At 42.5% G+C, this 144,179-nt stretch overlaps 2 protein-coding genes and 1 pseudogene across 3 annotated transcripts; 2 read left to right on the plus strand and 1 right to left on the minus strand.

Annotated features, from left to right (window-relative positions):
* Positions 1-1,295: 1,295 nt before the first annotated feature.
* IDO1 (indoleamine 2,3-dioxygenase 1) lies at positions 1,296-15,387 on the plus strand. Of its 2 annotated transcripts, XM_055296382.2 has the most exons (10): positions 1,296-1,467; positions 5,332-5,427; positions 5,545-5,664; positions 6,261-6,379; positions 7,543-7,557; positions 9,401-9,500; positions 10,329-10,446; positions 11,575-11,626; positions 12,077-12,225; positions 14,693-15,387. In XM_055296382.2, exons 1-10 carry the CDS (start codon positions 1,381-1,383, stop codon positions 15,043-15,045), a joined length of 1,209 nt encoding a protein of 402 aa, XP_055152357.1. In that variant the 5' UTR covers positions 1,296-1,380; the 3' UTR covers positions 15,046-15,387. The 2 variants fall into 2 exon arrangements, with proteins under 2 accessions (XP_055152357.1, XP_063467544.1); XM_063611474.1 differs by lacking the exon at positions 7,543-7,557 and having other exon boundaries at positions 1,310-1,467.
* Positions 15,388-21,178: 5,791 nt separating this feature from the next.
* Positions 21,179-108,289, plus strand: IDO2 (indoleamine 2,3-dioxygenase 2). Its single transcript, XM_055296383.2, has 11 exons — positions 21,179-21,743; positions 36,151-36,266; positions 54,990-55,085; positions 70,403-70,522; positions 74,269-74,387; positions 77,120-77,134; positions 79,995-80,094; positions 81,854-81,971; positions 97,131-97,182; positions 105,467-105,615; positions 107,145-108,289. Exons 1-11 carry the CDS (start codon positions 21,722-21,724, stop codon positions 107,498-107,500), a joined length of 1,263 nt encoding a protein of 420 aa, XP_055152358.2. The 5' UTR covers positions 21,179-21,721; the 3' UTR covers positions 107,501-108,289.
* Positions 89,624-95,328, minus strand: LOC129491946 (nuclear transcription factor Y subunit beta-like; annotated as a pseudogene).
* Positions 108,290-144,179: the final 35,890 nt, after the last annotated feature.

The raw sequence follows: 144,179 nt of genomic DNA on the forward strand, positions 1-144,179 counted from the left end.
CTTCAAGTACAAAGAATAAAAAATCTTCAAGTACAAAGAATGAAAAATAACCACATATTTTCTAACGCTCAATATTTTATTTGTATTGTTGTTTTCTATATAGATATGATAGGTCTTCATGATTTTTTGTTCGTTTTCCTTGAACTGATTCCCAAAGTATTAGCCTCATGAATTATGTATTCACAAGAAACACAGTCATTGTGTTCTCTTTGCTGTAAAATTTTGGTTTCAGTTTTCCTTACATTTCCTATTCAAGGAACGTTTTCCTGTAAAATGACATGTTGAAAAAAACAGCCATAATTTAGTAGAGAATAGCACGAGAGCTATTCTAGACTGTAACGAAAGCCATATGCTATCACAATTTAATTTATTTCAAGTACTAATAAGCTGACGACCAAACAGTGATGTCTTTTAGTTTACTCACACGAACTATTTCTCTTTTCTCCTTTGATCATCTAGAGGAACAGGCGACTTGGTTTCTTCTTTAGCTTCCTTGTTCTCATTAAGATTGAACAATGCCTCTAAAGTGAACCACAGACTTGCATGCAAGCTGAAAACCTTTACGAAATGCAGTCTTAATTTGTACTTTGAGAAAAACATTTTCAAGGCATTTTATCCTTTTCTCCAGCTTTTGACATATTACAAAGTATCCAAATATGCCAGACTGTTGCCTCATCAGCCCCTGGCAGTCAGGTACAGTTAGATGCAAGGCAATCTTCCTAAAAGTTACTTATTAGAGATGTGAGAAGGGCAAATGCTATCATTGGAAAAACTGACAAAAGTCTCAATAGGAAAAATAAGAAAGTGGAGAGTTACTATGTTGCTAATTTTTCATGTGCTTCTATTTTTTTCCTACTTCAGAGCCATTGACTAATAGTTGAGTATAACACAGTTGTGTTTCTGGGCTGCTGAAACATGACACTGATATTTTCAAAGAACCGTAGAAGCCTAAAAGAAAGCCAATGAGAAATAACTAAATGAGAGTTTAGGACTGTAGCCTTCATTTTCATTGAAAGATTTAAAAGTTTCCATAAAGTAAAATGTTCTTCTCTGGCCACCTGTTTTCGTAGTTCTGTGTTTTCCTTCGGGCCTTTCTGGTTTCCCATATGGCAGTAAGAAAATGATGTGCTTAATGATTACAAATTTCATATGGAATACAAACTTTCACTTTCTACATATGATGCACAGAGATGCTTTTGTGGTTTTATTGGTTTTCATATTACAAACAAAGAAACTAGAAAATGAAACCATTCCAAAAGTGGAAGTAATTTCTCACTGCCCCTGTGATAAACTATGGTCATTGGCTGTGGCAGCAACTATTATAAGATGCTCTGAAAACTCTTCAGACACTGAGGGGCACCAGAGGAGCAGACTATAAGAATGGCACACGCTGTGGAAAACTCCTGGACAATCAGTAAAGAGTACCATATTGATGAAGAAGTGGGCTTTGCTCTGCCAAATCCACAGGTAAGAGAAGGCACTAAAATGTGGGAAAATGCATTCTTCTTCTCATTCCTTACCTGGCCAAGTTAACTTCTACTGAACAACTGTGGTTTAGTAACTTCTAGTAAACAAACACATAAAGCAGTGTAAAAATTAGAGAGCTGTAATAACTGCATCTCACTTAATTTGTCTTACATTTTCTCCCTAGAAATGGAGTCATCTATGCATTTCTTACTTACCTAACATGGATATGGAGAGTGGTGAGAAAGGAAACTATAGAAAGTATATCAGCTTTACATCAGAATTATACAGTAAAATACAAACAATGAGGTTATTACAGTTGTATTTTGAGAAAAGGTGTTTTGAAAAAGCCAGAGTTTTAAATGAGCCATGAGTCAAACAGAAATCCCTTTCTCTTAGGGATATAACTTAAATTATGCAAAACATGTGTTCTAATTTGATGGGGTTTATGATATTGCACATCGAGCACCTTCCATGTTATATGATCATTGCTTGCTATTTACTGAGCATAAGATTCAAGTGAGAGTCTGAACTACCTTTTTTCTTGTTTGCAAGTTTTACCTATAAAGTGCAAGGCATGTGGAAAAAAGGTTTGCCTTAAAAACTATATTTTCTAATCTGTCTTCTAATGAATGCTATGTAAACCAATTTATCATCAATATTTTAATTATCAAATACAGCATTTTTCTAAGCAATTTACAAATTAACCCTTTCCATTCTCATAGCCGTCCCAAAAGGTATGTATGTTATTTATTTTTATTATTATTATTATTACTTTTTGAGATAGAGTCTCGCTCTGTCACCTGGGCTGGAGTGCAGTGGCACGATCTCAGCTCACTGCAACCTCTGCCTCCCAGGTTCAAGCGATTCTCCTGCCTCAGCCTCCCAAGTAGCTGGGATTATAGGCACCTGCCACCACGCCCGGCTAATTTTTGTATTTTTAGTAGAGACAGGGTTTCACCATGTTGGCCAGGCTGGTCTTGAACTCCTGACCTCAGGTGATCCACCGGTCTTGGCCTCCCAAAGTGCTGGGATTACAGGCGTGAGCCACTGCGCCCAGCCAGGTATGTATGTTTTTATCCTCATGTTCCTAATGAGAAGTATAAGGCATGCAGAATGTAATTATCCAACTATGTAGCTAGCAAGTGCCAGAGGCCAGTATGAGCCTAAGCAGCCTGTCTCCAGAGTCTATCATCTTAAAACTATTATTCCGCACTGCCTCTCTTAAGAAGGGATAATAAGATATTGCTTATTTTCTTTCTTTCAGTCTTCAGTTTAACAAGGTACATGGGATTCCAGGAGAAGATTTCTATGAACATGTTACAATAAATCTGTAGACGAGTATATTTTTGTTTGTAGCTCAAACAGTTACAGTCCACACACTGGAGAGCACCTTTAAACACAGGAAATGTTTAGTCAGAGATTCCAATCTAACTGTGCTTAGAAATGAAATCCTGTAAACACTTTGGTGATACTGGCAAATTTAAAGCATCTACCTCCTTCCAATCTAATTTTCCTCTTCAGATTGTTAATTAAAGAAAATGAAAAATATGCTTTAATTTTATTGCCAAAAGCACTAGTTTGCTTTATTCATGCAAATCAATAATACTCAAACTTGCTATTTGCCCGCATATCTACAAAAATGCCGGGACTGGATGATTTCAAGGATGTACTTATCAATGGTACAACAAAACCAGCTTTTTCAGAAACTACTAAGCTTTGTATCATGGGTTTTTTTCTCAGAGATTCGATTCTCCTTAAAAATGCAACAACTGTGATAATTATGAATACCTGTAAAACAGATTCCAAAGGGTAAAGCAAAACCCCAAAAGAAAACAAACAAAACTCTTCCTTGGCTACTTAAAAAAAAGATTCTCGGCTGGGGACGGGTGGCTCACGCCTGTAATCCCAGCACTTTGGGAGACCGAGGCGGGTGGATCACGAGGTCAGGAGTTCGAGACCAGCCTGGCCAATGTGGTGAAACCCCATCTCTACTAAAAAAATACAAAAATTCGCCGGGCATAGTAGCATACACCTGTAATCCTCGCTACTCAGGAGGCTGAGGCAGGAGAATTGCTTGAACCTGGGAGTCAGAGGTTGCAGTGAGCTGAGATCACGCCGCTGCACTCCAGCCTGGGTGACAGAGCGAGACTCTGTCTCAGAAAATAATAATAATAATAATTCTGACAAGGTGCAGTGGCTTACACCTGTAATCCCAGCACTTTGGGAGGCTAAGGTGGGTGGATCACTTGAGGACAGGAGTTTGAGACCAGCCTGGCCAACATGGTGAAACCCCCAACTCTACTAAAAATGCAAAAAAAAATTACCCAGCATGTTGGTGTGCCCATAGTCCCAGCTACTCGAGAGGCTAACACAGGAGAATTATTTGAACCTGGGAGGCGGATGTTACAGTGAACTGAGATTGCGCCACTGCACTCCAGCCTGGGTGACAGAGTGAGGTCCTGCCTGAAAATAGTAACAATAATAATAATTCTGCTAGCTGAGATGCTGCAGAAGCTAGATTCACTGTCCCGGAAACATGAAAAAAAATTATTGGTTACTTTTATTTCTTCACTGAAGATCTTTCCTAGAAATTATGAACCAAAAAGTGTCTGTTTTATCTCTCATAATCTATCTGCTTCTTAGTCCAAAGGAAAATAGTATGTTTTCTGATTCCATGTAGATACAAGGCACAATCTCTAATCTAGCAGAATTTGAATGATCCTCAGTATGATTCATTTTTAATTTATATTATACCATTTAGGGATCCTCTGAACCAGAGCATATTACTGATTAAATTTTATACTTGTTGAAAGTGCTGTCAAATAAAATGGTAATCAACGTGCAGAACAAAAAAGTATTCTGTTATTTGGGGAAAATCACAACAACCAAAAAAATAAGATGTACTAGATGGTGAAACACAGAATAAAAACAACAAAAATATATTTATTACATTTCTTTTGAAAGTTGGAAACTTGACAATAAACTCAATATACAAAAATCATTATGTAAACTGTATAAGCCTGGGTTTCCTTATTTATGATGCAGAGATAACTTCTTGGGCCATTACAATAATTAAATATATATATTTTATATATATGAAATTATTGAGCAGAGTGCCTAGTCCACTATTGACATTTAACACATCTCATTCTTCTTCCATTCAAAGAACTTAAAATCTAGCCAAGATAAACCAAAGTAGGCCAGGCGCAGTGGCTCATGCCTGTAATCCCAGCACTTTGGGAGGCCGAGGCAGGCAGATCACCTGAGGTCAGGAGGTCGAGACCAACTTGGCCAACATGGCAAAACCCGATCTCTACTAAAAATACAAAAATTAGCCGGGCATGGTGGCTCATGCCTGTAATCCCAGCTACTTGGGAGGTTGAGGCAGGAGAATTGCTTGAACCCAGGAGGCAGAGGTTGTAGTGAGCCAAGATTGCGCCATTGCACTCCAGCCTGGGTAACAGAGTGAGACTCCAATTCAAAAAAGAGAAGAAAAGAAAAGAAAAACCAAAGTAGCAGGTAATAATTGTTTAACAATATGAAAAGGCATAATCCGTAGAATTTATAGTGGAGGAGATTGGTTTCAAATAGAGTAGTCAGGAGGATTTTAGTGAAACCTTTGAGGTGAACTTTGAAAAGCTGCAAATGGCAGTGTTTGAAGAGAGAGGAAGAGGTGGAACACAGAGAGGGTCTTCGGCCCCACGTGTGCACATGACAGGACAGAGACTGGTGTTTCCAGACAGGTAAGCCATATGCGAGGGCAACACTGCACAGAATGGATGTGGAGGCAAGGCATACTATCAGTGGGAAGCCAAATCTACAATAACTGCTACTAGTAAATAAAGATCTTTTTTTTTTTCCAAGGAAAATCTACCTGATTTTTATAATGACTGGATGTTCATTGCTAAACATCTGCCTGATCTCATAGAGTCTGGCCAACTTCGAGAAAGAGTTGAGAAGGTTTGACATACGTATTACATTTTTCTTCTTGTATATCTTCTTAACATTGTTAACTTGGTTTTGAAGCATAAAACATTACCGAGATTGATTTGAGTCAATTGCTCCATTTGTTTTCAGTTAAACATGCTCAGCATTGATCATCTCACAGACCACAAGTCACAGCGCCTTGCACATCTAGTTCTGGGATGCATCACCATGGCATATGTGTGGGGCAAAGGTGATGGAGATGTCCGTAAGGTTTGGAGATTTTCTCAGATTTCTTATGCTATGTGACAGATTTTCATCTAATTTACATTTAACTTTCCAAAAATTTTCTAAAAGCGTTATAACTGCATCATGCAAAGTTTAGATAACAGGACAAAATGATAAAGAAAATATGCCCTGGCTTGACATGTCAACTGTTATCATTATTATATTTTTAGTCTTTTACTTCATTTTTCATCCTGTATTTTATCTGGCAACCCTAATTACATAAAACTAATACAGACTGCAATATCTAACCTTTAAAACACACGTGGGCCCCCCAGCACTTTGGGAGGCCGAGGCCGGAGGATCACCTGAGGTCAGGAGTTCAAGAGCAACTTGGCTAACATGGTGAAACCCCATCTCTACTAAAAATATAAAAAATAGCCAGGCGTGGTGGCAGGTGCCTATAATCCCAGCTACTCGAGAGGCTGAGGTGGGAGAATCGCTTGAACCTGGGAGGCAGAGGTTGCAGTGAGCCGAGATCCTGCCACTGCACTCCAGCCTGGGCGACAGGAGCAAGACTCCATCTCAAAAAAAAAAAAACAAACAAACAACAACAAAAAATCTAACTACTGCATTTTAATCAGGTCTTGCCAAGAAATATTGCTGTTCCTTACTGCCAACTCTCCAAGAAACTGGAACTGCCTCCCATTCTGGTTTATGCAGACTGTGTCTTGGCAAACTGGAAGAAAAAGGATCCTAATAAGTATGTATACAGTGATAACAACAGGAATTTTTGGAGTGTGTGCCGATTAAATAAAACAGGGATTGTTCATTGGCTTAATTTTGGGCAGCACAGTTTTCCTCTCAGTTGGGTATGGTTCCTCTCAGTTCCTCGGTTGGGTACGGTTTCTTGGACTGCTGTGTCTACCACTACAAATGTACATATATATGACAGGTGTATAGTTAACACAGTAAAATGCACAAATCTTAAGCGTTCAGCTTGAATTTAAGTATTATATACATACATACACCCACCATTCTCAGTAAGATACAGAATATTTTTATCACCTCAGAAAATTTCTTTGTGCCTCTTCCAATTCCCTTTCCTGCCACAGACAAATATATTCTTATTTGCCTTATCAAAAATTAGATGATTTTTGTTATTGGGTTTCATATCAATGAAATCACAGAGTATAGACTTTTGTGTCTGGCTTCTTTTGATGAGCATGTTTTTGAGATTCTATTAATTTAATTTTTTAGCAGCCAATTGTGGTTAAGTGTCAACACATCTTTAATTACAGGCAGCAATGACTGGTTTTTCAGAGCAGTCTGCTCAGGATATAGCTGATTTTTACCCATTTAGGCATAAGATCTGCTACAATAAAGGAAAGGGAGAACCAAAGCCCACGTCTCTGGCTGTGTGCCTGTAGAAAAATATTCTGCAAATGGGAATGTCATAAAATGAAAGGATTCAATCTAGAAAGTTTCTTCTTATTAAAAATTAGTTTAAAAAAAAAAATTCCCTGAGAATGGTGGCATATGTCTGTGGTCCCAGCTACACAGGGAGTTAAGGCAGGAGGATCTCTTGAGCCCAAGAAGTTGAGGCTGCAGTGAGCCATGTTCGTGCCACTGCACACCAGCCTGGGTGACAGAATGAGACCGTCTCAAAAAAATAAAAATAAAACAACTAGTTTTGACTGTCCATGTATGTTCCTTGCATATTTAATTATTTAATTCATTTGTAAGTTATTAATTTAAATGTAATGCCTACTGAAGAAATATTTTAATACACTTTTTCTTTTTACCTATGTCTTACCTCTGATAGTAGTATTCAATCAAATAGCAACAGCTCATCATTATTTGATGTTAAATTGGTTTTCTTTCTCCCTTCCAATTGGTCCATTGCTTCATGGCTGCTTTCATAAGGCCCCTGACTTATGAGTAAGTATCTGATTCTTGTTTGATTCTAAAAATTATTTGTTACTTATAGTTGAATGTAGGTTTATCAGTAGACTCCAAATGCATTTTTAAATGATTAATTGAATTCAGCCAAAAAATAATTTAAGTGATTATTTAGGGAACAAATAATCTCAGTCTTTAATTGTATCTATGATTGTGTTACAACTATGTCTATCTGATATTATAGCTATAGATATATACAAGAATACTACTCAAATACATCTATAGGAAATTAATATGCAAACATACAAAATGCACATACATCTGTGTATCTATGACTTAATAACTCCTATGTCCATAACTAGTTACCAGTGTCAATAAGTAACCATATACCAACTTGTTCTTTTTGACCCAATCCTTACTACTTTTGACCTGTAATATATATTAAACATAGGCTAAGAGATGGAAAACCTGGGCTGGGCGCATGGCTCACGCCTGTAATCCCGGCACTTTGGGAGGCCAAGGCAGGCAGATCACCTGAGGTCAGGAGTTCAAGACCAGCCTGGCCAACGTGGTGAAACCCATCTCTACTAAAAATACAAAAAATTAGCCGGGCCTGGTGGCGGGCACCTGTAATCTCAGCTACTCAGGAGGCTGAGGCAGGAGAATCAATTGAACCCAGGAGGTGGAGGTTGCAGTGAGCAGAAATCATGCCACTGCATTCCAGCCTGGGTGACAGAGCAAGACTCCATCTCAAAAAAAAAAAAAAAAAAAGATTATGTAGGATTTTATTAGCTATGATAAGGAGTTAAAACAGTATCTTAAGGGAGAAACTGGAAGGTTTTTAGAAAGGAGGATGACATCAGCAGACAGTCCCACTTTACGGATGAGAACACCAAGGCAGACGATGTCATATCTTGCTCAAGGTCACACAGCAAGTGAGTTGCAGAGATGGTCTGGCTTCAGATACCATGAATTTAACCACCACAAAGCTCATAGATATACAGATACTAAGACTATGTTTGCACCAATGCCCAAACTTCAATTAAAAAGAAAAATAGGGTCTAATAAGTTATTTGAATTTCGCAGTCAATTCCTTTGTAAGGCAGATAAACCACTGAGAAATTGAATTAGGCTCACAAATTAAAATATGAATATGAATATAATTATTTAAACAAAAGACTACCTCTTAAAACTCTACCTCACAGATATCTCTGTAAACATTGAGTATATACGTATGGTAATATAAATGCCTGTGAGAAGTTAACAGGATAATAGAAACAGAACTAGTTTGAAAATTTCTAGTTCTGAGTGTTTTTTGTTGTTGTTGTTTTGTTTTGTTTGTTTGTTTTCTGAGACGAGTCTCGCTCTTGTCGCCCAGGCTGGAGTGCAATGGAGCGATCTTGGCTCACTGCAACCTCCTCCTCCTGTGTTCAAGTAATTCTCCTGCCTCAGCCTCCCGAGTAGCTGGGATTACAGGCGCCCACCACCACGCCCACCTAATTTTTGTATTCTTAGTAGAGACAGGGTTTCACCACATTGGCCAGGCTGGTCTCGAACTCCTGACCTCAGGTGATCCACCCGCCTTGGCCTCCTAAAGTGCCAGAATTACAGGTTTGAGCCACCATGCCCGGCCCTAGTTCTGAGTTCTAATATGAAATTTTAGGTCTCAGTTTAGTCTACTTACTATTAATTATAATTATGATCTTAGAAAATGGGCCTAAAAACGGAGTCTTAATATTCCCAGCTACATAATGGAGATAGTAAGGCCTGCCACACCTCTCTCATAAGATTATGTTGAAACTAAAATAGCAGAAATAAAAATGTCAAAAAATATCCCATAATTTTTGCTAAACTTCTTGCTTTGCTTATCCAATTTCCTCAGGAACATGGACGTTTTGTTCTCATTTCGTGATGGAGATTGCAGTAAAGGATTCTTCCTGGTCTCTCTGTTGGTGGAAATAGCAGCTGCTTCTGCAATCAAAGTAAGTCTATTCTCACTTCAAAATTTATACGTCAATTTACGTAAGCAGAGCAATCACTTCGGAGCCTAAACTATACGAAGCATGAGTTAACTTTATCCTTAACAAGTACAACATGGGATCATTTAGTTGGGGGTAAAGGATCAATTATTTATTTTTGTGTATTACCTAAAATATAAAATCTCAGAGCCATATACTTAAAATCCAACTTGAAACCTCTGTAGGAAATAAAAATTTTCAATAAAATCTGGCTTTGGAACTATGATACAGTGTCATAAATTCAATAGTTTTGATTATCAAAAATAGAAATGAAACATACACAACTATATAAATATCTCTAAATTAAATGCTATGTGAATAAAAACAAATCCAAGCTTCTATAAATATAAGGAAATTAGTCAAATAGAGTGTCCAGCCTAGGAAAGAAATGTAAAAATCCCAAATTTAATTTATGGATTAAGACGGGGGAATTTGGCCGGGCTACAGTGGCTCACACCTGTAATCCCAGCACTTTGGGAGGCTGAAGTGGGCGGATCACTTGAAGTCAGGAGTTCGAGACCAGCCTGGCCAACATGGCGAAACCCTGTCTCTACTAAAAATATAAAAATTAGCCGGGCATGGTGGTGGGCGCCTATAGTCCCAGCTGCTCGGGAGGCTGAGGCAAGAGAATGGTGTGAACCCAGGAGGCAGAGCTTGCAGTGAGCTGAGATCACGCCACTGCACCCCAGCCTGGGCGACAGAGCGAGACTCCGTCTCAAAAAAAGAAAGAAAGAAAGAAAAGAAAGAAAACCTTAAATGTTTGCGTTTTCTTTGTCTGTTTGTTTGTTTTAGGTAATTCCTACTGTATTCAAGGCAATGCAAATGCAAGAACGGGACACTTTGCTAAAGGCGCTGTTGGAAATAGCTTCTTGCCTGGAGAAAGCTCTTCAAGAGTTTCACCAAATCCACGGCAAGTTTGTATGCAGTGCAATAGTCTAGGCTGACAGGTCAAATGTTCCAGGTATAGAATAGTTGGAAAAAAGGGAAGCAAAAAGCAACTATCACTTAGTATGTTTTCACTTTAGGTATTTTATCTTACTAAACCATTACACTTTCTATGTGGTAGGTTTTGTTATCTCCATTTTACAAGTAAAGTCATCTAAATTCAGAAAGACAGAGTAAATGACTTCAGATTCCACAGACAGTGAAGCCAGAATTCCAAGCTGGGTCTATTTAACGCTAAGGAACTTCATTGCCTCCAACTAAAAACCTTAGAGAAACTTTCCACATGGGAGGGTGGTTTTAAGTTCCGAAAAAAAAAAATAGCTTCTGCTTGATAAGAACTCTTTCCTAATTCTGTTTTTTTTTTTTTTTTTACAAATTAAGAAACAACGCAGGAAAGTCATCGGGCTCAAAAGTTGTTGCAAAATTAACAGCTAAAAAACTACCCACAAAAAAAACACACAAAAAAGTGCATAAGCAGTAATTTGCAATAGGAAATCTGCCCTACTGAACTGACTCAACAAATACATGATTGTTTATCTCTGGGTTTTGAGTTATTGCTATTTAGTCCTTGGCAAGAAGCTAGATTTTCAAATCAAGTAGGGTAGGAGGCTGAGTGCGGTGGCTCATATGTGTAGTTTCCAGCTACTTGGGAGGCTGAGGTGGGAAGATTGCTTGAGCCCAGGAGTTGGGGCTGCAGTGAGCTAAGATCACTACATTCCAGCCTGAGTGATGAAGTGAGACGCTGTCTCCAAACGAGTTTTTAAAATTTTAAAAATAGAGAGGGAGATCTAGTTTCTGGGGTTTTGTTTTGGTTTGTTTTGATTTGTTTTTTTTGTCTTTGGTTTGTTTCTTTATGTAAACAGTTTATCTGTTACGTCAGTAAGCATGTAAAGTAGTGTTAAATAAATAGTTACAGTTTAATGGGCTTCCTGGAAGAGGGCAGGAGAGTGAACGCTTATCTGCAGGGGCTTTGTTTAGCACAGACTGACCTAATGCTTTTTCCTGCAGCCTGTGCCAAAATCCATTATCAGTTGTACATGACACCTTGATTTCCCTGTATACCTCTGATGCTGCACATTCCATCTTTTTACAGATCATGTGAACCCAACAGCATTTTTCAGTGTTCTTCGCGTATATTTGTCTGGGTATGTAGTCTTATGTTTGAATTTGTTTGCTCTCACTTAACAAAGAACACCACCAAATTCTCTTGGATGGTCCCTAATATCCATTGGGTTTGGCTAACAATTTACATCCAAAAATTCACATGGTAGAAAAATACTAGACTGTTCTGTTATCACTTGGCCAGGAATGTACTGGAGTGGGGGACAGGAAAGCTAGTTATTTTAAAAAGAGTGGTCTGTGCTAGTACAAAGGTAAGATTCCATTCCTAGAATATTTATGCCAAATCTGCTCAGGATTATATTATTTATTATTCTCATGCTTGAAAATGAGCAGGGGCAAGGGGGCATGAAAAAAGGATCATGAAATCCATTTCTTGTCACCTTCTATTCACCACTAGTGCAAGATTTGATACCTGAAAATTAGCAATTAATCTAAAGAATGATTTTTCTTTTTTTCTTTCTTTCCTCTGATAGCTGGAAAGGCAACCCCCAGCTGTCAGATGGTCTGGTGTATGAAGGGTTCTGGAAAGACCCAAAGGAGTTTGCAGGGGGCAGTGCAGGCCAAAGCAGCATCTTTCAGTGCTTTGACGTCCTGCTGGGCATCCAGCAGACTGCTGGTGGAGGTGAGTGGAAAATAACATGAAATAATCATCTCTTATGTGAATACAATAGTATTTGGATATCTACAAAGCACCTTCCCATCAGCATCTCATCTGAGCTTATCTGACAGTTTTAGCAGAATCAGGCAAGTAGGGATTTGGTTGCCATGATCCCATTTTAAAAATGAAGATACAGAAACTTAATGAGAGTCAGTGACAGGTTCCTTGTGAACCAGCTAGAAAGTGGCAGAGCTGGCCGGGTGCGGTGACTCAAGCTTGTAATCCTAGCACTTTGGGAGACCTAGGCAGGTGGATCACCTGAGGTCAGGAGTTTGAGACCAGCCTGACCAACATGGTGAAACCCCGTCTCTACTAAAAATACAAAAACCAGCCGAGTGTGATGGTGGGTGCCTCTAATCCCAGCTACTGGAGAGACTGAGGCAGGAGAATCGCCTGAACCCCACGGGCAGAGGTTGCAGTGAGCCAAGATCGTGCCACTGTACTCTAGCCTGGGCGAAAGAGCGAAACTCCATCTCAAAATAAAAATAAAAAAATAATAGGCCAGGTGCAGTGGCTCACGCCTGTAATCCCAGCACTTTGGGAGGCCAAGGCAGGCGGATCACAAGATCAGGAGATCGAGACCATCCTGGCTAACACAGTGAAACCCTGTCTCTACTAAAAATACAAAAAAGTAGCTGGGCATGGTGGCAGGTGCCTGAGTCCCAGCTACTCCGGAGGCTGAGGCAGGAGAATGGCGTGAACCCGGGAGGCGGAGCTTGCAGTGAACCGAGATGGCTCCACTGCACTCCAGCCTGGGCAAGAGTGCGAGACTCCATCTCAAAAAAAAAAAAAAAAATACATAAATAAAAACAAAATAAAATAAAATAAAATAAAGTGTCAGAGCTTTCCTCACACCCAAGTTCCATCTTGAAATCTGAACATGTCTATAAAGACTGGTTGACTCCAGTGAAGCCAATATCACATGCTCTGAAAATGTATGATCAGACTCAGAAAGAGACAGTCACCTGCAAATGAGATAGGGCTGTTAGTGCGGAGATAAAGACCTGAGTGACAAGCAGAGTCTGGACCCTGCTCTTGTTCGGCTGTCCCATGGCCCCAGCCACCCAGAGCAATGCCTGCACCAAAGTGTAAAGATGAGCCACATTCATTGTATGCCTTCTAGGGGCTTAGCTGGAGGAGAGGAATAAGCTCCAAGAAGAACTTCTTTTTAATTTTCTCTGTTTTGTTAAACTTCTGTTTAACAGTCAAAGGGGAAAGCATCGGGCTGGGTAAAAACGTGAGTTTTTCTTAATTTGAGCACTTATTTTTTAAATTTTTTTATCAGATTTAATTTTTTTATTTTATATTCAGGGGATACATGTGCAGGCTTATTACACAGGTATAATGGGTGATGCTGATGTTTGAGCTTCTAATGATCCCCTCACCCAAGTATAGAACATAGTGCCCAATAGGTAGTTTTTCAACCTTTGCTTTCCTTCCTCCTTCCGTCCCCTATTTGAAATCCTCACTGTGTATTGTTCTTATCTTTGTGTCCATGTGTACTCAATATTTAACTCCCACTTATTGGTGAGAACATGTGGTATTTGGTTTTCTGTTTCTGCATTACTTCACTTAGGTTAACTTAAGCTATTGGCCTCCAGCTGCATCCATGTTGCTGTGAAGCACTTGATTTCATTCTTTTTCATGACTGTGTAGTATTCCATGGTGTACATGTACCACATTTTCTTTGTCCCATCTACCATTGATGGGCACCTGGGTTCATTCCATGTCTTTGCTATTGTTGAACACTCATTTAAACACAATCTCTTAAACTCTCTTAAGAATCAGTCATAATCTGTCAAATGCAGATTTATATATGCCCCTTGTCTATACCATCAGCTTCTTACAGTAGAAAAGAAAGAAAGAAAGTGCAAACAAAGGCCAGGCACGGTGGCTCATGCCTGTAATCCCAGGACTTTGGGAGGCTGAGGCAGGCAGATCATCTGAGGTCAGGAGTTCGAGACCAGCCTGACCAACATGGAGAAACCCTGACTTTACTAAAAATACAAAATTAGCCGGGCATGGTGGCGCATGCCTGAAATCTCAACTACTCGGGAGGCTGAGGCAGGAGGATTGCTTGAGCCCGGGAGGCAGAGGTTGCAGCGAGCCGAGATCATGCCAGTGCACTCCAGCCTGGCTGACAGAGCAAGACTCTGTCTCAAAAAAAAAAAAAAAAAAGCACAAACAAAAATATTTATTGTGAGAAAATGAGTTTAGCTCATTCAGTTTTCAAAATTAATAATATTTTACAATAATTACGATTACTAGTAGCAAGACTAATAGCCAAACATTAGCCTTCAAATAGAATGACCTTGACCTCAGTGAATGCTATATTGGTGATCTCCTGCCCACTGTGACCTCACTCTGCCTTTCTCTTCTGGATTGGGGAATGCTGTGACATCCGTATTTCCTCTTTCTCTTGTTCCTATAGGACATGCTGCTCAGTTCCTCCAGAAGATGAGAACATATATGCCACCAGCTCACAGGAACTTCCTGTGCTCATTAGAGTCAAATCCCTCAGTCCGTGAGTTTGTCCTTTCAAAAGGTGATGCTGGCCTGCGGGAAGCTTATGATGCCTGTGTTAAAGCTCTGGTCTCCCTGAGGAGCTACCATCTGCAAATCGTGACTAAGTACATCCTGATTCCTGCAAGCCAACAGCCAAAGAACAAGACCTCTGAAGACCCTTCAAAACAGGAAGCCAAAGGAACTGGAGGCACTGATTTAATGAATTTCCTAAAGACTGTAAGAAGTACAACCGAGAAATCCCTTTTGAAGGAAGGTTAATGTAACCCAACAAGAGCACTTTTTATCATAGCAGAGACATCTGCATATATTCCTGTCATTACCCATTGTAACAGAGCCACAGACTAATACTATGCAATGTTTTACCAATAATGCAATACAAAAGACCTCAAAATACCTGTGCATTTCTTGTAGGAAAACAAGGAAAGGTAATTATGTGTGTAATTATAGTAGAAGTTTTGTAATCTGTATCTTATCGTTGGAATAAAATGACATTCAATAAATAAAAATGCATAAGATATATTCTGTCATAATAAATAAAAATGCATAAGATATAATAAATGTTGCTTCATTTATAACCATAATAAAATATTTCTTTGGATGAGACCTACTCTAAACTGCTTTCAGCAGGGCTAATAGACTCCTATACTTTCCCTATGTTAATGTGAGACTTTTTCATAATTACCCGTCTACTTGTCTATCATTACATGATAAGCTTCTTGATGCCAGGGACACTCTGTATTGTTTACCAGATTTATACATCCCAGCTTTATTTATTTATTTATTTTTTTGAGACAGGGTCTCACTCTGTCACCCAGGCTGGAGTGCAGTGGCATGATCTCAGCTCACTGCAGCCCTGACCTCCCAGACCTAAGTGATCCTCCTGCCTCAGCCCCCTAAGTAGCTAAGACTACAGCTGTGCACCAACATGCTCAGCCAATTTTGTATTTTTTGTAGAAACAGGGTCTTGCTATGTTGCCCAGGCTGGTCTTGAACTCCTGAGCTCAAGTTATGTCTGTATCTTATCGTTGGTGGAATATATAATAATCCCAGCACTTTGGGAGGCCAAAGTGCTGGGATTACAGCATCCCTCCCAAAGTGCTGGGATGCAGCCAGGTGTGGTGGCTCATGCCTGTAATCCCATGTGATTATGAAAGACATGATTTGGCCTCCCAAAGTGCTGGGATTACAGGTGTGAGCCACCGCACCCAGCTGCATCCCAGCTTTTAGTAGACACTTAGCAAATTTATGTTCAATAAATACATAAAAGAATAAATGAATGTATGAATAAATTAACCTGGGCTAACAGGAAGAGTTCGCCTTTGAAATAAAACTTCTCCTGAGAGATCTAGATTATTGGGCACTCACATTCTGGCATGTATGTATTTAATAATAGAACCCTAAGAAGCTAGAGCCTGAGAGGAACTTAAGAATTATCAAAGCAAAGCTCTTCATTTTAAAGATGGCAACATTGAGGCACAGAAGGGTGAAATAACTTACCGATGGCCACACAATTAGTTGGTTAACAATGGGAGAAAAAAATTTTGATGACTCACGTCTTTGTTCTTTTTGCTCTACTTGGAGTAGACTAGGTTGAAGGAAAAAATAATTTTGGAAGGGAAAGGGGAGGAAATGAAATGACTAGGTAGGAACTCATGAGATTGTAAACGGTCATTCAGAAATCAAGTATGTTATAGAACATGAGAGGAGGGGGCCGGGTGTGGTGGCTCACACCTGTAATCCCGGCACTTTGGGAGGCCGAGGTGGGTGGATCACGAGGTCAGGAGATCGAGACCATCTGGCTAACACGGTGAAACCCCGTCTCTACTGAAAATACAAAAAAATTAGCCGGACGTGGTGGTGGGCGCCTGTAGTCCCAGCTACTCGGGAGGCTGAGGCAGGAGAATGGTGTGAACCCGGGAGGTGGAGCTTGCAGTGAGCAGAGATCACGCCACCGAACTCCAGCCTGGGCGACGGAGCGAGACTTCGTCTCAAAAAAAAAAAAAAAAAAAAAAGATGAGAGGAGGAAAAAGTACCATGGTCTTACGGGTGTGGGATTAGCAAGCACTTTGAAGTTATGAAAACCTCAGTTCTGAGGAGCTCTGACCTCTTTTAAATACGCAGAAATTTAAACGAGTATACCCAAATAGGTTTGAGGGAGGAAATGTAGTCATATACTTCTAAAAACCAAACTTCTAAAAACGATTTTAGTATTGTTTCTTAAATACACCGTAATGCAGTGAAATCAAGTCAAATCTTCCTGCTCACAGCAAACTTTCACTAGATTCCATAGAAAATGCACCAAATGTCAATGATAACGGTATTTATCAGGCCAGACACATTTTCTTCTTTATGCTTCTGTCAATGTTTCTGCAATGAGGACATACAATTCTATAATGAAAAAAGTAAATATGCATCATGCACATACACCTGCCAAATACATATATGTGTGTGCACATGCATGTAAGTTTTGTTTTTGTTTTTGTTTTTGTTTTTTTCCTGAGACAGAGTCTCACTCTGTCACCCAGGCTGGAGTGCAGTGGTGTGATCTGGGCTCACTGCAACCTCCGCCTCCTGGTTTCAAGCAATTCTCCTGCCTCAGCCTCCTGAGTAGCTGGGAATTACAGGCGCCTACCACCAAGCCCAGCTAATTTTTCTATTTTTAGTAGAGACAGGTTTTCACCATGTTGGCCAGGCTGGTCTGAAACTCCTGACCTCAGAAGATCCGCCTGTCTCGACCTCCCGAAGTGCTGGGATTACAGGGATGAGCCACCGTGCCTGGCCTGTGTGTAAGTTTTCAGGGATAACCAGAATGACCGTCACATTCTTGGAGTTAAATGTGGTACAGAAGTCTCTAACCTGAGAGTCAAGAGACCAGGACATGGGTTCCATTTGGACATCTTTCAGCTTTGTGACCTTAGGCAAGTCACATTTTATGTCTGCAAAATAAGGATAACAACACTAGCCCTGCCTTATTCACAAGATTACTGTGAGGCCTGAATGGAATATGGTGTTGAAGTATTAGGAAGCTATAAAGTACTACTAGCATAGGTAAGTAACTTGCTAAGGATCTTTTTTTTTTTTCTTTGAGAAGGAGTCTTGCTCTGTCCTCCAGGCTGGAGTGCAATGGTGTGATCTGGGCTCACTGCAACTTCTACCTCCCGGATTCCAACAATTCACCTGCTTTAGCCTCCTGAGTAGCTGAGACTACAGGTGCCCGCCACCATGGCCAGCTAATTTTTTGTATTGTTAGTAGAGATGGGGTTTCGCCATGTTGGCCAGGCTGGTCTCGTTCTCCTGACCTCAGGTGATCCACCTGCCTCAGCCTCCCAAAGTGCTGTGATTATAGGAGTGGGCCACTGTGCCTGGCCTGCTAAGGATCTTTTATTGGCTCCAGGTCAAGATGCTATCTATCTTGTGTTCTCCCACCTGCAGCACTGAGGGCCCACAACCCTGGAAAGGCTACACTTCAGGCACATCAGGCATTTCTCTCTTCCAGAGTTGTTTTCACCTAATTAGTATTGACATGCAGAGAGTCTCTGGTTGCTAAAGAAAGACCCTGCAGTCATGCCTTCTCCTTTAGAACATCACCTTTATTCTGATAATAAGGGAGAGAGGGAAAGGGAGGAAGTAAGGAGCATCATCATAAAAATTGCACCCACTGCTGCCTTGTAGGTGAGACAGGGACTGACACTGGGCTCCACGTGCTCCTACAGAGGGTGTGAACACTAGCTCCAGAGTCTCTTCTGTGTTTCCACATAACAGAAACCAAGGGCCAGGCATGGTGGCTCACACCTGTAATCGCAGCACTATGGGAGGCTGAAGCGGGTGGATCATGAGGTCAGGAGTTCGAGACCAGCCTGACCAACATGGTGAAACCCTGTCTCTACTAAAATACAAAATTTAGCCACGCATGGTGGTGTGTGCCTCTAATCCCAGCTACTCGAGAGGCTAAGGGAGGAGAATCGCTTGAACCTGGGAGGCAGAGGTTGCAGTGAGCCAAGATCATGCCACTGCACTCCAGCCTGGGTGACAGAGTGAGACTGTGTCTCAAAAAAAAAAAAAAAAATAGAAACCAAGATTCCTGAATTACTCTAATTAAATCATGTCTGGAGTGGGAAAGGCACAACAAAATGCTAGGTATGTTTCATGAGAAGCCCTGCTGCTTCTGCCCACCACTCGCCCGCCCCCATCCCAGGCATTTTCTGCACATCGCAGTGAGTGCTCCTCCAGGGGTAGGGTGGGATCACCAGATGGTGAAGGTGGTATCCTATCACAGGAGATGGTTTTAATGAAATGTTATGTATTTTAAGTAACATGGTTCCTATTTGAATGAAATTAAAGATAATTCTATCCCAGTCTGTGTCATGGGAGAAACAGAAATTCATAGTGGTGGTGGGGCACGCTGGCTCATGCCTATAATCCCTGCACTTTGGGAGGCCGAGGTGGGGGGCAGATAACTTGAGGTCAGGAGTTCGAGACCAGCCTGGCCAACACGGTGAAACCCCGTCTCTGCTAAAAATACAAAAAGTAGCAGGGAGTGGTGGCGGGTGCCTATAATCCCAGCTACTCAGGAGGCTGAGGCAGGAGAATCGCTTGAACCCAGGAAGCGGAGGTTGCAGTGAGTCAAGACCATCCTACTGCACTGCAGCCTGGGAGACAGAGCAAGACTCCTTCTCAAAAAAAAAAAAAAAAAAAAAGAATGAAAGAAAGAAATTCATAGTGGTGTATTTCTTCACATGGTTGTTTTCCATAAGTAAGGTAATTTAGCTTAAAATATGTATCATTTTCATATCAAGGTTCAAAAAAGTATTCTTTAGCTCTTGCCTTCTGCAATTCAGTTTTGCAAATTAAATGTTGAAGTTATTTATGTATTATTTAATCCTATTTTTTCACTCTACTATATTAAATATAATCTCACAAGGAAATAAGATATATTTTTCTCAGTTCACGCCACTCTGAACTTCTCATGCCCTTTAAACAAGAGCTAGTGCAGTCATGCAGTTGTAATGGTCAGAAATTAAAGTTTGCTCATTTCCACATAATTGTTTTATGTCAATAAACAATAAACAATTAAAGGTTAGAAGTCACACAAGCCAAAAATTAAGTGTATAAACATACATTTAATGGTTTATAAGATTCTTGCTAAATATGAGACAAAATGGCCCACACAGGCAGAAATTCCATCTCTAGAGCCTCTGGGAAATAGCAAACTTATATTTAGAACTCACACCATCAATTACTGCTCCTAATGGTCTTTATATATAGTCATTTAATCTTCAAAGCAATTCTATATATTATTACTCTCCTCATTTTACAGATGAGGAAATTGAGGTGCCAGAGGCCAAGAAATTTGTTCAGGAATATAACAAGGAAGACACAATGCTAGGGTATAAATTTGCAAAGTCAGGCTCTAAAGATGAGCTCTTAATTACTATAATATATAGGAGGCAACATATCCAGCTTCTGTGGGAATACCTCTAGAGAAGGGGATGTCAATAACACATATATGGCTCAACTCACTTTAGCACAGACACTCACTCTTTTAGTTGCTCGACATTTAAATATCAGTAAAACACTTTTTCTAATCTCAGTTAGCATACAGAGACAAGAGATCATATTGGGTTTCTTTGGGGGTGATTACCTCTGTAATAGTTAGACTAACAAGAAAATTGTGTGTGATAGTGGCACAAAATAGAAAATGATTCTTTCGGTTTGAAAATTTGAGGAATGTTTTTTACAGGAGGTAAGTTTGATACTTAACCTTAAAGTTGAATTGATTGGTGTACCTTCATTGAAAATTGTCTCCTGAATGCCCAGCATTAAATAAATAAGCAAACATATAATTTTGCTTGTTGACCTAGCATCATATATAATGCAAGAAGTAAACATAAAAATATAAATGTTGTAAATGAGCATCAGAATCACCTAATATATGGAATCTTCTGGGAGAGCTACTTTTTAAAACTATAAATTAATGATGATAGCTAATAATTACTTAATTCTTTCATGTGCCTCTTACTGTCCTAAAAGTGTCACATACATTAATCACTTGATCAAAACAATGTATCTAGAGACAGGTACTATTACTAGTACTTCTTTTTCCTATATGGGAATTGATACCCAATGTAGTTCAGTAGTTTTCAAGAGCCACGCAGCTATGACAAAGTAAAAGATTGAACCCAGGCAATCTGACTACAGAATATTTCAAACTGCTACACAATACAATCTCCTCTCTTGGAAAATGTTCTTTTACAAGGGAACTAGGTTCCTTTTGAACTTTGCTATCACAGTATTGGATAATTGACTGCACAAGTCTCCCCTCAAATTCCCAACCCATGCATGACTTTTTATTATGTTGTAGCAATAAAACAGCAGTGGATGTGGGGTGGAAGAAGGTTTATTTTTGTCTTCATTACTGCTATGTGGAGCAAGGGCCCAAGCTTTTGAAAACAAGAGCTCAGAGACATGGCCCTGGCTTTGGAAGATGCCCTGGAGATGCTGAGGTGGTTGTACTTTTGCCATAGGAGTGGCAGCCAGAGAGCTGAGTCCAATGAATGCAAAGGCTGGTGCCTGGAAATATTGTGACTTGCCACAGAAAGAAGATGGAGAATTTTAAAGTTGGAAATCTGCCTGGTAAGGGATCATTTGCTGGTGTCTACAAAGTTGAGTCCATACACACTGGTTTGGAAATTTCGGTCCAGATGATAGTTAAGAAAGCAGTAAGAATACAGAGTCCACAATGAGATGAAAATGCACTGCCAGTTGAAACATCCTCCTACACTGGAGCTTTATAAATAGTTTAAAGACAAGGATTGGATTAGACTTGATATTAGAAATGTACTATAATACAGAAGGCAACGGACACCTAAAGAACAGAATGGAAACCTTCTTAGGAGATGAAGCTTGACACTTCACCCACCAGGTCATCACAAGAATGTTGCATTTTCATTATTATGGTAAGTACACTGGTAACTTCTTTTCTAACCTTGTATGCATATTGTAAACATCAAGACTGACAATTTGGGGCTAGCAACTCAATTGGAAAATCACTGTTCTCTATTGTAAAATTCCTAATTATCTTTCCCTAGAAATTGCAAAGTGCACATGTACTTGCATTTAATGTTTGGTCCATGGGCTGAATGCTTTGTGCATTACTTTTTTGTTGTTGTTGTTGTTGTTGTTGTTGTTTTTGAGACAGAGTCTCACTCTGTTGCCCAGGCTGGAGTGCAGTAGCATGATCTCGGCTCACTGCAACCTCTGCCTCCCAGGTTCATGCAATTCTTCTGCCACAGACTTCCAAGTAACTGAGATTACGGTGCTCACCATCACACCCAGCTAATTTTTGTACTTTTAGTAGAGACGGGGTTTCACCATGTTGGCCAGGTTGGCCTCAAACTCCTGACCTCAAGTGATCCACCTGCTTTGACCTCCCAAAATGCTGGGATATCAGGCGTGAGCCACCTTGCCCAGCCTGTGCATTACTTTTGAGGACACATTTGACAATGGCACAGTTAAGAACACTAAATAAAGTAGTACTGGCAGATTATGAAATAGCAATTGTTTTGGAAGACAGCAAAACCTGAAGTATTTTCAGACATGTACATTATGAAATATTATGCCTTCTTTAACTATGTGCAAGTTAAAATCAGTCCTAACTGAAAATCAAAAGGGCAATAATGAACATACTTCATTCAGAAGAGGTATCGACAAAACTTCTAAAAGAGGTCTTAGTATATCCAGGGATGGAGATATGATTACAATGTATTATCCAAATGATGGAAGTTTTCTCTTGCTGATAGAATGCATCCACCTACTAACATCAGTAAGTACAGGTTTAACAATTTACCAGAAATGTACTGGAGGAAATATGAATATACTTCCAGATTTATTCTACCTACAGGATCTGTCTCTATTTTACAAAGTCATCTATTTTACAAGGTACTGTAAATGCATTTTGATGAAAAAAATTATCCTGCTATTGATTTTGAGGTCTGGTATTATGATAGAGCAAAAACTATCCAAAAGAGATTTAATTCAAGTCATTGCAAAATCTTGGAAAATGTGTGAGAAATCTTACACGTGGAAAGGAGGAAGTAAAGTTGGTAGCTTGAAAATGTGTTCCACTGTGAACAATTCTCTGCAAACCTACCCCAAAAGTCAAGGAGGCTGGCAGGCTGAAGAAAGAGGCTGGCAAATCTAGTTTCTCAGAAAAAGAAAAATTAATAGGGACTTATGAACAGAAGCCATATATCTGCCCTGAGATGAGATGGTGGATACTCACACTGTTACCCCCAGACCCAGGGCTTATATGCCATAGGGAAAGACAATTGCAATAATTTGCTTAACGGCAGGATTTACAGCAAGTACATGCTCTTAAGAGTAGATTAAGTAGTAATCTTAGAGGCATTCCTAGAACTGGAGTTAATCAGAAGTCAACACAGTGGATTAGCATCCAAGATGGAGTTGCTTTAGCCGCCACAAGGAGAAAATGAAGATATATTTGGTCCATGCTAATTAGGGTGTTCTATTTGTTTGAAACTGAAATCTGGCAGGGCGCAGTGGCTCACGCTTGTAATCCCAGCACTTTGGGAGGCCGAGGCGGGCGGATCACGAGGTCAGGAGATCGAGACCACGGTGAAACCCTGTCTCTACTAAAAATACAAAAAATTAGCCGGGCGTGGTGGCGGGCGCCTGTAGTCCCAGCTACTCGGAGAGGCTGAGGCAGGAGAATGGCGTGAACCCGGGAGGCGGAGCTTGCAGTGAGCCGAGATCGCGCCACTGCACTCCAGCCTGGGCGACAGAGCGAGACTCCGTCTCAAAAAAAAAAAAAGAAACTGAAATCTATAATTTCCAAAGAAGAAAATAAACGTGGAAGCCGTCCTTCCTTTTTGGTATTCATAGACAATCTGGCAGTGTTAGGCCCCTAAGGCCTTATCACCTCCTCCTTCTGTGGGTTAAACTTTACAGTGAGAGGAAAGACATCTTTTAAAAGAATAATCATGACTAGTTTCATCATGACTAGTTCATCTTCTCTGCAATAGATACTCATATTTAACATATCTATTGTTATATTACAAAGAATATGATTGCACAGCTACAACTTTGGGACAAACTCCTTTTCTGCCACTTTCAATGATCATCTTCCAAAATCAGAACAGCTTTTGAATTCTATTTTGTGAAAAATGTTGTTTGAGTGACACAGTAAACTCTGTGGAACTCTGTGGATACAGTTGAATGATGGCTCCCAGTTTATCATGCAGGCAGGATTATATTCCAACAGTTATGTTTCACAGAAAGGCAAAATAACTAGGTACAGAGAAAATGAAAAATTTCCAGTTTACATCAAACAGAAATTGCAATGTCTTTCATCTCTTTAAAGTTTTCTAATCAAAATTATAGTTTTCATCAATTAAAACTTTATTTAGGTAGATACATTTAACAAATAACTTTTTGTTGGCTTAAAGGGAATGACTTTTATGTAATGTAACTGTCTATTTCAGGAAGCTTTTCTACGAGAATTTAAAACTACACCAAAATATCTTCTTTTTTTTTTGAGACAAGGTGTCACGTTGTCGCTCAGGCTGGAGTGCAGTGGTGTGATCCTAGCTCACTGCAGCCTCGAATTCCTGGGCTCAACTGATCTTGCTACCTCAGCCCCCCACGTAGCTAGGACTACAGGCCTGCACCACCACATCTGGCTAAGTTTTTATATTTTTGTAGAGAAATGGTCTGGCTACATTGCCCAGGCTGGTCCCAAACTCCTGGCCTCAGGTGATCCTCCTGCGTCAACCTCCCAAAGTGTTGGGATTACAGGTGTGAGCAACCCTGCCATCTCAAAACGTGTGTTTTAATGAGACAACAAAGATCAAGGGAACTTTAGTCCTTACAATGTAATGATCAAAAAAGTGAAATAGATAATCAACATAACATTGCTTGTAGACCATGCAAACAAACTTATTGCATTTGTATATTTGTAATGAACTGTTTTATAATAACAAAATATAAAATGTGTATTTTATTTGTTCTTTTATTGTTTTCCTACTTCTTAGACATGTTAGGAACTATGGAAAAAGATATGGGAGTTTGTGAAAATTTCAATAATTCGTATTTATATTACAAGAAACAGATATTAGAATGTGTTTGTTTTATATTTCTTTTGTAGCAGAATTTTCTAGCCAGGCATTGTGGCTTACACCTGTAATTCCAGCACTTTGGGAGGCTGAGGTGGGACAATCACTTGAGCCCAAGAGTTTGAAATCAGCGAGGGCAATATAGTGAGACTCTATCTCTACAAAAAATTCTCTATCTATATCTATATCTATATCAAGGAATTTTGTGAGGAAAACTATATATTTTATATATAAATGAATTTTCTCAGGAAATATCTCTGTAAATGAATTTTATAAAATATAATATCACTTTATCCTTGATTTATTTCATTTAATAATTATTTTAAAGTAATATACTAATAAACTCATTTTAAAAACTGCTATGACCATAAAACTATTAGAGATAACATAAGAGAAAATCTAGGTGACCTTGGGTTTGGAGATAACTTTTTATATACAACACCAAAGGCACAATCAATGAAAAAATATGACAAGCTCTATATCACATATCAATATTAAAATGTGATCTGTGAAAGGCATTGTCGCCGGGCACGGTGGCTCACACTTGTAATCCCAGCACTTTGGGAGTCCGAGGCGGGTGGATCATGAGGTCAGGAGATCGAGACCACGGTGAAACCCTGTCTCTACTAAAAATACAAAAAAAATTAGCCGGGCATGTTGGCGGGTGCCTGTAGTCCCAGCTACTCGGAGAGGCTGAGGCAGGAGAATGGCGTGAACCCGGGAGGCGGAGCTTGCAGTGAGCCGAGATCGCGCCACTGCACTCCAGCCTGGGCGACAGAGCGAGACTCTGTCTCAAAAAAAAAAAAAAAAGAAAGGCATCGTCAAGAGAACAAAAAGACAAGCCACAGACTGGGAGAAAAGACATATGTGATAAAAGACAATTATCAAAATATAAAAATAATTCTTAAAACTCAAAAATAAGAAAATGAACAACTCAGTTACATAATAAGCAAAAGATCCGAACAGAAACCCCATCTAAGAAGAAACACAGTGGCAAGCATATGAAAATATGATCTACATCATATGCCATCAGGAAATTGCAAATTAAAACAATGAGATACCACTACATTTTTACACTGGTGAAAATCCCAAACACTGACAGCACTCTCAGTGCTGGTGAGGATATGGTGCAGTAGAAATCCACACTCATGCCAGACATGGTGGCTCATGCCTGTAATCCCAGCACTTTGGGAGGCTGAGGCGGGTGGATCACGAGGTCAGGAGTTTGAGATCAGCCTGACCAACAGGGTGAAACCCCGCCTCTACTAAAAATACAAAAATTAGCCGGGTGTGGTGGTGGGTACCTGCTACTCGGGAGGCTGAGGCAGGAGAATTGCTTGAACCCCGGAGGTGGAGGTTGCAGTGAGCCGAGATGGCGCCACTGTACTCTAGCCTGGGCGACAGAGCAAGACTCCATCTCAAAAAAAAAAAAAAAAGAGGCCGGGAGTGGTGGCTCACACCTGTAATCCCAGCACTTTGGGAGACTGAGGTAGGCGGATCACTTGAGGTCAGGAGTTGGAGACCAGCCTTGCCAACATGACAAAACCCTGTCTCTATTAAAAACACAAAAATTAGCCAGGAGTATTGGCACATGCCTGTAGTCCCAGTTACTCGGGAGGCTGAGACAGGAGAATTGCTTGGACCCAGGAGGCAGAGGCTGCAGTGAGCCGATATTGCACCACTGTACTCCAGCCTGAAAGACAGGGTGAGACTCTGTCTCAAAAAAAAAAAAAAAAAGAAAGAAAGAAAGAAAAAAGAAAATTCCATGATTGCAGTCTTTAAGTATTTATTTATTATTAAGTACGGTAAAATAAGGACGGATAGATGTCACGGAAAATGTCAAGAAAATAAAAGAGTTAAAAAAAAAAAAAGTAGGCTGCAATGCCAGATGCCTGAAAAGTTAATCAACGAAAGGACTTAAATGTCCCCATTGAATTTAGGAACAAAGAAGTAATTAATGAACAGGACAAAAACACTCAGTGTACCAGCGTTATTGATTTAGAAACTGAAACTAAGTATATCTGATGTTGCTTTTAGGAAACAAGTAAATGAGGCCCTCAAAAGTTCAACTGTGACCATATTTTCTTTCCTTTTTCTAATTTCTCCTTGACGCATTTCCAAAACCCCTAATACCCCGACTGATAGAAATGGATACCTTGCTGTGCACTGGTACTACTGTGATTCATGGAAAGCTGATCATGGAATCCAAGATGACAAAATTCCCAGCCTTACTGTTAGGAAAGAAAGTTTCTGCGCACAATTGTCTCTAGCCAACTTCCTCCTAGTAAGAAAGAGGCCAGGCAGGGCTTCCTGCATGGTACAGCCCTGTGTTCCTTACTGCAGGGTAAGTTTCTGGGGCTGGGAGTAAAGCACTGTGACCGAAAGCAGTACAAAGTTCTACCTGACACGCAGATCCCGGTCCTACAAATATGAGGTCCATAATGAGACTGAGAGATCATTCATCCAACAAATATGTATTGAGTACCAGACATTGGGCTTGCGGCTAAAGGAAAATACAACGTTGGGTTGGATATGGGTTCTGTTTTCAAGGAGCTTATAATCTAATAGGAAAGATGAGGTTACTACATTAGTAACAATCAGACCAGATAGAACTGGAAGTGTGATGTAAATGAGGTACAGACTGTAGAATTTTGCAGAAAGAAAACAATTCTGAAGAAGTGTTCATGGAAGTATTAGCGGTTGAGATGTATCTTAAAAGATAAGTGGGGTTCCCGTTGGAGACATTCAAGGCTCTCTCTTCTAGCTATTTTAAAATATGCAATATATTATTAACTATAGTCACCTTACTGTGCTATAGAGCACTGGAACTTATTCCTACTATCTAACTATAATTTTGTACCCACTAACCAACCTCTCCGTGTCCCTCCTCCCCCTATTCATCCCACCCTCTGGTAACCACTCTTCTACTCTCTGCTTCCCAAAACAAAGAAATGATCACTGTTTGGGTGATGGAGATGTCAATTACCCTGATTTGATCATTACACATTGCATATATGTATAGAAATATCACATGCAACTCTTAAGTATATACCATTCTTATGTACCAAATACAAATAAAATTGAAAAAAAAAAAAAAAAACTTTGGCTGGGTGCGGTAGGTCATGCCAGCAATTTGGGAGGCTGAGGCAGGCGGATCACCTGAGGTCAGGAGTTCCAGACCAGCCTGGCCAACATGGTGAAACCCCATCTCTTCTAAAAAATACAAAAATTAGCCTGGTGTGGTGGCAGGGGCCTATAATCCCAGCTACTTAGGAGGCTGCGGCAGGAGAAACGCTTGAACCTGGAAGGCAGAGGCTACAGTGAGCCGAGATCACGCCACTGCACTTCAGCCTGGGTGACAAAGCAAGACTCCGTCTCAAAAAAAAAAAAAAGAAGAAAAAAACTTTAAAAAAGAGAAGTAGAAGTAGAGTTTAGTCATAGTGACTGTCAAGAAAATATTTTGGAAAAATACTATGAATAACTAGACCAAAGAAACCAAATGCCAGTTGTTTCAGGAGCAGTAAATCATTTTTGAGGGCTTGAGCAAAGGTCTTCCCAGAAAGGTGCTTAGGGGTCAGATTTTGGACATAATGCCAGGCCAAGAAAATTTGCACTTTATTTCATTAACAATGAGGAGCTCTTGAAAGTTTTATTGGCAGGACGTAAGATAGTTACAGACCCACAAGTAACATGGGTCTAGACCTTGGGAACAAGAAAAGTCAAGATTGAGTATGCAGACTTGGGAACCGAGTATAATTAATGGTTAAGATTAAATAAAAATACATAAGAACACTGAGATAGAGAAATGGCTCATTAATGCTGCAAATATCTACATGTTTAGGGATGAAATAGAAAAAGAAGTCAGAAAAATACAGTTCAAACAATAGGAAAGAAAACCAGAAATGCATGATTCTAAGAAAGGAATGGGTGGACATGGTGGCTGACATCTGTAATCCCAGCACTTTGGGAGGCCGAGGCAGAAGGATAGCCCAGGAGTTCAAGACCACCCAGAGCAACACAGCAAAACCCCGTCTCTACAAAAAACAAAAATTAAAATTAGCCAAGCATGGTGGTACACACCTGTAGTCCCAGCTACTCACTCAAGAGACTGAGGCAGAAGCATCACTTGAGCCCAGGAGGTGAAGGATACAGTGAGCTATGATTGCACCATTGCACTCCAGCCTGGCTGAGAGAATGAGAGCTTGTTTCCAAAAATAAAAAATAAGAGAGAATTTTTAGAATGAGGGGAAAACAACAGGAAACATGAGAAATATAACATTCTCTGTTATATGGTAGGTGCTTTGCTTATAGTTTCTCATTAATTCATCATGTAATGTCTCTGGGATAAACATTATGGATTTCCTGCAGAAGCAGAAGCTCAGAATTTTATGCCAGGTGTTGAAAGGCCATGTAGCTAATAGATGATAGAACACAGACTCACACTCTGGTAGTCCTGAGTTAACAGTAGAAAAGTCCTGGGCTGGGCGTGGTTGTTCACGCCTGTAATCCCAGCATTTTGGGAGGTTGAGGCAGGCAGATCACCTGAGGTCAGGAGTTTGAGACCAGCCTGGCCAACATGACGAAAGCCCGTCTCTACCAAAAACACAGTTACCTAGTGTGGTGGCACGCGCTTGTAGTCCCAACTACTCAGGAGGCTGAGGCAGAAGAATTGCTTGAACCTGGGAGGTAGAGATTTCAGTGAGGCAAGATCAAGCCACGGCACTCCAGCCTGGGTGACAGAATGAGACTCTATATAACAAACAAACAAACAAAATCAGTAGGAAGCCCTAGACTGAGAGGCATCAAATCAGGATTCTACTCCAACTCTGATGCCAGCTTCCAGGAACACACTTGATAAGTTGTTTCATTCCCATAAATCTTGGGTGATTCGTGTTCAATGAGAGCATTGAACTGTATCATTTATTCTATAATGACTCAGTTCTAATATTTCACAATTCTATGGTTGTATAATGTTACAGTAAATTCTTTTTTTTTTTTTTTTTTTTTTTTGAGACGGAGTCTTGCTCTGTCACCCAGGCTGGAGTGCAGTGGCGCAATCTCGGCTCACTGCAAGCTCCGCTTCCCGGGTTCACGCCATTCTCCTGTCTCAGCCTCTCCGAGTAGCTGGGACTACAGGCGCCCGCCACCACGCCCGGCTAATTTTTTTGTATTTTCAGTAGAGACGGGGTTTCACCGTGGTCTCGATCTCCTGACCTCGTGATCCGCCCGCCTCGGCCTCCCAAAGTGCTGGGATTACAAGCGTGAGCCACCGCGCCCGGCCCTATGTTACAGTAAATTCTTGAGAAGGTGCAGAGGGAATGGATGAAGAAAACCACATGACTGACATAAAAAATAACGTGGCCATCTTTTCATCTGAGATTGAAGGAAAGAACAAGAGGACAATTAAACATGCAGAGTCTGAGAACTTGCATTTAGGAGGCATAAGATGCTGAACTGCAAAATTGGTTAGATATTGGGCTGAAGAGAACTGAGAATTTTTTAATAATAAAAACTCTTGGCAGGGTGCAGTGGCTCACGCCTGTAATCCCAGCAGTTTGGGAGGCTGAGGTGGGTGGATCACTTGAGGTCAGGAGTTTGAGACGAGCCTGACTAATGTGGGGAAACCCCGTTTTTAAGAAAAATGCAAAAAATATTAGCTGGGTGTGGTGGTACAAGCCTGTAATACCAGCTACTTGAGAGGCTGAGGCAGGAGGATCACTTGAGCCCAGGAGGTGGAGGTTGCAGTAAGCAGAGATTGTGCCACTGCACTCCAGTCTGCATGACAGAGGGACACTATCTCAAAAAACAAACAAACAAACAAAAACTCTTAAGAAATTAGGTATAGAAAGAATGTTCCTCAATACAATAAAAGCCATATGTAAGAAACCTATAGCTAACATCATACTGAATGGTGAACGGTTGAATGCTTTCCTCTAAGAACTGGAACAAGACAAGGATGCCAACTCTCACCACTCTTACTCAACATAGTACTTTAAGTCCTAGTCAGAGCAATCAAGCAGGGGAAGTGGGTAATTGAGAATGGCTCGAGAGGCGCTGTGGCTCAGTCCTGTTGTCCTGGCAAATAAGGAGCTGAGGCCAGGCATTCAAGAATGGCTCCTAGGCCGGGCGCGGTGGCTCAAGCCTGTAATCCCAGCACTTTGGGAGGCCGAGGCGGGCGGATCACGAGGTCAGGAGATCGAGACCATCCTGGCTAACACGGTGAAACCCCGTCTCTACTAAAAATACAAAAAAATTAGCCGGGCGTGTTGGCGGGCGCCTGTAGTCCCAGCTACTCGGGAGGCTGAGGCAGGAGAATGGCGTGAACCCGGGAGGCGGAGCTTGCAGTGAGCCGAGATCACGCCACTGCACTCCAGCCTGGGCGACAGAGCAAGACTCCGTCTCAAAAAAAAAAAAAAAAAAAAAAAAAAAAAAAAAGAATGGCTCCTAGATGTCTCATAAGGAACCGTAAATCAAACAACCTTTAAAACTGAAACCTGCGTGAGAACTGTTGCATTAGTTAATCTGGGAACTTCCTGCTTTTAGCTTTCATATTTATCTTAGAGAAAGGGAGGAAGGAGAGATGTGTATGGATAACTAAGCATTCAAATGCATTTGTTTATAATCTTATGACCAGAATTCAGGTCCAATGAACAAAAAGGTAGGGTCTTCGGAATTTCCCCAGTGCAGATCTATGACCTGAATATTATTACGCAAGGATCCACACTAAATACTGGGATTACAGGCGTGAACCACCATACTCCGCCCAGGACTTTCCTGCTGTTAACTCAGGACTACCAGAATGTGAGTCTCCGTTCTGTAATGCCCAACCTTGTTTTTCCTAACCCTGTTTTTAGACTCCCCCTTTTCCTTTAATCACCTAGCCTTGTTTCCACCTGAATTGACTCTCGTTTAGCTAAGAGAGCCAGACAGACTCCATCTTGGCTCTTTCACTGGCAGCCCCTTCCTCAAGGACTTAACTTGTGCAAGCTGACTCCCAGCACATCCAAGAACGCAATTAACTGATAAGATACTGTGGCAAGCTATATCCGCAATTCCCAGGAATTTGTCTGTTTGATAATGCCCAAAGCCCCGGGTCTATCACCTTGTAATAGTCTTAAAGCCCCTGCAACTGGAACTGTTTACTTTCCTGTAACCATTTATTCTTTTAACTTTTTGCCTACTTTATTTCTGTAAAATCTTTTTAACTAGACCCCCCTCCCCTTTCTAAACCAAAGTATAAAAGAAAATCTAGCCGCTTCTTTGGGGCCAAGAGAAGAGCATTAGCCGTCTCTCAGTCGCCGGCTAAAAAAGGACTCTTAGTTCATCTCAAAGTGTGGCGTTTTTCTAACTCGCTCAGGTCCAACAGTTCTAGCGTCTATTAGCCATGTGGCCTTTCAACACCTGGCATAAAATTCTGAACAATGGCTTGGAAATTAAGATACCTTAGCTCTAGTCCTTGCTCTGCTAATAATTAATAGAGTGAAACTGGACAGGGTTATTCACATGTGTGTGCCTCAGTTTACTGTTAACTGAAGAATGACAAAGTTCATAAATTTGAAAAGGAGAGGTTTCTTATATAGGGTTGCAACCTGTAGGGTGGCCATGCTACAGTCTGGGACGCATAGCCTCTGGCTGGAAGCCAGAAACAGACACTTCCAGGGTCAGAAGAATAAGACAGAGATTTATGCTGAATGGGGTGACCAAATATACATATTCAATAGGCTATAGGAGGAGTTATGAATATTTATGAAAGGAGAAATGTGCACATGTGCAATTTGGCTTCATGTCCCTTCATGGGACCTACATTCAAAAAATGGCAGTCTTAGCATGATCTGAGGGAGGATCTTTCAGCCCTCTGAGGTCAAAAGTGAAGGAGAGGACAGGAAACCCTCACTGTGCATTCTCTGTAGGGGCCAGAACCACTGCATGTTTGGTGAACCTGGCTGGTTGTTATGTTGAAACTGCAAAAGGGAGGGATAAGAGTCAGGTGATTGTTTGATACCAGGGGTAGAGGAGACTTTCAAAAGGGCTGGTTTCTGTTTAGCCCTTAGGGAAGAATGTCTAAATAGAATTACCTACAAGAGTATAATGAGGAGTGTCTGACATTCCATCCAGTCAGGAACTAGAACTCAGTTTTCAAGTTAACTCTGGGACCCTCTTGGCCAAGAAGAGGTCCATTCAGTTGGTTGAAGAGCTTAGGATTTCATTTATATCTCTCATCACTAATCTGCAAAAGCTGGTAGTGAAACCGCCTTTGCAAAATTATGACTGAGACAGTGAAAGAGATCTAACTTAATCGATTCCATCTTGCTTCTAACCTCCAAGCTATCCTTATTCATTCCTGGGCATAGGCTGAACTAACTCCGGGAGAAACTTAGTTTATAGTTTTTAGTTTAAAACAAAGATAGTAACAGCCCTTTCCCAAAGCAGACCTCCTTCTTGCCTGGGAGCTAGACTGCCTTTGTAGGACTAACATTAGCCACAAGATTAGAAATTGTGGCTTAGGAGTCATACAGCTGGAGGCTACAAGATTCTGACTCTCCCTAAACTGCTCCTAAGATCAGTCCTTGAGATATTTTGCAGACCCTGCACTTGATGGATCAGTGGGCACCACCCAGATTGATAAAGTGGCTCATCCGATCTTGTGGCCCCCACCCAAGAACTGACTCAGCACAAGAAGACAGCTTTGACTCACTGTGATTTCATCTCTGACTCGTCAGCACTCCTGGCTCACTGGCTTCCCTAAGGCCACCAAGTTGTCCTTAAAAACTCTGCTCCTACTGGGCGGTGGCTCACACCTGTAATCCCAGCGCTTTGGGAGGCCAAGGCAGGAGGATCACAAGGTCAGGAGATGGAGACCATCTGGCTAACATGGTAAACCCTGTCTCTACTAAAAGTACAAAAAATTAGCTGGGCATGGTGGCACGCACCTGTAGTCCCAGCTACTTGGGAGGCTGAGGCAGGAGAATCACTTGAACCTGGGAGGCGGAGGTTACAGTGAGCCAAGATCATGCCACTGCACTCCAGCCTGGGCAACGGAGTGAGACTTCATCTCAAATAAATAAATAAATAAATAAATAACCTCTGCTCCCTGAATGAATGCTCCCGGAGACTGATTTGAATCATAATAAAACTCCAGTCTCCCGCACAGCCTGCTCTGCATGAATTACTCTTTCTCTATTCCGAATCCCCTGTCTTGATAAATTGGCTCTGTCTAGACAGTGGGCAAGGTGACCTCACTGGGCAGTTACAGTAGTACCCACTTCATGAGTGAAATCACTTATCTTAGTGGTATGGTCCCAAAAGTTGTTTGGTAGAAGGAGAGGGTTGAGGCTGGGAGAGGTGGTTCATGCCTGTAATCCCAGCACTTTGGGAGGCCACGGTGGGTGGATCTCCTGAGGTCAGGAGTTCGAGACCAGCCTGGTCAACATGGTGAAGCCCCATCTCTACTAAAAATACAAAAAATTGGCGTGCTGGTGGGTGCCTACAATCCCAATTACTTGGGAAACTAAGGCAGGATAATCGCTTGAACATGGGAGGCAGAGGTTGCAGTGAGCAGAGATCGCGCCACTGCACTCAAGCCTGAGCAACAGGAGCAAAACTCTAGGACTAGAGCTAAGGTATCAAAAAAAAAAAAAAAAAAAAAAGAAGTAGAGTGTTTAATTAAATAATTCGTTCATGCTGTAAAAAGTAAAGTAGATGTTCCTCTTCAAAGACTTTCCTCCCCTAATTAGGAATAAATAGTAACTTCTCTTAGAAGTAAAATTTATTCAAAGACCTGTGCTAACATTCTTAAGTATCTGCTAGCCGCAATAAGGAAATCAATGTACTTTATGTTCGTAGCTCCCACAATTTAGCCTAAATATTTTCCCTGGCATGTTTATACTGGTCCAAGCAAGCATTAGGTCATAGCCTGTTCCTCTTCCTTATTTAAAAGTGTTTTTACCTTTCTCAGCGTTCCACAAGTTACTTCCTCCTTCCTTTGTTCTCCTCTACCTTTGCCTCTTTTAAAAAGTTCTAAGTTGCTAGCCAATCAGGACAAATACAGAATATAAGGTCCCATTCCAGCCAACAGAAACGACACAGCAGTAGGATGGGTGTGTCAGGTTATAAATGACCCTGTCTCCTTTGTTCGGTGTACTCCAGTGGCAAAACTGCTGGCAAGTGTACCTTTTCTGCAGGAAGTAAAAATGGCCTTACTAAATAAATTAAATTTATGTTCAAGTGCTATTTCTTTTCTTTTTTTTTTTTTTTGAGATGGAGTTTCACTTTTGCTGCCCAGGCTGGAGTGCAATAGCGCGATCTCGGCTCACTGCAACCTCCGCCTCCCAGGTTCAACCAATTCTCCTGCTTCAGCCTCCCGAGTAGCTGGGATTACAGGCATGCACCACTATGCTCGGCTAATTTTGTATTTTCAATAGAGATGGGGTTTCTCCATGTTGAGGCTGGTCTCGAACTCCTGACCTCAGGTGATCCGCCTGCCTTGGCCTCCCAAAGTGCTGGGATTACAGGCGTGAGCCACTGCGCCCGGCCTCAAGTGCTATTTCTTTACGGCACAGAAGAACAAACAATGCTATTACCAAGTTTGTTAGTATTTATTATCTCATTTGCTAAACCTAAAAAATATATATCCTTCTTTAACGTGATCGAATATTTCAAAAAGTTATTGTGTTGTTTCTTAAAATAAATCAATCATAATCCTAGACTGTGTTGCTCAAACTGCATACAACACCCTCTGAGCTTCTGGCAGGCCCTTCTTCCCCTCCCTGCTCACCACAGATCACTGAAATAATTGTCTGCATGTAACTTCTAATTTTGATAGTTTACTCCATTTGGAGTAACTCTGACCCATTTGTCAAATTCACGATGGAGCAGGTTCCTGTTAGGGTACAGGTTTGATAAACCACAACCACAGGTCTATTTCATTGCTCTTTTTCCAAAGTGGAACAAATTTGTCTCTGGGGTTAAAACTGCTTTTCTCATATTGGTGTGTAAGAGAAAATGAGGGAATTTCTTTGAGTTTGTTTGGTTTGTCTGTTTGTTTAATCGGCATTTTTTAAATAATTTACTCTGCCCTGTCTCAGAGAAAGTCCATGATGATCTGGAATTCAACCTCAGGGAACAGTTCTCTCCTGTGCCTGAGACACTGCGCAACTAACTGGAACTGAAGGATGGAACCTGGGTGTTTAATATATTAGGAACAGTTGATTCTTCAGTGACACTTTCCATGCAGATACTTCAAACAAAATAATGGAGCCCCACAGACCGAATGTGAAGACAGCAGCGCCATTGTCTTTGGAAAGCTATCACATATCTGAAGAGTATGGCTTTCTTCTCCCAGATTCTCTGGTAAGGATACAGCCTTGGTAAGGATAGGTCAGAATATGTTTCTTGAGATGTTGGTTGGTTTGTTTTTTAAAAATGTATGTGATTTTTAAGAGACATGCAATATAAATATCAAGTTGTTTACCTGAGAAAGCTGCTATAAAGAGCATAGATTATCATTACCATCAAAAGAGAAGTGACAGATACCACAGAGAACAGGTCAAATGGAATATTTTTTGTTTCAGTTTCTTTTGACTAGATTGTCAGGCCAGAGAAATTATAAGCAAACCTGTAGTTATCAAGAAAAAGAATGAACTTAAATAGAGATAAATTATAAGAGCAAATATAGAGCCTCAGCACCTGGAACATGGCACTTCCAAGTACATGAGCTAAGGTCACAGCAAGACTCAAGCCCCTTCAGCAGAATACCTGGAATTTCTCTGTTAAAGATCTTCTCCTTTGCATGACTACATGTTTGTAATGCAGATCCCTCCAGGAGCGCTTACTTATAAACTGTCCTGGATCACTACCACAACATTTTGATGTACATTAGTTTATCTTGACTTGCTAATTGTAGAAAAAAAGAGAACATGAGGAAACTTGGGTGCTTTCAGGGCTGGTAGGAAGGATTAAATCTTTGCGGCAATTTCTGAGAAGGGGAAGGAAACCTTGCTAACAAACAATACCTCTTTCTTAATTCTACTTAGGGCTCAAATTGTAATGCAAATCTTTTTCATCATTTAGCCCTTATAAACACTGTTTTTCTCATCTGGTGTGGTCCAAGGCCTAGAACATTAAAACTATCAAAGCTTTTACAGACCATCAGGTGTTAGCCCCCTCTTTCTGCATTTGAGCTAGCTGAAATCCAGAAGAAATGACTTGCTCAAAGTCATGAGTGGCAAAAGCAGAACTAGTTCTGCTTATAACTCTTGACTTTTAGTTACTATTATTACTATTATTGTCATTACATCCTAAATGAGGGCCAAGGCCACTCAGTTAAAAATCTTGGGGTCCAGCCCAGGTGCAGTGGCTCACGCCTATAATCCCAGCACTTTGGGAGGCCAAGGCAGGCGGATCACTTGAGGTTCAGGAGTTCGAGACCAGGTTGATCAACATGGTGAAACCCCGCCTCTACTAAAAATACAAAAATTGGCCAGGCGTGGTGGCACATGCCTGTAGTTCCAGCTATTGGGGAGGCTGAGGCAGGAGAATCCTTTGAACCCAGGAAGTGGAGGTTGCAATGAGCGGAGATCATGCTGTTGGGAATGAAGTTTTTGGTGTCACAGAAAAAGAATGAACATGGGAACAAATAATCCTTCAGCAAAGGGAGCTTTACTTTCTGCAGAAAGGGTGCTACTCAATAGCTGTCCAGCCTTGAGAGCACACCAAACAAAGGAGACAGAGTTATTTATAACCTGACGCATCTACCCTACTGCTGTGTCCAGCTTCCATTGGCTGGAATAGGACCTCACATTTTACACTTTACCCAATTGGCTATTAGTTTAAAACTTTTTTAATTGGGTAAGGGAACAGAACAAAGAAAGAAATCAAGTTGCCCAGGGATAGTTAAGGAAGCATCTCCAAATAAGGAATGGCATGCACTATGGGCTGGGGCTTTTCTAGTTCTGTCCGGGCATGCCGGAGCAAGCTACGACAGCTGATTTGGACAGCCACTAATAGTGTCTAGCAATCTTATAGTAAGAAATTGTGACTTTTTATAATCTTTGAAGAACTTTCCCATTTCTCACAGTGCTGCTGCACTCCAGCCTGGGCAACAAGAGTGAAACTCGTCTCAACAGAACAGAACAGAACAGAACAGGGCAGGGCAGGGCAGGGCAGGGCAGGGCAGAGCAGACAGCTCTCTACTCATGGAAGCAGCAGAGTTCTTATCTTCATTTATATCACTCCGGTAACACTCAGAAGTAGGTAAGTCTCAGGGTAGGTATTCAGTAAAAGCCCATTGAATTCCACACTATTCTTTAATCATAGTTAAATGGCAAATTAGGCTGGAGGGTGGGGGTGGAACCTCTCCTAAATTACTGCAATGACTGCAACATCGGACCCCAAGATTTTTTTTTTTTTTTCTGAGACGGAATCTCTTTCTGTCACCCAGGCTGAAGTGCAGTGGCACTGTGAGAAATGGGAATGGACCAGACTGTTTCCTCTGACACTGCCACTAGGTTGACGAAGTGCCCCTATTTGTTAGGTACTGGATGGACGCCTGACATGCAAGACTCTCAGTGCTAAACCAGGAAAGTGCTGGGACAATTCAGATGAGTTGGTCACCCTAAGTTGCACTTAGTAGCTCTTGTGACTTTGACTGAATCACAAACATCCCCTGACCCTCAATTTTCACATTTACTGGATGGAGATCGGGTGCCACCTCCACTAGATTGCTATGGAGAATGAATGTGAAAGCATTTTCATAAATCCAGTGTAAGGACCAGAAGCCAGTCTTTTGACCTTGAGCCAGTGCTTGTTAAAAACTCCACTCTATACATCTAACCCAATTCAGGAATATCCTGCCTAGTTCCAAAGGAAGAAAAGACCAAATTGCTCTTATTGGGATTAAATGTGTACGCTGAGCTGAGGAAAAACAGTATTACAAATGAGCTAAACATGACGTAGATCCACAGTTGTAGAATTCCCCACTTTGTTCTTTCCTCTTTCTTTTTTTTTGAGACGGAGTCTCGCTCTGTCCCCTAGGCTGGAGTGCAGTGGCGCCATCTCGGCTCACTGCAAGTTCTGCCTCCCGGGTTCACGCCATTCTCCTGCCTCAGCCTCCCGAGTAGCTGGGACTACAGGCGCCCGCCAACACGCCCGGCTATTTTTTTGTATTTTTAGTAGAGACGGGGTTTCACCGTGTTAGCCAGGATGGTCTCGATCTCCTGACCTCGTGATCCTCTTTCATAACTATGGAAACAGATGAGAAACAGTTACAGCATCAGGTTCTTGTGACACTCCCTGACTGATATGCTATGGCTTTGTTAATGGAATTTCCATTCCTGAGCTTATGCAGAAAAAAGTCCCGTGGGAAACTGGTTTTACTGTGTTATGACCATTTTCCCCATAGTTCTCATAATGTACTTCCTTGTTTCAGTTTTAATTTTCTTTCATTGGTGTGACCATTTTCAACTGCTCCCTTTCTGGGAAGAGGTAGCAGAAGGACATTTTCATCAAAATCTGCCCCAAGTTGCTTCACAGATGAGGAGGGACCCAGCCACTAAAATCACCAGGCAGAGTGTTGCAAGAGTAGATGGAGAGTCACAATCAGCTGCCCTGCTCAAGGGGACACCAGATCTTACTTTCGTTTAGTTGAAAGGCAAGCGTCAGAGTCGGGAGGCTGTACCTTCATGTCCAGTGGCCTCAGAGAAGTTCCTTCAGCATCTCTTTTAGATGAAACTCTTTTAGAAGTTCCTTCAGTATCTCTTTTGGTTTCTCACTATAGATAGTTGCTTGAACGTGTCTGAAGAAAACATGGTCAAGACAGTGACTAAAAAAAATTCTGGTTTTGGGGAAGGAGTCTGACTTGGTTTCAAATATTCTATCCCGTTGTTTCTGTCAAAGTTCGAACCTTTCCAAGCTCCAACATTTATTGTGGAAAATGTGTGCCTCACCAACTCATAAAAATAAATGTTTCATGTACCCTACGTGTGTAGAGGGGGCATGGATGTGTGTTTTTGGAAGCAGGGCTAATTTCTCTTTAGACATGGAGAATACAAGGAAATTAGCTTCACATCAGCAGGAGACAAGAGTGAAGAGAACTGAGAGAGCCCAGATGTGAGGGTCTGGAGTTCAGATTTTTTTTTTTTTTTTGAGATGGCGTCTTGTACCCCAGGTTGGAGTGCAATGGTGAAATCTCAGCTCACTGCAACCTCCGCCTCCCGGGTTCAAGCGATTCTCCTGCCTCAGCCTCCTGTGTAGCTGGGATTACAGGCATGAGCCACCATGCCTGGCTAATTTTGTAGTTTTAGTACAGATGGGGTTTCTCCATGTTGGTCAGGCTGGTCTCAAACTCCCAACCTCAGGTGATCCACCCTCCTTGGCCTCCCATAGTTCAAGGATTACTGCCATGAACCACTGCGCCTGGCCTAATTTTTGTGTTTTTAGTAGAGACGGGGTTTCACCATGTTGGTCAGGCTGGTCTTGAGCTCCTGACCTCGTGATCTGCCCACCTCAGCCTCACGAAGTGCTGGGATTACAGGCGTGAGCCACTGGGCCCGGCCTGGAGTTCAGATTTAACACATCCTGTAAATGATATGATGCATCTGATATTTGAAGAGTTTTCCTCAAAGAATGTTACATGCAAGGTAGTTTAGAGTTGTTGTTCCTGGCTATATAGCAAAAGTACTTGGGGAGTTTTTAAAAATACTAATGCCGAAGCTCCACCTAGAATAGCTCATTCAGAATCTCTAGCATAATTGACCTCAGTACTTGAAATATGATTATTATAAATGTTAGTCAACTGCTTTTTTAGGCTCTATGACTGATAGAAATCTTTCACTTTTATATCATCTCCAGTTAATGAGTCCCATAAATTGAAAGTCTGGTGTTTAAATTTTTACTTCACATTTATTTTTACTGATTGTTTTATTATTGTTATTTTCGAAACAGTCTCGCTTTGTCGCCCAGGCTAGAGGGCAGTGATGCCATCTCGGCTCCCTGCAACCTCCGCCTCCTGGGTTCAAACGATTCTCCTGCCTCAGTCTCCCGAGTAGCTGGGATTACAGGAGCCCACCACCAACCACACCCAGCTAATTTTTGTATTTTTAGTAGACGGGGTTTCGCCATGTTGGCCAGGCTGGTCTCGAACCCCTGACTTCAAGTGATCCACCCGCCTCGGCCGTCTGTCTCAAAACAAAAACAAAAACAATAACAAAACTTTTCTCTTCTACCCGAGATGTTTAAATTTAAATCACACCATTTGGACAAAAATTCCCTGTCTTATCCTTAAAAATAATTTGTAATTGCTAGCTAGTTTTGAGATCGATTGCCATCTAACCGAATACAATTTGTTCTCTCTAGTTTCAACTTAATAACCCTTTCTGCATTTTCTATTCTTTCAAAATTTTTCTGGCCATTTTATTGTTTCCATTTAGTGAAAATTTATTCACTGGTTTCTATGCCTAACGGCATTTAGGAAGTTGCTTAGGATACAGACGTGATAAAAAGACCAGTGTAAAAACTCTCCACTCCTAGACATTATTTTCTAGTCCTCATCTCCTGGCATTTAAGTCCTCAGTGATTCTATGCACCTTGGCTTTTGGTCTGGGCAGATGCTCTGAGTTTAATGTTTCTCTGAGATGATGACTCCCTATTCAACTCACAAATCCCATAAGGAGGCCTCTGTGCCTTTGCTGGTGCCCCAGACAGGGTGCTGATCCTTACTTAGCTTCAAGATTGTGAAGTCATATTTAATAGTATAGTGGTTTGCCAGAGCTGCTGTAACAGCAGCCACAAACAGTTGGGCTTAAAATATCACAAACAGGAGGGCTTAAATCACAGAAGTTGATTTTCTCACAGTTCTTGAGGCAAGAAGTCCCAGATCAAGGTGTCATGGAATTGGTTTCTTCTGACGTCTCGCTCCTTGGCTTGTAGACGGCCTTATTATTAATGTGTCCTCACATGGTCTTTTCTCCGCTATGCACAAATTCCCCATGTCTCTCTCTTGTTGTTTTTTTTTTTTTTTTTTTTTTTTTTTTTTTTTTGAGACAGAGTTGCACTCTGTCACCCAGGCTGGAGTGCAGTGGTGCAATCTCGGCTCACTGCAACCTCTGCCTCCCGGGTTCAAGCAATTATCCTGCCTCAGCCTCCTGAATAGCTGGGATTACAGGTGCGCGCCACAAAGCCCAGCTAATTTTTTGTATTTTTAGTAGAGATAGGGTTTCGCTATGTTGGTCAGTTGGTTTTGAACTCCTAGCCTCAAGTGATCCGCCCACCTCGGCCTCTCAAAGTGCTAGGATTACAGGCATAAGCTACTGTGCCCAGTCTCCCCCTGTCTCTTTGTGTCCAAATTTCCTCTTCTTTATGGACACCAATCAGATTAAATTGGACCCACCCTAAAGGCCTCATTTCAATGTACCTCCTTCAAGGTCCTATCTCCAAACACAGTTATATTTTTAGGTACTAGGGCTAGGGCTTCAGCATAGGAATTTGGAGGAGACATAAGTTAGCACATAGCAGAAAATATAAGGCCAGGAAAAAATATTCTGGCATGCTAGATGGACTCATTAACAAATATTAACCAATATTAACCAATTAACAAATATTTCTTTAATATTTGCCTGATTTTTTTTTTTTTTGAGACAGAGTTTCACTCTTGTTGCCTAGGCTGGAGTGCAGTGGCGCAATCTTGGCTCACTGCAACCTCTGCCACCTAGGTTCAAGTGATTCTCCTGCCTCATCCTCCCAAGTAGCTGGGACTACAGATGCGGGCCACCACACCTGGCTTATTTTTTGTATTTTTAGTAGAGATGGGGTTTCACTATGTTGGCCAGGCTGGTCTCGAACTTCTGACCTCAGGTGATCCACCCGCCTTGGCATACGAAAATGCTGGGATTACAGGTTGCCTGGTGATTTTTAAGAGGAATGACTGAGCTCTCATGTCAGGTGGGGCGAGGGGACAGAGAAAGTTGAATACTCTGACGATAGCCATGATCCATAGTGCTTAAGCTTAGACTCAAATCTACCCATCCCTCAAGGAAGAAAACAAAGAAATAAAAAAGAAGAAAAGAAATCTCCCAATGTCAGGTCCCACCCTCTTTAGAAGTAATTTCAGCAAAACTTTGTTGCTATTTTGCCATGTCCTCCACTGTAGTAGCTTGTCAAAATACTGTCCCCAAACTTTTTCTTTATTTTTAGATTTTACTGTTTAATGTATAATAATAATGTTCTAACATTAAAACATAACCATAGCAATGCTCAGACTCACCTGATCTTTAAATATATTGTTGAACTAAATTTTATGACATCTTCAGAATTGTCTTTTTGTATTCATAAATAGCAACAGTGGGTAGTGGCTTTGGTTAGTGTTATTATTTCAAAGATTAATCTTTAGGTTACGTTTTCTTCATAAGATGCATTAGATGCCTTTTTTTTTTTTTTTTTTTTGAGACAGAGTCTTGCTCTGTTGCTCAGGCTGGAATGCAGTGGTGCAATCTCAGCTCACTGCAATCTCCACCTCCTGGTTCAAGAGATTCTCTTCACTCAGCCTCCTGAGTAGCTGGGATTACAGGCACGCACCACTATGTCTGGCTAATTTTTGTATCCTTTTTAGTAAAGACGGGATTTCCCCATGTTGGCCAGGCTGATCTCCAACTCCTGACCTCAAGTGATCCACCCGGCTTGGCCTCCCAAAGTGCTGGGATTACAGGCATGAGCCACCACACTCAGCCAATTAGATGCCTTCTCATGCTTTTCTGTGTTCTGAAACAGATCACCTATCTGTTGATACAGCATAGCTCTTCAGACTGGAGACATTTTAGGCTGTAAGTTTTGAATTACATTTTCTATTCCCTTTATGCTTATTGTTCTAGTTAGGTTTTTTATTTCTAAATAAAAATACGAATTTTTGCAATTTCCCAAATGCGAACTCAACTGAAATTTTCAAGTGTATTAGCAAAATTTATTCATAGCAGCCTCTTACATTTCATTAAGAATTGATTTTTTCTTATTCCCTGTTGAAGTTTGTTTATAAAATATAGTAATAGTAATAAATATAGAAAGTGTTCACTTTGTAGTAGGCCCTGTGTTAACTTTAACTACACTTTTTAAATCTAAGCCTCACAGTAGTCTTGGATGGACGTGGTGGCTCATGCCTGTAACCTCAGCACTTTGGGAGGCTGAGGCAGGTGGATCACGATGTCAGTAGTTCGAGACCAGCCTGGCCAACATGGTGACACTCTGTCTCTACTAAAAAGACAAAAATCAGCCGGGCATGGTGATGCATACCTGTAGTCCCAGCTATTGAGGAGGCTGAGTCAGGAGAATTGCTTGAACCCAGGTGGTGGAGGTTGCAGTGAACCAAGATCACACAAGTGCACTCTAGCCTGGACAACAGAGTGAGACTCCATCTCAAAAAAAAAAAGAAAGAAAAAAATAGATCATTAAATAAAATAAATAAATAATCCTCATAACAGTCTTCACCATTTGCAAATGATCCATTTGACAATAAATGAATTCAGCACTATCACTGAAATATATTTCCGAGGTGACCAATTTTCTCAATTTCTACCCCACTTCAATCCACCTTCATGTAGCCCCAAGACTATTGTCTCCTCCCCTTGTTTCCTTATTTCCATTCCTATTCAGCTGTAACACATTCTATGCATAGCAGTCAAGCGATGCTTAAAAATGAAAATCAGGCTAGAGGTGGTAGTTCACACCTATAATCCTAGCACTTCGGGAGGCTGAGGCAGGAGGATCACATGAGGCCAGGAGTTTGAGACCAGCCTGGGCAACATAGTGTGACCCCATCTCTACAAAAATAAAAAGAATTAGCTGTGCATGATCCTACGTGCCTATGTTCCCAGCTACTTGGGAGGCTGAGGTGGGAGGATTGCTTGACCCAGGGAGTTTGAGGCTGCAATAAGCTATATTTGTACCACTATACTCCAGTATGGGTAACAGAGTGAGATCCTGTCTCTAAAAAACGTAAAATGAAAATAAAACCTTGATAGTCTGCTCTTTAAAACTCTTCCTGCAGGGCCCCTGTGATGCTCACCTGTCTCTAGAAGGGCATGTAATAGCTCTTTCTCCTTCACTTTACTTTGATGCAATGTCAGAACAGCTTCTTTCCATCAAAACTTAAACCTTTTATTTCATTTAAAATTATCTGCTTCAAATTCTAATCTTTCTGATAGTTTAGGTTCTAATTTTTTGATGTTAATATTGTCACCCAAGTTTCCTGTTCATATTTACCTGGTTTATTTTTATTTATTTATTTATTTATTTGAGATGGAGTCTCACTCTGTCGCCCAGGCTGGAGTGCAGTGGCGTGATCTCGGCTCACTGCAACTTCCGCCTCCCGGGTTCACACCATTCTCCTGCCTCAGCCTCTCGAGTAGCTGGGATTACAGGCGCCCACCACCATGCCCTGCTAATTTTTTGTATTTTTACTAGAAATGGGGTTTCACTGTGTTAGCCAGGATGGTCTCGATCTCCTGACCTCGTGATCCGCCCGCGTCGGCCTCCCAAAGTGCTGGGATTACAGGCGTGAGCCACAGCGCCTGGCCTTTATTTTATTTTTTGAGACGGAGTTTTGCTCTGTTGCCTGGCTGGAGTGCACTGGCGTGATCTCAGCTCACTGCAACCTCCGCCTCCTGGGTTCAAGCGATTCTCCTGCCTCAACCTCCTAAGTAGCTGGGATTACAGACGTCTGCCACCACATCAAACTAATTTTTGTATTTTTAGTAGCTGAGATTATAGGCGCATGTCACCACGCCTGGCTAATTTTTGAATTTTTAGTAGAGACGGGGTTTCACCATGTTGGCCAGGCTCGTCTTGAACTCCTGACCTCAAGTGATCCGCCCATCTCAGCCTCCCAAAGTGCTGGGATTACAGGTGTGACCCACTGGGCCCGGCACCTGGTTTACTTTTGTGCATGCTCTTGTTTTTAATTTTCCTATGCTACTTTTTTAGCCAAAATTTATACTTAACCTAATCAAGCATTAATCTAACAGAGTTTAGTGTTCATATAAAATACAGTTTTACAAACCTGTTTTTCTTTAAATTATAAATTTGTTAAGAAAATTATCCAAAGAAATGATCCAGAAGCAAAAGGATGGCTGTGTGTCTTTTCAATATCATCCTGGAGCATTGTCTCAACCATCTCACTTTATGGTGATTTAAACATCTAGAGGTTTTCCCTTTGTTTTCTGTGCTACTTAGTATTGATTAACACTGTTGTGCTACTTCCGTCTGAAGTTCCATGTTAATTTGTAGATTTTTTTTTTTTTTTTTTGAGGCAGAGTCTCGCTCCGTCGCCCAGGCTGGAGTGCAGTGGCGCGACTGGCTCACTGCAAGCTCTGCCTCCCAGGTTCAGGCCATTCTCCTGCCTTAGCCTCCCGAGTAGCTGGGACTACAGGTGCCCGCCACCACGCTCGGCTAATTTTTTCAATTTTTTTTAGGAGAGATGGGGTTTCACCATGTTAGCCAGGATGGTCTTGATCTCCTGACCTCATGATCCGCCTACCTCGGCCTCCCAAAGTGCTGGGATTACAGGCATGAGCCACCGTGCCCTGCCGTTAATTTGTAGATTTTTATACAGAAAAGCAGCAAAATATTTCTGTTGAGTAGAAAATATAACTCCAATGCTTATGACTGTACTCCCTGTAGGACACTAACTCATTGTGTGTCTAACCCAGCAATTTTATGTCAACACTCTTTTCTCAAGCCTCTACAAACTTTGGCTGGGCACAGTGGGTCACACCTGTAATCCCAGCACTTTGAGAGGCTGAGGCAGGTGGATCACCTTAGGTCCGGAGTTTGAGACAAGGCTGGCCAACATGGCAAAACCCCATCTCTACTAAAAATACAAAAAATTAGCCAAGCGTGGTGACACACGCCTGTAATCCCAGCTACTCAGGAGGCTGAGGCAGGAGAATCTCTTGAACCCAGGAGGTGGAGCCAAGATCATGCCACTGCACTCCAGCCTGAGCAACAGAGTGAAACTGTGCCTCTAAATAAATAAATAAAATAAATAAATAAGTCAGAGATTGTGAAAAGGATATACCCAAGTTATGAATTAATTAGGAGCTTGAACCCAGGAGGCAGAGTTTGCAGTGAGCCAAGATTGCACCACTGGACTTTAGCCTGGGTGATAGAGTGAAACTGTGTCTCAATCAATCAATCAATCAATCAATCAGAGATTGTGAATAGGATGTTGGATGTACCCAAGTTATGAATTAATTAGGAGCTTGAACCCAGGTTTGTCTCAGATCCTCAGGGACTGAAGACTTCCAAGTGAATTATGGGTAATGTATAGGTTTATACTGCTCCAAATTTACAGTTTTCAGACTTCCCTGGGGTCTCGTGGACCTTCCATGTCATTTGTATGTTTAGGTTGAGGTCCCTGGTCTTTTCTCCTCTGTAATTAATTTCACACCCACCCCTATCTCAACTCACACAACTTGATCTTCACTCCCATCTGCTGAGAAATTGAGTCCATAAAAAGTGAACTCCTTTAAACTCCAGATCTTCTCCTACTGCTGCAAGGACAGACGTTCCATTCTGGCTCTCTCTCTCCTCCTTCGCTCCTTCCAGTCCTTTGCTCCTTCTGCATTCTGTTGCTCTCCTCTCTCCTTTGTCTTCAATCTCTCCTTCTTGCAATAGCCAACTATAAACTGCTCAAGCTTCTCATTCTTAAAAGATCACTCTCAAATGCAAATTCCCTACTGCCTTATGGCTCTCCTTCAAAAGTAATCTACATTTTCTCTATTTTCTACTTCCTTAACACACTAACGTTTGAACCCTGCTTCTATGACCCTGACCTAAATTTCTATTAAATGGACATACATACACTAATATATATTTGTGATTTCCTAATATCGTTTTGTTTTTTAAAGAGGTCAATCTTACTTTAACTCTGTAATGATGTGATTGACCTTCTGATGATTCTCTACTTCTGTGAAATCCTCTACTGTCTTGACTTGTTTATTTATTTATTTATTTATTTATTTTTGAGATGGAGTCTCATTCTGTTGCCCAGGCTGGAGTGCAGTGGCATGATCTCGGCTCACCGCAAGCTCCACCTCCTGGATTCATGCCATTCTCCTGCCTCAGCCTCCAGAGTAGCTGGGACTACAGGCGCCTGCCAACACGTCCAGCTAATTTTTTTGTATTTTTAGTAGAGACGGGGTTTCACCGTGTTAGCCAGGATGGTTTCGATCTCCTGACCTCGTGATCCGCCCGCTTCGGCCTCCCAAAGAGTTGGGATTACAGGCGTGAGCCACCGCACCGGCCCTACTGTCTTGACTTCTGTAGGGTCATTCTATTCAAGCTCATTGAGCGTCTGTCAGTATGTTTTTGATCTGTGTTGCTGGAACCAGTTCCTCTATCTGCCTTGTGAATATTCTCCATTGTAGTAATCTAGGCTTTCTTCGCCTTTCACTTTTCATATTCCCTCACATGGCTTTATACACTCTTGTGGTTTTAACCACAATATAGGGTTTTTTACTGTAGTTATGCTTTCAAATTGTATACTTCTTTTTTTTTTTGAACTGGAGTCTTACTCTGTTCCTGCAGTCTGGAGTGCAGTGGTACAATCTTGGCTTACCGCAACTTTCGCCTCCCAGGTTCAAGCGATTCTCCTACATCAGCCTCCCGAGTAGCTGGGATTACAGGCATGTGCCACCACGCCTGCCTAATTTTTTATTTTTAGTAGAGACAGGATTTCACCATGTTGGTCAAGCTGGTCACAAACTCCTGACCTTAGGTCATCCGCCCTCCTCGGCCTCCCCAAGTGCTGAAATTACAGGCGTGAGCCATCGTGCCCAGCCCCAGTTGCATGTTTCTAATATGACTTTTCTCCCGAACTTTAAACTGTGTATCCAACTTCTCAGCACAGTCATATCTTTTGATTCCACAGGTAATTTAATGTCAATATATTTAAAAATGAATTTACCACCTTTATCCCCACTCTTCGACTTTCACCTGCATTTCTGTCTCAATTCATGTTTCCATCCATTCATTTGCTCACCTAATTCATAAACATGGAAATCATCCTCACTTCCTCTTCTTCTTAGCCCAAAAATTCAGTTGTGCAGGTTATACACTGAGAAAGGAGCCTCAGGTCAGGGGGATAAACCAGAGATTGGTGAACTTTTTCTGAAGGGCCAAATACTAAGTGCTTTAAGCTTGCCTACCATATGGTTTATGTTGCAACTACCGACTCTACTGCTGTAATGTAAAAGCAACCATAGATAGTATGTAAACAAATGAGACAGGCTGGGTACCCAGCCAATGAAAATTCACAAAAATTAATGTAGTTTACTGTCCCTTGGGTGAGAGTTGGGGGTCACTGAAATTCAGACTATGTCTTACTTGGCTAAACCACAGGCCTAGAGTGGGCCATAAATGGAGCTATTGGGCTAGTGATTTTCTTGCCTTAAGTCCCCCACCCCAGATTTAATAATCACATCATTTTAATTTCATCTTCCAAGTATATCTTGAATATATGGCTTCTCCTTTCCAAATTCACTGTCATTACCTAAGTTTGGTCCTTGAACAGTATTTTTTTTTTTTTTTTTTTTTTTCTTTTTTTTTCTCTTTTTTTTTTTTTATTAATTTTTTTTTGCATACAAAAACAATAAACATTTTCTAAAAATACATACAAACAAAAAGATGCGTATCAAACATATTAGGAAGGTTGCACATGGGAAGTCGGGGAATAGAAATGGGGGTGGGAGTTAAAATAAATGAGAGAGGGACTTTATATGGATCAGTGATAATAACTCAATCCTCTATTTGACAAAGAAGAGGGAGAAGGAAGAGGAAGAAAAAGAAAGTGGGATAAAGGATCAGAAAGGGAAGAAAATAGAAAAAATTAGAGTATGACTCCAGGGTAGACCTGTTTTGTTGTCATTGAGTTGGTTGGTTGGTTTGTCTGTTGTATTCTTCATGTTTCGCCAAGTTGGCCAGACTGGTCTCGAACTCCTAGCCCGAAGTGATCAACCCGCCTCGCCCCCCAGAGTGCCGGGACCACAGGCGTGAGCCACCACGTCCAGCCCCCACATTGCCTCTGGCCTCCGTGGTAGACCTCCCAGACGGAGCGGCCAGGCAGAGGAGCTCCTCACTTCTACCCAGACACGGGGCGGCCGGGCAGAGGGGCTCCTCACTTCCCAGACGGGGCGGCCAGGCAGAGACGCTCCTCACTTCTTCCCAGACGATAGGTGGCCGGGCAGAGGCGCTCCTCACTTCCCAGACGATGGGTGGTCGGGCAGAGGCGCTCCCCACTTCCCAGACGATGGGTGGCCGGGCAGAGGCGCTCCTCACTTCCCAGACGATGGGCGGCCGGGCAGAGGCGCTCCTCACCTCCCAGACGATGGGTGGCCGGGCAGAGGCACTCCTCACTTCCCAGATGGGGCAGCCGGGCAGAGGCGCTCCTCACTTCCCAGACGATGGGCGGCCGGGCAGAGGCGCTCCTCACCTCCCAGACCATGGGTGGCCGGGCAGAGGCACTCCTCACTTCCCAGATGGGGCAGCCGGGCAGAGGCGCTCCTCACTTTCCAGACGATGGGTGGCCGGGCAGAGGCGCTCCTCACCTCCCAGACGATGGGTGGCCGGGCAGAGGCGCTCCTCACCTCCCAGACGATGGGTGGCCGGGCAGAGGCGCTCCTCACCTCCCAGACGGGGCGGCCGGGCAGAGGCGCTCCTCACTTCTTCCCGGACAGGGCGGCCGGGCAGAGGCGCTCCTCACTTCTTCCCAACGGTGCGGCCGGGCAGAGGCGCTCCTCACTTCCTCCCGGACGGGGCAGCCGGGCAGAGGCGCTCCTCACTTCTTCCCGGACGGGGCGGCCGGGCAGAGGCGCTCCTCACTTCCCAGACAGTGGGTGGCTGTGCAGAGGCGCTCCTCACTTCTTCCGGGATGGGGCGACCGGGCAGAGGTGCTCCTCATTTCTTCCCGGACGGGGCGGCCGGGCAGAGGCGCTCCTCACTTCCCAGACGGGGCGGCCGGGCAGAGGCGCTCCTCACTTCTTCCCGGACGGGGCGGCCGGGCAGAGGCGCTCCTCACTTCTTCCCGGACGGGGCGGCCGGGCAGAGGCGCTCCTCACTTCTTCCCGGACGGGGCGGCCGGGCAGAGGCGCTCCTCACTTCTTCCCGGACGGGGCGGCAGGGCAGAGGCGCTCCTCACTTCTTCCCGGACGGGGCGTCCGGGCACAGGCGCTCCTCACTTCCTCCCGGACGGGGCGGCCGGGCAGAGGCGCTCCTCACCTCCCAGATGATGGGAGGCCGGGCAGAGGCGCTCCTCACTTCCCAGACGATAGGTGGCCGGGCAGAGGCGCTCCTCACTTCCCAGACGGGGCGGCCGGGCAGAGGCGCTCCTCACTTCCCAGACGGGGCGGCCGGGCAGAGGCGCTCCTCACTTCCCAGACGGGGCGGCCGGGCAGAGGCGCTCCTCACTTCCCAGACGATGGGTGGCCGGGCAGAGGCGCTCCTCACTTCCCAGACGATGGGTGGCCGGGCAGAGGCGCTCCTCACTTCCCAGACGATGGGTGGCCGGGCAGAGGCGCTCCTCATTTCTTCCCGGACGGGGCGGCCGGGCAGAGGAGCTCCTCACTTCCCAGACGGGGCGGCTTGGCAGAGGCGCTCCTCACTTCTTCCCGGACGGGGCGGCCGGGCAGAGGCGCTCCTCACTTCTTCCCGGACGGGGCGGCCGGGCAGAGGCGCTCCTCACTTCTTCCCGGACGGGGTGGCCGGGCAGAGGCGCTGCTCACTTCCCAGACGGGGTGGCCGGGCAGAGGCGCTCCTCACTTCCCAGACGGGGCAGCTTGGCAGAGGCGCTCCTCACTTCTTCCCGGACGGGGCGGCCGGGCAGAGGCGCTCCTCACTTCTTCCCGGACGGGGCGGCCGGGCAGAGGCGCTCCTCACTTCTTCCCGGACGGGGTGGCCGGGCAGAGGCGCTGCTCACTTCCCAGACAGGGCGGCCGGGCAGAGGCGCTCCTCACTTCCCAGACGGGGCGGCCGGGCAGAGGCGCTCCTCACTTCCCAGACGGGGCGGCCGGGCAGAGGCGCTCCTCACTTCGCAGACGGTGGGTGGCCGGGCAGAGGCGCTCCTCACTTCCCAGACGGTGGGTGGCCGGGCAGAGGCGCTCCTCACTTCCCAGACGGTGGGTGGCCGGGCAGAGGCGCTCCTCACTTCCCAGACGGTGGGTGGCCGGGCAGAGGCGCTCCTCACTTCCCAGACGGTGGGTGGCCGGGCAGAGGCGCTCCTCACTTCCCAGACGGTGGGTGGCCGGGCAGAGGCGCTCCTCACTTCCCAGACGGTGGGTGGCCGGGCAGAGGCGCTCCTCACTTCCCAGACGGTGGGTGGCCGGGCAGAGGCGCTCCTCACTTCCCAGACGGTGGGTGGCCGGGCAGAGGCGCTCCTCACTTCCCAGACGGTGGGTGGCCGGGCAGAGGCGCTCCTCACTTCCCAGACGGTGGGTGGCCGGGCAGAGGCGCTCCTCACTTCCCAGCCGGTGGGTGGCCGGGCAGAGGCGCTCCTCACTTCCCAGACGGTGGGTGGCCGGGCAGAGGCGCTCCTCACTTCCCAGACGGTGGGTGGCCGGGCAGAGGCGCTCCTCACTTCCCAGACGGTGGGTGGCCGGGCAGAGGCGCTCCTCACTTCCCAGACGGTGGGTGGCCGGGCAGAGGCGCTCCTCACTTCCCAGACGGTGGGTGGCCGGGCAGAGGCGCTCCTCACTTCCCAGACGGTGGGTGGCCGGGCAGAGGCGCTCCTCACTTCCCAGACGGTGGGTGGCCGGGCAGAGGCGCTCCTCACTTCCCAGACGGTGGGTGGCCGGGCAGAGGCGCTCCTCACTTCCCAGACGGTGGGTGGCCGGGCAGAGGCGCTCCTCACTTCCCAGCCGGTGGGTGGCCGGGCAGAGGCGCTCCTCACTTCCCAGACGGTGGGTGGCCGGGCAGAGGCGCTCCTCACTTCCCAGACGGTGGGTGGCCGGGCAGAGGCGCTCCTCACTTCCCAGACGGTGGGTGGCCGGGCAGAGGCGCTCCTCACTTCCCAGCCGGTGGGTGGCCGGGCAGAGGCGCTCCTCACTTCCCAGACGGGGCGGCCGGGCAGAGGCGCTCCTCACTTCCCAGACGGTGGGTGGCCGGGCAGAGGCGCTCCTCACTTCCCAGACGGGGCGGCCGGGCAGAGGCGCTCCTCACTTCCCAGACGGTGGGTGGCCGGGCAGAGGCGCTCCTCACTTCCCAGACGGTGGGTGGCCGGGCAGAGGCGCTCCTCACTTCCCAGACGGTGGGTGGCCGGGCAGAGGCGCTCCTCACTTCCCAGACAGGGCGGCCGGGCAGAGGCGCTCCTCACTTCCCAGACGGGGCGGCCAGGCAGAGGTGCTCCTCACCTCCCAGACGGGGCGGCCGGGCAGAGGCGCTCCCCACCTTCCAGATGGGGCGGCGGCCCGGCAGGGGCTGCAATTCAGCACCCTGGCAGGCCAAGGCAGGCGGTCGGGGGGTAGAGGCTGCCGCGAGGCCAGACCACGCCACCGCCCTCCAGCCCGGGCAACACCGAGCACTGGGTGAGCGAGACTCCGTCTGTAGTCCCAGTACCTCGGGAGGCTGAGGCGGGCAGAGCACTCGGCGTCAGGGGCTGGCGACCAGCGTGGCCAAGATGGCGAACGCGTGCCTGCATCCAAAGGAGAAAAGGCAGGCAGCAGTGGCGCGCGCCGGCAGTCCCAGGCAGTCCGCGGCGCGGGCAGTAGCAAGCCAAGTAGATTGTAGCCGGGGCCAGAGAGGGGAAAGAAAAGAAAGAAAGAAAGAAAGAAAGAAAGAAAGAGAGAAAGAGAGAAAGAGAGAAAGAGAGAGAGAGAGAGAGAGAAAGGAAGGAAGGAAGGCCCTTGAACAGTATTTTAAAGGCTTCCTTATCTGACTTTATATCTTAAAGTCCTACAAATTTATCTTCCTAAAATTCAAACCAAACCATGTCACCAACTTACAGAAAGGGAAAATTCATATATTCTACACACAGCACATTTCATGTAACTTTCTAGGCTCATCTTTCATCATCCTTTTGATGCAGGATTTTCTGCTCCTTAGCTCAGCAAAATCCAGGATCTTGTCTCATGACCAGGAAGAATTAGGCAGATGGACATAATGAAGGGTGAGGATGATGGAATTTATTAAGCGAAAGGGGAGCTCTCTGCAAAGAGAGGGGTTTCACCAGCAGTCTCCCACCTCACAATGGAGTACCAGGACTTTCACACACAAGCTGAAAAGGCTAGGCTCCTCCCCAGCATAAGGCATGAATTCTGGTGGTTCCACCAGTTTTCTTAGTATGCATGTGGGTGTGCCCAAGCAAACCATAGGTAGTATCAGAAAAGGCAACATTTGATTGGTTAAAAAGCATTATTCAGAAAGAGTCAATCAGGAAAGGGTGGGCCAATAGGGGAAGTTCTCCCTCTGGGTCACGGGTTTCATCTGGGACTAGGAGTCTGGTCTTTCAGCCTTTAGACTATTTTAGGCTTGAAGGTGGGGTTTCACAGGGACCCTTCCCTATCTGCCTAGGCATCTGTCTGCCTCCTGCCTCTATCACTTTCTCTTGAGTTTTATATTTTAGCAACACTGAGACATCTTTGTCCCAGGAAGCACCTACATCTGTTTATATGCTGTCCCCTCTACCTTTACTACCTTCCCTTCTTCACATTTATACCCAAAAAAGTCACTAAAATTGAGATCAACTGTCATATTTTATGAATATTTCCCTTTAATTCCTCACAACAGCTGACAGAATTAACTACTTCCTCTTCTTTGCAAGTTATTTGGCTCACACAGATATCAGTAATTAAACATATTGTACTGCGTTGGCATGTATCTGACTAATGTGTTTTTCTCCCGTACTAGGTAGGCAATATGCTCCTTAGTCATCTGTGTATCTGAGGTGAGCACAGGGCCTACCTAGCATATGGTGCATTCTCAATGTTCATTCAACTGCATTGACTTGAATTCCCCTGAAGACTGAAATGTGAAAATAGCTACTTTCGGAAGCCCCTTTCCAGAGAGGTCTAAAATATTTACATGTTTCTATTTTAAATGCAGAAAGAACTTCCAGATCATTACAGGCCTTGGATGGAAATTGCCAACAAACTTCCTCAATTAATTGATGCTCACCAGCTTCGAACTCATGTGGACAAGGTATTCTTCTTTTCACCCCTTTATCACATTCTGTTTTCATCATCATACCACTTTTCTTTCTTAGCCTTGTGGAAGTGTGTCAATTGTCCTGGGAAACTGTTCATTACCATTGAACTTATCAGCAAAGCTATCTCTTCCTTCCTGAAAAACAGAATGACCCCTTCGTAATCTGATACATGAGTTTTCCTAAGGTTTTCAGAGCCAGCACAAAACAGTGCCTGACACATACCAATAATTCACCAAATGTTTGTTTAAAGAAGAATCTGGGTGGGAATGATAAACTAACTAACGGACAAGAGATGGCCTAAGAAGGGCAGCTTGGAAATTCTCAGGTTCCTCATTCCATGTACGTGCTCAGGGCTCTGTTGTTACTGAGGGGGTCTAACTTGATTTTGTCCTGGGTGTTATAGAATAGTTAAGTGGAGGGAATTTCTGAATTATAAAATTGGCCATGGGTTCTACAAAACATCTAATAAGCCTGTAAATTCCACAAAAGTGTTGATTAGGCTGGTACAAAGGTAATTGCAGTTTTTGTCATTACTTTTAATGACAAAAACCACAGATACTTTTGTACCAACCTAATAGCTATGTAACCCTGAAAAAGTTACTCAACTCTGTAATCCCATTTCCTTATTTATAAAATGAGAGAAACTCTGGTCTCACAGTATTGTTATGGGAAGTAAATCACTTTCGAAGTGGCCCTTTTGTAGTTCTTGTCCTATAATAGCATTCAGGATACATTCATTACTTCTGTGTAGTCTCTTCTCCATCTGTCTTAATCTATCAGTTTGGAGTACCGCATAATTGCAGAAGTCCATGAAAAGTTTTCTGCTCTCCAAAATTTCCCTTTGCTGATGGATAATATTTAATGTCTAGAATTACAAATTCTTTTTAAAATGCTCATTGAATGCTTGCTCTGTGCAAAGCACTAGAACCTTGTAAAAGATGAGTAAGGGACTGGCTTCAATGTCTATGAAGATAGCAAACTAAACAGAGTAAATCCTTTTCCTGATAGATAAAATGTTGTGTTGACATAATCAAAGAAATTCAAAAATAAGAAAAAAACTATCTGTAAACACAGAAAAATAGAGAAAAGTTCCAATGATGGAATAAAAACTTAAAGGATTTTTTTGACCGTATTAAGCAAATCATGTATAAAATCCAGAAATAAGTTTACAGGTCCCACGTCAAGGATTTAACCAAAGCAGAGGGAGATCCCCATGAGTCCCCTTTTCCCATCTCAGAATAGCAGAGAAGCGAAGCAAGGGAAGCCTGGAACAGTTGGCAGGAGGGCAGGTTAGAATTCAGTTTGTGAACTATGAGGTCCTCTGCCATAGGCATTCACCAGGCTTTATTTGATTTAACTGCCATAAAGGAAGAGAAGGACTTGTTAAATTGGGGCTCCTCCTAGCACAGCATTGAAACCAGTCCCTATTCCTTCTTGGCCATTTGGCTAAAATCGAGTGTGAAATCCATCACCTAACATTTGTACTGGGTTTAGGCTGGGTGCGGTGGCTCACACCTGTAATCCTAGCATTTTGGGAGGCCAAGGCTGGCAGATTGCCTGAGCTCAGGAGTTCGAGACCAGCCTGAGCAACATGGTGAAACCATGTCTCTACTAAAAATACAAAAAATTATCAGGGTGTGGTGGCACATGCCTATAGTCCCAGCTATTTGGGAGGCTGAGGCAGAAGAATCGCTTGAACCCAGGAGACAGAGGTTGTAGTTAGCTGAGATCACACCACAGAACTCCAGCCTGGGCCACAGCGTGAGACTATCTCAAAAAACAAAACAAAACAAACAAACAAATATATATATATAAAATACAGATTTTTACTGGGTTTAATAGTGTCTTCCTAGAAGTCATGTTCATGCATAATCTGTGAAAGTGGTCTTATCTGGAAATAGGGTGTGTATAGATGTATTCAAGTTAAGCTGAGGTGATACTGGATTAAATTGTATATGATGAGTGTCCTTATAGGAAGAGGAAAAATTAAACACAGGGACATAGACACAAGGGAAAACATCACGTGAAGATGGAGGTAGAATTGGAATGATGCATCGACAAGCCAAGATGTGCCAAGGATTGCTGGCAGCCACCAGGAGTTAGGAGAGAGGCATGGAACAGAATGGAACAAATTCTTCCTCAGAGGCTCCAGAAGAAATCAATCCTATTTATACCCTAATTTGGGACTTCTATCTTCCATAACTGTGGCAGAGTACATTTCTGCTATTTTAAGTCATGCCGTTCGTGGTCATTAGTTATGGCAGCCCATAAAACTAACACAACACTCTTGGTCTCTATCACTCCTTTTTTTTTCTTTTTTTTTGAAACAGAGTCTTACTCTGTCTCCCAGGCTGGAGTGCAGTGGTACGATCTTGGCTCACTGCAACCTCCAGCTCCCAGGTTCAAGCAATTCTCCTGCCTCAGCCTCCTGAATAGCTGGGACTACAGGCACCCGCCACCACGCCCATATAATTTTTGTATTTGTAGTAGAGACGGGGTTTCACCATATTGGCCAGGCTTGTCTCAAACTCCTAACCTTGTGATCCACTAGCCTCAGCCTCCCAAAGCGCTGGGATTACAGGCCTGAGCCACCATGCATGACCTAACAAATCAAGTCCAGTTTTTAGACTTTACCACCAAAGGCTGAGACTGAAACAGTTAGGAATTGTTTGTGAGAAGCAAATACAATAGTTTCCAGAGACTGAATCAGTTAGGAATTTCTTGTGAGAAGCAAATGTAATAGTTTCTAGAACTACAGATGGAGCTATAGACAAAAACATGTGTTCTCTGGATCCTTTACTTGCTACAGACAACACAATAAGTGAATTTACAGCTTTGGTCTTACAGTGCACCTAAGCCAACCACCTTGTCTTAGAATGTCTCAACATACCTATCTATATCTTGAAACAAAATATATTAATTAGCTTAGACCCATTCACTCACATTTCCTAGGAAGACATGATCAGAGGGAGCTATGCAAGAAGAAATCCAGCAGAACTCTGGAAATACAATAAGAAAATCCATATTAGACACTAATCTTAATAAAACTAACCTTTGTTCATGAATTTGAATAGACAAAATTACCAAATAATATGGAAAAAATGGGCAACTCAAAAAGAAGAGGGTAGCCCACTTGGCATTCAGGACCAATGGCCTCCAATAACTAAGATGATATTAGTGCTTTAAATATTCTATTTAGTGTATCCAGTATATTGCCTTCATGAATTAAGTGAAAGCTGATATATAAAAAGAACTATTAGAAATAAAAAACCACACACATCCCAGAACTCCTCAAACTAAACTCAACAAATTCAGTAAAACATTGATTGCAAAAAATATATATAATGACTTAGGGACTTCCTTGATAAATTTCATAAAGCATAAAGAAAAATCAAAGAGTGCAAACCATCAGAAAAATACACAAACATAAAAAAGAGAAATACAGGTGATCCAAATTCCTTGTAGTGGAATCCCATAAGCAGATGAGTGGAGGAAAAGTAAAACTTGCAACATACAAGCACAAAATTTTTAGACCTTAAGAAATATTTGAGTTTTTTATATCAGAAAGATAGTGTTGGGGTGAGGATTGGGGGGCACATGTAAATACTCAGATGAAATTGCAAATTTTCTAGTGTAAAGAAATCTGCGTTTTCATAGACAACAGAAATGAAAAATAGTTTATTTACAGAGTAAATACATACGACTGTTTACCTGTAATGCTAAATATTAAAAGACAGTTTCTTTTCTTTTTTTTGAGACAGAGTTTCACTCTTGTCACTCAGGCTGGAGTGCAGTGGCGCGATATCGGCTCACTGAAACCTCTGCCTCCAAGTTCAAGCAATTCTCCTGCCTCAGCCTCTCCAAGTAGCTGGGATTACAGGCACCCGCCACCACACCCAGCTAATTTTTGTATTCTTAGTAGAGACGGGGTTTCACCATTTTGGCCAGGCTGGTCTCAAACTCCTGATCTCAGGTGATCCACCCGCCTCGGCCTCCCAAAGTGCTGGGATTACAGGCGTGAGCCACCGTGCTGGCCTGAAAGACAATTTCATATCTATTTGTATGGCTAATTTTTTGAAATCTGGCAATAGCAAATACTGAAGAGGACGTGTAGCAATAGAGACTTTCATTCATTGCTGGTTGAAATGCAAAATGGTACAGCCAGTTTGAAAACTAGCTTGGCAGATTCTTATAAAATGAAACATAGATTTACCATGTAACTCAGCAATAGCATTCCTAAGTATTTATCCAAGTAAATGGAAAATTTATGTTCCCAGAAAAAAAATCCATATGTGAATGTTTATAACAGCTTTATTTATAATCACCAAAAAAAAAAAAAAAAAAATTGAAGAAAATAGGATATCCCTCAACTGGGGAATGAATAAACCAAGTTATAGTAATTGTAAATTGTGGGATAGATAGTGGAATAGTATTCAGTGATACAAATGATTGAGCAATTAATTTGTGCAATGACAGGGATGAACCTTAAATACGTTTACCTAAATGAAAGATGTCAGGCCTATATTGTATGATTCTTTTCAAATGACTTTTTAGAAAAGGCAAAACTAGAAGGATTAAATATAGCTTTATGGTTACTAGAGACAGGCAAGGAGTGGGTAGTTGACTGCAAAGGTAATATATAGGGGAATGTTTAGCGTGATTGAACTGTTTTATATGGCACTAAGGTGATGGATATATGGCTCTAGGCACTGAAAAACCCATAGAATTTTATGTTACAAAGAATGGACTTTCATGTATGCAAATTTTAAAAAATAAACCAGAAAATTGGGAGAACACTAGGATGGAATGCAGACTGTGACAAATAAAACTAACTGGACTCTCAGCAAACTAACACAGGAACAGAACACCAAACACCACATGTTCTTACTTATAAGTGGGAGTTGAACAATGAGAACACATGGACACAGGGAACATGGACACAGGGAGGGGAACATCACACACCGAGGCCTGTTGTGGGGTGGGGGGCTAGGGGAGGGAGAGCATTAGGACAAATACCTAATGCATGAGGGGCTTAAAACCTAGATGATGGGTTGACAGGTGCAGCAAACCACCATGGCATATGTATACATATGTAACAAACCTGCACGTTCTGCACATGTATCCCAGAACTTAAAGCAAAATTTTAAAAAAGTGAAAAAAAAAGCCTGACTGGACTACAAATGCACTATATAACCTCGATGAAGGGAGTGGGGAGTAGGGAAAGGAATGGACTTAAATTACTCCAGAAAATAGTGCTGTGTTGTGACTAGAATCTATAAGGCTTACTGTAAATGAAACTTTACAGGATCACTATACTCTAATTGGTAAATCAGTTTTTCACGGGGTGCGGGTGAACAGTTGTGAAACTGCTTTACATGTAGTCATACCTTTGCGTTTTGCAGATATTTAATTTTTACAAATTGAAGATTCGTGGCAACCTTGCACCAAGCAAGTCTGTCAACCCCAGTTTTCCAATAGTGTGTACGCATTTGGTGTCTGTGTGTCATATTTTGATAATTCTCACAATAGTTAAAACTTTTTCTTTACTATTACATCTGTTACAGTGATCTGTGATCAGTGATCTTTAATGTTACTATCATAATTGTTTTGAAGGTGCCATAAACTGTGCCCCTATAAGTCCTGAAACTTAATTGATAAATGTACGTGTTCTGACTGCTCCACTGACCAGCCATTGCCCCATCTCTCTCCCCTTCTTCGGGCCTCCTGATTGCCTGAGACATAATAATATTGAAATTAGGCCAATTAATAATCCTACACTAGCCTCTAAGTGTTCAAGTGAAAGGAGTTGCATGTCTCTCACTTTAAAAATCTAAAACTAGAGGCTGGTTGTGGTGGCTCATGCCTCTAATCCCAGCACTTTGGGAAGCCAAGGCGGGGGGGATCACCTGAGGTCAGGAGTTTGAGATCAGCCTGGCCAACATGGCGAAACCCTGTCTCTACTAAAAATGCAAAAATTAGCCATGCGTGGTGGTGCATACCTGTAATCCCAGCTACTCAGGAGGCTGAGGCAGAAGAATCGTTTGAACCCGGGAGATGGAGGTTGCAGTGAGCCGAGATTGTGCGATTGCACACCAGCCTGGGCAACAAGAGTAAAACTCCGTCTCAAAAAAAAAAAAAAAAAAAAAAAATCTAAAGCTAGAAATGATTAAGCTTGGTGAGAAAGTCATGTCAAAACCAGATAGGCTTAAAGCTGGGCCTCTTTTGCCAAACAGCCAAGCTGGGAGTGCAAAGGAAAAGCTTTTGAAGAAAATTAGAAGTGCTACTCCAGTGAACACATGAATGATAAGAAAGCAAAAGAGCCTTATTGCTGATATAGAGGAAGTTCGAGTATTTTGGATAGAAGATCAAACCAGCCACAACTTCCCTTAAACCAAAGCCTAATTCAAAGAAAGGCCCTAACACTCTTCAATTCTACAAAGTCTGAGAGGGGTGAAGAAGCTGCAGAAAAAAAAGTTTTAAACCAGCAGAGTCTGGTTCATGAAGTATGAGGCTAGAAGCCATCTCCACAACATAAAAGTGCAAGGTGAAGCAGCAAGTGCTGATGGAGAAGCTGCAGCTAATTATCCAGAATATCCAGCTAAAATCATCAATGAAGGTGGCTACATTTATTTTTTATTTTTATTATTTATTAATTTATTTATTTTGAGACAAAGTCTTGTTGTATCCCCCAGGCTGGAGTGCGGTGGCATGATGTTGGCTCACTGCAACCTCCACCTCCCAGGTTCAAGCAATTCTCCTGCCTCAGCCTCCCCAGTATCTGGGATTACAGGCATCTGCCACAACACCTGACTAATTTTTGTATCTTTAGTAGAGACGGGGTTTTACCACATTGGCCAGGCTGGTCTTGAACTCCTGACCTCAGGTGATCCACCCACCTTGGCTTCCCAAAGAGCTGGGATTATAGGCATGAGCCACCACGCCTGGCCAGTGGCTACATTTAAAAATAGGTGTTCAATGCAGACAAAACCATCTTTTATTGGAAGAAGATTCCATCCAGGACTTTTTTTTTTTTTTGAGACAGAGTCTCACTCTGTTGCCAGGCTGAAGTGCAGTGGTGCGATCTCAGCTCACTGCAACCTCTGCCTCCCGGGTTCAAGTGATTCCCCTGCCTCAGCCTCCTGAGTAACTGGGACTACAGGCACGTGCCACCATGCCCAGCTAATTTTTGCAGTTTTAGTAGAAACGGGGTTTCACCATGTTGGCCAGGATGGTCTCTGTCTCTGACCTCGGGATCCACCCCCCTTGGCCTCCCAAAGTGCTGGGATTACAGGCGTGAGCCACTGTGCCCAGCCCAGGACTTTCGTAGTTAGAAAAAAGTCACTGACTCTCTTGTTAGGGGCTAGTGCAGCTGGTGACTTTAAGTTGAAGCCAGTGCTTATTTACCATTCCCAAAATCTTAGGGCCCTTACCAGTTATGTTAAATCTACTCTGCCTGAGCTCTGTAAATGGACAATAAAGCCTGGATGATGGCACATCTATTTACAGCATGCTTTACTGAATACTTTAAGCTCACTGTTGCGACCTACTGCTCAGAAAAAAATATTCCTTTCAAAATATTACTGCTTATTAACAATGCCTCTGGTCACCCAAGAGCTCTAATGGAGATGTACAGGAAATAAATGTTGTTTTCACGTCTGCTAACACCTTTGTTCTGCAACCTATGGATCAAGGAGTCATTTTGGCTTTCAAGTGTTATTATTTAAGTACTGTACTTTGTAAGGCTATTCCTGACACAGATAGCGATCCTCTGAAGAATCTGGGCAAAGTCAAAGGAAACCTGGAAAGGATTCACTATTCTAGATACTATTAAAAGCATTCATGATTCATGGAGGATGTCAAAATAAAAACAATAGGAGTTTGCAAGAAGTCAACCCTCATGGATGACTTTGAGGGGTTCAAGACTTGAGCAGAGGAAGTCACTGCAGATGTGGCAGAAATAGTATGAGAACTAAAATTAGAAGTGGAATCTGATTTTGTAACTGAGTTGCTGCAATCTTATGATTGAACTTTTCTTTTCTTTTCTTTTTTTTTTTGAGACAGAGTTTCGCTCTTATTGCCCAAGCTGGAGTGCGGTGGCGCAATCTTGGCTCACTGCAGGCTCTGCCTCCCGGGTTCAAGCAATTCTCCTACCTCAGCCTCCTGAGTTCCTAGGATTATAGGTGCCCGCCACCAAGCCCACCTAATTTTTTGTATTTTTAGTAGAGATGGGGTTTTGCCATGTTGGCCAGGCTGGTCTCAAACTCCTGGCCTCAGGTGATCCACTCACCTTGGCCTCCCAAAGTGCTGGGATTACAGGCGTGAGCCAACACCCCGGCTGCATGATCGAACTTTAAGAGATAAGTTGCTTCTTATGGAAAGTAGTTGCACAACACAGAATTTACTCGTGGTGAAAATACTGTGTTTGAATTGCTGTTGAAATGTTGTTGAACATTGTTGAAATGATAAAAAAAAAAATTAGAATGTTCCATAAACACAGGTGATAAAGCCTCAGCAGGGTTTGAGAGGATTAACTGCAATTTTAAAAGAAGTTCTACTGGGGGTCGAGTGCGGTGGCTCACACCAGCATTTTGGGAGGCCGAGGCAGGCAGATCACTTGAGGTTGAGTTTGAGACCAGCCTGGCCAACATAATGAAACACCACTACCTCTACTAAAAATACAAAAATCAGCTGGGCAGGGTGGCAGGCTCCTGTGATCCCAGCTACTTGGGAGGCTGAAGCAGGAGAATTGCTTTAACCTGGGAGGCAGAAGTTGCAGTGAGTCAAGATCTCGCCAATGCACTCCAGCCTGGGTAACAGAGCAAGACTCCATCTCAAAAAAAAAAAAAAAAAAAAAGTTCTACTGGGGAAAAAATGCTAACAAACAGATTGCATGCATGCAACGGATAAATCTTTTGTGAAAGGAAGAGTCAATCGATGTGGCGAACCTCCTTGTTGTCTTAAGCCACCTCAACCTTCAGCAACCAACAGCCTGAACAGTGAGTAGCCATCAGCATCAAAGCAGGGCTCTCCACCAACAAAGAGATTATGACTCACTGAAGGCTCAGATGATCATTAGCATATTTTAGCAATAAAGTACTTTATAATTAAGGTATAAAGTACTGTATAATGTACATTGTTTTTCTAGACATAATGCTATTGCACACTTTATAGTGTGAACATAACTTTTACATCCACTGGGAAGCCAAGAAATGTGTGTGATTTGCTTTATTGGAATAGGCACTTTATTGTGGTGGTCCGGACTTAGGCCCTGACTATCTCCAAGGTATGCCTGTACATACTTGGGTTGAACAATAAGTAAATAGATGGTGGATGATGTTTCACTGTGAGTGAGGGAAGTTATAGATTAGCAAGGGGTAGGAGGGAAAGCTAGAATGAATAGGTGCTACTGGATTAGAGTTGGAGACATCAGTATGAAGTCATGTTTTGTTTAATATTTATAAATATATAAGAATGTATAATACTCCTTACATATGCCTATATAATGAGTTATTTGTATTTATATACACACACACATTTCCTAGATCTATCCACTGCAAGGATCTAGAATTAGTGACATCCCAATAGCAATGAGCAAACCCACTGCCCAGATAAATACCCTTCTCCAATAACAGGAGCCTGGTCTTCTTGAAGAAATAGCTGATAATTTCCTTTCCTTAGGAAAGGAAAATATAAGTATGTAAGAAACACTGTGAAACAATGAAATCAGTAAATTTTATGGTCATTATAATCATTGATAATGTGATTGTGAAATAAGAAAATAATTTATAAAATATTATAATAGCATTCTAATTGTGTATTGTGTGTAGGTATATATTCTTGTGACCAAGTTGTGTTAAAATGATACAGCTAAACTCCATATTTCTTTTTAACAAAACTTGGGACATAGTGGAGTGAGAGTTGTAAAACGAAAATCATGGGTTTTCTTGTTTTTCGTTTTTTTGTGTTTGTTTTTGTTTGTTTTTGTTTTTGTTTTTTTTTGTATTTTTTTCTGAGACGGAGTCTCCCTCTGTCTCCTAGGCTGGAGTGTAGTGGCACAATCTGGGCTCACTGCAACCTCCGCCTCCCGGGTTCAAGTGATTCTCCTGCCTCAGCCTCCCGAGTAGTTGGTATTACAGGCTCCTGCCACCACGCCCAGCTAATTTTTTATATTTTTGGTAGAGACTGGGTTTCACCAAAATCAGACTGGTCTTGAATTCCTGACCTCAAGTGATCCATCCGCCTTGGCCTCTCAAAGTGCTGGGATTACAGGTGTCAGCCACTGTGCCCAGCCAAAATAATGTTTGTATTGGTGTGCTATGCCAGATTATGAAACAAATGAACCAGAAAAATAATATATAGTTAACAGCAAAGTAAGATTTGTCTTATCAGTTATCACGACATGTTATAAAACCACAGAAATTCTGACCAGATGGCATCAGGGCAGCAATAAACAAGGGAACCAAAAACTTAATAGAGGACCTACATACAGACCCATGTGTGTATGGAATACATACTAAACATATGACAGGGGTGAAATGTTGGGAACACAATGGTAATAACATGAATAGTAATCCATACATAGAGTTTGCACATAGCAAAATGATTAACTGGCTCTGCTCTTTTCACCACAAACAAAAATAAATTCATTCAAGATGGATACAAACTTAAATGTCAAAATCAAAAATGTTTCATCTGTTGGAAGAAAATGTAGGAGAGTATCTTTATGTACTGGGATGAAGGAAGAATTTTCTAGAGCCAGGTGCCGTGGCTCACGCCTGTAATCCCAGCACTTTGGGAGGCCAAAGTGGGTGGATCACCTGAGATCAGGAGTTTGAGATCATCCCGGCCAACATGGTGAAACTCCATCTCTACTAAAAATACACAAAATTGGCTGGGCGCCGTGGCTCACACCTGAAATCCCAGTACTTTGGGAGGCCCATGTGGGCAGATCGATCACAAAGTCAAGAGATCGAGACCATCCTGGCCAATATGGTGAAAACTCGTCTCTACTAAAAATACAAAAATTAGCTGGGTGTGGTGGCATGCACCTGTAGTCCCATCTACTTGGGAGGCTGAGGCAGGAGAATAGTTTGAACCCGGGAGGCAGAGGTTGCAGTGAACAGAGATTGCGTGACTGCATTCCAGCCTGGTGACAGAGCAAGACTCCGTCTAGAAAAAAACACACACACACACACACACACACAAAAAAAAAATTAGCTGGGTGTGGTGGCGTGAACCTGTAATCTCAGCTGCTCGGGAGGCTGAGGCAGGAGAATCACCTGAACCCAGGAGGCAGAGGTTGCAGTGAGCCGTGATCATGCCATTGTGCCACTGCACTCCAGCCTGGGCAACAGAGAGAGACTCCGTCTCAAAAAAAAAAAAAGATTTTTCTAAGAAGGCACAACATTGGAGTATTTTTTTTTTTTTTTTGAGTCGGAGTCTCACTCTGTTGCCCAGGCTGAAGTGCATTGGCGCGATCTTGGCTCACAGCAAGCTCCACCTTCTGGGTTCACGCCATTCAACATTGGAGTATTTTTATGACATACTTGATATCCTTAAAACAGGACCTCTGTTCATTAAAATAGGCAAAAAGACAATGAAAAGCCAAGCCACAAACGGAGAGAAGATATTGTCACACATATACATGAAAAGAAGATTTGTATCCTGAATATATAAAATCCTGTAAATTGATTGGAAAAACAACCAAATAAAAAACAATGTTCAACAGACATTTTGTGGAATAGAAGACACAAGTTCCCAATACATCATCTGAAAAATGCAAACTATCATTAATAGTCAAGAAAATGAAAGTTAAAACCATAATGGGATAGCATTTTATAACCATACAACTGAAAAATGCTTAAAGTCTGGCATGAACAGGTATTGGCAGGAATATAAAACACCTGAATCTTTTATTCACTGTGGGTACAACCTCTCTCAAAAACTGCTTGTCATTATCTGGCATTGTTGAAGATATACATCCTATTAATTAAGAACTTCTTTCTTGTGTATATAAATACGTTAGAGCTTCCTAGGCCTGTGTACCCTGAAAGGTATGAAAGTATTGTTTATCATAGCAAAAAAAAAAAAAACTGTAAAAATAAATAAACTGCAAATGCATCCAGTAATGATGAATGTCAAAGCCATAATGTTGATGAGAAAAGGAAATCATAGAATATCCTGTATTCAGTATAATTCTATTATGTTAAGTTCAAAAGCATTCAAACTAAATAATCAATATATTTTGAGATGGTGTCTTGCTTTGTCCCCCAGGATGGAGTGCAGTGGGACCATCCTGGCTCACTGCAACCTCCACCTCCCAGGTTCAGGCTATTCCCCTCCCTCAGCCTCCCAAGTAGCTGGGACTACAGGTGCACACCACTACGCCTGGCTAATTTTTGTATTTTTATAGAGATGGGGTTTCACCATGTTGGCCAGTGGTCTCAAACTCCTGACCTCAAATGATCTTCCCGTCTCAGCCTCCCAAAATGCTGGGATTACAGGTGTGAGTCACCGTGCCTGGCCAATAATATATTGTTCAGTGATCGTACGTATATGAATTTTGAAGGATATATAAATAGTGAGGAAATAACAAATACAAAATTCAACAAATGGATAGTCTTGAGGAGCAAGCAGAATATTACAATCAATGAGAGGTACACAGAGGGTTGCAAAAATTTTGGTCAAGTTCTATTTCTTAAGCTGAGTGATGAGTAAATAAGTGTTTACTTGTGTCTACTCTTTAGGTTGTAAATAGATATTACATGTATTTAATTTATATTCACGGTGTATAAATTCATGAAATGCTTCTAATAAATAGGGAGTTATAAGATGCATTTCAAAGTGTTCAGCAGAAAATAGTGCAAACATGTTGCTCTGAATCATGTTGCAGATTCTAAAGAAGTGTTCACAATGGTTCCGAGAAGCTCCTCAAACTGCATTTTTGCTTTTAGAGGGAAAATCACATATTTGGCCCTCCCAAACTGAGGCCAGAGACTGTCAAAATGTTACTTGAGTAGCATTAAGAAAAGCATTGAAGGTGGAGTACCTTTCCATTGTGATGGAAACCCACAAATTAGTATTTCTGTTTTTAGTCCGATATTATTTCTACTAATTCATAAACTTTTAAAACACCTGTCATCAGGGACAAATAATTTTGTGCTCGTGTCCTCAAAGTCATTTACAATTCAGAACAAATTGACTTAGAAATAAAATGAGAATAATATTTTTTATTTATTTGTGAGAAAAGTATTAATAATTTTCTAATAGTGTATCTGTCAAATGTGTCTAGACAGAATAAAAATAGTTATATGACACTCAAAATAAATTATTAAACCACAATGAACTAAATAAAATTTTAGAACATTTATGTGAAAGATTAAGATCCATAATACAAATATATTCTATGAAATCACTAAGATGAATGATTGATGGGGAAAGATGGGCAAATAATATAAGTAGTTAAGACAGTGAAAGATATTTGAATTGATGACAAACAGGCAAAAATAATCTCAAGAATAAACCAAAAATGCCAATGAAAACAATGAACTATCTGGTTTCGGCTAAGGGAGTGTCAATAAATTTAAAATGTACTTAATAAATAACTGCTGTTATGATGCTTACCTGGTTCCTGTTAAAAAGCAACATCTCCAGGCCGGGCATGATGATTTATGCCTGTAAGCGCAGCACTTTGGGAGGCCAAGGTGGGAGGATTGTTCCAACCCAGAAGTTTGAGTTTGAGACTAGCCTGGGCAACACAGTGAGACCCCCATCCCTACAAACAATTTTAAAATTAGCCAGATGCAGTGGCACATGCCTGTAGTCCCAGGTACTCAGGAAGCTGAGGCAGGAGGATTGCTTGAGTCCAGAAGTTCAAAGCTGCAGTGAGCTATGATTGCTGTACTGCACTCCAGCCAGGGTAACAGAGCAAGATCCTGTTTCTAAAACAAAACAAAACAAAACGAAACAAAACAAGTAACATCTCAACAGTACTCCCTCCTTCCAGCTGTGCCTCCCCTGCAAGCCTAGAGCACATTCTAGTTGTGATTCTGAAAGCCAATTTTATTTTTATTTTTAATTTTTGTGGGCACATAGTCGGTGTATACATTTATGGGGTACATGAGATGTTTTGATACAGACATGCAACATGTGATAATCACATCAGAGTAAACGGGGTGTTCGTCACCTCGAGCATTTATCCTTTCTTTGTGTTACAAACAATCCAATTACACTTTTAGTTATTTTTAAATGTACGATGTTACTGTAGCCCCCTGTTGTGCTATCAAACACCAGCTCTTATTCATTCTATCTAGCTGTATTTTCGAACCCTTGGGGATGGTGAATGAGAGCTCATTTTTGGGAGGAAGAAGTGCACAGTCTCGCCATGGGGACAGCGGGTGAAGGACCAGCCTCAGAGGATACCCCAACCTCAGCCCCGGGCCTGCGCTGGAGGAGCCCCAGCTCCGCGCCCAGGGTGCCTGGAGATTAAAAGGATACCAAAAACACCCCCTGCCGCCCTCCTTTCTGGCGCTTGGGACCGGGAGGGGACCACCCGGGAAGATCCAGATCAGGCTGTGTCTAGAGCTGGGGAGTGGGCTGGGGTGGGGGAAAGACGTGAGCAGAGGGGACGCGCCTGGAAGCCGAATTCAGAGGCCGCTGCTGTCACGCAGGGCAGCCCTGGGCAGCACGGAGAAACTGCTGATAGTTTTTTAAGAAGTGTTGCTTTCAACCGTGATACCGCCTTTACGCGTTACAGTGATGCTGTGTCTTCCCCGTCATGGCAACAGGGCTATGGGCATGGAGGGCGGGGGTGGAGGGGGTGTGAAAAGCCTCAGGCAGCGTCAGGGGTTGTGTTCCTGCTCCTGTTTGATAGAGAGAGGAACACCACCGCACAGGGCTGTTGCAAGGTCAGCGATAGCAAGCAGGGCACAGTGTTTGGATAAGACAGGCTTGTAAAAGTTGCCATGCAAGACCCCTAGGAAGTAAGTCCGCTCAGTCCTGGGAGTTAAGTATCCTACAACATTCCAGCCAAGCAGTGGCTTCAGGGATGGAGACGGGAGGCTGCCACAGCCGTGGGGACAAACTGTGGGCTCGGGTGGGCGGTTAGGTTCGTGTGGACCACCTCCTATACTGCAGGATCGTGGGTCTGGGGATAAATGGGTGTGTGTGCGGGCTCTTTGTACCTTCATTAAAATATAACACATTGCCTTCCACCCAAAGGTCCCTTCACATCCCGGGTCCCCGGCCTCCGTTCCCTCCCCTGTCCCCGTTCCCATCCCTCCTCTGACGGCATTTGGACTTTCATGAACAGATGCCACTGCTGAGCTGCCAGTTCCTGAAGGGTCACCGGGAGCAGCGCCTGGCCCACCTGGTCCTGAGCTTCCTCACCATGGGTTATGTCTGGCAGGAAGGAGAGGCGCAGCCGGCAGAGGTGAGGGCCAGAGAGCAGCTTCTCCTGTTACCTGGCAGGTTGGCTGCGCCTGGAGTAACGTGCTCCCTGCTAGGTGCTACCCTGTTTTCCTGGAAAATGGGTGCTTTCTTCTTCTCGATGGGCATCAGTTTAAGCAACGATGAAGGGCTCATTTATTATTTATTATTTTTTATTTTATTTTGAGCCAGTCTCACTCTGTCACTCAGGCTGGAGTGCAGTGGGGTGATCTTGGCTCACTGCAACCTCCCCTTCCAGGTTTAAGCAATTCTCCTGCCTCAGCCTTTCTTGTAGCTGGGACTACAGGCACCCACCACCTCACCTGGCTAATTTTTGTATTTTTAGTAGAGATGGGTTTCACCATGTTGCCCAGGCTGGTCTCGAACTCTTGACCTCAGGTAATCTGCCTGCCTGGGCCTCCCAGAGTGCTGGGATTATAGGCGTGAGCCACTGCGCCCAGCCTGAAGGGCCATTTAAATGAAGGATTTTTTTATTTTTATTTTTCGGACTAAGAGCTAATTTGTCTTTTAAACTGATAGCTATTTCTTCCTTTTATAAGCTTCTGAATTTTTTTTTTTGTTTGTTTGTTTTTTGGCACCCTCTTCCAAGAATGTTTGAAGAGCTGCATTTGAAGGCAGATTGCTTTTTTGCTTTAAAACAGGGTCACATCATGTTGCCCAGGCTGGAGTGCAGTGGTGCAATCATAGCTCACTGCAGCCTCAACTCCTCCCGGGCTCAAGCGACCCTCCCACCTCAGCCTCCTGAGAAGCTGGGGCTATCAGCACGTACCGCCACACCCAGCTAATCGTTAAAAATTTTTTGTAGAGTTGAGGGTCTTGCTGTTTTGCCCAGGCTGGTCTTAAACTCCTGGCCTCAAGTGATCCTCCTGCCTTTGCCTCCCGTGCTGGGATTACAGGCGTGAGCCACCATGCTGGGCCTGAAGACAGACTCTGAGAATTCATAAAAACCTCACAGCATTTTGTACTCTTATGTATATAAATTATCTAGGTTGCTCTCCATAATCCAGTAAAGTAACGAGAGTCATACCAGGCCCATTTTACAACTGAAAAGCACAGACACTTATTTCCTTAATCAAGGTCAGACAGCAAATTAGTGGAAAAGCCAAGGCCAGAACCCAGGTCTTCTGATTTTACTAGTGCAGCCTTCTTTCCCCAGGGGACACATTGACATTTACAACACTCATCTTAATTTTTTTAATACTGCCTTCTATCCAGCCAATTATTAGTCTGTCTTTTAATAATTCATCCAAATCTCTTCTGAATCATTGCATAACTTTGTACAGCTTCCATCCACAGTGTTACTTTTATTTTTAAAAATAACTGTTTTTAAAAGTTACTGTGATTTTTAAAAGTGTGCCTTTCCCAGAAATCAGGGAGTTACCCATGTCCTAGAACTCCACGGTGAAGAGAACAGCCGGTGCCCATCGTGTTTGCCCGATTGATCTTACCTCTTCTCTCTCAGGGAAACACAGAGACTTAGGGAAGAGGAAAAGCGTAGAGTCACTACAGCCTTGTTATTTGTCAGTGCATCTCTTTTCTTTTTCTTTTTTTTTTTTGGATACAGAGTTTCGCTCTTGTCGCCCAGGCTAGAGTGCAGTGGTGTGATCTCGGCTCACTGCAACCTCGGCTTCCTGGGTCCAAGGGATTCTCCTGCCTCAGCCTCCCGAGTAGCTGGGATTACAGGCACCTGCCACCACGGCCAGCTAATTTTTTTGTATTTTTAGTAGAGACGGGGTTTCACCATGTTGACCAGGCTGATCTTGAACTCCTGACCTCAGGTGATCCACCCACTTGAGCCTCCCAAAGTGCTGCGATTACAGGCATGGGCCCCAGGACCAGGCCAGCGCATTGCATTATTATTATTTTTTTTTTTTTTTTTTTTTTTTTTGAGACGGAGTCTCGCTCTGTCGCCCAGGCTGGAGTGCAGTGGCGCAATCTCGGCTCACTGCAAGCTCCGCCTCCCAGGTTCACGCCAGTCTCCTGTCTCAGCCTCCCAAGTAACTGGGGCTACAGGCGCCCACCACAACGCCTGGCTAATTTTCGTATTTTTAGTACAGAAGGGGTTTCACCATGTTAGCCAGGATGGTCTCGATCTCCTGACCTCGTGATCCACCCGCCTTCGCCTCCCAAAGTGCTGGGATTACAGGCGTGAGCCACTGCGCCCCGCCTGCATTTTTAAAACAGTGTGTCTGATGCTGAAAAGTTTGAAGTCTAGGCACGTCTCAGTGGGTCCTCTTTATACCATCCCCTTCGCAAACCATTATCCTAAATTGGGGTTTGGGGGAGAGAAGAGTGGCAGGGGAAGGAAGTCTCCACCTCCCAGCTGTGCCCTGGTAGTTCCAGGGGACTGGGAGGCTCCCCACACCCATCACCCCACCTCAGATCAACTTTCACTTTCTTTGTTTCTCCTCCCTTGACTTTTCAGCTCGGAAAGTACCTTGCTTTCCAATGCCTTCTGAGGAAAGTTTACCTGAGGTTCACATTGCAAAACCTTTAAAGCCCTTTATTGTTTTCCACCCAAGAAAATATTTAAGGGAAAAATGAAGGCAAAAGCAGGGCATTCTTTTTTTTTTTTTGAGACGGAGTCTCGCTCTGTCCCCTAGGCTGGAGTGCAGTGGCGCTATCTCGGCTCACTGCAAGCTCCGCCTCCCGGGTTCACGCCATTCTCCCGCCTCAGCCTCTCCGAGTAGCTGGGACTACAGGCGCCCGCCACCGCGCCCGGCTAATTTTTTGTATTTTTAGTAGAGGCGGGGTTTCACCGTCGTCTCGATCTCCTGACCTCGTGATCCGCCCTCCTCGGCCTCCCAAAGTGCTGGGATTACAAGCGTGAGCCACCGCGCCTGGCCAGGGCATTCTTAATGGATATTTTATCTTAAGGAGAAATGAAAATGGAGATGGAAGAGGGGGCACAAGGATGGGGTTTGAATCCAGACTCGTTCAGCCTTTACCTCCGATAGAGAACCTCATGCAGCTTTTCTGGACTTGTGGCTGATAAAGCACCATGGAGGGTTCCTTGGATAAAAAAGGGCAAAGGGGGTCTGTCCCGTGGTGGCTTACTTGAAGGTATTACTGGGTTTGACTTATGGAGTGAAAGACAGAGTCAGTTTCCCCACAGGCTGAGGCGGTCTATCCTCTTGCTTTTCTAGGGCCCTGGGGTCTCCCTGGCTCATACCCAGGTGCGCACACAGGATTCTGCATCTAGCTTTGTATCTCTATCAGTCGGTCAATCAATCTATCATGTCTATCGATCTATCATCTATCTAGCTAGCTAGCTATCATCTCTCTATCATCTATCTATGTATCTATCATCTCTCTCTGTATATATACGTGTGTAGATATATATATATTTCTATCCATCTATCTAATTACCTATCAAAATTTTTTTCCATTGATAATCTTCTTGGGCCCCAGTTTATGTTTAATTGTTTTGGTAATGCCTTTCTTTGCACAGTCAGTTTGCAGAGGTTATTTTATATTCTATATGTATGTGTGGTCCAGCGTTGTAATTTTCACATATATTGCACCGTGTACTCATAAGCAGTATTTCCACTGGGTCATTAACAGAAAGATATGTGTGAGGCATATGAATGTGCATCACTCAGGTAATTCAAGCTTGGTTCCCAGGTCATTTCTGTACCACAGGATTGCTGGAATAAAAGACAACCATGGTTATTTCTTCCGCTGCAAGCTTTCTAGAATATGCTATTTGTCTGGATTTATATCTGAAAGGTCCTGCCAAGGAATCTTGCCCTTCCATTTGTCGAAGTCTCCAGGAACTTGGGGCTCCCTCCTATCCTGGTCCACTCAGACTTGGTGCTGACGAACTGGACCAAAAAAGATCCAGACGGGTAAGGAAGGAAGAGAATGCTTTGAATTTCCACAACTTTGCCCCCAGGAAATGCCCAGGCTTTTTTTTATAATTAGGGATGTTCATATTTATGGTCTGCTTTATGGTTCCAAAGAAGGGGTGAGCTTGACCAAAAATTCAAAAATCACAGGCCCCACAAGTTTCCTCTTAATCTGCTCTGAACACATTGGCTCAGACCATTTTGTCTTGTTTGTTTCCACATCACGTGTGAATTTCTCAACCTGACCTTCAAGCTCCTGCAAAATCAGCTTTTATTTGTTCTTTCTCTTCAAACTGTTTATTCCCTAAGATGCCCTCTGTTCATATCAGGTTAAAACCAGTTGGCTTTGATAAGTAATCATTATATAGTGATCAGAAGAGAATGATTATGGATGAATTCAGAGCAGATGCTCCAGGTGGGTTGGATTGAGAATTTGATTAATAATTCCATCTATTACACCAAAGTCACATCATTCCTTTGACAGTTGGGCTGGGAATAGGGGCATTTGTCTACAGAAGGAATAGCATGAGTTTTTAACAAACAAGAAATTCAACAAATAGTCAGAATTGGACAGATGATCTACAATGTTAAGTTTTCCTTTCACCTTAATTTTTGCAGCCACATTTATTTCAGCTCTGGATGAAAGAGACAGCACTTTGTTTTATGGCTGATTACAACAGCTGAAGATTCACTGAGGTTTGATATGAGGAAGAACTTCCTCAGTCATGGGATTGCCAGAGGCAATGATGGGAATCTACTTAAAAGGGTTACATATTTAGTAGACAGCCTAGATATTAAGACTAATTTATGTGCCCCGGCCAGGCGCGGTGGCTCACCCCTGTAATCCCGGCACTTTGGGAGGCTGAGGCAGGTGGATCACCTGAGGTCAGGAGTTCAAGACCAGCCTGGCCAACATGGTGAAACCCCATCTCTATTAAAAATACAAAAAAATTAGCTGGGCATTGTGGCACATACCTGTAATGCCAGCTACTCGGGAGGCTGAGGCAGGAGAATCGCTTGAACGAAGGAAGTGGAGGTTGCAGTGAGCAAAATCATGCCATTGCACTCCAGCCTGGGTGACAAACTCTGTTTCAAAAAAAAAAAATTATGTGCCCCATTGGAAGAAGTGAGATTGGACCATCTCATCTCTCTCAGGAGCTCAGAGCCCTGGAGGTTTATGTTTTCTGCAGTTATGAATTGTGATCCTTGATTAATTATGCTATAATAATAAAATGGATGACTACTAAAAGCTGCTGAATCTGGGTAAGAATTTGGATGAAAAAATAATAAACATGTGCATAATTTATTCTGTTCAAGGTACTGAATGTTGAATAAGCTGGATTTATTACTCAAAGAGAAAGACAGAATAAGAGAAGGTTGAAGGGAAAAATGACTGTACAAGAATGGTAGTTAAAAATGCAACAACAGGCAGGTGCAGTGGCTCACGCCTGTAATCCCAGCACTTTGGGAGGCCCAGGTGGGCAGGTCACCTGAGGTCAGGAGTTCGAGACCAGCCTGGCCAACATGGCCAAACCCCTGCTCTACTAAAAACACAAAAATTAGCCAGGTGTGGCAGTGGGTGCCTGCAATCCCAGCTACTTGGGAGGCTGAGGCAGGAGAATCGCTTGAACCCGGGAGGCAGAGGTTGCAGTGAGCCGAGACTGCACCATTGCACTCCAGCCTGGGCGATAGAGTGAGATCCTATCTCAAAAACAAACAAAACAAAAGAAAACAATAACAAAAAAGCTATTAATAGTTTCCTAGGAAGTAAGAGTGAAGGGCTAGTTTAATTCCAGAGATGCGGACACAGTCCTGGGTCTCACCAGTTATTCTGCTTGGTAATTATCTTTTGAAGCCTTTTAATATGCCTACCACAGAGCTAAGTGCTATGAAGAAATGAAAGAAATAGAAGCAAAGTACTTCATGTGGTTAAATAACAAGACACTATATGACAAATGTCAAAGAGTGACTCAAACAATATGTCCTTTAGAATTTCAGAGAAATGACATCAATGCAGGCTTTACAAGTCAGTAAAAACCTTGGTGACAAGGCAGAACTTGATGCGAGGGAAATCCTAAAAGTTGAGTAGGAATCAATTAGCTAGAATAAAATGTGGGGTTGTGGTAAATACGAAAATGTAAGACGAGTGAAATAACTTATTTATTTATTTTCAGAGACGGAGTCTCACTCTGTCTCCCAGGCTGGAGTGCAGTGGCATGATCTTGGCTCACTGCAACCTCTGCCTCCTGGGTTCAAGCAATTCTCCTGCCTCAGCCTCCTGAGTAGCTGGGATTGCAGGCACCTACCATCACACCCGATTAATTTTTGTATTTTTAGTAGAGACGGGGTTTCACCACGTTGGCCAAGCTGGTATCGAACCCCCGACCTCATAATCAGCCTGCCTCAGCCTTCCAAAGTGCTAGGATTACAGGCATGAGCCACTGCGCCCAGCCTAATAATATATTAAGATGGCCACAGGCCAAATATTCTGGGGCTGGAATGTGAGTGGAAATATCGCTCACACTTTATCACACAGCATCCCATAGTCCAGCCACAACCTGCAGAATTCAAAGTAAGTGTGGATGTGTGTGTGTCTGCAGTGCCTTGCAAACAAGTGTGCATGCCTGTGGACATGTGACCCTAGAAGTTCTTAATACATCTGGTTTACAAACTGAATTGTTCTTTTATTTTTTTTCTCTCTTGGTGGTCATCAATAACTGAAATTGGGCTAGATTCCTGGAAATTGGGTAAGTTCTCAGAAATCATTTACGCACTTTAGAATCCAGGCCAAATTTAAAATCCTACAATAAAACAAAGAACAAAGCATGCTAAATTATATGTATAGTATAATATCAATCATATAAAATGCATAAAAAATATACTAGAAGGAAATGTGCCTAAAATTCACAGTCTAAAAATTAACAGTGATTGCCTCTTCTTTGTATAGATTAGGGAATATTTTTTACTGTATTTTCCAGTCTGTGCATAATAAAACAAGTAACGTGCAATGCAAACAAAACAAAATGAAACTTTATCAAATTTCAGTAATTCTTTTTTTTTTTTTTTTGAGACTTAGTCTTATTCTGTTACCCAGGTTGGAGTGCGGTGGCGTGATCTCGGCTCACTGCAACCTCTGCCTCTGGGTTCAAGGGATTCTCCTGCCTCAGCCTCCCGAGTACGTGAGATTACAGGCACCCACCACCACACCTGGCTAATTTTTGTATTTTTAGTTGAGACAGCGTTTCACTACGTTGGCCAGGCAGGTCTTGAACTCCTGACCTCAGGTGATCCACCCGCCTTGGCCTCCCAAAGTGCTGGGATTGCAGGCGTGAGCCACTGCACCCAGTTGAAGTTTAATGGTTTGAAAAAAATATTTCTCATCTCACTATATCTTCTATGGGAGGCCAGATTGCAGATTGGCTACAGAAAAACCCCTTCAAAAGACCTTGTTATTACATAGACTGGAGCTTATGGGGCAGGTCTGGTCCACACATCCTTAGGCTCCGCTTCTCCTAGAAAACAAAAATAGCCTCTGATCCAGTGTTGCCTCTCCCATCACCAAACCTCAGCTTCTATGGCCAAACCCATCAAATAAGAGTGTCCAGTAGAAAAACTGGGCAGATGGGGGCACAGAAGGTGAAGACATCATTTCCCAAGCTAATGTTGCTGCTGGAACAATGTAAGTCTTGACTTTGTCTTGGTTTGGTTTGGTTTGACATTGGTTTGTTTTTCATCTTTATCTCATGCTTAAAATATGAAGGGCAAATATGATCCACAGAGTTAAGGTTTTAGGTTTTGTAGATGTTTTACTCCATTTAAATGGCAGCAGATAATTTAGAAATGATTCCTGTGATAGTGATTTGGGCCAGGCACGGTGGCTCATGCCTTTAATCCTAGCACTTTGGGAGGCCAAGGTGGGTGGATCACTTGAGGTCAGGATTTCGAGACCAGCCTGGCCAACATGGCAAAGCCCCATGTCTACTAAAAATGCAAAAAAATTAGCCAGGTGTGGTGGCGTGTGCCTGTGGTCCCGGCTACTCAGGAGGCTGAGGCAGGAGAATTGCTTGAACCTGCGAGGCAGAGATTGCAGTGAGCCAAGATCATGCCACTGCACTCCAGCCTGGGTGACAGAGCAGGACTCTGTCTAAAAAAAAAAGTGATCTGCCTTGACCTATTGACATTTTTCTTGAATTAATTTTCTGTGTATTGCATTGTTATCTTTCTTTTATATCATTTGTTTCCAATGTAATTCAGAAAATGTGTATTTTAAAATTTGCCATTTGTGTGTGTAAAATGTAATACATGTTTTGTCAGTTTGAAAACACTGGAAAGAAAAAAAAAAAAAAAAAAAAGAAATGATTCCTGTGTAACAGCCTTCCAGACCCCATTCAATTGTACAGCACTGAGATAGAAAGATAGCTAGCTAGCTAGATAGATAGATAGATAGATAGAATTTGGCTCTGCGTTCCCACCTATATCTCATGTCAAATTGTAATCCCCACATGTCAGGAGAGGGACCCAGTGAGAGGTGACAGGATCATGGGGGTGGATTTCCCCAATGCTGTTCTCATGATGGTGAGTGAGTTCTCACAATATCTCATTATTATTATTGCTATTATTATTATTATTGCAACAGAGTCTCACTGTATCACCCAGGCTGGAGTGCAGTGGTGTCATCTCGGCTCACTGCAACCTCTTGCCTCAGTCTCCTGCGTAGCTGGGATTACAGGCATGCCCCGCCACGCCTGGCTAATTTTTGTATTTTTAGTAGAGACGGAATTTCACTATGTTGGCCAGGCTGATCTCGAACTCCTGACCTCAGGTAATCTGCCTACCTCACTCTCCCAAAGTGCTGGAATTACAGGCGTGAGCCACTGCGCATGGCCAGTTCTCACAAGATCTGATGGTTTAAAAGTGCGGCACTTCCCCCTACCTCCTGCCACCATGTAAGATGCTTCCTTCCCCTTCCACCATGATTGAAAAGTTTCAAGAGGCCTCCTAACCATGCTTCCTGGTAAGCCTAAGGATCTCTGAGTCAATTACACCTCGTTTCTTTATAAATTATCCAGTCTCAGGTAGTTCTTTATAGCAGTGTGAGAACGAACTAATACACGTATAAATGGATTAGAGGCAGTACTAGCCTGAGTCGTGAAACTCTTCCCAGCCTGGTCCTGCGATTAGCTGGCTATATGACCTTGGACAAGCTGCTTTGCTTCTCTGGGCCATGGTTTCATACCTGTAAAAAAAGAGCATGGACTTAGCTGTTGCCTGGGTCTCTCTAGCCCTGTGGAGAATCAGCTACATCTCTTACTAGGAACTTCTCATTCAGCCAGTTATTCCACTGCGGAAATGGTCCAGGACCATCAGGTCCATGCTAGACATTGGGAGGCTGCCTGTCGGGTGAACATGAGATTGAACTTATCTGTTCTCTTTCCTCCCTGAATGTTGCTGAAGGTAGATGCCCATCCTCAAGGCTGTCTTATGGAGAGGAAAAAGTTGTGCAGTGATTCCACCCTGCAGTTATCTAACTCAGCAGGGACTTCTGGGCAGTGAGTACTCATGGTACAGTCTCCACACCTCTAACCATGTGCTCCTCTCCTTCCCAAGGAACCTGGAGACCATCATCTCACTTCCTGGGGGAGAGAGCCTGCATGGTTTTATACTGGTGACTGCTTTGGTGGAGAAAGCAGCAGCGCCTGGGATAAAGGTATCTTCTCACTTGATAGCACCTTTTCTTTTTAAATGAGCTTGAGCTTTACTTCCCACTCAGTGCCTTTCCTGCAGTGGATTTCTCAATACAAATGAACATAGACCTTGCCCTGCTTAGTTCAAGTCTGAGAGAAGAGATCTAAGCTCTAGGCCACCATATTTGCTCCCTTTTCTCAATTCCTATAAAACTTGGAATGGACCTTTTGTCCATTCAACAAACAGGCATTGTTTTGGGCAATGAGAAATTGGATAGAACAAGACAGATATTTTCCCAGCCCCGACAGAAGCTCATGATGGATAAAGTGGATGAAGATGGATTAACGTGGATTATAGGTGTGAGCCACTGCACTGGGCCTCAAACTGGGAATTCTTCAGGAGTCAGACAGGTACCAGGAAGGCTGGATAGAAGACGAAAGACAGTGATGCAGCCTGTGATCAGCTACAGCATTAATGCCTTGCCTAAAAATATTTCAGTTAGATTTCTGCCTTCGCTCTGTCACTCAGGCCTGAGTGCAATGGCGTGGTTTTAGCTCACTGCAACCTCCGCCTCCCAGGTTCAAGTGATTCTCCTCCCTCAGTCTCCTAAGTAGCGCACGCCACCATGCCTGGCTAATTTTTGTGTTTTTAGTAGAGACAGGGTTTCATCATGTTGGTTAGGCTGGCCTCGAACTCCTGACCTCGTGATCCACTTGCCTCAGCCTCCCAAAGTGCTGGGATTGCAGGTGTGAGCCACCCTGCCCAGCCAACACTACCTCCCTTGATAAGCATATGTTGAGCACCTACTGTATCCTCAATGGGGTGACCCATTGCGGTATATTATAGTGCTTTCTTTCTCTCTCAATAGTTAAACTCCATGGTTACTTCAGTTCTCATCCATGTGTTTAGTCCATTGGAAGATACAGAATCAAATATCGGCCTTCCAAGTGTAGTTCAGATGAAGTAGAGACTCAAGGAAGACAAGGAGGTCTTCCCAGCAGAGGGGATTCTAGAGCTGGGGACTCTGTAGAATCTGTCTGTGTATTAGTCCATTTTCACACTGCTATAAACATACTACCTGAGACTGGGTAATTTATAAAGGGAAGAGGTTTAATTGACTCATAGTTCTGCATGGATGGGGAGGCCTCAGAAAACTTACAACCATGGAGGAAAGTGAAGGGGAAGCAAGAACCTCTTCACAAGGCAGCAGGAGAGAGAGAGAGAGCAAAGAGGGGAGGTGCCAAACACTTTTATACCATCAGATTTTGTGAAAACTCTCCCTCCTGTCATGAGAACAGTATGGGAGAGCCCACCCTCATAATTCAATCGCCTCCCACCAGGTCCCTCCATCAGCGTGTGGGGATTACAATCCAAGATGAGATTTGGGTGGGGACACAGAGCCAAACCATTTAAATCTGACTTTATGTGAGAGCTTCGGAGCAAGGATACCCCAGTTGGAGATGCAGAAGTAGAACTGATCATAATATGTGACAAATCCCAGAGAAGTAAAGAGTAAAATAATAGTACTCAGGCCCTTGGGAGGTGCAAGAAGTAACAGCCAGATGAAATTCCAGAAACACTTACCTAGGGGTATGTCTGGGAGGTCCCCAGGGAGCCTCTCTCTGTCAGGCCGACCCCACAGTGGATCTAGCTTACGATGTTCCCAGGAAGTTCTGACAAACTGTCCAGTCTCCCCTGGGTTCCCACAGTATGAGGCTTACTCTGCTTGCAGGGACTTTAAGGGAGTGCTAATAAGTTGTGTACATGAATCTCATCCCCAGGCTCTTGTTCAGGCCACGAATGCTATCTTGCAGCCCAACCAGGAGGCCCTGCTCCAAGCCCTGCAGGGACTGAGACTATCTATTCAGGACATCACCAAAACCTTAGGACAGATGCATGGTAAGATGCTTCCGAAGCTCCTGAAAGATTGGGGGAGGAGGGCCTGGAGACCAGGGATGTCCTGAAGGGGGTGATGATACATTTATCCACCAGATGACGCTGCTGGACTATCTTTGTTTTAGGTTAAACATTATCTTGGAGAGCTATTGTCACAGCTTTCTATTCTCCCTCTCCTTTATATTCTCCCGTGATTAAGATGGTTTCCCTTCTGCAGTAGTCAGATATTTCTTAGGCATGTTGAGGTCTTGCCTGAATCTTGAGAGGAGGGGATGGGATGCACAGTAATGTTGGTCACGCGTGCCCCATCTCTCAGTGTTAGGTACTGCAGAGCAGTTTGTCTACACTCTCTAATGCCCCTTTTATTCTAACCTCCTCTGTTTGTTCCTGAGATGTCTGACCTTGGTTTTAAGCCTTGTCTAATGGATGGCCTATGCTCCCTTTCTGTAGCTAGGGCAGGCTGAGTTGTCAAAGGTAGGAAAGTTGTCAGAATCAAAATGGAGTCACTTGTGTTGAAGAAAAATTTTTAAACCTTGACAAATAGAGCTGGGGAAGGCTACAAAGAGAGAACTCCCATGCATAAATGCCTGGTAACAAAATCTTTTCCAAAGGACTGAAAAAATCAGCACCTTGCACAAAGGCCATCACAACCTTACACACACAAAAAACTTACACAACGACATCTGCCCAGCAACTGCCTTTCCAACATTGGCCTTGTGCCACGCTTTTTATTGAGGCTCATAGCCAAGGATAATGATCTCAAAAACAGTTATGTAATTGTCCCCATTTTTCCTTTAAAAACCTTTGTCTTCCTTTATCTCTCTGAATACCCACATGGTTTATTATGGCACACGTATTCCCGTTGCAATGCCCTATTCCAGAATAAATATCAGTTTCCATTAGGGAGCCTCTCCCTGTTAATCTGGTTAACACAGGCATGGTCAATTACGGGGCCCAACCTTCCTGGACCGGTTACATCTTATTCTGGTTACTGCATTCAGTTTCCAACATCAGGGAGGCTCTTCAAATTCTTCTCTCAGAGGAATCTGAAGAATGTATGTGTTAAGCAGGATGTGAGAGAGGGCTGTGGTTTCTTAACAAGAGAAAATCAGAGTCTAAGTATCACTTTCCCTGAATCTTGCTTCCCTATAGGAAAGAAAGATTCTGGGAAAAGAGAGTGTTTACAAGAAGCAGGACAGGAGGGAGGCAGAAAGACGCTAGGTACTGCCAAGCTTTATTACCCTGTATTAAAAAAGTAGATATAATTTGTCATCCCAGCCTCTCAGCAGTAGTAGAAATCTATCTGAAGTCATAGGATAAGGTATTATCCACTTCCTGGTTTTATATTTGTATTTTCTCTATTTCCTTGAATTTTAATTTTAAAGCCCTCATGATCGCATCAGTAGGTCTTCTCCAAACAACTCCCCTAAGTTGTATGGTGGCTTTGCCAAGCTGAAATGAGATGAGATGTGTTTTAGCTTTGCCAAGAAAGCCTGAGTCCATCACTTAGGATATCAAGGCTATTAGGGAGATACTGCAGGTGTCTTCAGATCACATGGATGAGCACAAGGAAGTAATTTTGGAAGATTATGAGAAACCTTCCACCAGGTCCCAGTGCATGTAGCAGTAAGATGGTGCATGCAGTGTCTAACTGTCACAGACTTTCCTAGGGCTCACTTTCAGATGCACTTTATTTATTTATTTATTTATTTCACAGTCTCACTCTGTCGCCCAGGCTGGAGTGCAGTGGCGCGATCTCGGCTCACTGCAACCTCTACCTCCCGGGTTCAAGCGATTCTCTTGCTTCTGTCTCCCTAGTAGCTGGGATTACAGGCATGCACTCCTGGCTAATTTTTGTATTTTTAGTAGAGATGGGGTTTTGCCATTTTGACCAGGCTGGTCTCGAACTCCTGACCTCAGATGATCTGCCCACCTTGGCCTTCCAAAGTGCTGGGATTACAGCTGTGAGCCACTGCGCCCAGCCCAGACTCACTTCTTAGGCCCAGGCCAACCCGCTGTGCTCTCCTGCTCAGCCTCTGCAGGAGGTCTCATCTTCTGAGGAGGTCCCAGGGCTACCACCCTTGTTTTCTCAAAAGGCACATTTTCCCACATAGACATAATTTCGTTTCAATGTTTTACTCCTAGTCACATTCATCTATATGGAGAAATAGCTGAATGGATTGCACTGCGTTTTCTAAAGATGGCCCTGTGCCATCCTGCACATTCCTGCACAGCGTGGCCTGGGCATTTCTTTCAACCAGGGGTGGACTCTGTGCCCCTACTTGTGATGTACGTGTCGCCAATAGAACGTAGTAGAGGGGATAGCACAGACTTCTGAGGCAAGACTAGAAAAGGTGATGCAGGTTCAACCTTGTGTCCTGAGCCACTAGGTAAAAACTCCACCTACCCTGAGACCACTCTACTGTGCAAACCACACAGGCAAACCACATCAAAGAGCCATGTGTGGGTTCCCCAGTTGGCTTCTGCCCAGGAGTAAAGGTGCCTTCAGATGGTTCTAGGCTCCCACCCCAACTTATGTCCTGTCTTGAAGTCTTCCCAACTGAGGCAGCAGCCACTGTGGAGCAGAGACAAGCCATTGCCACCTTGTCGTGCCCAGATTCCCCATCAGCAGAATATAGTGGTTTTTTCACACCCCTACGTTTGGAGTGGTTTCTATGCAGCAATAGTAACCACAAGAAATAAAGTTATAAAAATAGTAACAAACACTAGAAACTGCAAGATTTAAGGAATCACATGAATGCTCAAGTCATTGTCTCTGGTTTGTAATGATAAACTTTCTTCTGCATGATAAATAGAGCTTGGCTGGACTTTTTCCCTCTGCTTCCATTCCCCAAAATGGAGCGTACCGAACAATTGCTTCTTTCAGAGCCCAGCTTTAGCAAGAGTCATGAGCTCTAATCCCTTCACCCATAAATACTTCCTTTCCAGGCACATAGACCCCTACACACTCAGGGCTGAGTAGAAAATGCCTGTTGCAGACTGCAGTGGCCTTTTGGAGAGCCACCTTCCTGGTACCTGAGTCACTAGTCCTTTGCCCAGCTTTTCTCAGTTTTGTACAGTGCTCACTTCTGAGTGGAAGACAGAACCAGCCTGGTCTATTTTCATAATCTGCCCCCATAAGGCAGAAGTCCACACGGTACTAGAAACATAACCATATCTATGTCAGCCTGCCACTGCCTATTGCCTGTCAACTGTGCGTGTCTGCCGGAGCTGCATCCAGTCCTTCTTTGGAGTTGGTTTCCAGCGACTCAGCCAGATCTGAGCTTTCTGACTCATTGGAAGGTTAAACTATTTTCAGACTTTCAAGTGTTGAGATTATTAAGACATTTTTTTTTGTTGTAGTTCTTTTTTTTGGCATGCTTACTGATCGCCCCTGTTCTCTAGGAAGTAATGTTCTTCTCAGAAAAGGTGAAGGATATTTTTCTCCTCAAAAAGCTGTGGAAATGTTTGCCTTTATTTACTTCTAAATTAACAGAATTTCCAGCTTTTGCTTGACCCATTGGCACATTGGCAGTGTTAAGAATTTTTTCTTTTAGCAGTAATGAGGAGTCGAAGGGTTTCTTCCTAACAATTTAGTGTATGCCTTTAAATCAGGTTTCTTATTGAGTAAATTGGGGCTAAGCTGCAGTGTGAACTTCTGCTACTCTTCGTTTCTCATTAGTTCACTTGATTTCATGGAAGGAATTTTCCATCTTAGCCTGTGAACTTATTTTGTCTAAACTCAACTGGAAAGTAATTAACACTGAGATTCTCCTTTAATAAATTCTATATGATAATAAAATCATACAAACATTTCTTTATTTATCTTTTTGACCTAGAAAAGATGTTCACAGGCCAGACATGGTGGCTCAAGCCTGTAATCCCAGCACACTGAGAGGAAGAGGCAGGTGGATCACATGAGGTCAGGAGTTCGAGGGCAGGGTAGCCAACATGGTGAAACTCCATCTGTAGTAAAAACACAAAAGTTAGCTGGGCATGGTGGCACATGCCTGTAATCCTAGCTACTCAGGAGGCTGAGGCAGGAGAATCACTTGAACCTGGGAGGTGGAGGTTGCAGTGAGCCTAGATCCTGCCACTGCACTCCAGCCTGGGCGACAGAGTGAGACTCTGTCCCCGCCAAAAAAATAAAGAAAAGACGTTCACAATATACTGTTAAGTGAAAAAAGCAGGCTACATAACTTGCATAATATGAGTGCATTTTAATAAAAATATACATATTTAGCAAAATAAAAGGACAAATGATATTTATTAAAATATTTACGTTGATTATTTCAACACAGAGGATAATAGTTGATTTTGCTTAACTTCTTCCCTCCTTCTTTTCAATTTGAATTTTCTATAATGAAGATTGTTTCTTTTTCTTTCTTTCTTTTTTTTTTTTTGAGATGGAGTTTCGCTCTTGTTGCCTAGGCTGGGGTGCAATGGCGCCATCTCGGCTCACCACAACCTCTGCCTCCTAGGTTTAAGTAATTCTTCTGCCTCAGCCTCCCGAGTAGCTGGGAATATAGGCATGCGCCACCACGCCCGGGTAATTTTTTGTATTTTTAGTAGAGACGGGGTTTCTCCATGTTGGTCAGGCTGATCTCGAACTCCTGACCTTAGGTGATCTGCCCACCTCGGCCTCCCAAAGTGCTGGGATTACAGGCATGAGCCACCGCGCCTGGCCTGATTATTTTTTAAATAGGGTTAGAAAGTGTGGAAGTTACTAAACTCCGATTAGCCCAAATATGCCCCTAGAGGGTCATTTTGGCAGAGTAAATGTGTCTGTTCAGCCTGAATCTGGGAAATTGTTCCTACCTTATAAACTGGAGTATCCATCAGAAATGACATTCACCCAAACTTCCTTTTAGCACTTTTTGATATTAACCATTTAAAAAAACCCTTCAGATTAATTAACACTAAAGAATAATTGAGAAAATACAAACCCTCACTTTAAAAAGGAAACAACCAAACTAAATACTAAAAAATTATATGATGTTATATTATCTAAGCTTAGTTTACTGCAAAGATCAAGAGCACACTAGTAGTTGATGGCCTCTATTCACACTGTTCATAGCCCTCGCTTGCCTCTCCAGCGATTCACTCACCCATGCAAAAAGTCTGTACACACAATGAAGCCTGATGGTATAATAGGAACCTTAACATTTCAATTAAAAGGCAAAATGAGGACATTTACCATCAGCCTATAAAATTCTTTTTCTTCTTCTTCTTCTTTTTTTTTGAGATGGAGTCTTGCTCTGTTACCCAGGCTGGAGTGCAGTGGCGTGATCTCGGCTCACTGCAACCTCTGCCTCCCAGGTTCAAGTGATCCTCCTGCCTCAGCCTCCCAAGAAACTGGGATTACAGGTGCATGCCACCACGCCCTGCTAATTTTTTGTATTTTTACTAGGGATGGGGTTTCACCATGTTGGCCAGGCTGGTCTCTAACTCCTGACCTCAAGTGATCCACCTGCCTCGGCCTCCCAAAGTGCTGGGTGTGGGCGGCAACCCACCCAGGTGCCAAGGCAAGAGACAGAGGGCACGAGCTGTTCCAGTATAATGAAGAAAACATATAGAATAAGAATAGTTATACTAGAAATAGATTATAGATATGATTACATATGAATATCATTCTTCATTAGTTTGTAGCACTACTCTTTATTCCAGTATTATAATAATATTTGCTCTACAATTATAACCTAGGAAAAACCAGGCCATACAGAGATAGGAGCTAAAGGGACAGGGTGAGAAGTAACCAGAAGACGTGTGAGCCTTCTGTTATGCCCGGACAGGGCCACTAGAGGGCTCCTTGGTCTAGCGGTAATGCCAGCGTCTGGGAAGATGCCCGTCACCTAGCGGACTGCGCTCTAGCGGTAGCGTCAGTGCCTAGAAAAGGCACTCGTTACTTAGCAGACCGGGAAAGGGAGTCTCCCTTTCCCCGGGGGAGTTAGAGAAGACTCTGCTTCACCACCTCTTGTGGAGGGCCTGACATGAGTCAGGCCTGTCTGCAGTCATCTGGAGGCCTAACCGTCTCCCTGTGATGCTGTGCTTCAGCGGTCACGCTCCTAATCCGTTTTCATGTTCAACCCTGAACACCTGGCTCTGCCTTTTAGATAGCAGTAGCAGAATTAGTGAAAGTACTAAAAGTCTTTGAAATGCAGAAGTAATGGCGTAAGCTGTCACCTCTCTCTCTCCGCCTCAGCTGCCAAACAGGGAAGGGTCCCCTGTCCAGTGGACACGTGACTTGTGTGACCTTACCTGTCACTGCAGATGACTCATACTCCTTACCCTGCCCCTTGTCTTGTATCCAATAAATAACAGCGCAGTCTGGCATTCGGGGCCACTACCCGTCTCCGCATCTTGGTGGTAGCGGTACCCCGGGCCCAGCTGTCTTTTATTCTCTCTTTGTCTTGTGTCTTTGTTTCTACAATCTCTCGTCTCCACACAGGAGGAGAAAAACCCACAGACCCCGTAGGGCTGGCCCCTACAGCTGGGAATTACAGGCATGAGCCACCGCATCAAGCCTAAAATTCTTCTGAAGGATAATACTATAGTACTTGAAGATATGGTTTGAAAAAAATTATACCAAATGAAAGGGCACCATTTTACGAGCACTAGAACTACATTAGACTTAAATGAATTCCAACACTCTTAATAATGTAACTCAAAGACAAATCTAGTGTTAGCAAAAGCTCCAATAACTAAAACTTCATTAACAGGCACAATGAACATCGTAAACACCGTTATCGGCACCAAGTTTAATAGGGCAGACAATATTTTCTTCTGCATTCACACTTACTCAGTTACACTGTTGAAAAATGGTGCTGCTCAAGCTATGAATGCTTTACAAAAGAAATCATTTTAATAAATACAGTAAATGCTAACACACTAGCTAAACTATCATGCAAGATATATAACCAAGACAAATACAAATTCATATACAAGCAACTTGCATTCAAAATGAACTCTACCATTATATTTTATTAAAAGAGCAGACTTTATGAATTAACCCAGCTGCTTCCTGAATTACAAAAGTGGCATGACTCAATATGAAAATAAGAAACTGTCTACAAATTTCTGACAGTAATAAATTGTAATATACAATGCATGCAGGAGTCTTACAGAAGAATAAACTCTCCTAGGGAACAAAAATATTTTATACTTTTAAAATCCAAAGTAAAAAAAAAAATCATTGCCAGATATGGTGGCTCACGCCTGTAATCCAAGCACTTTGGGAGGCTAAGGCAGGATCACTTGAGCCCAGGAGTTTGAGACCAGCCTGGGCAACATAGCAAAATCCCATCTCTACAAAAACATACAAAAATTAGATGGGAATGGTGGTGAGCGCCTGTAGTTCCAACTACCCAGGAGGCTGAGGTGGGAGGATGCACCTCAAGGCTGCAATGAGCCAAGGTCACACCATTGCACTGAAGCCTGGGGACAGAGTGAGACCCTGTCTCAATAAATAAATAAATATCATTTATGAAAAAGATTCTCTAGTCAGAATTAACACCTCAACTAGTCAAACATCAGGAAGTCACATTACAGCTACTTAATATACAAAGGGACACCTTTTCACCAATCGTTGTCTTCTGATATTTCTATTCCAGAATCACACACTCTCACTTCCTTACACTCCCCATCCCATCATTTCTTCAGAGCATGGAAACAGAATTTGTTGAACACCAGAAATCTCTTGCTATGGTGGTACATAAATCATAACATTTGCTGTTGCCCAGCAGCGGGTATGAAGCCGGCTGGTGACTGGCTGGCAAATGCCTATTCTGTAAGCTCTTCACTTAGCCCATCTGTAGCCCTGACTTCTCCACCAATTCCCTTCTCTCCTTTCATAGCCTTTCTGAGTTTCTGAAGGGATAATTTCAGAGGTTCCACACAACTGTCGAAGCCTACTGCGGTAGACATGGCAAAGAGAAGGTTCTCTCCACTGGTCATTTCCGTCTCTCTTGGGGGCATCTTTCACTTGCCTCAGGTGTTATAAAGCTGATGAACACACGTACACATTCTTTAACACTTTCTTGGGCATTTCCCATTTGAGATATGGCATGTTTCATTATCCTAGTGACATGTGCAATCAAAAATGTATATTTTGTTGTCTGCAACTTTCTTTTGAAAAATGTATATTTGAACAAAATATACATTTTTTGTATCTTCATGACCATTCACGCTGTCCTCACTGTCATCACGAGTCTGTATAACATAATGACTCCTCCAGTGCAGTCTTCGGAAATTCCCAGTGCAGAAGCACGTGTCACACAGCGGTCTCCATTCATCTCCAGTGCAGCTCTGGCTGGCTCCCATGTCTGATCAGCTGTTTGGTTGGACAGAAAATGACTGCAAGGGAACCAGTTCCAGTGTGGAGCTCTGTTTCCAGAACTCAGACTACCCTCCCTCCCATGTTAATGCTTTTTTTCTTCTTCATTTTTTTTTTTTTTTTTTTGGCAGAGTCTCATTCTGTCACCCAGGCTGGAGTGCAATGGTATGATCTCGGCTCACTGCAACCTCTGCCTCCCCGGTTCAAGCAATACTCATGTCTCAACCTCCCGAGTAGTTGAGATTACAGGCACACACCACCACACCCAGCTAATTTTTTTTGTATTTTTAGTAGAGATGGGGTTTTGCCATGTTGCCAAGGCTGGTGTCAAACTCCTGAGCTCAGAAGATCTGCCTTCCTCAGCCTGCCAAAGTGCTAGGATTACAGGCGTGAGCCACCATACCCAGCCCCATGTTACTGCTTCTAAAGTTTGTCCTCACTCCTTTAGAAACTCCTTCAGTACCTCCTTTAAGACTTCCTCTAGTGAGTGTCTGCTGGTGGTAAACTCTCCCCTCTAAAAGTTGCCTTATTTCTCCTCAATTCCTGAAGGATATTTTTGCTAGCAGCTATATTCTTTTAGATGTTGAATATATCAGTACAAAAGCTTCTGGTTTCCATGGTTGCTATTGAGATGTTAGCTGTCGGTTTATCTTTCTCCCCTGACTATGTGTATATGTTTCTCTGTATCTGTCTACTTTTCGGATTGCTCAATTTATTGGTCTTAGGCTTCATTCTGCTTCTTCTTCTTCTTTTTTTTTTTTTTGAGACAGAGTCTTGCTCTGTTGCCCAGGCTGGAGTGCAGTGGTGCAATCTTGGCTCAATGCAACCTCTGCCTCTCGGTTCAAGCGATTCTCCTGCCTCAGCCTACCGAGTAGCTGGGATTACAGGCACCTGCCAACACGCCAGGCTAATTTTTGTATTTTTAGTAGAAATAGGTTTTCACCATGTTGGCCAGGCTGGTCTCAAACTCTTGACTTCAGGTGATCCACCCGCCTCAGTCTCCCAAAGTGCTAAGATTACAGGCCTGAGCCACCACGCCTGGCCACAATTTTTAAACTTTTTATTTTTACAGGCACCTGCCAACATACACAGCTAATTTTTGTATTTTTAGTAGAAACAGGATTTCACCGTGTTGGCCAGGCTGGTCTCAAACTCTTGACCTCAGGTCATCCACCACCTTGGTCTCCCAAAGTGCTGGGATTACAGGCGTGAGCCACCACACCCGGCCAACATTGTTAAACTTTTTATTTTCTTCCTCAAGAGGATGAGAAGAAAGGTCAATTGTAAGCTTTAGAAGTCTTGCCCAATAGACAATCTGAGAATACTCTCCATAAACATTCACCAGAGGCAGCCAGTGATCATGGGATGCTTTTGGTGAGAGGAATTGATTGTTGGGGTCAGGAATGGGAGGAAAGCATACTTCTCATTAGATACCTTGTTGAACTTTGTAAATTGTGTGCCAAATGCATGTCTTACCTAGACTTCATAAATTAATTTCTTTAAAAACAATCAAAGATAATTTTTAAAGACTTATTTAAGGAGATTATAAAACATCCAGTATACTTTCACTATTAAAAAAGTAAGTATTCCTGTCTGGGCTTGGTGGATCACACCTGTAATCCCAGCACTCTGGAAGGCCCAGGCAGTCGGATCATGAAGTCAAGAGATTGAGACCATCCTGGCCAATATGGTGAAACCATGTCTCTCCTAAAAATACAAAAATTAGCTGGGTGTAGTGGTGTTCCTGTAGTCCCAGTTACTCAGGAGGCTGAGGCAGGAGAATCGCTTGAACGCGGGAGGTGGAGGTTGCAGTGAGCTGAGATCACGCCACTGCACTCCAGACTGGCAACAAAGCAAGACTCTGTCTTAAAAAAAAAAAAAAAAAAAAAAAAAAGTATTCCTAAACAGCATATTATCATGATACATTATTTTGTTTTGTATGGTTTTGAACCTTGTCTGAAAAGAATTAAATTGTATGAATTTCTTCCTGCAATTTCCCTATTTCACTAAGGGTCATTCACATTGGTCATATAGACATAGCACATTTTCACCACTATATAGCATCATTTTGTACAAATAGACTACAATTTACTTATTCTGCACTTATTTCTGTTTGTTTGTTTTGAGTTTGTTTGTTTTGCTATGAAAAGCGATGTCATTACATATATTCATGCCCATAGCTACAAGTTTACATATTTCAGGTTTTCTGTAGGGTGGACACCAGGGAGTTGAATTGTTCAACAGGACTGTACATGCATCTTTAATTTTATTGGCCAACACCAAATTGTTCTTCACAATGTTTGAACTAAGTTGAAATTCCACCTCCCCATCACATTTAGTGTTGTCAACTTCATTTCTTCATTCACTAATTCATTCATTCGGTCTTTTGTTTGTTTATTGCCAGTCTGATAGGTGTATAATGGTGCTTCATCATGGTTTTACTTTGCATTTCTCTGATTTCCTTTTTAAATTAAAAAAAAATTATTTTTATGTAGAAACAAGGTCTCGCTACATGGTCCAGGCTGGTCTTGAACTCCTGGCTTCAAATGGTCCTCCCACCTTGGCCTTTCAAAGTACCAAGATTGATTATAGGCGTGTGCCACTGTGGCCAGCTGATTTCCCTGATTTCTGATAAGTTAACAATCTCCTCTTTCTCTCTCTCTCTCTCTCTCCGTGTATACAGGTACTCACCATTCAGCCTATTTTCTGTAAAATATGTGGCTTTTCCCATTTTTTTTTTTTTTGAGACAGAGTCTTGCTCTGTTGCAGGCTAGAGTGCAGTGGCACGATCTTGGCTCACCACAACCTCCACTTCCCGGGTTCAAGCAATTCTCCTGCCTCAGCCTTCAGAGTAGCTGGGACTACAAGTGCGCACCACCATGCCCAGCTAATCTTTGTATTTTTAGTAGAGATTGGGTTTCACTATGTTGGCCAGACTGGTCTCAAACTCCTGACCTTGTGATCTGCCCGCCTCAGCCTCCCAAAGTGCTGGGATTACAGGAATGAGCCACTGCACCCAGCCATCTTTCCTCATTTTTATATGAATTAGGCTTTTATCTTACCTTTTTTTTTTAATAAGTTTTTTATACACTCTGAAGGCTGATTTTTGTTAATTGTATGTGTTGCATTTTTTATGGTTTGTCTTATGCCTTTTGAAAGTAAAAGTTCTTAATTTAAATATAGCCAATCTGTAAATCATTTGTGAAAGTCTGTGGTTTAAGAGGTATTGAATAAGAAATTATTCCATCATCATAAGTCATAAATACTTTTTTTTGTTGTTGTTTAGACAGAATCTCGCTTTGTTGTCCAGGCTGGAGTGCAGTGGCTCGATCTCAGCTCACTGCAACCTCTGCCTTCTGGGTTCAGCAATTCTCCTGCCTCAGCCTCCCAAGTAGCTGTGATAATAAGCATGTGCCACCACACGAGTCTAATTTTTGTATTTTTATTGGAGACAGGGTTTCACCATGTTGGTCAGGCTGGTCTCAAACTCCTGACTTCAAGTGATCCACCTGCCTCAACCTCCCAAAGTGCTGGGATTATAGGTGTGAACCACCATGCCTTGGCCCATAAATACATTTTTATGTATTTTCGTCTAAAGTTGTTTTGTCTTTCACTTTTTAGTTTTTAATTCACATATAATTACTACTTGCTACTTATAATTATCTGTAAGTAGTATGAGATAAGAAATAAATTCTGTTTCCTTCCTATGGATAAGCACAAACCTGCAGTATTAGCACAGTCTTTTGTCAGATTTTCTAAAATGAATGAGTGTGTTTTCTAGGCTCTCTGTTCTGTTTCATTATCTGTCTTTTCCTGCAACGATATCACCTGTCTTAAAAACTCTAGCTTTGTGGTATTCCTCATTTTCAAGTAGAGCAAACCCCGTCACCCTGCTTTTCTCCTCCAGCGTCGCTTGTGCTATCCTGGACTAAGACCTTCATATAGACTGTTAGAATCATCTAGCCAAGTTCCATTTTAAAAATCTATGTTGGAGCTGGGCGCGGTGGCTCACGCCTGTAATCCCAGCACTTTGGGAGGCCGAGGAGGGCGGATCACTTAAGGTCAGGAGTTGGAGACCAGCCTGACGAAACCCCATCTCTACTAAAAATACAAAAATTAGCTGGACGTTGGGCACTTGAATTCTAGCTACTCGGGAGGCTGAGGCAGGAGAATCTCTTGAATCCGGCAGGCGGGGGGTGCAGTGAGTTGCGATCATGCCACTGTACTCCAGCCTGGGTGACAGAGTGAGGCTCCATCTCCAAAAATAAATAAATAAATAAAATATCTATGTTGGAAATTTTGTTCAAATTTTATTAAATATCTACATTAATTTGGGGAAAAATGACTTGATTTTGATATTCTGTTCAATATTTCTGTATCATGAATGAGGCAAATAGAGAGGCAGAGAATAGCATAAAATAATAACTAAAATTCCTGGGCAAACCACCTCAAATCATTTCTTCATATTGCTCAATATTCTTTTGTCACATGTCCTGAAATATATCCAGACAGAGAAATCTTCTCTTCAACACATTTCTTCTTTTAGGTATTCATATTGAGTTTTCCTGTCCATGAACATGGAATAAGAGAATATATCCCGTTGGGAGGCCAAGGTGGGTGGATCACCTGAGGTCAGGAGTTCGAGACCAGCCTGGCTAACATGGCAAAATACCATCTCTACTAAAAACCCAAGAATTAGCCAGGTGTGGTGACATGTGCTTGTAGTCCCAGCTACTCAGGATGCTGAGGCAGGAGAATTGCTTGAACCCAGGAGGTGGAGGTTGTAATGAGCCAAGATCATGCCATTGCACTCCAGCCTGGGTGACAGAGCGAGACTCCATCTCAAAAAAAAAAAAAAAAATTAAAACAAATGAAAAAAAGAGAATATATCCTTTTATTTACTAGTTTTTCTTCAATTTCTTTCAAGCTAAAGGGCTTACCTATCTTCTGCTTTATTCATAGTTTCTTGATATTTTTGTTTCTAATAAATGTGGTGTCTTTCTATTTAACTGCCTCTTACCTGTTCATTGCCAGTTTCAAAAATGATGTTGGTATCTGAATATTAATCTTAAATCTAGCATCTTGGTAAACACTATTATTCATTCTAATAATTATTAGTAGATTATATGCGTTTTCTATTTATAAATCATATTGTTTGAGTAGCATGCTTTGCTTCTTCATTTATAAAATTTACAACTTTTATTTCTTTTTAATAATTTTTTTCTTATTCTCCTGGCTAGGACCTCTAACAAGTATTGAGTGGAACTGCTGATCCTTGTTTAGTTTCACATTTAAAAAAAGATTGCTTTTACTATTTCACTGTTAAGTATAATATGTACCATAGGCTTTCTGTGGATTCCTTTTATCCATTTAAGAACATTTCTTATTCCTAATTAGCTGAAGTTTTTGCATGTTTGTTTTAATCATGAATGGATTTTTTTGACATCTATTGAAATCATTTTACGTAGAAGATATTTCACACCTACTGAAATGGTCATTTCACTTTTCCTCCTTTAATATGTTAAGTTGGGCAAAATATTAAAGTATTGCCTGTCATTCTGCTTCAGCAAAAAGTGGTAGTTTCTTAGCAGTTTTGGTGAAAAGACAGCATCAAATAAGAAAGACATAGAAGTAGGACCCAGTAAAAATCTAGCGCATGGGGCATTGTCACATGAAGCAGACATAATGTGGCACCACCAAGGAGCATCTAAAGGGCTGGAGGCTGAAGGAAGACATGAGTCACCCAGGCTCATGGACGCTTCAGAGAAATTAGGGTGCAGGAAGAAGAAATAGGATCAAAGACTATGTATGATGGTTGGAAAAGGAAGTTGATGGTATGGAGATGTTATTATTTAGGTCTCACATAAAAGATGTAGATAAATAGATAGATAGATAGATAGATGATAGATAGATAGATAGACAGACAGACAGATAGATGATAGATAGATAGATAGATGATAGATAGATGATAAATAGATGTTATTATTTAGGTCTCACATAAAGATGTAGATAGATTAGACAGACAGATAGATAGATAGAGAGATAGATAGATAGATAGATAGATAGATAGATAGATAGATAGTCTCAGAAACAGAGACACAGACAGTGATCTCAGTAAGATAGGCATATGCCAGGTGACAGAATTCAGAGGGGTCCCACTATGTGAAAACAATAGAACAACCTTCAAAAGTTGATGAAAAGAAATTTAGTACAAATAAGAGGGCAGGCTTCCTTGCATACAAGTTAGTAAACTGAAAGAATCAGTTCCCAAACATTGGAATAGATCAAAAATAGTTGTTTATATTAATGAAGGTAGCTAAACATGAAGCTAAGTGAACCTGTTTCTGACCTAGTGTGGCAATCCCTGGGCAAGGGACACTTGCTCCGCTCTTGTATCTTTCGCTGAATATTCAGACCTTCAGTTGAGCATCGGTGAATTTAGTTTTCATCTCCTGTGAAAACCTTGAGAGAGGTAATTCTCTCTGCTTTTCTTCTTTCCCCTTCCTTCATTTTCTCAAACATCACCTGTTTAAAATATGAAATTTTAAAAGATGGCCTTGTTCTCTTTGTTGTTGTTATTATTAAGTACAGAGAAAGGAAGAACCACAAATAGCAAAGGGCAACATATGGAATAGTTTAGACGTTTTGGGAGCACCCATGAGGGCAACTGCAGAAGAGAACATTCTATCCCCCGTTGCTGCAGCTTTCATTCCAGGTCTCCGTGCATATCAGATAGGCAAGGAGCTCCAGGAGAGCAGCTGGGCCCATGCACATGTAACCAATTGCTTTCTTTGCCTGTAGTAAAGTTCACATTTTGATTGCTTCTCCAGATTATGTAGATCCAGACATATTTTATGCAGTCATCCGGATCTTTCTCTCTGGGTAAGTATAGTTCAGTTGTTTTCCTGTGTGAAGTCTCTGTAGCATTGACTGAATGCATAAGGGGAGAGAGAGACAGAAGCTTCCTAGCGTAAGAAACATACCAAGTGACTCTTGCTACGGATCCACTCTCAGGTAAAAGAAGTGGGATACCATCTGCACAACAAATAACACTGAGGGCTAAATATTTCAGTTAAGAGTGTTTGTTCCTAGGCAATTCAGATCTGTTTATATTCACTTTTCTTAGAATTCTAGCTCAATGACAGAAGAAGAAAAACACAGTATGTCACTCACACAGTTCTATCACTTACATCTACTTTTTATTCTTGTTATTAAGGCAGGTAGAAGGGTGAGGAGTGTAGTATAGGGTTGGATAGCATTGAAGCTTTCTTCTAAAGTTCCTGGAAGAGCTACGCTATGGTTTGAATGAATGTGTCCCTCCAAAATTCATATGTTAAAAACTAATTGTGATGGTGAGGTCTTCGAAGGTGGGCCCTCTGTGAGGTGATTATGTCTCCTCTGAGAGGAGAAAACAATCCCCATGAGTGGAACTAATGCCCTTATAAAGGGGCTGGAGGGAGCTCACTTGGCCCTTTTTGCCCCTTTTTTCTTCCATTCCTTGTCCCTTCCATTATGTGAGGACACAGGAGTTGAGGCATTACCTTGGACGTGGACACTGAACTTGCCAGCACCTTGATCTTGGACTTCCCAGCCTCCAGAACTGTGAGAAATACATTTCTGTTATGGGTAGTCCCCAACTCAATACAGTTTGACTTACCATTTTTTGACTTTATGTTGGTGCAAAAGCATACATATTCAGTAGAAACTACTTTGAGTACCCATACAACCATTCTGTTTTTCACATTTGGTACAGTATTTAATAAATTCCATAACATATTCAACATGTTGACATAAATAAGCTTTGTGTTAGGTGATTTTGCCCAACTGTGGGCTAATGTAAGTGTTCTGAGCACATTTAAGGGCAGCGAGGCTAAGCTAAGGTGTTTGGTAGGTCAGATGTATTAAATGCATTTTTTGTCTTATGATATTTTCAACTTACAATGGGTTTATCAGGATGTAACCCACTATGAGTTAAGGAACATCTATATTTACAAATTACTCAGTCTAATGTATTTTGTTGTAGCAACAGGAACAAACTAACACACTACCCCAAACAATTTTTTTCGTATTTTCTGAGTACTCTTCTTTTGTCACATGGCTTGAAATTTCTTCACATAGAGAACTCTACTATTATTTTATTTTATTTTTGAGACACAGTCTTGCTCTTTTCATCCAGGCTGGAGTGCAGTGGTGCCATCTTGGCTCATAGCAACTTCTGCCTCCTGGGTTCAAACAACTCTCCTGCCTCAGCCTCCCGAGTAGCTGGATTACAGGTGGCTGCCACCAAGCCTGGGTAATTTTTGTATTTTTAGTAGAGACAGGGTTTTGCCATGTTAGTCAGGCTGGTCTTGCACTCCTGACCTCAGGTGATCTGCCTGCCTTGGCCTCCCAAAGTGTTGGGATTACAGGCTTGAGCCACCACGCCTGGCCAATAACTCTACTTTTAGATACTCGCTTTGCTTAAACAAATTAGCCATTCCTTCCTTGACATGTTTTAATCAGATTGCCTTCCTATTAACTTTGGAAATTAAGAGTTTCTGGTTTGTTTTTGTTTAATTTTTAAACAGTGAAAAATGAAAGGTGGAGGCAATGGCTGGATGAGGTGAATATGTCAAATAGATATCATCTAGTGGGCCATCTTATTAACTAGGAGATACCTGAAATGCTATCAATAGAAATAATCTGAAGCTGTGTCTGGATACAGCAAGAGACATGCAAATGCTAAAATCTACTATATTACATTGGTGCAAGGACAGAGTTGCAACACATACTAAGTATTTTCTCCAGACTGGGTGGGTGTGACGTGTGAAGCACTTCAGAGTCCAGCCTGGGAGGGAGTGAGGATGGAATCCTCCTTGTAGAGGGTACAGAGTGGAAGCAAGAAAGTTTCCAAGATTGAGAGTAATGGATGTATCGTTTATGGCGGAAAGGGAAAACAAAAAGAAGGGTGCAGAAATGGAGCTGGCAGTGTGTCTTAGTATTTAGGCTTTCTCTGTATACCTTTGATAGGATTAGAAAAAGAAAAATGGACCATTTTTAAAAATTTCATGCTACCACATAGCAGGCTTATACTATAGATGCAGAAACAGACTGGGATTTAGGAAGCACCCCAATTCTGGAAAATCCCTTTGCGCTTCTCATTGCTCTCTAAATCTGTATATTTTCCCTTGTTATGTAACAATTTACCACAAATTTAGCAGCTTAAAACAATATGCATTCATTGTTTCACAATTCTGTAAGTCAGAATCATAGGCAAGCTCAACTGACTTTTCCATTTAGGGTCGCAAAAGGCCGACGTCAATTTATCTGTTGGGCTGGGCTCTTAACTGAAGATCTGGGGAAGAATTCCCTTCAAAACTCATTCAAGTTGTTGTCAGAATTCAGCATTTTGTGGTTCTAGAACTGACATCTGTTTCCTTGCTGGCTGTCAGACAGGAGCTGCTCTCAGCTTCTTGAGGCATCCAGTATTCCTTGTCATGTGTTTTTTTTTTCATTTCTGCATTGGCACTTTTTTTTTTTTTTTTTTTCTGAGACAGAGTCTTGCTTTGTCACCCAGGCTGGAGTGCAGTGGCACGATCTCAGCTCACCACAACCTCCATCTCCCAGGTTCAAGTGATTCTTCTGCCTCAGCCTCCCGAGTAGCTGGGATTACAGGCACCTGCCACCAGCCCGGCTGATTTTTGTATTTTTCATAGAGATGTGGTCTCACCATGTTGGCCAGACTGGTCTCGAACTCCTGACCTCAAGTGATCTGCCCACTTCGGCCTCCCAAAGTGCTGAGATTACAGGCATGAGCCATCATGCCCAGCCAGCACTGACAATTCTAATCCTTCTAGCACTTTGATTCCCTCTCACCTCTCCTTCTGCCTCTAGCCAGAGAAAACTCTCTGATTTTAAATCTCTTATGTGATTAGATTCAGCTTACCTAGGTAATTCAGGATAACTCCCTATGTCAAGGTAAACTGATTAATAACCTTAATTACACCTGCAAAGTTCCCTTTGCCATAATATATCATACTGACAGACGTGCTATAGCATAATACTAATAGTTCTAAGAATTATGATAAAAATCTTGGAGAACCATTTTTAGAATTATACCTACCACAGTATCCTTCAAGGGATAAATTGATTCTACTTCTTCCTTATGTCAGAAGCATCTGATGAGGATGAACTATATATTCTGAAATCACCATGATTAGATGGGTGCTAGAAGGTGATTTTACTTTCATTAAAATAAATTCGGAGTCATTGACACATTTTATCTTTGATTTACATAAATGCCTCCCCTCTGTTTCTTACCCTCAAAATATTTCCCATGTAGCTAAGTGGCCAGTACTAAATCCTACATGCATTAATAAGTGTAGATGGACAAAAATATCTGGATTACTGAGAATTCCCATTAGCATTGTCTTGAGAAATGTAAGTTTGCTTTTTTGTTCTTGATTTATTCTATTTTTGATTTATTATTTATATTTATTTATTTTTAGACGGAGGTCTCGCTTTGTCGCCCAGGCTGGAGTGCAATGGCGGGATCTTGGCTCACTGCAACCTCTGCCTCCCAGGTTCAAGCGATCCTCCTGCCTCAGCCTCCCAAGTAGCTGGGACTACAGGCACCTGCCACAGTGCCCGGCTAATTTTTGTATTTTCAGGTAGAGACAGGGTTTTGCCATGTGGGCCAGGCTGTTCTCGAACTCCTCACCTCAGGTGATCTGCCCACCTTGGCCTCCCAAAGTGCTGGGATTACAGGCATAAGCCACCACACCTGGCCTTTTTGCTTACTTTTAAAAAAACATTTTTATTTAGGAGAATGGAGATATTTCATGTGTAGATGACACATATTCATTCCCTTTAGTTCCCACTCACATTCAATTTCTTGAGGAAGTTAGCCCTTGCAAAAAAAAAAAAAAAAGTCATCTCATTTTTTTTTTCCCCACTAAAACTTCCCGTTTTCTTGGGGTTGCTAGAAAGTTGCTACAAGAAAGGCTAAAAATAATCGTGCCTACAGATATTTGAAAGGAAAATAGTTCCTCTTTTTTCACAGTAGCAGCTTGGACCTGAGAATGTATGGGAGCAATACTTGGGCTGCTCAAAGAAACACAATTTCCCTTCCTCAGACTAGAATTACCAACCTAGAGAACATGAGTTTTGAAAGTAGATGTGCTTCTTTTATCTTTTTGGACTTATATGCTGGTGTTTTCTCTGTCACCTTCAATGTGAAATCCTCTTCAGGGTGAGGCACTGAAAGCAGATTGATTAGTGTCTCTTGGCCATTTGAGACGTTGGATGGCTCTTTTAAGTTGGCCACGTTCACTCAAGAACTATGCTTGGGTCTACATATTCTGGATATATAATACATACTTGTAGGATGCTATTTTTAAATCATTCATTTATTACATATTTAGTGAGTGCCTACCCCTTGTCAGTTCTAAGTGCTGGGAATAGAGCAGTAAAACCAACCCTCAACTTGGCCCCTCTGGAGCTTACATTTCAATGGGGGTGGGGGGGACGGACAATTAATACACAAGTAAATCTAATAAAAGCATCATACAATATACATTACAGTGATAAGCACAATGAAGAAATAGAAAGCAGGATAGAGAGTATTAGGGACTGTTGAATGTAGTGGCCAAATTTTCTTGTTTATTGTGGTCCAAGAGTGTCACAGCCCTCTATGACACTTGAGCAGATACCTGGAGGAAGTGAGGGAGTGAGCCGCCAAGAAGGAATGGCAAGTGCAATGACCCCGAGGTGGGAGCGTGTCGGTCATGGTGGAAGAGCTGCAGGAAGCCAGCAGGGCTACAACACTCGGGGGAGAATGAGAAAGAGTGAGGTGACAGTAGAGATCGGATCATGTAGAATTTTGTCAGCTTCTTTTCTGAGTGAGATGGACAACATTGACACGTTTTGAAAAGAATAACAATGTGATCTGCCTTCAGTTGCAAGTCATGTCTGTATTGACTGAGTAGGAAGTAAACTCCAAGAATAAAGATGGAAACAGGGAAAATATTTAAGAAGCTATCACTACAATCCAGGGTGGTGGGTTGTACTAGGGTACAAGGGCTAAAGGTGTTGAGAAATGGTCAGATTCTGGATATATACTGAAATCAAAGTTGATGGAAAGATATGAGTCAAAGATAATTTGCAGGTTTTGGGGGCCTGGTTCACTGAAAGAACAGAGACATCATTTACTCCAATGAGGAAGACTATAGGAGGAACAGGTTTGGCAAAGAAGAAAGGAAGTCAGGACATCAGTTTGGGGACACAGTCATATCAAGTAGGCAGTTGGATGTATGGGTCCGGAATATAGGGGAGAGGTCCAGCTATAGGTGTAAATAGCTTTTTACATTTGTAAATAGTCAGGATATAAGCTCTTCTTTTTCTTTTTTTGAGACAAAGTCTCGCTCTTTCACCCAGGCTGGAGTGCAGTGGCACAATCTCGGCTCACTGCAACCTCTGCCTCTGGGTTCAAGCGATATTCCTGCCTCAGCCTCCTGAGTAGCTGGGAATACAGGTGTGCACCACCATACCAGACTAATTTTTGTGTTTTTAATGGAAATGGGATTTCACCATGTTGACCAGGCTGGTGTCAAACTCCTGATCTCAAGTGATCTCCCCGCCTGGTCCTCCCAAAGTGCTGGGATTACAGGCGTGAGCCACCCCATCCAGCTGGGATATAGTTTTCTAAATCTATGACGCTAGATAAAACCGTTTGGGAATTGAGAGCAGTGAGCAGTCCACGGACTGACCCTTTGAGAGTGCAACATTTAGCAGTACTCAAGATGGGAAGGAGCTAGTGAAAAAGCCCCAAATGACTACATAAGACCATCAACCAGATTACAAAGAAAGTCCCGAACATGTGTGCCCATATATCACCCAACAGCAGTTATGTCTTTCATGTTTCTTCCCCATAAAATGCTGTTCATCAACTTTTTTAGACCAGGGTCTTAACATTGGACAAGTCACAAAACCTCTCTGGAGCCTATTTTATTTTTCAACAGCTGTAGGAAGCAAATACAAATTGGAAATCTAAGGCTCAGAAAGATTTGTACAAAGTTACACAGTAATGAAAGGGGAGCCGGGATTCCCACTCACTCTAAAGAATATGATAAAACGGCTAATATTCACTGAATGCTTAACATGTTCCAGGCCCTGGGCAGGTATTATTTTAATTAGTTCTCACAATAATCCAATAAGGGAGACACTAATTTACTCACATGAGAAAGCTGAGGCTCAGAGAGGTTAATGAACTAAGCCAAGGCTCACTGTTAATAAATAGCAAAGGTAAAATTAAATTCCATATCTGCTTGAGGTAGAGGCCTTGCTCCTAACAGCTGCAGCCTGTCAGGACCTGGCAGCAGTAACCTTTCCTTTCCTCTTCCCACCATTCCCCTGCACTGCTTTCTGTACCACATCTCTTTTCAGAGTGATGTTGCCCCAATTGCAGAGGCCACTGTGCTGTTTATCCAGTGAAAGCCATAGCACAGCCAACCCAAAGCACCCCCAATGAAAACAACCTACAGCACTTCCAGCTTCAGAGCAGTATTTGAAAAATATCATGAACAGCAAACACGGCAGTCTGTCTGTGGCTTTTGTATGTGTATATGGTGTGTGCATATGTCCCTTCTCTTGAGCAAAATGACTTTTAGAATTATAGAAAAAAAGGTGCAACATCAATGTGAATCTGCTATTTAAACTCATAACAGAGAAAGTAGCTTGTTTCTGGCTATAGGAGGAAAAGACGATATTCCTTAGTAAAAATGGAAATCCACATATGGGGTTCTTGTAAGAATGAAGATAGAAAATTGCAAGTTTGGGGATCAAGTTCTGGTTCTATCATCTGTTAACAGTATGACCCTGGAAACTTAATTGCTTTGAGCCTTTGTTACTTTTTCTATGAAATGAAGTATTAAAAAAAACTCCAAAAACCTGTCCTGATCTACACACAAGAGGTCAAATGAGAAAATGAATGTGAAGATGCTTTATAAACTATACAGCATATCTCTTCTCCTCTCTCTCTTCTCTCCTCTCTTCTCTTCTCCTCTCTCTCTTCTCTTCTCCTCTCTCTCTTCCTTCTCCGCTCGATACGTCCAATAAAGATCTCTTGACTGTGAAAAAAAGAAAAAAAAAAAAAAACTATACAGCATAGTAGGTGCAAGTGTGACATGAGCTTGTTCTTGTTTTGGACTCATTATAAAGTCACCCCCCACACACTCTGTGATTGTTCAAGACTATGCAAAGTCAGACACAGGAAAATGAGTAAAACAGATGGAGGCATAAAGAGGGGGAACTCAGAAAACAGTGAAGAACAGGAATCAGAAAGACAAAGGAGAGGAAAGGTGGGGAGGAGAGGAGAAGGAAGCGGGGAAGGGAAGGGAGGAGACGAGAACAGCTGCTTCATGGAGCATGGCCAGCAGCCCAGTCCCAGCCTTTCTGCATGTCCCTGACTTCAGCCCCTGGTGAGTCACAGGCTTGCTCTGTGCTTCCTGCTGTTACTCTTCTCATCCATCCTTATTGTCAATATCTGTGGCCAACAAAGTATTTGATAAAGGCATCCTCAAAGTCAGGTGACATCTGTACATTATAGATTACAAAGTTGAGTAATATCCAGAATTGGTAGTTTAATGTGATGACTTCTTAACAATTATCACTGTTTCAGGGAAGGGCAAAGGTGTGTGTGTGTGTGTGTGTGTGTGTTCATTTGTGTGTATCTGTGTAATTGTGGGTGTTTGTGTATATTTGTGAGGCTCTTTACTTGGCGGAGTTAAAAAGTTGGTCATCAAGGTTGAGATTAGCAAAGGAAGTGAAGATTTTTCCAGAGCCCCTAAAATGTTCCTGTTGGTCAACACTGAGGACATCTTTATAACTGAGTATGTGCAATAAATATGTCTTGGGACCAGTGCCACAAATTCCTCTCTAAATAGCCTTTACCTCTCTGGAATAACCCTTTAGATGAGGAAGAAAAGGGCTGTGATTTTATAGCTTGTTATGAAGCTGGAGTGAAGATGATGCTTCAGTACTTGCCCTACAAAGATACCCCCAATCCCTCACCCTAAAATTACCATTGAAATCATGTTCTCTTTCTCATTCACTCTCAGTTTCCATGTCAGAAAATATACCGTTACCTCCCTGCACCCTTTTCATCTCTCTGCCTTTTACTCTTGCTTAGATGGAAAGATAACCCAGCAATGCCTGCAGGGCTGATGTACGAAGGAGTTTCCCAAGAGCCCCTGAAATACTCCGGTGGGAGTGCAGCTCAGAGCACAGTGCTTCATGCCTTTGATGAGTTCTTAGGCATTCGTCATAGCAAGGACAGTGGTAAGTCAGACATTTTGTTTTCCCTTGAGAGGAGAGGGAGGAAGAGGTGTTTTTTTTTAACCAATTGATAAAACCAAATATAAATTAAAATGTCATGAAGCTTATACTTCTCTAAGTCAGCCAAGAAACTGCATGACTGCCAATGTTTTTGTGTCAAGTCAATTAATATTGGAATATCAGATCTCAGCTTGATCTTGGGTTTTACTTCCAAATCTTAAAATGTTGCTCTGTTTCCAACTGATCACTATCACTTTGGTTTGGATCTTTAGGCACTAGCTTCCTTTTTCTGAAATGGGGGAGAGATGTGGAGTTTGAAGGCTATGAGTCTGGGCCAGCTGGAAACAGGTCTGGGCTCTTCCACGAAAGTCCTTCCCCACAAAATGGTGCAATCTCTAGCCAAATCTATTTACACCAGCAGAGGGATCTATCACTCTGGAAGCTTGAAGTTGCTCATTTTCTTACCTACAAGAATCAAGTTAAGTTTCTAACAGTTGCAAAAAAGACACTTCATACTATGGAGTTTTCAAGTTGGATTAGAAGAAAACGAATCACCAGAACTTAGTGACATAGATTCAAGTCAGTTCTCTAAAACTGTCATAATTTTTCATGGATTTTGGCATTTGGTGACGTTAATGGTTGATTTACTTACCATGCATAATATTAAACCCATCATGAATTTCCTGTAAATATCTATTGATTTGATTTTTAAACCACTTGGCTTCAAGAGGCTATTACTAAAATGGTGACTCATTCTTTATCTTTTTTGCCTTCACGGGCTTTATATAACTTTCTCCTTTTCTTGTCCTCCCTCCAAAACAAAGCACTGAGGAAACAAAATTCACCAGAGTATTCAGCTAGTGAGTTCAAGGGTTTGTGTCCTACATTTGAAGATATTCCTTATAGCAGCTACCAACGGGATACTTTGTTTACATTTGCTGTGTAGTAAATATTTATACATTGGCAAACAAATCTAGTTCCAACTCTGCCATCTGAGATGTTCTTACTTCGTTTCCTCTTCTCCATCTCCTGTCAACAGTTAGAAATATACATTTGAATATGTGAAGTCTGCAAACAAAAGGGCCAAGGTAGATTTGAGTTAGAACACCAGCAACAGTTTCTGGTGCATTCTTGTCTGAAAAAGCAGAGAAGATTGGGCACCAATTGGGTCATGCCTGTAATCCCAACATTTTGGAAGTCTGAGGCAGGTGGATCGCTTGAGCCCAGGAGTTCAGGACAAGCCTGGGCAACACAGCAAGAACCTGTCTCTACTAAAAGGAATACAAAAAAATATTAGCTGAATGTGGTGGTGCACACCTGTAGTTTCAGCTACTCAGAAGACTGAGGTGGGAAGATCACTTGAACTCAGGGGCAGAGGTGGCAGTAAGCTGAGATCACGCCACTGCACTCCAGCCTGGGCAACAGAGCAAGATCCTGTCTAGAGAAAAAATAATAAAAAAGAAGAAGAAGCAGACGAGCTCTGCTATATTTCCATGTGGAGCTATGACATTATGCTGTATTGTTTGTTTCAGCTGACTTTCTGTACAGAATGAGGGATTACATGCCTCCTTCCCATAAGGCCTTCATAGAAGACATCCACTCAGCACCTTCCCTGAGGGACTACGTCCTGTCCTCTGGACAGGACCACTTGCTGACAGCTTATAACCAGTGTGTGCAGGCCCTGGCAGAGCTGCGGAGCTATCACATCACCATGGTCACCAAATACCTCATCACAGCTGCAGCCAAGGCAAAGCATGGGAAGCCAAACCATCTCCCAGGGCCTCCTCAGGCTTTAAAAGACAGGGGCACAGGTGGAACCGCAGTTATGAGCTTTCTTAAGAGTGTGAGGGATAAGACCTTGGAGTCAATCCTTCACCCACGTGGTTAGGATGCTGCCCTCTCCCCAGCAATGCAGAGCCCCATGGAGGGCAGGTGGGCCTGGAGAATGAGGGTCAAGGTTCTGCCTGGGATCATCCAGGAAGGATCTCAGCCCTATTCATGTTTCTGCTCTACAGAGCACTATATTCTCCTTTTTGAGAGCTGTTGGCTTCACAAAGGAGAGTTGATGTGGCCAAGCCTTTCCTTCCCTACCTGATCACTGCTTAACAGCAAGTATAATGGATACTGCCTCATGCGGAACCCCCCAGAGGAGTGACTGTACTCCATTCTCTTTGCCAAGTAATAGAAAACCAATCTAAATTTCAAAACTCAGATAAAATTGCCCGGGGATACATTACTTGTTGATTTTCTTAAAAAACAGATTCAGTTAACAATTCATTAAATTCATACTGAGCACTGCCTCCAAGATTGGAACAAGGATTTCTGTGGTCCCAGACCAGCCCTCTTCTCCCTGAATGTGTTGAGCTGGTGGCAGGAGGTTGGAAACACTCCAGTGGAGATGTGGAAGAAAGAGGATGCTGACAATAAGGACTTGGAAGTCACTAGTGTGAAAACGAGCAGTTAATGATATGGGAATGGATGAGACTTTCCACATGGTACCTAGATTTGCAAATTCTATTGTAATGCCTTTATTTTTAGAAGAATTATTCTCTTCTTAGTCTGAAAATCTGTATTTGTAAAATGAACGAACGGATCCTATGTAAGTAAATAAGAAAACTGGGAATAAGTAGTAAATCGATGTGTTTAGTGTACAAATAAATGTAAATGCTTTTATTGACTTGGTTTCTTTTTTTTATATATACGTTAAGTTCTAGGGTACATGTGCACAACATGCAGGTTTGTTACATATGTATACATGTGCCATGATGGTGTGCTGCACCCATTAACTCGTCATTTACATTAGGTATAACTCCTAATGCTATCCCTCCCCGCTTCCCCCACCCCATGACAGGCCCCAGTGTGTGATGTTCCCCTTCCTGTGTCTAAGTGTTCTCATTGTTCAACTCCCACCTAAGAGTGAGAACATGTGGTGTTTGGTTTTCTGTCCTTGTGATAGTTTGCTGAGAATGATGGTTTCCAGCTTCATCATGTCCCTACAAAGGACATGAAATCATCCTTTTTTATGGCTGCATAGTATTCCATGATGTATATGTGCCACATTTTCTTAATCCAGTCTATCGTTGACGGGCATTTGGGTTGGTTCCAAGTCTTTGCTATTGTGAATAGTGCCACAATAAACATACATGTGCATGTGTCTTTATAGCAGCATGATTTGTAATCCTTTGGGTATATACCCAGTAATGGGATGGCTGGGTCAAATGGTATTTCTAGTTCTAGATCCCTGAGGAATCGCCACACTGTCTTCCACAATGGATGAACTAGTTTAGAGTCCCACCAACAGTGTAAAAGTGTTCCTATTTCTCCACATCCTCTCCAGCACCTCTTGTTTCCTGACTTTTTAATGATGCCCATTCTAACTGGTGTGAGATGGTATCTCATTGTGGTTTTGATTTGCATTTCACTGGTGGCCAGTGATGATGAGCATTTTTTCATGTGGTTTTTGGCTGCATAAATGTCTTCTTTTGAGAAGTGTCTGTTCATATTCTTCACCCACTTGTTGATGGGGTTGTTTGTTTTTTTCTTGTAAATTTGTTTAAGTTCTTTGTAGATTCTGGATATTAGTCCTCTGTCAGATGAGTAGATTGCAAAAATTTTCTCCCATTCTGTAGGTTGCCTGTTCACTCGGATGGTAGTTTCTTTTGCTGTGCATAAGCTCTTTAATTGGATCCCATTTGTCAATTTTGGCTTTTGTTGCCATTGCTTTTGGTGTTTTAGACATGAAGTCCTTGCCCATGCCTATGTCCTGAATGGTATTACCTAGGTTTTCCTCTAGGGTTTTTATGGTTTTAGGTCTAACATTTAAGTATTTAATCCAACTTGAATTAATTTTTGTATAAGGTGTAAGGAAGGGATCCAGTCTCAGCTTTCTACATATGGCTAGCCAGTTTTCCCCGCACCATTTATTAAATAGGGAATCCTTTCCCCATTTCTTGTTTTTGTCAGGTTTGTCAAAGATCAGATGGTTGTATGTGTGTGGTATTATTTCTGAGATTTCAAACTCCATGCTGGGAGAACCACTACTCTCTTCAAAGCTGTCAGACAGGGACATTTAAGTCTGCAGAGGTTTCTGCTGCCTTTTGTTCAACTATGCCCTGCCCCCAGAGGTGGAGTCTACAGAGGCAGGCAGGCATCCTTGAGCTGTGGTGGGCTCCACCCAGTTCGAGCTTCCCAGACACTTTGTTTACCTACTCAAGCCTCAGCAGTGGTGGGAGCCCCTCCCCCAGCCTTGCTGCCACCTTGCAGTTTGATCTCAGACTGCTGTGCTAGCAATGCGTGAAGCTCTATGGGAATGGGAGCCTCCAAGCCGAGTACAGGATATAATCTCCTGGTGTGCTGTTTGCTAACACTGTTGGAAAAGCGCAGTATTAGGGTGGGAGTGACCTGATTTTCCAGGTGCTGTCTGTCACAGCTTCTCTTGGCTAGGAAAGGGAATTCCCTGACTCCTTGTGCCTCCCGGGTGAGGCGATGCCTCTCCCTGCTTCGGTTCACACTCGGTGGGCTGCATCCACTGTCCTGCACCCACTGTCCGATAAGCCCCAGTGAGATGAACTCTGTTCCTCAGCTGGAAATGCAGAAATCACCCTTCTTCTGCGTCACTCATGCTGGGAGCTGTAGAATGGAGCTGTTCCTATTCGGCCATCTTGGAACCTCCCTTTTGACTTGGTTTCTATCTCAAGAGCTCATTCTACCTGGTAGCAGAAAATCAGAAAATTTTTATCAGGCCAATTTATTTATTATTTATTCATTTATTTATTTTTGAGACAGAGTCTGTCTCTGTCACCTAGGCTGAAGTGCAGTAAAACCACAAAGATGGGGAGAAACCAGAGCAGAAAAGCTGAAAATTCTAAAAGTGAGTGTCTCTTCTCCTCCAAAGGAATGCAGCTCCTCACCAGCAACGGAACAAAGCTGGACAGAGAATGACTACCTCCTGGGTTCAAGCGATTCTCCTGCCTCAGCCTCCTGAGTAGGTGGGATTACAGGTGCCCTCCATCATGCCTGAGTAATTTTTTTTTTTTGTATTTTTAGTATAGACGGGTTTCACCATGTTGGCCAGGCTGGTCTTGAACTCCCAACCTCAAGTGATCCACCCACCATGGCCTCCCAAAGTGATGGATTACAGGCATGAGCCATTGCACCTGGCCAATCAGATCAATTTAGAATAAAATAAATTCCATTAATTGAAGGTTGCCCCTCACACTCCACACTGTGCCCACACATATACCTGGAATAGTTTCTAAATTCCAGGGGACCTATCTAGTATCTTGATCACTCAGCAGCCTCTGCCCAAGTTCACATGTGCTAAGAAGTCCCTCTCCTCACGTGGACACTGGTCAAGTGGAACCTGTGGCCTGTGTCATCATGTCTCAAAGCCCTTCACATTCTTCAGCCCTCAAGGTCCTATCACAATACCTGGAAAAATATCTGACTACTTCCCACATGCCCTAGGAATATTTGGAGACTGTTATAACCACAACAACCATCTCCTCTCTCCAGTGCCATTGGGGAAAGAGAATTTTGCAGCCTTGTGAACTCTCAGGGGCCCTTGGTAGGAAGCCATGAACCAGTGTCTTCCACCTGGGGCATGAGGAGGGCCCTTCCTGTCTTATCTCCACAGAGCTTGGTCTGGCAAAGATGAGGTAGGCAGGAAAGACCAAGAGCTTCTTCTCAGAGACACTTACGGATGCTCTTCTCTGCTGCTGACACTGCCCTCTCTTCTCTAACCCATGAAGGAGAATCTTTTTCTAGTCTGGATGGGCCAAGGAAAACGCCTGGCTCTGACAGTGTCCTCTCTGCCTGTTGTTCAGGTCAGAGTCTCAGCTCAAAGACTTAGGCTGCCATAACTCAGAATGCCTTTTCTCTACACATGCTGTCCTTGTGTTTGAAAAGTCTATTCTGAACCTCAAAAAGTGAGCAAGAATGTATTTATTGTTCTTTGATTTGCTCTGGCATCAGTAAACTCAGACTGTCTTAACTGCCTGGGCTGTGTGCCATGGTCCAAGGATGTGGACAGGTGGCAGGACAGGACAGAAGCACATTGGTAAATGATCCAAAACATTATTCTTCCGCACTGTCACTCTCAGGTATAAAGCACATGACCTTTAGAATAAGACCTATCTTTGAATTCTGACTTTCCTGTTTTTAAAACAATATGTTTTTTGACCAATTTCAGAAAGTCGCTAATTCTCAGATTCCTATTTCTTATAAAATCGAGATGATTAGATGGGTCTCAAGTCAGATACAAATAACAGAAGTGATAATGCCTGGCACAAAGGGAAAATGTCAACAAAAGTTTATTTGGTTATGAGGTGGGGTTCAGAGCATAGGTTGTGTAGATGTCAGTCAAGAGAGAACATTATATTCCTCCAGCTTCTTGAATCCATAGCAATAAAATGACTGTTTCTCATTTGGATATGTGGGGAGGTAGAAACTGAAAAAACTACAGGCTTCAAGAGCTGAAAAACCAGGCCAGGTGTGGTGGCTCATGCCTGTAATCCCAGCACTTTGGGAGGCCAAAGTGGGCAGATCACCTAAGGTTGGGAGTTCGAGACCAGCCTGACCAACATGGAGAAACCCCATGTCTACTAAAAATACAAAATTAGCCAGGCATGGTGGTGCACGCCTGTAATCCCAGCCAGTTGGGAGGCTGAGGCAGGAGAATTGCTTGAACCTGGGAGGTGGAGGTGGAGGTGAGCCGAGATCATGCCATTGCACTCCAGCCTGGGCAACAAGAGTGAAACTCCGTCTCAAAAATAAGAGCTGAAAAATCTGGGTTTGTATTCCATCTTTGTCACTGACAGACATGTTTTCTAAACTTTCAGAGCCACAGTTTACTCATTTATAAAAAAGGTGTTTTCATAATTACTGTATGGAACTAAATGGTGGTTATCACATTATCATTCCCTCTGTTTGGTCCTTGAACCGGAGAGAATCATGCCTAGGGGTTCCTAAGAACCAGAACAGAAATTGGAACTGGTGTGTAGTTGGTGAAGAAAAGGGATAATAGGACACCCAATCAAGCAAGCAAAGTGAGATAGGGTCTGGATTTGTCTTGAAATCATGTAGACATATAGTGAGTGATGACAAGGACCTTTGAGAATTTAAGAAAGGATGACACGGTCACTTTAGCTTTTAAACCTAGACCTGTACTAAATGGGGACCTATTTTGTGCCTTAGTGTTACAGGCTTAACAAGTAATCATCTTAATTGGTTTACTTTTAAAGGATTCAAGTGCACTCAAAAAGACCACAAAACTTGATACAGAATTTTCAATAAATATTGAATAAATGGAAAACTGGATAAATTAAATGGGGATGGGAAGAGAAGTGTACAAAATTTTATCTTTCAAAGCCTTCAGAATATGTTGTGTTTGCTTGTTGTCATTAAGCCTTATACATGAGGATGAAATAAAAGCAAATGTTTTTATTTTCTTTGCTAATGAACAACAATGAACCAATTAACCTAGTTCATATGTCCGGTATGATTTTCTGGAGCAAGGAGTTCCATTTTCAGCTTGATGTATAATGGTCAAGGTAAAGCTTCCACTACAGAAGAGAACACAGTTTTCTCAAGATTCCTAGGGATGAAGGGAATGCACACCAGTGAAAAAATGACTATCTAATGTAGAAATATTATTAGGACGGTGTAGGGGTGTGACTGTTGAGCTTGAAGAAATGGCACAGCTGGTGTTCAAACCAAATGTAGACATTTACTTATAATACAAGATGTACAAGCTGTTTACCTTGCTTAACTTTTTTTTTTGTTTTTGAGACAGAGTTTCACTCTTTTTGCCGAGGCTGGAGTGCAATGGCGCGATCTCGGTTCACTGGAACCTCTGCCCCCCGGGTTCAAGTGATTCTCCTGCCTCAGCCTCCACAGTAGCTGGTACTACAGGCATGAGCCACCATGCCTGGCTAATTTTGTGTGTTTAGTAGAGATGGGGTTTCTCCATGTTGGTCAGGCTGTTGTGGGACTCCCAACCTCAGGTGATCCGCCCACCTCAGCCTCCCAAAGTGCTGGGATTACTGTCAGCCACTGTGCCTGGCCTGCTTAACATTTTTGAGTCATAATAGTCACATTTTACATGAAGATCATAGCTACTTTGCAGTGTTTTTGCGAAAAGTCAAGCTCATCTATATTGTTAGAGAGTAGGCCCTGAGTGAATGGTTGTACTGTGATGATGCTGCATGTTCCCTGAAGATCCCCCTGGTCTGGATAAGAAGACATGTTTAGGGAAGAAGAAGCAGTAGGAGTAGGAAGTGTGTGCTCTCCCACCCTGTGAGTGCTGAGGCGAGTGGGGAAGAGGGAGGAAAACATGCAGTTGAGAAGTGCTGCAGAGGCCAAGCATGGTGGCTCATATCTGTAATCCCAGCACTTGGGAGGCCGAGGCGGGCGGATCACCCGAGATCAGGAGTTCAAGACCAGCCTGTCCAACATGGCGAAACCCCGTCTCTCCAAAAAAATACAAAAATTAGCCGGGTGTGGTGGCTCACGCCTGTAATCCCAGCTGCTTGGGAGGCTGAGGAACAAGAATCACTTGAACTGGGGAGGTGGAGGTTGCAGTGAGTCAAGATCATGGCACTGCACTCCAGCCTGGGCGACAGAGTGAGACTCTGTCTCAAAAAAAAAAAAAAAAAAAAAAAAAAGAAGAAGAAGAAGTGTTGCAGAAACCCTTGGAGCATCTGTGGAGTCGTGTGTGCATGTACGTGGAGGTAAGAAGCGAATTATGACTAAGGATAAAGAAACTGAAAAACTGGCCCAGGTTCAGATCCCGGGACAGACACACTCTGGTCTGGGACTTGTAAGTGTTTTTTGATTTTTGTTTCTGTTTTTGTTTTGTTTGAGACGGAATTTTACTCTTGTCACCCAGGGGAGTACAGTAGTGCATTCTTGGCTCACTGCAACCTCCACCTCTCGGGTTCAAGTGATTCTTCTGCCTCAGCCTCTGGAGTAGCTGGAATTACAGGTGTGTGCCATTACACCTGGAACCCAGCTAATGTTTTTGTATTTTTACTAGAGATGGGGTTTCAGCATGTTGGCCAGGCTGGTCTCGAATTCCTGACCTCAAGTGATCCGCCCGCCTTGACCTCCCAAAGTGCTGGGACTACATGCGTAAGCCACCGCGCCTGGCCTGTAAGTTTTGTTTCACAATAAGCACAAGAAGGACGGTGCTGTGAGATTATACTTTAGGTTCACCCAGATAAAATAAATAAAATAAAAACCAATAAAAACAAAATAAAAACCAATGGTAGTGTCCAACACATCATGGTTTCTCAACAATTGTAGAATAAATCCATACCCAGATTGAATGGAATAGAGGGGAGGTCTACAAGCTCTTCCCCTCAAAGATGGTTTTCTTCAGGATACTCATCCTTATTGCCAGGGGCCCAGTGGAGGTGAGGAAAATGCTTGTTTTCTTCTATCTTAAGGAGCCTGCATCTTCAATTATTTTAAGTCAGTCCTGCAAATGGATGGAGTAGGTACCATTCATGTGTTCAATGGGAAGCTTCGCCACATTTATGCTGACATATAGATCTCTCCTTCAGTAACCTGATAAATATTTGAGATTCCTTAATTAAAGCCTTACATCAGGATTCTCAAGAGAAACAGAACACTATATATATATACAGAACACACGTGTGTGTGTGTCTGGTCCTTAGGTATCAGTAGAAGATTGGTTCCAGAACCCGTGCAGATACCAAAATCAGTGGATGCTCAAGTCCTTTATATATAAAACTGTAATATTTGCATGTAACCTACACATACCCTTCTGCATACTTTAAATCACCTCCAGATTACTAATAATACCGATGTAAGTAGTTACTGATAATCCCATGTAAATAGTTAAGGTGTGTTTTTCAATTTGTATCATTTCTATTGTCATATTATTATTTTTAATTGTTTCGTTTTTCTGAAGTGTTCATCTGTGGTTGGTTAAATCTGCAGATGTCAGACATGAAACCCACAGATATTGGGTGGTCCAACTCTGTTTGTGTGTGTGTGTGTATGTGTGCATGTGTGTGTAGATAGAGAGAGAGAGTGAGAGAGAGAATGGAGGCTAGAAATTCCAAAAGCTACAGGATTGGCTGACAAGCTGGAGACCCAGGGAATAGCTTTATTGCAGGCCATGTCTGAAGACCATCTGCAAGTGGAATTCCTAATTCTTTGTCTTAATTTTTTTATTTTTAATTTTTGTGGGTACATAGTAGGTATATATATCTAGGAGGTACATGAAATGTTTTGATACAGGCATGAAATGTGAAAATAGCACATAATGGAGAATGGGGCTGTCATCACCTCAAGCATTTATCCTTTGAGTTACAAACAATCCAATTACACTCTTTATTTTAAAATTTAAAATTTACAAGCCAAGAGCGGTGGCTCATGCTTGCAATCCCAGCACTTTGGGAGGCCGAGGCGGGCAGATCACGAGGTCAGGAGATTGAGACCATCCTGGCCAGAGTGGTAAAACCCCGTCTCTACTAAAATACAAAAAAATTAGTTGGGCGTGGTGGCATGCTCCTGTAGTCCCAGCTACTTGGGAGGCTGAGGCAGGGGAATCGCTTGAACCCAGGAGGTGCAGGTTGCAGTGAGCCAAGACCGTGCCACTGCACTCCAGCCTGGTGACAGAGCAAGACTCCGTCTCAAAAAAAAAAAATTACAATTAAATTATTATTGACTGTAGTCACCCTGTTTTGCTATCAAATAGTAGCTTTCATTCATTCTTTCTATTTTTTGTACCCATTAACCATCTCCACTTGTCCCCAGCCCACAACTATCCTTCCCAGCCTCTGGTAACCATCATCCTACTCTCCGTGTCATGAGTTCAATTGTTTTAATTTCTAGATCTCACACATAAGTGAGAACATGCAGTGTTTGTCTTTCTCTGCCTGGCTTATTTCACTGAACATAATGATCTCCAGTTCCATCCATGTTGTTGCAAATGACAGGATCTCATTCTTTTTGTGGCTGAATAGTACCCCATTCTAGATATATAACACGTTTTCATTATCCATTCATATGCTAATGGAAACTTAGGTTGCTTGCAAGTCTTAGCTTTCGTAAACAGTGCCGCAACAAACATAGAAGTGCAGAAATTTCTTTGACAGACTGATTTCCTTTCTTTTGAGTGTCTACCCAGCAGTGGGATTGCTGAATCATATGCTAACTTAATTTTTAGTTTTAGATTTTTAAGGAATCTCCAAACTGTTCTCCATAGTGGTTTTGGACTAATATACATTCCCATCAAGAGTGTAGAAGTATTCCCTTTTTTCCACATCCTTGCCAGCATTTGTTGTTGCCTGTCTTTTGGATATAGGACACTTTAACTGGGATGCGATGATATCTCACTGCAGTTTTGATTAACATTTCTTTGATGACCAATGGATGTTGAGCAACTTTTCACATGCCTGTTTGCCATCTGTATATCTTCTTTTGAGAAATCTCTATTCAGATCTTTTACCCATTTTTCCGGATTAGATTTTTTTTCCTATTGAGTTGTCTGAGCTCCTTATATATTCTGGTTATTCATCTTTTGTGAATGGGTAGTTTGCAAATATTTTCTCCCATTCCGTGGGTTGTCTCTTCACTTCGTTGATTGTTTTCGTTGCTGTGCAGAAGCTTTTAAATTTGATGTGATCCCATTTATCTATTTTCGCTTTGGTTGCCTGTGCTTGTGGGATATTACTCAAAAAGATTTTGCCCAGACCACTGTTCTGAAGATTTCCCCCCAATGTTTTCTTGTAGTAATTTCACCATTTGAGGTCTTAGATTTAAGTAAGTAATTCATTTTGGTTTGATTTTTGTATATGTTGATAGAAGTCTAGTTTCATTTTTCTGCATATGGATACTCAGTTTTCTCAGCATCATTTATTGGAAAGTTTGTGTTTTCCTCAGTGTACCTTTGGCACCTTTGTCAAAAATGAGTTCACAGTAGGTGTGTGGATTTGTTTTCAGGTTCTTTATTCTGTTCCATTGATCTTTGTGTCTGTTTTTATGCCAGTACCATGCTGTTTTGGTTACTGTCGCTCTGTGGTATAACATTTATAGTATAATTTGAAGCCAGGTAATGTGATTCCTCCAGTTTTGTTCTTTTTGTGCAACATTGCTTTGGCCATTTGGAGTCTTTTGTGGTTCCATATACATTTTGTGATTGTTTTTCTATTTCTGTGAAGAATGTCATTGGTATTTTGATAGAGATTGCATTGAATCTGTAGGTTATTTTGGGTAATATGGACATCTTAACAATATTGATTATTCCAATCCATGGTCATGAAATATTTTTCCATTTTTTGGTGTCCTCATAATTTCTTTCCTCAGTGTCTTATAACTTTTATTATAGCGATCTTTTACTTCTTTGCTTAAGTTGATTACTAAGTATTTATTTTTAGGTATGGCTATTGTAAATGGGATTACTTTTTTAAATTTCTTTTTCACATTGATCACTGTTGACATATAGAAAACAATTGCTAATTCCTTCTTGCTCAGAGGAGGTCAGTCTTTGGTCTATCAGACCTTCAACTGATTAGAAGAGGCTCACCCACATTATGGAGAGACATTTGCTTTACTCAAAGTCCATCACTTTAAACGTTAATCTCCTTTAAGAAAAATGTCCCCACAGAAACATCCTGAATAATGTTTGACCAAATACCTGGGCACCGTGACTCAGCCAAGTTGACATAAAATTAATCATCACTGGGGTCCTTAAGAAGAACCTGAATTAGGATAAGCTATGGCATCTGACACACTCTCCCTACAGCCTCTCCCAAAGAAAAAGAGTCCTCCTTTCATAATGATGGAGAGGAAGCCAAAAAGGGAAGAGTGTAGCTGTCCCCTAAGAGACGCCCAGAAGGAAGTCAGCAATGGATTGGATAGAAGCTTCTGAGAGAGAAGTGGGGAACTCCACGCAGACGAACCTTACTTAGTTTACAACTAAAGGATTTCTAAGCTGGGTAATGCCTGTGGAACAAAACCATTGCCTCTCATAATAAAAACTAAAACTCAGGCTGAGCGCGGTGGCTCATGCCTGTAATCCCTGCACTTTGGGAGGCCGAGTTGGGTGGATCATGAGGTCCAGAGTTCAAGACCAGCCTGGACAATATGGTGAAACCCCATTTCTACTAAAAATACAAAAATTAGCCGGGCATGGTGGCAGGCGCCTGTAATCCCAGCTACTCAGGAGGCTGAGGCAGGAGAATTGCTTGAACCTGGGAGGCGGAGGTTGCGGTGAGCCGAGGTCGTGCCACTGCACTCCAGCCTGGGTGACTGAGCAAGACTCCATCTCAAAAAAAAAAAAAAAGAAAAAAAAAAAAGTAAAACTCAATGCTCTGAGGTACGGAATGTAGGGTGACTCTCTACCTAGGAAGAGATGACCAGGCCTTATATTCCTAAAGCTAGTACACAAGACACCTTCACCTTGGCTGCTGCCACCACTCACCACTGCTGAGGACAAGGGGACACTGATTCCCTTTAATGTTATGCCTGAGTCCAGCTAGGATCCCTGTAGTAATTTTTTTTTTTTTTTTGAGACAGAGTCTTGCTCTGTTGCCCAGGCTGGAGTGCAGTGGCACAATCTCAGCTCACTGCAACCTCTGTCTCCCGGGTTCAAGTGATTCCCCTGCCTCAGCATCCTGAGTAGCTGGGATTACAGGCATGAGCCACCACGCCTGGCTAATTTTGGTATTTTTAGTAGAGATGGGATTTCACCATGTTGGCCAGGCTGGTCTCAAACTCCTGAGCTCAAGTGATCTGCCCTCCTCGGCCTCTCAAAGTCCTGGGAATACAGGGATAAGCCACCATGCCAGGCTGATTTCTGTAGTAATTCTAAGGAGAATTTAATAAAAACTCGGGGTGATTTTAAAGGCAAGCAAACAAAAAACACTACAGAAATAACAGCTCGATAGCATGTAATGCTCACTCTGTGGTGCTCTCAGGCTCAATACTATCCTGATCCCTGGGCTGACTTTAGGTGATGGGACCTCTCAAACTGGAACCCAAATATCTCACAGCTTACAGAGCAGAAAGTCAAGACAGTGAGGCTCATAGACCGAGTTCTTCTTCCCTTACTGTTACTTTGAAATTCATTCTTTGCTTTTGCATTTTGGTGTCTCTGAAACAGGGTTAAGTGAAATAAAATTAATCAAGAAGGAGAAAGGAAGGAGGAAAATGACAGGGAGAGAAAGAGAGGAGGAAAGAAAGGAGGAAGGAAGGAAGAAAGGGAGGGAGGGAGGGAAGGAGGGAGGGGGGAGGAATGGAGGGAGGGAGGGGAGAGGGAAAGATCAAAGAAAGAGAAAGAAAAAAGGAAAAAGAAAAAAGAAACAAAGAAAAGAAAGGAAGTAAAAGTACAAAGAATAAAAAAGAGAAGGAAAGAAATTCTTAAAAACTGTGAGATGCTATTCAATTTAAGATCTGGAATACAAAACTTTTTGTACCTACAAGTCATTCATTGCTTCCACAGCAATGAATTTCACCCACCAAATTTTGTCTTGTGCACAGATGTCCTATTTGCTTTGCTAATGGAAGAAATACTCTTCTTTTTCTTTGTTCACTTAACAGTAAACTTAATAAAGGAGTTGGATATTATTGCTTTCTGAAATGCAATTGCTAGTTAATTTTTGCAGTTTAGCATCTGCTTCACAGTAACATTAAAAAAACTGAGTTCTTGAGTGTAAGCATCATCAAAAATAAATGCTTTTGTTTTGCAAAGTAATTTCCTTTGTAAACTCACAAATCTTTTGGACCACATGCTTCTGTGACAGCTGTACAGGTGTCAGACCAGACTCTAGTACGCATTTGCCTTTAATTGCCCGTAAGCACCTTTCTTCCTTCCTAACAGCACTATTAAGAGATTTTACCTCTATTCTGTGTCAAAAATCATTTGCAGTGGGCCATGGGACCCTGCTCTGGCCATTCAAAGGACATATCTCTCTTCACAAAGTGAAGAGTACTGGGGCTAATGGGACTTGCCCTTAGAATTATCAGGCTTTTTGAGAACCAACTGAGCACACAGCCATGACATAATATAATAATATAATTATGCACATGTTCATGTACTTTATTTTGTATATATATATATATATATATATATATATTTGAGATCGAGTCTTGCTCTGTCGCCCAGACTGGAGTGCAGTGGCTCGATCTCAGCTTACTGCAAGCTCCGCCTCCCAGGTTCACGCCATTCTCCTGCCTCAACCTCCAGAGTAGCTGGGACTACAGGTGCCCGCCACCACACCAGGCTAATTTTGTTTTTGTATTTTTTGCGATGGAGTCTCATTCTGTTGCCTAGGTTGGAGTGCAGTGGTGCGATTTTGGCTCACTGCAGCCTCCACCTCCTGGGTTCAAGCGATTCTCCCACCTCAGCCTCCCAAGTATCTGGAATTACAGCCACATGTACCAAGCCCAGGTAACTTTTGTAATTTAGTAGAGATGGGGAGGGGGGGTTTCACCATGTTGTCCCGGCTGGTCTTGAATTCCTGACCTCAAGTGTTTTGCCCACCTCGGCCTCCCAAAGTGCTGGGATTACAGGTGTGAGTCACCGCGCCCAGCCATATTATTAAAATACAAATATAACTATTTGAAATTATGCTCTGCAATACTTAATTTCTATTATATAAATGCTTTTATTTAAAAATAGCAGTTGAAGTGGGAGGATCACTTGAGGCCAGGAGTTCAAAACCAACTTGAACAACATAGTAAGAAACTATTTCTACAAAATATTAAAAAATTAAAAATTTAGCCTAGGCACAGTGGCGTGTGTCTGTAGTCCTAGCTACTTGGGAGGCTGAGGCAGGAGGATCGCTTGAGCCCAGGAGTTCTAGGCTGCAGTGAGCTCAGTGGATTTGCTCTTGACTGTGCCATTGGTATTTATTCGCCAGTGAGTGTGTGGGGAGGAGGGGCCTCTTTGGAGGTGTGGAGATGGATCTTGGCCAGGTGGACTGGGATGTCTACGTGCAGGATGGAGCAGCCCCCAGACGTGTGCAACAGACCAGCCTTGGGAAAAGTAAAGCTGGACCTGAGACCCACTAGCTCCGTGTCTTCATGTCTGACGTGGAATTCCAAGGAGTCCGCAAATTTTAATCGGAATATGGGCTTCCAGGTCATTATGAAGGTAAGATGATAGGGCATCTTTTTTTCAATAATTTGCTAGATTGATTTATAATCTTCAAATATGTGTAAAGATGCTCTGTGGATGTCCATTTTACCCCAGGCTCTGGCAAACATTATGGCCGGGGAATGGTTGGTTACCAGTCTTTTGTTTCAAAGGTTTAATCTTTGCTTGTAGATCTAGTCACTTACCACGAGGGGGCAATAGCAACCTGCACAACGAATGCCAAGCTCCAAGCAAGGTGTGGATTCTCCACTGATTTCCTGGGCCAAAGAATTTTCCCATGTTTTAGAAATATTGTGATGAAGTTTCATTTTTATGTGATGAAAATGTTTTAAAATTGATTGTCGTGATGGTTGCACAACTCTGTGAACGGACTAGGAGCCATTGGATTGTACACTTTGAATAGGTGACTTGTATAATATGTAAATTTATATCTCAATAAAGCTGTTTTATATATATGTATATATAAATATATATACATCTGTATGTGTGTGTGTGTGTGTGTATAGTCATCTCACCCAAGATCCTGCCTCCAGAAAGACCCACATTAAATAGATCCTGATGGATCTCCCTGGTTCAAAAATAAATGTTATTTTGTTTATTTCTAAAAGCGAATAGGAGTATTGTAAATGTAGACCTATGGATATTTTTCTTTTTATATATTTCTTTATTTAAAAATAGAAATGCTCATAAATGTTACTTTCTTTTAAAGTTGGAGAGGAATTCTTTATCCCACTCTGTGATCAGTGTTATCTGAGGATCTTTGCTGTCAAAGAAGCTGAAATGGAGCCAAATTGTGAAAAGAAGATTAGTGACAGGACTAAGAATTGCAAAGAAAGATCACATAAATAGTCAAACAGGAAAAGCCAAATCACTGCCTTGGGCCTTGAAAGAGATTAGTTGGGTTTTTGTCTACAAGAAAAGATAAATATTGTTGGAATTAAATCTCTCTCTCTTCACTGCCCCTAACCCACCCCCACTGCACCACACTCAGCCACGTGTGACTCCTGAGGAATACCTGCAATTGTAAGACCAGGAATATATCAGGTTCATGCAAATAGACAGTCCACTGAAACATGTCCTAGTTAGGCAACCACTGAAATTATATTGCAACTCTGGAGGGGAAATATGGATGGGACTGAGGCACCACAATGTGATATCTACCTAATCTGCTCATCTTCGCCTAGTCTGACCTTTAAAATACAAATCAAGCATAAAAGAAATCCAACTTCAAGAGTTATTTATCATTTCTCTTATCCATTCATATCCAATGATTAATAGGGATGCTGAGGCTGGGTGTGGTGGCTCACGCCTGTAATCCCAGCACTTTGGGAGGCCTAGGCAGGTGGATCACCTGAAGTCAGGAGTTCGAGACCAGCCTGACCAACATGGTGAAACCCCGTCTCTACTAACAGTACAAAAAAAAAAAAAGCTCATGGTGTAGCACGTCTGTCATCCCGGCTACTTGGGAGGCTGAGGCAGGAGAATCACTTGAACCCGGGAGGCAGAGGTTGCAGTGAGCTGAGATCCTGCCATTGCACTCCAGCTTGAGCTACAAGAGCAAAACTCCATCTCCAAAAAATAAAATAAAATAAAATTAATAATAATAAAAAATAAGGATGCTGATCAGAGCGTTAAAAGTTCTCATTTGAAGCAAATGAAAACAATAAATCTAGACTATACATTGCTCAATCTCCTGTAGACCTCATAATAAACATGCATTTGGATTAGTGATTGAAGTACAGAGTATTTTCCAAACAAGTCTGCTCACAACAACCTTCCTTTCCATGACATTTGCTGGGTACAAATTCCAGTTCCTCCAATGGACATATTTGTAACATCTCTGTGTGTAAATTTTAGTGTAATAACAATATCCACACAATAGAGTATGAATATGAGTTAATGAATGTAAAGCATTTAGATTAGTGTCTGTATATAAAGCAAACATGTAACAGGTTGCTGCTATTGTTGTTGCCATGATTAATTGCTAGCAATTTTTAGACACACTGTCAAACAGTGTGGAAGAAAACTTACTTTCCTAAATCCAGGATGTAGAGTCATTGAAACATTTCACTCATTTTTGTCCTCTCAGGCTTCACCTGGAAGGGAAGTTTATGATCCAAGAATCTCAAAGGAAGGCCTTTGGAAAAAGTAAGAAATGGTATTGCATTCTTATCTTTTCAAGACAACATTTTTCTTTTCTTTTTTTTCTTTTTCTTTTTTTTTTTTTTTTTGAGACAGAGTTTCACTCTTGTCACCCAGGCTGGAATGCAATGGTGCGATCTCGGTTCACTGCAACCTCTGCCTCCTTGGTTCAAGTGATTCTCCTGTCTCAGCCTCCCCAGTAGCTGCAATTACAGGTGCCCGCCACCACGCCCAGCTAATTTTTGTATTTTTTTGTAGAGACGGGGTTTCACCATGTTGGTCAGGCTGGTCTCGAACTCCTGACCTCAGGTGATCTGACTGCCTCAGCCTCCCAAAGTGCTGGGATTATAGGCATGAGCCAATGTGCCCTGCCTCAAGGAGGTATTTTTCTACCATTGTTTGATTACTATCATGTTCCCTACAGAAGACCTTTTCCAATCCCATTCCTAAATTCCAAATGATATAAAATACCTGCTTTTCAAATAAAGCTAAAATGATGTCTGTTTTATTGTGGGACATTGCAAAACTCTTTGAGAGAACTGGAGATACTATAAAATTTGGACAAATTAGAACTGGAATTTACAGAGCTAAAAGTTCATGAGACTCTTGGCAGGGTGGAGCTAGTTTTCTGGGTGAGGAAATGGGATACCCCACCGCCTGACGGGATTGGGTAACCTGTAAAGTACGAGGAGTTTGGCTCTTGCTGTGTTGCTAAGCCCACAACTTGGTGACTTCTCTTCTATTAGAGCAATGTCGTATTTTACAGAATCAAAATGTTACAAATCCCAAGGATAGAAGTTTGTTTCTCTCCGGTTTTAAAATATCTCAGGATATTTAACTTGAACTCAGGAGGCAGAGGTTGCAGTGAGCCGAGATCGTGCCATTGCACTCCAGCTTGAGCTACAAGAGCAAAACTCCATCTCCAAAAAATAAAATAAAATAAAATTAATAATAATAAAAAATGTATTTTAGTAGAGATGGGGTTTCACCATGTTGCCCAGGCTAGTCTCGAACTCCTGACCTCAGGTTTGGATTCTTTGAGATTCTTGGATCATAAACTTCCCTTCCAGGTGAAGCCTGAGAGGACAAAAATGAGTGAAATGTTTTAAAATATCCAGGAGTGAGCTTGGGTGTGTTGGCTCATGCCTATAATCGCAGCACTTTGGAGGCTGAGGCGGGTGGATCACCTGAGGTCAGGAGTTCGAGACTAGCCTGGCCAATATGGTTTAACCCCGTCTCTACAAAAAATACAAAAATTGGCCAGGCGCAGTGGCTCACGCCTGTAATCCTAGCACTTTGGGAGGCCAAGGCAGGCGGATTGCCTGAGCTCAGGAGTTCAAGACCAGCCTGGGCAACATGGTGAAACCCCATCTCTACTAAAATACAAAAAAATTAGCCAGGTGTGGTGGTGTGCACCTGTAGTCCCAGCTATTCAGGTGCCTGAGGCAGGAGAATCGCTTGAACCTGGGAGGTAGAGGCTGCAATGAGCCGAGATCATGCCACTGCACTCCAGCCTGGGCAACAGAGTGAGACTCCATCTCTAAAAACAAACAAACAAACAAACAAACAAACAAACAAACAAACAAACAAAAACAAAAATTAGCTGGCTGCGGTGGCATGTGCCTGTAATCCCAGCTACTTGGGAGGCTGAGGCAGGATAATCACTTGAACCCGGGAGGCAGAGGTTGCAGTGAGTCGAGATCCTGCCACTGCACTCCAGCCTGGGTGACTGAGTGAGACTCTGTCTCAAACAACAACAACAACAGCAACAGCAAAAAATATCCAGGGTGGAATGGTGGCTCCATAGTGTCATTAATGACTCAAGTTGCTATCTCTCTGCTCTGACATCCTCAGGAGGGTTCTTCTATCCCATGGCTTAACATGGCTACTGAAGCTCCAGCCTTTACATTTGCCTTCCAGGTCATTGGATAAAATAGAGGAAAGAGAACAACCTTCTCCCTTTGAAGAGGCTTCCAGGAAGCCCCCTGGATATGAGCCCCCTGGATAAGACTGTGAGACTGTAACTTAGTCTCATAGTCTTCCTAGCTACCGTGGATACTGGTAAATTCAATTCCTTAGCAGTGTAGCCGTGCACCCACAAAAATTGGGATTCTGTTCAAAAGAGGAGAGAAGGGGGTGAATGCATGTTGATGTAGGCAACAAAATCCATTTATCCCTCTTAAATAGTCCAATTTTATCAGCGCCCTTCCTGTTCCTCAACACTTTTTCTCAGAAAGGAATCTAAAACTCACTCCATTGTGTAAGAGATTGATAAAGGATAAAAGTATTAGCACTACCTAAGGAATTTGCACCTTAATGGGCTTAAAGACTGAATACAGTTACTACATTTTACTAGTAAAATTTTAAGGGAGAGAAAAGGAAGAGAAGGGAGTAAAGGCAGCATTTGATAGGAACAGCGTAAAATCGCAGCACATACACAACTCGGCTTTTGCCTTAGGCCAGTCAGTTTGCATTAAAAGTTGTAACGTTATCTTCAATTTACAGCTCCATTGATACAAAAAGAGTCCCGCTTACATGAAATAGCTGCTCTCGGATTGGAAGAAATTCTATGTGTTCTCAGAGTCAAGAGTCAATTCTCTAAATGGACTGCAGTCTCTAAATTTACAGCAGTGGCCCTCAAACTTAGCCGTACATCAGAATTGCCTGGACAACTGGATGAGATACAGATGGAGAGTTTCTTTTTTTTTTTTTTTTTTTTTTTTTTTGAGACGGAGTCTCGCTCTGTCGCCCAGGCTGGAGTGCAGTGGCGCAATCTCGGCTCACTGCAAGCTCCGCCTCCCGGGTTCACGCCATTCTCCTGCCTCAGCCTCTCCGAGTAGCTGGGACTACAGGCGCCCGCCACCACGCCCGGCTAATTTTTTGTATTTTTTAGTAGAGACGAGGTTTCACCGCATTCTCGATCTCCTGACCTCGTGATCCACCCGCCTCGGCCTCCCAAAGTGCTGGGATTACAAGCGTGAGCCACCGCGCCCGGCCGAGAGAGTTTCTTATTCAGTAAATTTTGAGTTCAACCTAAGAATTTGCTTTTCTAACAAGTTCCCAGGTGATGTCATTACAAGCTCAAGTTTGAGAACCACTGGTTTATGGTGTGTTCCTCTTTTCCTTGTTAACAAGGGCACCGTGAGTCATTACCCATAATTCATCTCACATTTAATGGAAGAGAATTTTACTTTCTGAAGAGAAAAAGCTTTAAGTTCTTTGTAACCATCCTAATACGAAACATCGAGTGCCTAGTGTGTTCTGATGGCCCACATACCTGTCTCCCTCCAAAACAGACAGAAAAATGTTATAAATGCATGTATTATGTTGGAATATTCCATTTTGATCATTCTCTTGCACCATTACATTTCAACATTATATTTCAGACACAGAGAACAAATTTGAATTTCAGAAAACTACCAGTAAATGAAGGGCATAGTAAAAATTCAAGACAGCTTGGGTCAAAAGATACAGGAGAGAAGATGAATGGCTTTCTCAAAATGGAAACATCGCACCTCCACTGCTTAATGACTATGATCTTATCACAAGGAAGAATGATTCTGGAACCTAAATCGAAAGTAGTTTGGTGTATTTATGAAGTGATGCTAAAATTAATGGATACAATATCCCCTTCAAAACCAAGTGAGAATAGAGCTGGAAAATGCTTAATACAAATCTGGATTCTTCTGCAAATAAATATAAATTGTATGGTTAATTGGTTGTATTACTCCTCCCTGCCTATCCATCTTAGGCTGCCCCACCTCGGTGAGCCTCAGTCTCTCCATCTGTGAAATGAGTGTGCTCGACTGGACAAACTCTAAGGACTGTCCCTTTTCTAACATTTGCTGCTTCACTAATGAGTGTGCAAGGGACGTTCTTGTGCGAGTGCACAGCGGGCTGATTCTATTTGTAACATCAACCGGCGTTGCTTCTAATTCCTAGTCAGTTCACTGCCATTTAGGGTTACCGCTGCCTTTTTCTTTGAAACACAGAGAGCGTTCATGACAAATAGAATGATAAAAATAGAACACTTAATCATGTTTTAACAGAAATTTACAAAAGAAATACTCCTCTCTTACTTGAAACCTTCATCCCATGACCAATAGCTCCACTGAACAAGCCCTCATTGTACATGATCTTCTGCCTTTTCCAAACAATATCACAGAATATTTGAAGTGGTGATTGTTATTTTTAATCATGTTATCATAATTTCTTTCTTCTTTTTTTTGAGACGAAGTCTCGCTCTGTCGCCCAGGCTGGAGTACAGTGGCGCCATGTCGGCTCACTGCAACCTCTGCCTCCTGGGTTCTAGCAATTCTCCTGCCTCCGCCTCCCAAATAACTGGGATTACAGGTGCGTGCCACCACACACCCGGCTAATTTTTGTATTTTTAGTAGAGACGGGCTTTCACCATGTTGGCCACGCTGGTCTCAGACTCCTGATCTCAAGTGTGTTATAATTTCTTACGATTTATGATAATTAACTCAATCAATCCGTACATATGGGGAGAGTCTGAAATGCCCGCGGCACTCTTTCCTCTGTTGTTTCTTGGCGAGCTCCTCCAAATCCCGGAAGACTCAATTCAGCCGTCAGATTTGGGAAGCCCTCCCCGCTGCCACCCCCGGCCACCCCAGCCTACGTGTTGCCTAACCCTTGGGCTGGCCTCTGTCGCTGTATTTAGCTCACAGAATTATAATGATCTGTTTATATAACTGCTTCCTCTACTTAACTGTAAGTTCCGTGAAGTCGCCTTGGAATCTCCTATGTGTCCATAGGCCACACTTACTAAATATTCTTGGAACAGCAGGAGGAATGAATAAGCTGAGAGGATGCGTGGAGATTGTCCCTTCGAGGCAGAGCACAAGAGTGTAAACACAGTTCAAACTTCTGGTGTGGGGAAAAGAACCGCTTTACCAGGCAACGGGAGTCTACTTAGCTCTAAAGAATCTGCATCCTGGGCCAAATGACTTTGTAGGTCTTTCCATCAACACATTTTGATACCAGCAAAATATTATTAAATTTATATCAAGAGAAGTTTTGAACACTGAGACCTAGATCATAAGCATCAGGAATGGCTTAAAGGTGTTCAGCTTATATAGCAATGAGAACAGGGGTAGATAATGAATGAAACATGTTCACATATCATTGTTTTATCATTTTTACCCCAGCCCGGTAACATGGGTACTATTATGTGAGTTTGGCTGCTGGAGAAAGGGCAGTTCAAGGAATGTAAGAGATCTGCCCAAGTTCAGGTGCACAGTAAGTGGTGGACTAGAAATCCACCTGGATTTTTTTGTTCCAGGTGCAATGGTCTCTGTATTCTTTCAGACACAAATTTCAAAGAAGCAGCAGCTTCAAAAACTAGACACATGTCTGGTGGGAAGAGAGAGGGAGTATGTTGCAAGTCAGCCTTTCTCAGTCCTTCCAAGTGGCTTCATCGAGAACTCGGTTCTACAACCCCAGCTCGTGGTTGCTTTACTCCTGTCCCCACATTTCATCTCTGAGTTTCTGTGCAGCTCTGGGAGCAAGAACCCAGAGACACAGGATCCTAAACTGATGTCCCTAATTGCCAACTCTGCACTAATGGCTTTGGACAGAGATTTCTCTAAGGTGAATCACCCTCCAATTGCCAGTGAGTCAAACCACTTAACTCTAATCTTTAATTCATATTTTATAAACAGTTTCATTCACTCAGACGTCTTTAATTTAAAAGCCAGGGGCAATGGCCACAGCAATTGCAAGAAGTTCCCTCACAGAGAGAAAGGAGAATGGAAAAACAAAGCTTATGTCCATTTTCCTTCTCAAGAGAAATCACTATGAATGTAGCACCATCTCCTCCTTCCCCGCCCTGGCTGTCACCTCTAAGGCTCCTCAAAGATGAGAGGTGGATGCTGCAAAGGGCGTTTGCAATCTGTCTTGCTATCGCTTAGATTAGCCCGGAGACGGGACTTACCATAAACCTTTATTGTAGCAGTGGTAAAGCAATTCCACAGGTATAGAACTGGAAAGATCCTGCCTGGCTTTCAACAGGACCTCCCCGGATAGAGAAGGAAGAAAAGGATTTGATTTTGTGCTTCTTCAGAGCCCGTGTCTGAGACCCCTAATGAACTTTCTATTTATACATCTGGATTGTTCTCTTGTCTAAAGATGGGGAAGGGCTTGATTTACTGTCCAAGGCACAGAGGAACAGAGGAACAGCGTGGTCTATATTTCCTGCTCTGACCTTGGTGTAACTATCCTTATTTGCTATCTGTATGTCAAAATCGTTCCTTGTGGGAACTCCCCGCACACAGCTTTTATGACAACATGCTGAAATGGGGTTGTCTATAGCACTCCCCACTTTTTGTTTCCCTTTATCACTTCTCTCAAACATTCTCGTGTGTTTATACTCAACTCCTAAGTGTCCACCTGCCAGGGTCTGTCTCACCTGTGAAAGCAATCTCCACTCCCGTCTGCGTGCTAAAATCAATGTGAGAATGGCTTTGTTCCATTTTATGTATGACCAGTGAGACCAGTTCCGATTCTCCTGCCCTCAGATATGGACATCTGACCTTATCACCTTTGGACACCGATGCCACAGTGAACCTTGCAGGGCTAGTGGGTGACTTGAACAGGGCCATTATACTCCTCTCTGATTTTGGATATCTGGGTGCTGAAAGAGGTTCAGGAAAATGTAGATTTAAAGTTGATTATAAAAAGAACATGTGATTGAAACCAGCTCTATTCAACTGGACATTTCAGCTGCCTAAACCAATAGATTAAATTTTTTTCTTTTTAAAAGAATGACCTAGACACAATGAACAACTATCCACAGTGATTTGTCTTCAATATTTACCTGTCTTGGCATCTGTACCTTGCTTCCTTATTTAACTCTGCCAGATGTGACCTCAAAGTTATTTACAGACTTTCATGCTCATAGATTCCTGAATGAGGTTTTATATCCCTCCTGGTGCTAAGTAGTTTTCTCATGTTGCTCATCCCTCTGGTTCTGCTTTTGCTTTATAAATATGTTAGAAAGGCTGGGCGCAGTGAGTCTCACCTGTAATCCCAGCACTTTGGGAGGTTGAGGTGGGGGGATCACCTGAGCCCAGGAGTTTGAGACAGCCTGGGCAACATAGTGAAACCCTGTCTCTACCAAGAAATGCAAAAATTAGCAGATGTGGTGGCACGGGTCTGTAGTCCCAACTACATGGGAGGCAGGAGGATCACTTCAGCCCAGGAGGCGGAGGCTGATGTGAGCTATGGTGGCACCACTGCATTCCAGACTGGGTGACAGAGTGAAACCCCATCTCAGAAACAAAAACAAAAAAACCACCACCACCACCAACAACAAAAAAAACCCCACAAAACAAAGCAAAAAGCAAACATGTTTGACAGCCTCACTCCTGACTGTTCAGCTATTCCAGGCCATTTAAGCCCACCACCATTTTCATTCCGTCACATCCAAGTCCTAGTTTTCTTTCTTTTTTTTGAGACAGAGTTTCACTCTTGTTGCCCAGGCTGGAGTACAATGGCGTGATCTCGGCTCACTGCAACCTCCGCCTTCTGGGTTCAAATGTTTCTTCTGCCTCAGCCTCCTGAGTAGCTGGGATTATAGGCACCTGCCACCATGCCCAGCTAATTTTTTGTATCTTTAGTAGAGATGGGGTTTCACTATGTTGGCCAGGCTGGTCTCGAACTCCTGACCTCAGGCGATCCACCTGCCTCGGCCTCCCAAAGTGCTGGGATTACAGGTGTGAGCCACATGCACCCAGCCAAACTCCTGGTTTTCTTTGCTAGTCCCTACTTGGCCTGAAAGCACACAGCAACTCTACCTACATACACAGCTGAGATTAAATACCCATTCACAATATAAAGTAGCTCTTGAAAGGAAAATACCTTCCCCAAAGGAGTAAATCCTTGTTAGTACTTCAGCTTTTTCTCTGCATTTTGAAACTGAAGACATGTTAATTAAAATGAATACAGATGATATTTCAAGCAGTGTGATGGGTCATAGGGCTTGGAAGCTTTCTTTGCATTTTTAAAGCAAGGCCACATCGATCATTTCCTGCCCTGCTCACATTCCTTTCTAGGAAAATCTGCTCTATCTATAGTCTCGCTGCCGAATGGGCCATGTTTTGAACTGCATGACCCAGTCCTCTTGGGATACAGGGTCAACCAGATGAAAGCAGAAAAGACAGACAGAAGCACCTGCATTGTTCAATATTTGACTCACACCGAAGGAGGAACAAGACAAGACTACAAAGAAAGTCCATGGTCCATGAATAACCACATGGAAGATTTTGAAGATTTGAAATTTTGGAAGATTTGATTTTGAATATCCATGCAAAGTCCATTTCCTAAAGCAATCTAACATAAAAGAAATAAAATATTTCCCAACTCTGATCCCGGTGTTTTACCTAGCTAAGTGGCTCTCTGACTCTGACAACCCACCAAATAGAATCACCTGGTATGTGACATTTGGAGATTGGCTTTTGTTACTAAGCATAATGCCCTTGAGATCCATCAAAGCTATTGAAGTATTGATAGTAAATTTGTTTTGATTGCTGAGTAATATTCCATGATATTGACATAGCACAATTTGTTTAATCACTGAGCTATTGTGGGGCATGTTTCCTGTTCCTAGTTTTGGGCTATTACAAATAAAGCTGCTAGGAAAAGTCACAGGCAGGTAAGAAGCAAAAGGGGTGAATTCTGCCATTCTCTACCTTTTGCTTTATTCAAGACCTCAGTGGACTGGATGATGTCCACCCACATCAGGGAAGAGCAATCTACTTTATGAAATCTACCAATTCAAATGCTAACCTCGCCCCGAAACACCCACACGGACATACCCAGAAATAAGGTTAAATCCGGGCACCTCCTGGCCAGTCAAGTTGAAGCATGGAATTAACCATCACAACCTTTCACCATTAGGTAAAATGTTTGATATAGGTTTTGTCAATATTTTTTATAAAGTCAAGGAAGTTCCCTATTATTCCTACCTTTCTGAGAGCTGTAATCATGAACAGGTGTTGAATTTTGTCAAATCTTTCTGTGCAACAATTTACATAGCTTTGTGATTTTTATCTTTCACCTATTAATATGGTGAATTACATAGATTTTCAAATATTGAACCAACCTTGCATCACTGTGTGGTCAAGGTATATAATTCTTTCTATATATTGGTAAATTCTTTTTGCTAATATTTTGTTAAGGATTTTTGCATCTATATCTATAAAGGATATTGGTCTGTAGTTTTGGGGGTTTGTATTTGCTTCTTTTTTGGTACTGTCTTGCCTGGTTTTGGTTTCAGATTAATGTAAGATTTATAAAATAATTAAATAATTGAGTAATGTTTTCTATTTTCTGGAACAGGTTGTATAGAATTTGGATTAATTATTCCGTAAATATTTGGTAGAACTTTTTAGTAATGCCATCTGAGCCTAGAGATTTCTATTTGGGAGGTTTTTCTTTTTTTGTATAACTTTTAGGGCTCAGAAAACAGCACCCCAAAATATGGCAGCTGGACATGATGAACTGTGGAAAAAGCCTCAAGATTTTGGTGACCTTTCCCCCCTCCTCCTATCTTTCAATCCTCTGTCTTCCCGGAAGCACAGGATGAAGCTGTTCTTTCAAGTTCCCTTATCTACCTAGCAACTGGGCCTGCCAGAGAGAAATACAATTGTCTTTAGTCCATTTCCTGAAATTTCCTTAACCAGAGAAGATGAAAACTCAAATCACAGAGAAAGAAACTGAAAATTAAACACCATACTTGGAGCTCAGATAAACTTTTTCACACATTATCATCTGTTCTTAAGTCCCATTCAGTTTTCAAAGAGAATAGTTTACTAACCACTGTCTGAACATTGGGCCTATTTATTCCCCCTAAAAATATCATCTACTAACCTCTCAAGATGGCCACATTTCTCCCATATCTCCTTCCCCTGTCAAGATGGATATATAAGTATGTGTATCTCATTAGGTTATTGGGTAATTGTCCTGAAATTCTGCAGTGCTTATGTACATTTATTTGTATGCCTTTTTCTCCTATTAATCTGCCTTATTATAAGTTCATTTCTGGTAAATCTTTAGAAAAGAAGGAAAGATTCCCCTTGGCCCCTAGATAACAATTCAATTTCCTAAATAGTTGTAGGAATATTCAACTATCTTTTTTATATTAGGTGAGTTGTGGTAGTTTATGCTTTTCAACAAATTGGTCCATTTCAGCCAGGTGCAGTGGCTCACGCCTGTAATCCCAGCGCTTGGAGGCCGAGGCGGGTGGATCACCTGAGGTCAGAAGTTCAAGACCAGCTTGGCCAATATGGTGAAACCCTGTCTCTACTAAAAATACAAAAATTAGCCAGACGTGGTGGTGGGCACCTGTAATCCCAGCTACTTAGGTGGCTGAGGCAGGAGAATTGCTTGAGCCTGGGAGGCAGAGGTTGCAGTGAGTAGAGATCATGCCATTGCACTTCAGCCTGGGTGGCAGAGCGAGATGCTATCTCAAAAAAAAAAAAAAAAGAAAAGAAAAGAAAAAAATAAATGAACCAATTTCTTTTCTTTTCTTTTTTTTTTTTTTTTTTGAGACAGAGTTTCACGCTTATCACCCAGGCTGGAGTGCAATGGCATGATCTTGGCTCACTGCAACCTCTGTCTTCTGGGTTCAAGCAATTCTCATGGATGAGTAGAATCAACATTGCGTAAATGATTATACTGCCAAAAGCAATCTACAAATTCAATGCAATCCCCATGAAAATACATACCACCATCATTCTTCACAGAATTAGAGAAAACAATTCTAAAATTCCTATGAAACAAAAAAGAGCCTGCATAGCCAAAGAAAGACTAAACAAAAAGAACAAATTTGAAAGCATCACACTATAGTATGCTATACTATAATATAGTTTGAATACTTCAAACTATACTATAAAGCTTTAGTCACCAAAACAGCATGGTACTGTTATAAAAATAGACACATGGACCAATGGAACAGAATACAGAACCCAGAAAGAAACCCAAATATTTACAGCCAATTGATCTTTGACAAAGCAAACAAAAACATAAAGTGGGGAAAGGACACCTTTTCAATAAATGGTGCTGGGATAATTGGCTAGCCACATGTACAAGAATGAAACTGGATCCTCATCTCTCACCTTATACAAAAATCAACCCAAGATGGATTAAGGACTTAAACCTAAGACCTGAGACTATAAAAATTCTAGAAGATAACACTGGAAAAACATTGGCTTAGGCAAGGATTTCATGGCCAAGAACCCAGAAGCAAATGCAATAAAAACAAAGATAAATAGCTGAGACCTAATTAAACTAAAGAGCCTTTGCATGGCAAAAGGAACAATCAGCAGAGTAAACAGACAACCCCACAGAATGGGAGAAAACCTTCACAATCTGTGCGTCTGACAAAGGACAAATATCCAGAATCTACCATGTATTCAATCAAATCAGCAAGAAAAAAACAATCCCAACAATAAGTGGGCTAAGGACATAAACAGACAATTTTCAAAAGAAGATAAAAAAAAATGGCCAACAAACATATGAAAAAATGCTCAACATCACTAATTATCAGTGAAATGCAAATCAAAAGCATGATGTAATACCACTTTACTCCTGCAAGAATGGCCATAATCAAAAAATCAAGAAACAGTAGATGTTGGTGTGGATGTGGTGAACAGAGAACACTTCTACACTGCTGGTGGGAATGTAAACTAGTACAGCCACTATGGAAAACAGTGTGGAGATTCCTTAAAGAACTAAAAGTAGAACTACCATTTGATCCAGCAATCCCACCATTGGTTATCTACACAGAGGAAAAGAAGTCATTATTTGAAAAAGATACAATTCACAATTGTAAAATCATGGAAACAACCCAAGCGCCCATCAATCAATGAGTGGATAAAGAAACTGTAGTATAGATATATATGTTGGAATTCTATATAGCCATAAAAAGGAATGAATTAACAGCATTTGCAGTGATCTGGGTGAGATTGGAGACTATTATTCTAAGTGAAGTAACTCAGGAATGGAAAAACAAACATCGTATGTTCTCACTGATGTGGGATCTAAGCTATGAGAACACAAAGGCATAAGAATGATATGGACTCTGGGGACTTGGGGCAAGAGTGGGAGCAGGGAGAGGGAAAAAAGGCTATAAATATGGTGCAGTGTATACTGTTCAGGTGATGGGTGCACCAAAATCTCACAAATCACCACTAAAGAACTTACTCATGTAACCAAATACCAGTTGTTCCCCAATAGCCTATGGAAAAAAAACAACAAATGTTTGATTTTATATAGCGAATCCTAATTTGATTGATTAATGTTTTCATGGTGTATCTTTTCTACCCTTTCACTTTTAGCCTATTTATATTGTTATATTTGAAGTGAGTTTCTTGAAGAGAAGATATAGTTAGGTCATGTTTGCTTTTCTCTTTTTTTTTTTTTTTTGGGATGGAGTTTCACTCTAGTTGCCTAGGCTGGAGTGCGATGGCACCATCTCAGCTCACTGCAACTTCTGCCTCCTAGGTTCAAATGATTCTCCTGCCTCAGTCTCCCAAGTAGCCGGGTTTATAGGCATGCACCACCATGACCGGCTACCTTTTATACTTTTAGTAGAGATGAGGTCTCACCATGTTGGTCAGATTGGTCCTGAACTTCTGAACTCAAAGCAATCCACCTGCTCAGTCTCCCAAAGTGCTGGGATTACAGGTGTGAGCCACTGTGCCCAGCCTCATGTTTGGTCTTCTAATCAACTTTGTTCATTTCTGTTTTTCTAATTGTTATATTTAGAACATTTAGGTTCAATGTAATTATTGATAGGTTGGGGCTAACGTCTGTATTTAATTTTTGTTTTCTCTCTTTTTTTCTCTATTTTTGTTTGGGTTTTTTCTTGTTTGTTTGTTTTTTGTTTTTGTTTTTTTGTTTTTGAGACAGCGCCTTACTCTGTCACCCAGGGTGAAATGCAGTGGCACTATCACAGCTCACTGTAGCCTCAACCTCCAGGGCTCAAGTGATCCTCCCACCACAGCCTCCCAAGTAGATGGGCTGGCACTATGGGCACATGTCACCAGGCCTAGCTAATTTTTGTAGAGATAGGGTTTTACCATGTTGCCCAAGCTGGTCTCAAATCCCTGGGCTCAAGCCATCTGCTACCTTGGCCTCCAAAAATGCTGGGATTCAGGCATGTACCACAACACCCTGTGTTTTTCTCCATTTTATTTTTCTGTCTCTCTGTGGGTTATGTGAATATTTTTATTTTTATTTATACATAATGCTTTTGAGTATATCTTCTATAATATTTTCATTGACTTCTCTTAGTACCATATTTTATATATGTGCAGCTTTGCACAGACTACTGGCACACACGTTCTACCAGTTCAAGTGAAGTATGGAAACCTTACCTTATTTTACATGCTTTAAACTTCCTGCATTTATGATATAATTGTTTTAACTATTTCTTCTACATATTTTGAGAACCATATCTGACAGTGTTAACATTTTTGTCACAAATGTCGTACACCATTTGGAAAACTCAAGAGTAGCTGGAAAGTCTCTTGTATTTACCTACATTTTGCTACATACCTCAATATACATTTTTCGTGGCTCTTTCTTTCTTCCTGGTTGATATAGTTTGCATATTTGTCCCCATCCAAATCTCATGTTGAATTATAATCCCCAGTATTGGAAGTGGGGCGTGGTGGGAGGTGATTAGATCACGGGGGAAGATCCCTCGTGAGTGGCTTGAGCCATCCCTTTAGTGGCAAGTAAGCACTCACTCTGAGTTCACAGGAAATCTGGGCTTTTAAAAGTGTGTGGCGCCTCCCACTCCCACTCCCTTGCTCCAGCTTTTGCCATGAGTAAAAGCTCCCTGAGGCCTCCCCAAAAGCAGATCCTGGCCACTATGATTCCTGTGAAACCTGCAGAACCGTGAGCTAATTACACATTTTTCTTATAAATTACCCAGTCTCAGGTATTTCTTTATAGCAATACAAGAATGGCTTAATACACTGATGTTCCAAGATCTAATTTTATCCTTTCTCTTTTGTTTAAGAAATTTTCATTAGCCATTCTTTTAGTGTCGGTCAGCTGCTGATACATTCGCTTAGCTTTCCTTCATCTCAGAAAGTCTTAATTTCCTTTCCATTTCTGAAGAATGTTTGATGTTTCCTTTTTTTTTAGCATTTGAAAAATGGTGTGCCACTTCCTTCTGGCCTTTGTAGATTCTATTAATAAATCTGCTGTCTTTATTTTTTTTCTTTATTATTTTTTTTGAGATAGAGTCTTGCTCTGTTGCCTAGGCTGGAGTGCAGTGGCATGATCCCAGCTGACTGCAACCTCTGCCTACCGTGTTCAAGAGAGTCTCGTGCCTCAGCCTCCTGAGTAGGTGGGATTACAGGTGCCCACCACCATGCCTTGCTGGTTTTTGTATTTTTTGTGGAGAAGGGGTTTCACCATGTTGGCCAGGCTGGTCTCGAACTCCTGGCCTCAAGTGTTCTGCCTTCCTCGGCCTGGAAAAGTGCTGGGATTACAGGTGTGAGCCACCGTGCCTGGCCATAAAGCTGCCATCTTTAAAACTTTTTCTCTTACGTGTCAATTCTTGCTATGTACAATAATTTTCTCTGTCTTTAACTTTCAGGATTTGGATTATGATTTGCCTTGATGTGGACTTTTGTATCATGGTTGGGGTTGGCTCAGGTTACTGAATGTGTAAATATTTGTCTCTTCACAAATTTGGAACATTTTCAGCCATTGTTTCTTTGAGTACCTTCTCAGCCTCAACCTCTTTCTCCTCTCTGTCCATAATGCTAATAATGCAAATATTAAATCTTTTTAAAACATCTCACAGATATCCAAAGCTCCATTTCTTTATTTTTTTAGTCTATTTCCTCTCTGTTTTATTTAAATTGGGGAATTTCTATTATCCTGTCTTTAATATCACTTAGTCTTTTCTCTTTCCTGCTAATGAGGCTATCAATTGAGTTCTGTTATTTGGTTCTTTTAGTGTCCTTTTCTATTTTTCAAGTTTAAAATTTCTAATTGGTTCTTCTTTACATTTTCTATTTCTTTATTGACACTTTTTAATTTTATTTGTTTCAAGTGTGTTTATAATTTATGTTAAAGCATCTTTTTTCTTTTTTTTTTTTTTTTTTTTTTTTTTTTTGACAGAGTCTTACTCTGTTGCCCAGGCTGGAGAGCAGTGGCACGATCTCTGCTCACCACAAGCTCCACCTCCCAGGTTCACGCCATTCTCCAGCCTCAGCCTCCCAAGTAGCTGGGACTACAGGTGCCTGCCACCACGCTGGGCTAATTTTTTGTATTTTTAATAGAGACGGGTTTTCCCTGTGTTAGCGAGGATGGTCTCGATCTCCTGACCTCGTGATCTGCCTGCCTTGGCCTCCCAAAGTGCTGGGATTACAGGTGTGAGCCACCGCGCCCGGCCTAAAGCATCCTTTTTATGAAGACTGCTTTAAAATCTTTGTCAGATAATTCTAGTGTATTTGTCATCTTCTTGTTTGTGTCTGTTGATTATCGTTCAGCATTCAAATTGTGTGTGTGTTTTTTTTTTTTGGTTCTCATATGACAAGTAAATTGGGATTGAAACCTGTACCTTTTGAATATCATAGTAAGAGATTCCGGATTTCATTTAAAGTTTCCAGTGTAGCAGGACTTCCGTGACACCACATCAGCAAGAGAAGAGCAGTATCTCCTCATTCCTGCCAGGTAGCGTAGAAGTCCAAGATCCCTATCAGGCCTCTGCTGATATCCAAGAGGGGTGGAGTTCCTCTTTATTACTGGGATGGTAGTTTAGTATCAATACTAGGCCTCTGCTGATACTGTCCTGGTTGAGAGGAGCATGGTGAGGAGGGCTTCATCACTACAGAGTGATACTATAGATCTCATTTCTGTAACTGATCACAAGGCCATAACTAATCTTTTTTTTCTTTCTTTCTTTTTTTTTTTTTGAGACAGAATCTCGTTCTGTTGCACAGGCTACTGTGCAGTGGCATGATCCCAGCTCACTGCAACCTCTGCCCCATGGGCTTTCAAACAATTCTCCTTCCTCAGCCTCCTAAGTAGCTGGGATTACAGGTACCTGCCACCACGGCTGGATAATTTTTATATTTTTAGTAGAAATGGGGTTTCACCGCATTGTTCAGGCTTGTCTTGAGCTCCTGACCTCGCGACCCACCCGCCTCGGCCTCTCAAAGAGTTGGGATTACAGGCATGAGCCGCGGCGCCCGGCCCACTAATCTTTTTTCCGCCTTCCTTCCAATGTGCTCTGTTTCTCTTGCCATCTTCCAACAACCAGTTTGTCAAAGGATTCTTAAAATGGTGACAAAAACCTTTGCCATCCTCACAGATCTGAGACCTGAACAGTCCTTCTACTAAGGACTTCCATTAATATTTACCACATGCCTAGTTTTACAAAGAAACCATAAAGGGAATAAGTTAGATTTTATTCATATATCTCCTGCTCTAATGTGTATGAATAATCCAACTTCTCCCATAGCTAAAATCATAACATCTTTTTTGACCTAAATCATCTAATAAAATAGGAAACCCCAAGTTCCCAAGTAAATTAGTATTAAAATTCTCAGCTCTCTAAGACCTGAGAAGAACTGGCAACAGATGGCAAGCAGGTGTGTAACCTAGCGAAGCACCAAATCTATTTCCATATTCCAATTCTGTGAACCGCTTCTTTTAGCTGTGAGTAAAACACCATCATAGGTTGAATCAGGACTTCATAGCATTCACTTGACTCCTCAGGATGGCTGCACAAGCTGGCAAGGCCTTGTTTCCAGCTGTGGCACAGTGGTTGCTTCAGAATAACGGGAAACAGAATCAGAGCAGTGAATGCCCTCAGCGTGGCATCATAGCCTTACTCCCCTGACAGTGAGGGAGAGTCCCCAGTCATGAGTGTGAGATGTCATGATGGCGTGTACGGAGTTCTACAAACTCGTGGATTATAGTTCTGCCAAAGCCATGACAGACAGAGAAAGAAAATACAAATCTGGAAAAAGTATCTCTGCCAGTAAAATCAAATCTCTGCCCTCATCATAATAGGAGGGGCCTAATGTGAACAATTCACTACTGTGATGCTGGATTGCTTTATCCACAAATAGAGATCCAAAATTTTAACCTATACTGGGTGCTTGGCAATAGCAGCCTGTTGGGTATTCAGCAGTGGTCAGTTACAAGTCAGCCTTGGTGAGGGACATGCTTGTGGCTGAGCAGATGCACATCTCCCGTTGCTGCCACCAGGGCTACTTTGTTCATGAGTTCATTAAGCAAATTCTGCGATGACCAGTAAGGGAACTTACCGACATTCCAAAGCAAGCCCGTCTACTTGACTATTAGGATGCCCCTTTGCAGTGGCAGACTGTTGGTAAGAATTCTATGGAACAGAGTGATGATTTTATTTAGGGTATTAAATTGTCTAGCTGAATCCCCACACTTCCCAGCTATCATTACATCTAAGTACAGCCCTGAAACTAAATGAGATGTAAATAAAAACATTGTATAGAATCTCCAGAAAGATTGCTTAAAATAGGTAGATTGGCTGGGCGTGGTGTCTCATACCTGTAATCCCAGGACTTTGGGAGGCCGAGGCAGGTGGATTACCTGAGGTCAGGAATTCCAGACAAGCCTGGTCAACATTCTCTGCTAAAAATACAAAAATTATCTGAGTGTGGTGGCGTGTGCCTATAATCCCAGCTACTTGGGAGGCTGAGGCAGTAGAATCATTTGAACCCAGGAGGCAGAGGTTGTAGTGAGCCCAGATCACGCCATTGCATGCCAGTCTGGGCGACAAGAGTGAAACTCCATCTAAAAAAAAAACCACTGTTATCATTACTATTATCACTAACCTTATTATTAAATATAAGAAATGTTGACCCAAGGTATATTATTTATAAACATTCCAGAAATACTCAATATGATATGAGAGTACAAAAACAAAATGCCACAAGTCTACAATATCATTTTAAAATGAAGAAAGGAAACTTCTTCAGTTTAAGGTATTTGATATATCACTCTGAAACAGCTTTAAATGGACAAAGATAACAATGAATGATTGTACTTATTACTCTATTATGGCTTTATTGAACTTAATGCATGCCCACAGTGTACTATAGATAATACAGCTAGTACCTCCCCTTAGGAACTAGTTACCTACACTTAAGACCACAGGCAGACTCTTACTCATTTAAGGGATCTATCTGGAAATAACTTATAGCCCTGATCGTTCCCCACTGTATAGCCCTGCCTAGATGTCTCAAAAAAACTAATACAAACCAGGATGTGAAGAAAGGGCATATGAAGAAATGGAAAGCCCATCTAAAATGATCACTTACCAATCTCAGCAGTGCCAACTATCATAAGAATCAGTTATATGAGATGCTAATCACTCAGGGGGTATGTCACACAATTCCACCAACAACAAAGTGGGGGCACACCTACAGGTCTCCCTACTGATTTTTCCTCTGCAAACCCCGTTCAGGCACATTATTGATCCATTAATTCATATTTACTGGGCACCCGCTATGCACAGAGCTAATTACTCAGGAAATATATTTATAGCATAAATCTCAACACTTCAAGCTGGGAAGAATTATGCATAAATTCATTAATTCATTCATGCATGCATCCAAGGATTTAACAAATATTTAATGAACATCCGCCAAGTGCCAGACACTCTACTTAGGAATGGGATGTGAAAATAGATAAGACAAAATTCATGGAGGTGTCTAGAGTTTGATCCCACTGCCAACAAACACATTTACCCCTCTGCACCTGTGAGTCCTTCCTGGTAGGGTGGTGTATATGATGGAGCAGGCAGCAGGTCAAAGTAGTTGGGGGTGATGCTCGGGTGATGCCCATAAAGTAGTGGCTCTTGTCCCCAGGGAGAGGTGAAAGGAGGACACAGGTTAGAAGGTCGCTGTTTGTGGTGCAGGTGGCACAGATATCAATCAATGAAATTGACCTTTGGATTTTAGAGACATGCTCCTTGAAGAAACAAACATTTCATCAACTCTGGGAAAACTGGTTTCAGAAGCCTGTTGAGCAATAGTTAACAAAAGGCATCCAGTGTGCTACTCGTTTGCATTTTGCTGCATGAGTACGGTTTCTGCCTTGCTCACCCCACCCTTCTTGTGGACCGTCTGAAACTAAATGTGCATGTCTGGAAGTTAATGCCATATTGTGCTTCTGGCTCTGTCTGCCTCAGCTAATGTAGTGTAGACAGCTATGGTTGTTTGCAACTTCTGTCCTCCCCTTAGGGGTTCCAGTCAGTAATTACAGCCAGTTCTGATAAACAAAGGACAAAAAGAACTGGCACAGAGGTTGGAAATTGCCTGCTCGGTGCCAGTTCCAGCCTGCCACAGGCCAGTGCCCAGAGAGTGACAGTGCAGCTGTAGGTAGACCACATTGGGGTGAGCCGTCATTGTTAAGGCATGGCATTAGACGAACAAGTGTACCCTGGAGTAGAATGAGGGACCTCTCAGAGAGGAAAGGGGCCTTGAGAGGTCAGCTGGTGAGGAGCTGGATGAGCCACATGGCTGGGAGTATTCTCCAAGGACACTTATGAGCTGAGGGGAGGAAACTCCGTTCTTTGCTTCTGTCCTTCTTACTTATTCCGGATTGGTTAGTTTGTTTACTTTCCAAAAGAAGACCCCAAGATAAGGCTTGCATGCAGGTAATTTGTGAAATAGTCCCTGGAAGCATAAATAAGACAGTGATGGCAATGATTCAGGGCAGGACAAAAGCCACGAAAGGGAGTATTACTACGTGGGTTGAGCTCTGCAGGCCCCTGGGTTTCAATCCCAGTGTAGAACCTCCAGGAAACCTGAAGGAAGAAGCACACCTCTGAATTGTCCCAGCAGAGGGTGTGGAGGTTGCCTTAGTTAACCTAACAATTCTCATCCCCATTAATTGGGAGATTTCTCACAAGGGCATGAGCCCCCTCCCTGTACACTTTTGGGCTGTACCTCTAGGTAGAAAGAGAGTTCCTAAAGAAATGGTACTGGGCCGGGCGCGGTGGCTCAAGCCTGTAATCCCAGCACTTTGGGAGGCCGAGGCGGGCGGATCACGAGGTCAGGAGATCGAGACCATCCTGGCTAACACGGTGAAACCCTGTCTCTACTAAAAATACAAAAAATTAGCCGGGCGTGTTGGCGGGCGCCTGTAGTCCCAGCTACTCGGGAGGCTGAGGCAGGAGAATGGCGTGAACCCGGGAGGCGGAGCTTGCAGTGAGCCGAGATCGCGCCACTGCACTCCAGCCTGGGGGACAAAGAAAGACTCC

This window comes from Symphalangus syndactylus, chromosome 10, assembly GCF_028878055.3.
Source record: "Symphalangus syndactylus isolate Jambi chromosome 10, NHGRI_mSymSyn1-v2.1_pri, whole genome shotgun sequence".
Classification (NCBI taxonomy): Eukaryota; Metazoa; Chordata; class Mammalia; order Primates; family Hylobatidae; genus Symphalangus; species Symphalangus syndactylus.

Bases quoted from the DNA above. Each gene is read 5' to 3' on its own strand.
- IDO1 (XM_055296382.2), top strand. From the start codon at position 1,381: ATGGCACACGCTGTGGAAAACTCCTGGACAATCAGTAAAGAGTACCAT. The intron at 10,447-11,574 runs GCAAGTTTGTAT...ATCTTTTTACAG, and splicing joins AGAGTTTCACCAAATCCACG to ATCATGTGAACCCAACAGCA. The intron at 11,627-12,076 runs GTATGTAGTCTT...TTCCTCTGATAG, and splicing joins CTTCGCGTATATTTGTCTGG to CTGGAAAGGCAACCCCCAGC.
- IDO2 (XM_055296383.2), top strand. From the start codon at position 21,722: ATGTTGCATTTTCATTATTATG. The intron at 55,086-70,402 runs GTATTCTTCTTT...TTTCATGAACAG, and splicing joins TTCGAACTCATGTGGACAAG to ATGCCACTGCTGAGCTGCCA. The intron at 105,616-107,144 runs GTAAGTCAGACA...TGTTTGTTTCAG, and splicing joins TCGTCATAGCAAGGACAGTG to CTGACTTTCTGTACAGAATG.